This window comes from Limanda limanda, chromosome 18, assembly GCF_963576545.1.
Source record: "Limanda limanda chromosome 18, fLimLim1.1, whole genome shotgun sequence".
Lineage (NCBI taxonomy): Eukaryota > Metazoa > Chordata > Actinopteri > Pleuronectiformes > Pleuronectidae > Limanda > Limanda limanda.
Window position 1 is genome coordinate 11,390,405 of NC_083653.1, and position 144,179 is coordinate 11,534,583.

The window sequence follows — 144,179 nt, forward strand, 5'->3', positions numbered from 1 at the left end:
CGTTTAACAGGACTTGCATGGATCTTGGTTTTTTTTAATCAGGGATCTACAGCAAATATTATCCTACAAATAGGGAATTCAGACCCCTTCACTTTGGTTTGATGCAAGAACAATTTAGTCATTTTGTGATTTTATATATAGCTGTTTTCAGATATGAGTTTGCCTCTCTCATATGAAGAGCTCAGCCACGCTAACCACCAGTCCTAACAGCATGTGATTGTACCAAACATTTCTTTCAGACTGACAATGCTGCAGCAAAGTTCAAGGTCTGACCTTCTTAAAAGTGTGCGATTTAATATTCGTCTTACTTTGTCTTGTTTGCTAACCTGTAGCTGTTATCGTATTCCAACGTCACTCATTAAATGGAAACTCAATGATGCAAACTGGACAGAGGTGGGATGTCCGTAGGATGTTTTTGTGCAAGATATTGTTTAGAACTTGTTTTTTGATTGTTTAGTTTTTTGTTGTTTCACCTACAACACTGGTTGCTGTGCATGTCTTTGATTGTCCATATTGCTTTGTTTGTATTTGGATAGTATTTACAGCAAAATAATATGTAATGAAAGTCAATAGAATTTGATTGTCCAGGCTGTGCTGTGGCTGTGTGTTAATCTCACCATCTCAATTTGAACCCCTGAACGTCTGGACATTGATGGTTTTGGATTATAATCTGCTTGATTCCAGATCCCGCTGCGGTTAGACTACGGCTACAAAGTCAGTCTGTTTTCTCACCTGCACCAGTACAGTCGCAAATCTCCCCTTACACAACAACTCAGGTAAGTTGACTTTATGCATAAGCATTGTTTGATATACATTTAATATATGAATTCACGAGTTAAGATATATCAAAAGTCCTTTGTTGACTCTTTTTGTGTTTCTGCTGCAGCATTCCTTCCACAGTGATTCATCCTGCCATTGTACGCCTGGGCCTCCAGTATTCACAGGGAATTGTGGCCGGATCCAACGCTCGCTCTGTAGCCCTGCTACACGCCTTCAAACAGGTCCAGTCCCTCAGCGCACGCTTTACAGTCGTCTCCTCCCTTGATGGCAGACAGCATTTATCTGTTTTATTTGAATTAGCTATTTTGTTATCAAGTATGTTGAATGTGCTAGATGTCAAAAGATATCGTAAGATACAGTTTTCTGACCAAAAGGCAATTTTGTTAGCTTTTTTACGTCTTTCACAACTGAAATTAAAAGAATAGTTATATCAATAATAATAATAATTGTGGGTTCTTCAACTTTATCAAGTTGCTATATGAATTTTCATTTTGGACATATTGAAAGTGAGGAAAATTAAATATCTTTAACAACATCACTAACTTGCATATGCATTTTTTTGGTCCTCAGGTTATAAGGGACTATACCACGCCTCCTAATGAGGAACTATCTAGAGACTTGGTCAGCAAACTGAAACCTTATATCAGGTACAAACATTTTCAAGTTATTCCTGTCATATATATGAGTTAGAACAGCTGTGTCTGCCTATTTTCAAGTAAAAAAAATATAACTCTTGTTTTATTTTTCTTGCAGTTTTGTAAATCAGTGTCGCCCTCTGTCAGCCAGCATGGGTAACGCAATCAAATACATCAAGAAGGAGATCTCCAATATTCCTAGCCAGTGCAAAGAAGAAGAGGTTATTGTCCAATTTGTTCTTTTCCGAAGATCATAAATGTAACATATTCCAGTCACAGATTTTGTCAGTGTCCCTCTTATCCTCTGTTCCACACTTTCTCTCTTCAGGCAAAGAGCAAACTGCTGACCTGCATCGATAGCTACATTGATGAGAAGATCGTTCTTGCTGCTAAAGCTATTGCCAAGTATTCCATTGAGAAGATCAATGATGGAGACGTCATCCTAGTTTATGGATGGTAAGTTATTACAAGTTTGACATGAAAGAATAAAAAAATATGTTTTATAATTTTATAACTGTGCATGTGTCTAGTTTTAGTTTTCAAACAAGTGGTCCCTCTTTATGTACTGCTTAGATGTTTGTCTTGTTTCAACCTCTGGTCTACCCCCCCCCCCCTCTGCTCAGCTCATCACTAGTCAACCACATCCTGTGCGAGGCCTTCAACAAGAACATCAAGTTCCGTGTGATCGTGGTGGACAGCAGGCCGCGGCTGGAGGGCAGGGAGGCCCTGAGGCGCCTGGTCCAGGGAGGCATCCGCTGCACCTACGTCCTCATCTCGGCCGTCTCGTACATCCTTCCAGAGGTAAACGCACCTCTTCCGACTGTACCTTGAATAGAAATTTAAAAAAAACTAACTACTTTTTGAAACTAACACTTTGGTAGCACTGAAATGGCACATACTTATAGCACTTTGTAGTTTTGCTTTATTTCGAAGAAATTGTACTGTCTTGATTCTTGTTGTTCTGGGTGTGTACCCTCGGGGTTGAATGCACTTATTGTAAGTCGCTTTGGATAAAAGCGTCAGCTAAATGAAATGTACCGTATTTTCCGCACTATAGGGCGCACTGGATTATAAGGCGCACTGTCAATGAATGGTCTATTTTCGATATTTTTTCATATATAAGGCGCACCTGACTATAAGCCGCATTAAGCGAAACAAAAGTCAGTCAGTCCCCCGCCGCCACCACCGCCACCCAGGTCCCGCTGGGAAACAACAGCCTCCGTCCGGGCTCCCACCGGGAAGCTCGTCATGCAGCGCGGACGCCGAGCACCACCACGTCCACATCCGCCCCAAAGCTCACCAACGCAACCGGCAACTGCCAGAAACCCAAGGCCACCACGGCCTCGCCGCCGGACATAGCGCCCAGGGAGAACCACGAGCAGGACAAGCCAGCACTGAACAGCCCCTCAGAGAACACAGCGGCCACCGAGGCGACGCAGCCCTGCGCCCGCCGCATCAGAGGAAGAGCCCCCCGCCTCGGTTAATGTTGTTTTTTTTTAAGCACAGTATGTATTGCTGCCGTAATGCTGCAAGCGGTGCGGCTCTGTAGTTTACCAAAGTTGTACTAAAATATTTTGACAGAGTGCCGTGTACCACACAAAATCGCTTCGAGGTCAGTAAGCACAACCAGAATTAATCCATATATAAGGCGCTCCGGATTATAAAGCGCACTGTCGCTTTTTTGATAAAATTAAAGGCTTTTAAGTGCGCCTTATGGTCCGGAAAATACGGTAATGTAATGTAGTCACTCAGTCAGAGCAGAACGAGGAAGTCATTGATCAGCTTCCATTAAAGCTCTATCTAAGCTTCTTCATTCTCTTCTAGGTATCGAAGGTGTTCCTCGGGGCTCACGCTCTGCTGGCCAACGGTTACGTCATGTCCCGTGTGGGAACGTCACAGATAGCTCTGGTGGCCAGAGCCTTTAACGTGCCTGTGCTGGTGTGTTGTGAGACCTACAAGTTTTGTGAGAGGGTGCAGACGGATTCCTTCGTGTCCAATGAGCTCGGTATGGAAAGCATTCAGTAATTTATGAGATTTATTAAATAATTACATGAATAATACATTCAGACAATGGGGTTCGGCAGAGAGCAGCTCAAGTGTCTGTTTCTTAGCAGTGATTTTTCTTCCCTTCAGTTGAAATGCTGCTCACTATAATTGCTCATGAAAATTCCATTCAGACATCAGATGTGACTGTCACCTCTTTATCATAATTATCATCATCATCATCATCATCATCTGTCCTTTCCAGATGACCCAGACGACCTCATCGTGACCCGTAAAGGAAAGACTCAGCTGGAGGACTGGCATCAAGTGGACTTTCTCGGCCTGCTCAACCTAGTGTATGACGTGACGCCGCCGGACTTCGTGGACCTGGTCATCACAGAGCTGGGAATGATCCCGTGCACCTCGGTCCCCGTAGTGCTGCGAGTCAAAAACGTGGACCAGTGATCGGCCTCGGGTCTCACATCAGTCTGAGCCAAGAGGCTGTTTCTGCTGCGTCTAGATCATGGGGAAATTGTGTGCGTGAACGCTTGCACACAACACAACAAAAAATATCTTGCAATAAATATATATCTGAAATGGCATATGTTTTTAAACAGAGTCCATGTCTGTCTTTGTGGTGGAATAATCGAGATGGGATGGGAAGGCAATCTGTGTCTCTTTTAATACATGCAGGGCGATGTTTTAATAGACCCATGTTATGAACTGTTTCTGTACAACAGAACATTTAATTGCCAGTTTTTAGAGCAGAACAATTCCACTGTGGTTCACAACATGCTCCACTTGTCAACCACAGCGCGCCGTTTTAAACTCGCCATAAATGGTTCCTTAATTACATCTGGAGCTGCAGAATCTCAGAGGAATTTTACAGCTCCCATGAACTCTTCAGACAATCTTTTAATGACTTGATCAATTGTATCGGATAAGAGCGAGAGAGGGTGATCCAGAAACCAGGTTTATGGCAAAGGAAACATCCTCCTGGGTCAACACATGATACTTGAAGGCAACATTTCTATAGGCTGTTTCTATACAGGATAATTTATGAATTGCATAATATTCAGACATTTAGGCTATCTTGACCTGACGTGGCCTTATATTTATACATATTTATGTATTAACTACATTTAATGTTATTCATTAATGATACGTTTGGCAACTAGTTCACTGCAAATTTTCATATAGTAGTATAGTATAATGTATAAAATGGTTTCAAAATAACTTAAGTATATTAGATAAACCCGTATGTTTATAGAGGTGTAGCTCATGAAAAGAAAGCACTGTCTTGTTTTGAAATCTTTATTAGAACCCTGAATATCATTGAAACTTCTCGTTCAACCACATTGTAACATCGATCAAAGGATACAGCCACAAGGAAACATTTTAGCTGATATTGGAGTGTAGCCCAACAACAGGTACACAACAGTTTGAGTCTTGTTTCACTTTAATACTAATAAGCTCACAGCTCAACCAAGCTTGAGATTTTGTGATGAATCATGATGTGAAGCTGTTTTGTTTTTTTCTCTCTTGAGAAAACATGTTCAACATGCAAAAATACAATCTTCAATTCCCCACTAATATGCTTTAAGATCTGTGGTTTCGTAAACCCAGTCAGTAATTATTTGGCACAGTCGACAGTGAGCAACAATTCAGAATTTTATATAATACAATCTCTTTATTCGTATCTTGTCAGTTAAGTAAACTAATAAGTGTTAAAAGTTTTTTTTTTAAAACTCCTTCCTTTAAAATTGCACAAGTAATTCAGTAGTAAAAAACATCTATAATGTCAGACTTTAAAATTCCCTTAAGTAAAACATAGCTGCCCCGGAGAGGATTTAAAATAAAACGTCTAAATGAAACATGGGGTAAGTTCAGACTATGAGTCAGCATTTGCTATTTCAGAGGAGTCAGTTTCAGTGCAGGTAAAGATAAGAAGCAGCCGCCTGCAGCTCGGCGTCTCAGAGCGGTTTGACCTTACGTCTCTGAGTGACCCACAGCACGAGAGAGATCACGACTGCAGATGCTCCAAGGGGCCCGAACACCTGGAGAGCCGGGAACTCCCCCTGTTGACAAACGTACAATACAAATAAAAAAGTCACAAGACCGAAATGCACCAGTGTTAAACTCAGTGATAAAGAGGATTTTAAAAGATAAAGCTGCTTGAGAAACTGACCTCTCGCAGACACTTGTATCCATGGAAGTCGTCAGCACAGCTGCACTCAAAGAAGCCGGGCCCGTAGGGGGCGCAGAGGGAGTTCTCCGGGCAGTTCATGGCTGGGGATTGTCAGTCATTATGAGATGAACAGATGTCATGTATTACCAGAATGCTTCCGCAGTTGTCCATTTTTTTTTGGGTGATGCAATGGAGGATCATGAGATGGGAACTTACACAGCATTCCAGTCTGATTACACATGTTTGTCTGGCCTTCACAAAGACGATTTCCCTCTTTGAGCTCCACCTTGGACCAGGACGTGTTGCCTGCTGGACAATCTACGTCTCCGGGCAAAATCCTAGGACGAAACACCATTTGACAGATGTGTAGATTTACTCTCATATGCAGCTGTCAGATGATTGTTTGGAACAATATACTTACAAGTAATTTAACTCAATAAATCCTTGAAACGCTGTGTCGCTGAGGTTCACAATGGGATTATGTGAGAGGTCTCTGCAAAACAAAAGTTGAGAAAGTAAAATATGATACCATATATATTTTTTATAAAAAAAATGATAAGATTGTGTTGAGGGGTGTTTCAGTTATATTTATCTCTATCTGAAGAGTGAGGAATCTAAATCTTTCTACGTAGGGAAATTAAAGTTTATATTTGCAACTTGTCGCAATTAATAAATTGTCTCTAAGTTTGTGATCAACATGATTCTACCTAAAATAACCTTGCAGAGTTGCTGAGGAAGCATCAGCTGAAGAAGGAAGTTCCGTTGTTTTCAGTGCCCAGTATGTTGTGAAATTGTTATGAAATTGTAATGACGGTACATACATGATTACCGCCGTCGAAGCCTCATGCAGATCCTCTACGTGAGTGAGTGAACAGTTGGATAGATCTAACCTGAAACACACACAAAACAGCATCTTCAAACACAAGCAAGACAGGAGTTAAACAAGGTCAAAGTCCACAGCACTGGCACAGTGGGGACGTCTGTTTATACACAAATGAAAGACAAAGCAGGAACGAAGGTCGTGATGACAGTCAATCTCACCATGTGGAAACTCTAAAATGATGATGGCAATATAATGACAGCAAAACATGCCTTGGCTGCCAAATGAGGTTACTCTATTGTGTTTGTATTGATAGTGATAGTTATTCATTAACTAAGTGATAGTCTAGTAATCACATTGACAAAGATAAAACATTTAATGATAAAAATGCATTAAAAAAGTATTAATAAAAGGTTGAAATAAAGATATTTGTAAAAATCATGAAATATTAGACATTTTCTTGCTCACTTTCTACTCTTGTTTGTTTATACAAATTTATTTACCTCATGTCTTGTAATTTATTTGTCCATTTGTACGACTTTATTTATTTATGTTTGTGAATTTATGCTCGTATTCTGTACTTTTTGTAAATCATATTCTTATCCACAGGCCACTTACAACTCACTCACAACCACACGTGATACCTATATTTCCTAAAGCCTCTGAAGGCAACGTTGAAATCTTACCCGATGATGCGTTCAGGGCCCGTTGTGTTGTCAGGTCTCAGGCAGCAGCGGCCATGTGTCCGTCCGGCGGACATGGAGCAGAACTCCCCCACCGAAGTGCTGGTGAGCACAGAGCCGCTGCACAGACTGCATACCTGGGGGTGAAACATGACACAGCAAAAAATACAGACTGTAAACAACAACATGCGCAGTCATCCAGCAGCTACACGTCCGCGGTGGATCCACGTGTTGTGTATCTGAACCCAGTGTTTTGTCGGGACCACAGCTGACGGGGCTCGAGCTTACCTGCGGCTCAGTCCGCTCGCCCCCCGCGTACAGACACAAGGTGAAGACCAGGGTGAGCAGCGCAGGTTTCAGCTGGAGGTGCCCAGCTTTCATTTTCAGCGACTGGAGTCACGTGATCCCACTGTGGCGGCACGTGACAGGAAGCTGCTGCTGCTGCTGCTCCAGCGCCTCGTCCAACAACAAGTCCACTTCTTATTTTCTAGTGTTGCACAAACACAAACAGAACTGTAGAGTATGGAGAGAACACACGATGGAAACATCTTTATTTAATTGGGCAGAAAATGGGATCATGTGTTGAAATACTCAGTATATAATAAACCCAATAAAAAAAAAACTTAAAAACCACTCGATTTGATTGAATGTTGCCCCAATCCCTTAAACATTCTAGTTCATATATCTACACAGATATGTTAATAATACACCGTAATTTGAAAAGTGGTATTTATAGCACAATGCATATTGTATATATTGTATAATATAAGTTTTGTGTATTAGATATTTCAGATGGGGAAAAATGTTGATAATATGTTTTAATACTAAATCCCCCCCCCCCCAACAAAAAAAACATGATTAATAGTTTACAATTATACACACACACGCACACACATTTAACTTAATTTGATATATGGCATTTATTGCACATGGCATTTATTGCACAATATATATATTGTTTAATAAAAGTTGTGTATTGTATCAAGTTTAACCATCATTGTTGTTATACGTATACATCAATTGTATTCAGTTCTACTTATATATATTTTCTCATTTGTTCATTAGGGCCCGAGCACTGACAGGCACTGACAGACAGTGAGGCCCTATTGAAATTGTAAGGATTATTATTATTATTATTATTATTCAGGCAAATGAATTGGCTTTTTCATTTTTTTTTATAGAAAATTATTTTTCTATAAAAAAAAATGTGTATATATTTTTTTACAATTTGTTCTCTTTGTCCAAAAAAAAAAATTATAATCATATGATACAACGATACAGTTTAAAGAGGTCTGTAAACATGTGGGAGTAGAAGAACAAAATGAAACAGCAGGGAGCAGTGAGGTGAAATAATTAACTTGTTTTTATACAATGCAACAGCTCATTAGCTCAAGTGGTAACAAATACCTGGTTTTAGTTTAAAATGTTAAATGTTCAAGCATTTTTGGCTAATTAATTTTAAGTGCGCTTTCACTGTCACTTTGGGTTGTACCAAATGAAAGGGGGGAGTCAGCGTTAAAGGATTTTACAATCTTAAAAATAAGAAGACACAAATATTCACGACACATTGAAAAAAATGTATTAGACTTGTATATCTTCATATGTAAAGTAAGTGGGGTAAACCGTGGCGGTGCTCCCTTAGTTTCACTACCCGGTGACCCCTGTGGCTCCCCCGGCTGTGGACGGGATGGCTCGGCCCGGAGGAGCGTTGCAGTGGGCCATCACATTCAGGGAATCACAGGAGGACGTGACGCCGCGGCTCCATCTCCTCCCCCCCCACCCCCCCGGTCCGCTCACAGTTTCCTGGCTCTTCTCAGTCTGTGTCTCCTCGGGCTTCTTCTCCAGCTCGTCAAGGAGAAAGAGAAGAACAAGCAGAAAGACAATCCACAACAAGTGCAGCCGCCCCCCCCCTCTCATGTGCGGAAAGGTTTCTCCAGGCAGCGGCTCTGCGACGGTGTGTGTGTGTGTGTGAGTGAGTGTGTGTCTGCGTGTGTGTGTGTGTGTGTGATCGGTTTTGCAGGAAGGCAGCAACTGCAGCTTTCCCACTCAACTTCCGCTAATGACCTGAATTAACCGAGAGTTTTTGCACCGGACGTGTTTTTGAACTTGTCACCAGCCGCTTCGAGCTGTGTCCGGACGGCTCTTCTCTGAAGGTGTTGTTACTTCACACTTTGCAACATGGCTGCTGCCGCCGCCGCCGCCGCTGCTGCTGCGGGAACCACCGTGCGAAGAAAAGTTTAACACCGACCCGGGAGAAGTTGTAGGCGAGCTGCTGCATGAGTTGTCGCCCGGAGAAGGAAGCGGTCCCTCCCGGAGCCTGACACCGCCGTGCCCGCCCCGGAGGAGCCGAGTGAGAGCCGCCTCCTCCCGTGTCGTCCGCCCGCCGACAGACACACAGGCACTGCAGTGGACTTTGTGGTGAAACTGGTTCCTCTTCTTCTTCATTTCTTCTTCTCCTCCATCGTTGAGCTGCTGGGACTCTCCACAGCAGCTAAAAGACAACATGCATTTTTCCATACCCGAAACAGAGGTCCGCTCGGGAGAAAATGGATCGACATATGTGGTGAGAATGTTTTTTTATAATTGAATTGATCGATTTGACTTCATTTCAATGGGGCACCCGTTTCTGTGTTTACTCTTTTACATCTAACAGAGCATGTGCGACATTGAACGCAACATGAGCACAGGAATCTGTTTACATCTGGTTGTGTAAATCAATATCTGCCACCAAAACAAACCAATGCAATACAGAAATATCTATGCTCTCTAAATGCTATTATACATAATGTGTTTCATAAGGATAGAACAATCTAATGAAGTCAATAAACTTGGTTTATGCAGTTAAAACATGAGGAAGTTGAATAACATCGTAGATATGATCCTGTGGAAGTGTGTCCTCAAATTGACATGCCATTAAGACAGTCATTTCTGTCAAACATTGTAGATGTTAGTCCTGTCTGTAGCATATACATGTATATGTCTGAAGGTGGCACAGAACTGACATGTCATCAACATTTCTACGTGACATTGAATTTTGTCTAGCACCGATGTTGGTAAATTGCTATAAACGTGTATTTATGTCAAACGTTGGCACAGCACTGACATGTCATTGACTGTGAGTGTGGCCCAGTCTCTTTAACCTCACCTTGGGCACAACAGAGTCCCCTTTGTTGTTAAGGTTTGAGTCAACATTGCAGGTCTGCCTTCGTGATATTGCAATCCTACCAAAATACAGCTAACTCTGCCAAGCAGTGCACACCCACAGCCAAACTACTGTGTGTCTGTGTGTGTGTGCGTGTTTATTCTTTACTTCTTTTCTCCTACTCGTTGTGTGTTAAAATGTTTTTTCACACCTTTTGTAAAACACATTGAATTGCATTTAAATTGTGTCATCGTTGCGTTGCCCTGACAAGGTGGCTGAATTCCCCGTGGAGCGACAGGATATGATTCATTGGGGTTGGTCAAGGTCAGCCGGAGTGGAGCATCGTAGGCATAAACCGTTTTATGCTTTGGTGGATGTTTCTCTCATAAAACATAAACATCAGTTGCAGACACAGTCAGGAATCATTGTGCTGATGTGGGGCAAAAGCACATCATGATTTGGACAACAGCTAGACAACAACAATGGCGTACACACAACCTATGAACGCGACCTATCCATGGACACAAATCCTGAGGTTGGCTTGTTTAAGGCTCCAGTTCAGGTCCTTTTCTTTTCACTCTGGTGCGAATGGGGGATCCTAATACAAAACTAAACACTTAAACTTATGAATCAGATCTAAAACTACAGCAACAGACAAACAAACCTAGGATATTAACTGTGTTGGTTTTGTTAATACAGTTTTTGTAGTCAAATGCTTTAGAGAAGAACAAAGTTAAACCCTCACATTCATCAAATGCAATCAACATGCAAACAACATCTGCTACATCTGGTTTCCATGTGAAATCACACTGGCTTCTCTCAATGTCACACACTTTGCGAATTAGATTTTTGCATCTTGACTCCATGTGCTCAGAAAAAAGTACCTTTGCAATAAAGTTGTTATAAGGTTGGAATATGTCTTCAGGGTCACTGCCGCACAAACATGTTCAGAAATCAACGTTTAGATTATTTCCCTGGAGAAGTGCTGGATATTTAATGGGCAGGAATTTAGACAGAAATATTTGGTCTGTTAACAGTTATCAGCAGATTATCAGTTATTTCCTCTCTTGTTCTGCAAAGACATTTTCTTGCTGCTGGACGTTAATACCGGTGTCTACACTGAGGATTTCAGGCGTCACCTCTGTACAGTTTCTACCTGGCTGAGCAGTGAGCACATTCTTCTTCTCCTGTTCTGCAGTGGCAACTTTAAAGAGGTGGCTTCTCACCTCTCAGCTGGCTGTCCTGTGACTGTCATTGTGACCTTCCTGTTACCAGTTCACAGGAAAGGACTTTGCTTGATTATAATGCTGAGAGATGTGTTGTGTACCTTGGAACCAGTAGGCCTCAGAATCTGCAGAGTTAGCACAGGGCTTTGTGGAATAACAAGGGCTGCAGTTTTTAAATATGGAACTACTTCTGCATGTGCAAGCAGGATTAATCCTTTTTTTTAAAAATGTGCACTTACTTCCTGTTGCTAACTCCAGTCTCGGCTATGGTTCTAACGGTATTTACTGTATGTTTTTGTGGGTGTGTGAAAGAGGGATACACTTTGGTGGGTTTGTAAGTGATGGTCACTCGTTTACTTTGTGTAGGAGCTTGTCAGGACTTGTATATGAACAAGTTATACAAACTGTAGTAGTCATGCTCAACAGCATGCCTTTATGAACCTACAACTGGAAGTGAGAAATTTCTAAACATATTTAGTGTCTAGGAATAAACCTAGATACTCTTGGTATTCGTCAGACCTGTTGTCACCCAGTTGGTTCTACATCAAATTGAAATGTACATTCTGGAAAATGTCCCGCTTTGTTCTTCACATGTGAAAGATAAACGCTTGAAAGTGTACAGAGAATTGGATATGGAAGGTTTTCCGGACATCAGGTCTGAAGATGGCCTTCACAGATCATAGATTATATACGAGGGAACGTCATGTGCCCTGAGAAGAACTGTTAGCAATTCACAAAAAAATCCTTCAAACACAAGACAGGAGAACAAAAGACTTTCTGCATACTCATTCTAGCTTCCTGCCTGGATACTGCCTACATACACACTTTCATTTCATTCATTGGCCCTCCTCCAAAAGTTTTTTTACCCTTCCTCTGTCACGCTACAAGTTTTCCATTTGCTTAGTTTTGTAGATCAGCAATGTTGTGTGCAACACCTGTGTGGCCAGGAGCATCAGAACATCTGTTGTTTGGACAGATGATTTACCATGTTGAGTAGAAATAATCATTGACACTCAAGCCGAAGGAGATTAAAGCCCTGACAGTTAGTGGCCTGACACCCAAACAGGAAATCTCCTCAAGGTTCCTCTTCCTCTCATCCTGGCCATAGCTGTATGTTGCCAGGGGGACACTGATATCTCTGAGTACTATTAAAGCAACAGAATGTAAGAATTTCCCTGGGGTACGCACCTCACCCCACAGGTGGGTGGCCGAATTTACATTTTGTCAGTGTCATAGATAAAAATAGCACTTTTTCTTGTAATCCTCTTCGATTTCCTCTGACAATGGCCTCTTCGGTTTATTAGCTGGTTCTGCCTTGATGAAGTCTGGATGGGCAAAAAAAAGAGATGTTTGGAAACATTGACGCGATCATGGCATTTGCTTCCTGACTGGTTCTTATCAGTCACAACTCAACTACCAGCGGAAAAGACACAATGTTGTTACCACTTACGGTTAGTAAAGGCTTTGACTTATAGCGGCCATCTCTACCTCTGGCTGTTAGTGTGATATACACAACACCAGAGCTACCTATTGCAATACCAAATGTGGCAAGGGCAGAGATGCCATTCTCTTTAATATAAATTAGTTTGCTACAAAAGGGGTTTGAAGCTGTTATTTTAAGGTAATAAACTGCATATGTTTTGCTTTAACTACAAAATAGCCCAGTTGATACTTGATACTTGTCCAGCTCAGTAATATATACACAGCTTTGGGTACTTGTGAAAAAAAAAGGCGTAATCATTTATCATTATCTTCATATGTTGTGTAAGGAGTTTTAGGAATTGATAGCAGCCGCTGTTTTTAATTACAACAGACCTGGAGGAGAGCTGAACCATCAGCTCTTGTTAGTAGAATCTGTGCTGGAAAACTGTCTATGTCAGGTTTTTGAACCATTTTCATTAAAAACATAAATGCAGTTTTATTATTCCTAGTGGCAGGATTGACTGTGGGTTAAACAGACTTGTGGTATGTTGTGAAAAACACTGTGTTCTTTTACAGTTGAGTTTAGTGAGCGAGCCTGTATCTGGGTAAACTTAAGTGTTGTTTTTTTCTCCCCTCAGGGCATAAGAAAACTATCACTCTGTTATTCATTTGGTTTAGTGTCATCCCCAACATCTGACATGAAAAATAGATTTACTTTCTGAGATTGGATCTGAACGTGACTGCAAGCAGATATTTGTATCACGAATTCCATGTGGTGGTTTTCATGGAGGAGTATCCAGTGATAGCTGCTGTAAAAACAAACACAGCGTGTCTGAGAGGAAGAATCAAAGACTCCCCATGGGATTTTCTCTTATTTGCTTTCTGTTGTTAGCTTCTGCATAAGAAAAGGGGGCAGCAGCTTTGATCAGAAAATTTGCAGCAGTTTCTGTTTTCCAGGGTTTAAAAGAATTCATGAAATGGATGTAGATGGAGATTGTTTTGAAGTGTTAGGAGGGGAAATTAAGCTCAAAGTACAGGATGATCCTTGCCGTTGCTTTGTTTTCTTTCACAGAGGTGGTTTTACATCTGCACTGAATTTTTACAGTTACACCCAATCAATGGCATGACGCAGTGTCTCCATTGCCACCTGATGGCTTACTGCAGTATAGGTCATAAGTCTCACCTCCTCAATGTTAGTTGATGGGACATGGATCAAACTAAAAAGTCTAAGTACACATCATATATAATTTGAAAGATGGTTTCTGTCATCTTAGGAAGTTTTTATTACACTGATGCTTGTTAGAGTGTTTTAGAAAAGATATTGTTTGATATCTATCCATACGCACTTTAAGCATCTTTCTATGTGGATTTATTATTTGAGCTTTTCATGTCTTTGATTTCATCCACAATCATGTTTTAGATGGATCAATTCAGGCATTTCAATTTCAGTCTCAATAATCTGTGCCCACTGTTTCACACAGGCCTACAACATCCATGTCAACGGGGTGCTGCACTGTCGGGTACGCTACAGCCAACTTCTTGGCCTCCACGAGCAGGTAAGACTCAAGCACTGACAACAAATACCCCTCAGTGTCAGTTTGCTTTAGACTGAAAAGGGAGTCATGTCGAATGCGTTGCACATTGAGCACCGTTCAAATGCCACCACATCCTCTCAGCATGACCTTTCGCTCGTCTTTGTGTCATGCGGTCGATATGCCAGCATCACGTCACTTTGAATCACGACCCTGATGGCTTGAAATCTTGTGCTGTTTGTTCAAACTATTGCATGTAACCAGGCAGTATTATTTTGGAGGAGGCTGGAGGGGGTGGGTGACATGGAAGGAATGTTCTTGGCCTTTCTATCTTTTCACCTGCTGGGAAAAAGGAGCTTCATCTGAAAAAGAAATGTTGTTGTACAGCACTGAGTTGCCTGGACTTAAGTATTTTGTGGCCTCTGCCTCATTGAAACATTACACAGAGCTGAATCTCTTTGGTAAAGCTGTTATTAGGAATTAGTCGGTTAAGCATCAACTTTTTTTGTTGTACAGAGGTTGAAAATAAATTGTGAGTAATCGTGAGAAAGCTTAATATAGCTTTGGCAGGAAAAGGCTGACGTTGAAATGGTACGTGTACTGTTTGTAGGCTGATTAAGTTGTTGCATACGTGGTTGACGTCCTTTGAAAATACACCACAGCAATCAAAATACTTTATTACCCATAGTCCTGTTTTCACACATTAATAACAAAGCAAGCAAGGGCCAAACTTCACTGTATCTCCATCCTTAAGTCTGTGTTATGCAGTCTGACAGTTGCCGTTGCCTGGCAACAGCACGTGTTGCCACACTCGAATCTTTAAGCATCAACCCCAAAGGGCTTCCTGTGGCGTACGCATGACCCCAAAACATTCTGGTGATTGCGGTGCTCACACTCTTGAGTTGTGGCTGAGATAATTCGATGTTGAAAGCCTCTCTCGGCTTCCCTCCTGTTAAGACTTGTAACAAGCTGTATGAGCTCAGACTTATTTTAGATGTAGGAGACTCTAACCTGCCCTCAGTGTCTCCTCGGTGAGCTGATTTGTATGTGTAGCCAGTGCTGCCTCTGGCGTACTGAAAATACCAGAGGGCAGTATGTCGAGGTGAAAATCACCTCTCTTCCTTTAGTACCCACTGTGGCCTGCCTTCGTCAGACCATATGTGCTGGACCTGGGTGTTTTTATGAAGAGGAAAAAATATGCTTTTGAATTCCTAATGATCAGTGTGATAAATGCACATAAAACATGTGTGATTGTGTAATTGTAAACCCTAGTTCAAGTCCTCTGCAGTTCAAAGCTTTTAGATGATACAAAATGGGAAGAAGTGAGTCAGGAATCTGGAAGACAAAGTAAACTTGGAATGACTAGACATTCAGGGCTCCAGATGTGTGTGCGTCTGTGTTATGCACGGAAACTCCACCAGCTAGTCGTTGAAACAGGGGCTTAAAATAAACCTGTGATTCATCTCAAAAAGCATGAATGTACCTCTTAGGGGAAAAAAAACTTGAGTCTTTAATTCAGGAGACTGCCACTCTGTGCTGAAGTTAATGGGTTTAATCATATAAACCCACAGAGCGGCTTTCACAGACAGAACTTCATATTAAAAAAGGAATGAATTTACCCACCTGACTCTACTCAGTTATTAAGTCAGAAGCAGAAAATGGAGATTGCATGTCCTTTAATGCTGTAACCTCTCTGTTTAACCCTAACAGATAAAGAAAGAATATGGCAGCAACGTGGTGCCTGCCTTCCCCCCAAAGAAAATCTTCACACTGACTCCTGCTGAGGTCGAACAGAGACGGGAACAGCTGGAGAAATACATGCAGGCTGGTGAGTGACTCATCCCGATATGACTGTTTTTCATGCCTCGTATTGCATTTCACTTAATTCCTGGCTGAATTTTAAATTCCGGCTCCAACGCGGTTTGTTTGTTTTTTGTCTACTCTTAAATGAGATACTCCCCCTCTTTGTTTCGCTGTCCACATATCCTTGCAATTTCCTTGAAATGGTTGCTTCTCCACAACAATCACAAGTACGACTTGGCTCTGTGTCTGTGGGGAGTCTAGCCATTCACTGGTGTTTTTCATGCCACATAAAAGTGTTTCTCTAAAGAACTGATGATCTGAGCACAGAGTCGGCTGGGACACTGAGCCAAAGCCACTAGACAGAGTTATGTTGACACACCAGGTAGAAAAAAAATCCCCACTCAGGTTTTCAAACCTGTTTCTAACAAGTTTTATGAGTTTGGATCCTCTAAGTCTTCTTCCCCCAGGGATGCTTAACTTTTCTCTAACAGATGTCATAGAGACAAATGTTTATTTTTTGTGGCATTTACAGCAGCGGTGAAGCATCGTTTTTTTAATTTATTTTAACTTTTTACATAAATATGCCCCATGACTGTTTTGAAAGGTTTCTTATCCAAGTCTTGTAGCAACCCAAGAAGCCAGCTGCAGTTTCATACCCCAGTTGGGGAGGTTTTCAACATATTGTTGTGATTTTGTAAACAGGTCGAGGGTGAGCTTTCTGGATATACACACGAATAAGTGGAACTGGCAGCCACGCAGCGGGTTTGTTTTAATCCTCTCAAGCACTGGCAGTTACAGCAGAACAAGGAAGCGTTGTTCGAGTGCGTATTTGCTCATAGTCTGGGACCATATGCACACAGGGTGTTCTTGGCCACAAGTTCATTCGGTTACATCATGACTTTTTACATAGTTATGGAAAATGAACGGCCACAAACACAATCTGCTGTGACGCAGGTGGCTCGCAGAAACTTTCATATTTGGTCAAAGGGTTAGACTAATTTGTAGGAGGACAATAGAGAACAGGCAAACACACACACACACACACACACACACACACACACACACACACACACACTCTGCAACTCAAACTTAGATTTGTCAAATCACTCCACTGTTTTGACACTGCGTTTTTGAACGTAGGCCAGCAAAGTTACTGCAGTTTATTCCCTGACCTCCCTCCATAAAAGCTTCTGCATGTCAAACTAAATTGCCTTGACAAATGTCTTGAAAGGGCCAAACCCATTTCACAGGAAACAAAACAAAACAGCATGATAAGTGGAAAATTTAGAGAAATTGGGAAATAGCTCAGACTAAGAAGGTTTTTGTTTACATGCCACCCTCTGAAAAACTCTCAACTAATTGCTGAGATATCAAATCAAAACTGAACATATCTCTTTTTAACTCCCTCTGCTCCTTCCACTGAACTATTAACCTATTTTTAACCTTTATCTTATTTCTCTCCTGTTTTTTTCCACAGTGCGTCAGGATCCGTTGCTGGGAGCCAGTGAGATGTTTAACAGCTTCTTAAGGAAAGCACAGCAGGTAGGAGATAGTTTTTGATTTTTTCTCCTCACCTGCACTCTGCATATTTCTGTCTGTCTTCCGGCTTCTGAGGTGGCAGGGCGTGCTCCTTCACCGAAAAGGCTGATGCAGTCACTTCTGCCCAGTTAGTAATTGCTTTTGGCGTTGTGGTGGAGTGAGGTAGCTGTACATAGCAACACATAACCTCATTTAGGCTTGTGTCATCTCTGCGTGTAAGTTTTGCGACCTGTCAAATTGGTGTTTTGTTTGTATACAGAGATCTGTGAAAAGATTCTGTCAGACATGAAGCTTTGGCCAGATATGTCGTTGCAGTTGCTTGGTGTGTGTGTGGGTGCTGCATCCACGTGAACCATTATATCATAAAAAAAAGTGTGCCACCTAATGATTCATCCCCTCTGCAGCACTAAAAAATGCCAGCACATTCTCAGCTGCAGAGGACGGAGCTGTTGTAGCGCAACCTCGCCTGTGAGCAAGTCGATGACTTATCCAGACCAGGTAGCCGATGTTGGTTCGTCATCATTCAGGCGACCTGCGTTGCCAGGAGGGCTGTAAATCCTATAACCTTCACGGACACATTCATTTGTCTGCAGCCACGTCGCACCCATTCAGCTACTCCTTCTCCGTTCCTCCTTTTTCATTAAGCTGCGTGTTTGTAGCCCTCTCTTCCCCCCCCACCCCGCTGCTCCCCTTACAGTATGCACTGTGAGAACAGCAGGTGCAGCATTGGAGATGAGTAACCACCCAGCGTTGTCATTTCATCTGCACCTTAGTGGCAGAGATTTACTTGGAGACTCAGGGAAGATAAAGGGATTTGGTACCAGAGGTGGGGGGAAACTGCCTGGCGATAGGAGAAACTGCGGTTATCCTGTTTGATATTTCTTGTTCAGACGCCACTATTTAGTATTTTTAAATATTCAAAGGTTTTTACAGATCAGTTCATTTTCCTTATTTGTTATTCATTGATTTTGTGGGTTTTAGTTTAATCTTGTGCCTTGTTCAGTTGAGGCGTAAACACAATCACAAATGCAGAAGAAATAATTAACACAGCTCCCTATAATATCAGTTTGAGCTGACAGCAGTAAACTTAATGGATGGGACTTCCAAAGCTGCATTAATTAGTATATTAATCAGCTGATTGCCTGGAAATAAATCCACAACAAGTTGTAAAACAAATTGATTAATAAATTCTCTGTCTGCAGCTTCTAAATTGTGAATATTTGCCAGTTTTCTGAATATCTGTGGGTTAAGACTGTTAGCCAGTGGGAACAACACATCACCTTGGGCTTCTGGGAGAGTAGAAAACCACCTTTTTTACATCAAACATTATCAGATGGACAGGTTGTTGAATAAAACATTTCTAACTGCAGATGGCTCGACATTAAAATAAGGTTCTGAAAAACCTTTATAGTGTTTTTTAAAAATCCTCTTCACTTCCCGATTGTCATGAATAAATAAAGTCACAAGTGTCTGTGGCCCTCGCAGGATCAAGGCTCCGAGTGTTTGTTTTCATTTCTCCTCCATCTGACTCAAATCTACAAGTACTTTATTGTGATGCTAAAACAGAATTGACCTTCCCAGGCCACATTTCTTGTTTTACACTCGAAACCAAAGTTTCCAGTCCTGGCCCAAGAAATGATGCAGCTGCATTCATTTTCTTTTTAGCTGCAAAAGTTAAAGAAATACCTAAAGAAAAGTGTAACTAGTCAATTGAACCTCGCATGGTTTGTTTTTTATCTCCACTGGACAGCTTCTCACTGACAAGCCTGTGTTTTTCTGCCCTGTGACTTGTGTGTGGACTTAGTTGTTGGGTGACTGGAATGAAAACATGTATCTTACCAATCAAGCTGAGGGAAGCTGTTATATTTTGTCTTCTTCCCACAGGAGACGCAGCAGATTCCCACAGAAGATGTTGCTCTGGACATCTGCCTCTCCAACGGTCAGAAGGTCACTGTCAACATTCTGACCTCAGATCAGACGGAGGATGTCCTGGATGTAAGTGTTGGAGTGTTTTCTGTTAAAGAGCACGTGAAATCACCATTTTCACCCAGTTTACAACTTTGTAAATGACTAAAAAATGTATTTAAACGATTATAGTATGAATATGCTGATATTAAAAGTGGATGCACAAATTAATGAGTAATATTGACAAAAACTTCATATAGTAAACATTCCTTATTATTAGATGTAAATTGTTAATTCTTATAAATCTGCAAAAATCCATAGTTTAAATCATCATCTGAGGCTATACAAGGATTTTTCTGTGTTATCAATTCTTACAGGTTTTGTGTCCCCGTTTAACTAATAGCATTTGATCTTGGCTGTTTATAACGTTGTTGACACACACAGTGAAGTTCCTTCAGGCAACCAATATCCCAGTAAACTCCTCTGTAAGCTTGGTAGACAATATCAAATCACTTGAAGTCACATTCGTTTATAGACTGTTTTCACCAAGGCACTCCTTAAAGGAGTCTATAAAGTCGGATCGACTGCAGTTTATCTAATAAAAAAACTAAACAAGATGATAATATACAAACAAAATAACGTAAATTGAGAGGAAACAAAACAAATCAAGACGCTGAACAAGGTCTGATAGGCATATGTAACATACAACTTCAAAAAATCATTTGCAGGCTAAATTGAATCACCCAGCACAATTAGGAATTCTAAAGAGTTGATCGAGTAAATATTGAAAGCAATGAGACGCCTTTATGGTAAAAACTGATATATATTTTTATATAGTGACCAAGACAGAGTATATCAAACTTCCCCTTTGCTCTTCGTTGACCATAAACATTCAACACAACCCATAACCACACACACTACTATTCCCCATCCCAGTAAACATGCTGATGTTTCATCATCATGTCCTTGGCTGTAAATCAAGATTGTTGGCGGACCGTTAAAGTGCTCTAATGAAAATGTAACCACACGTAACCTCTGCTCACCACAGAGGACATGCTGTGTGTCTGCGCATATGTGTGTGTGTGTGTGTCTTGTTTATTTCAGTGACTCACTGCACTCAGATTTGCAACAGTTTCGTCAAAGAATGAAAATCGAAATAGATTTCCTTATTTTGTTCCTACTGTTGTAGTGATATAATAATCTTTCCCTGCATCTAAGCATGTAAAACTGTTAAAGGAGACATATTCTCAGATTAAGGTTCATAATTTGGGTGATAACATGTAAATATTTTCAAGCTCTAATGTTCAGAAAACATCGCTTTCCTCATACTGTCCACTGCTGCAGCTCCTCCTTTCAGCCTCTGTCTGAAGCATTTGGTTTGGCTTTATTAGGTGGTTTTGGTAGTGTTTTTTGAGGAGGATGTGGGACTTTTTAACTTTGCAGAACATACATTCACTCTCACTCTATCTCTCTCTCTGATCTTTCTGCAGGCTGTTGCGACAAAGCTCGACCTTCCGGACGACCTTGTTGGTTATTTCAGTCTCTTCCTCATTCGTGAGGGTGTGGATGGAGGTTTAACATGTGAGTTTCAACGTCAAACCTGATATATTATGATCAGAGGAGAACATGTGGTCTTGTGTAACATTTCACTGCCTCTTCTATTATTAGTGGGAATTCTCCCTTTGATATTCTGAAAGTTTACCTGGTTGCTAGCAAGTATCTTATTGATTTTTTTCCATTAGATCGATCCATGAAGTAGATCCATAATTCACGACAGCAGATATTTAGAATCCACCCTTAAAGGCGTTGAAGAGCTTCAGCTGATGTTGTTTATTGAAGCAGATTAAATGTGCGGTACACTCTGCTCTTTGATTAAATAAAGTAAATGTAAACTACTTTATCAGGTCAGTCAAGGATTGTTCTCAGAAGACACAGTCCTGAGAGGACAAATTACTTTCAAAAACAAGGAAGGAGACGAAAATAGGATTTGGGATTAAAAGCTTAAACTTCTGTTAAGCTTCACTTAAGAATAACTTTGTGGTAAACCAAAGAGAATTATGTACTGCAATGTCATGCTCCTGATTTGAGTTTTCTTTGGCTCTAAATCTTGTTGTCGACACTAGTGCAGCTTACTTCATGTGTCTCACTGTGTGGAGATAAACTCACATTTAATTAAAAAAAATGTCCATGAAAAAGCTGCATCTTTAGCTAGAAAACACACCATTCACTCATTAGGTGTTTGGAAGCTTGAGTGAGAAGCAGGGTCAATGTGTTAGTTGGCTGACTCATAAAAAATACATTCGTGCTGCTTCACCTTTCACACCAGGTTGAGTGCAGTGAGTTCAGGTTGAGAAGGTACGTTTGAATGTTTGTCACGCACCAGCTTCAAAATGAGTTTGGTTAATAATGAGTTTTTCCAGTGTAAGAAAAAAAAAAGAAATTAGTTGGGATTTTTATTTTTCCAACTGTTAGACGCTTGAGACCTAGAAGAGGCATCATGATTTAGTTTCTACTAAATAAAAATGAATGCACATCTCTCATATGTCTGTGAAAGGCTCATACTTGCCAATATTGGTCAGGCTGTAGTTTTTAGTTAATCCTATAAATGTACGTCCAGTACATGCCAATCATATTCATCCTAGTGAGTCTGTAACTGTGTTTTGATTTTGATGGAAAACCAAATAAATATGTTGCAAAGATTAATATATATCACTTAAACTGTGGTATTTAACCCCTTTAGGTTTTCAGGGTGTATTATTTGATTATAGGCAGTTCTTCAAATGAATGAGCAGCTTTTTAGTTTACTAAACAATAGCTGTGGCTGGTGTCATATCACACACTAAAGCTTCTCTGAGCAAAGCTCCAGACAATCAGGCACCAGCAATATTGTGTCTTTTTAGCTCTGTTACACACAAACACTACACACTCCATAAATCACAGTTGACAAGTGCTGCTGATGAGTTGTGATTCCACCTATTGGACTTTTATCCGTTTTGTAATTGTTGTTAAACCACGAGATGTTTCTATCCTGTCCAAACATTATTTTCCACTCAATAATTCTTAAGTCTTCCACATTTAAATGTGCATTATACATTATTGTTTGTTAGTTTCCAGCCTCATGTGTTGTCACACGTCCTACCACAGGCGATGCAGCAGCTTCCCACATGCTTCAGTTTACGTTCTTCCATTCCATCACAGCCCTGTTGGGTCAAATTCCCCCCTCGGTCTCCCACCTGCCAAACACCCAAACACCAGCCAGGCTTCAAATGCTGCCAGGTGAACTTGGAAGAATCTGCAAATATTGCAGGCATGTTGTATATTCCTGGCACAGTTTGAATCTGACAATCTGAGTGGTATGCAAGAGACGGGCCGTGTGTTAAATTATGACTCGTCTACTGGAATAAATGCGGCTCGGCAGCCAGCGGATCAAACACAACCGAGTGGTGGGAGTATTGACATAACAAGTTCGCTAGGAGAACTCAATTCCTCACTTAGGTGCAGCAAGTTTCCCAGAAGTCTTTGTCTAAATCAATATATGCTGTAAAATATGCAAAGACATGTCAAGCAGACTAGTGTGTGGTTTGAAATAGAAGCGTTGGTCTTGTTTTTTGTTGCAGTTTCCCACTGGCAATTTAGTTTACCGACAAATATTTCACAACATTTTAAGCATTCAGTTTGTGTAATTTCTTTTCCCGCAGAAGAAATGAAAAGTAACCAGCTGTTTCTGCTTCTAATACACAGCATCTTGACATGTCGTCAATTGGAAAAAAGAATAAAGAAAAATGTTCCAGCAAGGAGAATCTGTGCTCTCTGGAGTTCCACCTTTTCTGGATCCAAAATTTTTAACCAATCTTGTATTTTCTTGTGAAACTACGACACCTCTTTGAAAGCCATGCAGATGTAACAACGCTAACATCACTGTCGATCACTCTCAAAGTTCTGATACTTCCGTTAAAGTGATGCTTATGTGCTCAAATAGTTTTGACTTTATCCTGCACTTTGTTCTCGTAATATTATGATTTAATTAATTACCCTAATTACTGTCATAATCTCTACCCATAAAGAAAATGTGAATTTACTTCTATGAAGCTGATCACAAACCAAAGAGCTCTCCAGTGTTTGGATATGTAGTGTTGTGCACATGTACTGAAAACCCAGCAGCAAAATGCACCTGAGATCTCCTCCACTCTCCTCAGGGAGCAGGCTGCAATGAAACAGCTGCAGATTATGGAGGCAAACACATGCACACACTCGTGCACACCCACACACTAAAGTTTTAGCCTGTTGGGACCTGTCCAGATGGAGTCCTTCCTTCCCTGGTTGTTTGCTGTTGGCATCATTATCCAAATGTCCTTGGGACTTAAGCTGCACTTGTTCCTGACTCTCTCTCTCTCTCTCTCTCTCTCTCTCTTTGTGTGTGTCCCTCTCAGTTGTGCGGAAGCTGCAGGAGTTTGAGCTGCCTTATGTATCCATCACCAGCTTGCGGAGCTCTGAATTCCACATACTCCTACGGAAGAGGTACCCACCACCTGCCAGCAACACGACTTTGAATTGCACCATGTACTTTCCCAAAGTGATCTCCTCCACAATCTACCGTATAATTATAGCAGTGATTCAATTGCGTAATGGCGTGTTATTTATCTAATGTTATAATGAAGCTGGGTCAGAGATGTCTGTTTTCAGTAAGCAGTACATACATTACATACACTACTCCTCTTGTTCTTGGTGTTATTTTATTCAGTCAGGCACTCAGTTTTCTCGTCTCATTCTGGGTGTATTCGTTTCATTCCTTATCTGCAGCGAAGCACTTGTTTTTAATGTGTCAGAGCATAATTTTGCTTAAGTATAGGCTTCCTATCCAGCGTCGCAATCTTCTACAAAGTGGCAGTTCTTTTGGAAGAGAGTCAATAGTCACTTGGTTTGTCAAGGACAGTTGTTATCATGACCAGACAGATGGTGCATCGGACAGTCCGGGATTTGCCCGGGACATAATTCTAACATCGCTGCAGCATGGAGCTGTAAAATGTAGTTTTAGAAAACATTAAGAATCTCTTACCTGCTTGAATGTGCTCATTTGGCAATTTGCTGTTAAATTCTATAAAGTCATAATAGCTCAAATAACTACTGAACGTTGCCAGAGGATAAATTACCCAGTCAGTAAACAGAGCAGTATCTCAAAATTAAAAATAATTCTATTGGCCCGCCTGCGGAGGCTCGAGTCCTCATCCATCAGCTGCAGGTTTGGTTCCTCTCAGCCCTCTGCCGCACATAGTTTCCCATTCTCTCCCCACGTTTTCTCCCATTTAAATAAATGTGAAACATACTTTTAAAAAAATGTTATCAACATTTATTGTAATAGAAGTCATTTAAATAGATGTTGATTAGATGGACTCAGATTGAGCAGTATATTACAAACAAATATGACGTGAAGGGGTTAAGGGCTGTTTGTGCAGGGATATATAGATAGAATCCTTTATTAGTCCCACAGTGGGGAAATTTGAGGGTTTTACATCAGCAGCGCAGGCACAGTGCAACAAGAACAAACGAAAGAGCAAAACAACAAAGTAAGAAACAAAAAACAACAATGAGCAAAAAGAAAAAGTAAACAGTCAAATAAGCAAATAAATAGTAAGTAGTAGAACAACTGACCAATACAATTAAATAATTAGATAATTAAATTAAATAATTAAATAAATTAAATTGCAAATATTGTGTTGTGTGTTAATGGGGTCACAGCTGGTTATACAGTCTGACAGCAGCGGGAAGGAAGGACCTGCGATACCTCTCCCTCACACACCGGGGGTGAATCAGCCGGTGGCTGAAGGAGCTGTTTAGGGCTGCCAGGGTGTCCCGCATGGGGTGGGAGGAGTTGGCCATCAGGGAGGATAGCTTAGCAACTATCCTCCTGTCTCCTACCACCTCCACCGTATCCAGTGGACACCCCAGCACACTGCTGGCCTTTCTGATGAGTTTATTAAGTCTCTTCCTGTCTGCTGTCGAGATGCTGCTGCCCCAGCAGACCACTCCAAAGAAGATGGCTGATGCCACCACCGAGTCGAAGAAGGTCTTCAGGAGTGCTCCCTGCACCCCAAAAGACCTCAGACTCCTCAGCAGATAGAGTCTGCTCTGTCCCTTCTTGTAGATAGCCTGTGTGTGATCAGTCCAGTCCAGTTTATTGTTTAGGTGAAGACCCAGGTATTTATATGATCTCACAATGTCAATGTCCGTTCCCTGAATGTTCACTGGTGTCGGAGGAGAGTGTTTACTCCGGCGGAAGTCCACCACCAGCTCCTTGGTTTTTCCAGAGTTGATCTGGAGGAAGTTCCGCTGGCACCATGTAATGAAGTCCTGGTTCAGTTCTCTGTATTCCCTGTCATCACCGGCGGAAATGAGGCCGACGATTGCAGAGTCATCAGAGAATTTTTGCAGGTAGCAGTTTGTAGAGTTGTATGAGAAGTCCGATGTGTAGATGGTGAAGAGGACTGGAGCTAGTACGGTTCCTTGTGGGGCCCCTGTGCTGCAGGACACCAGGTCAGACTCACACCCCCGTATACGCACATACTGTGGACGGTTGGTGAGGTAGTCCAGGATCCATGCTGTGAGGTGGTGGTCCACTCCGGTCTGCTCCAGCTTGTCCCTCAGAAGTAGAGGCTGGATGCTGTTGAAGGCACTGGAAAAATCAAAGAACATGATCCTCACAGTGCTTCCAGCCTTTTCCAGGTGAGAAAGGCATCTGTGTAGCAGGTAGATGACAGCGTCGTCCACCCCGATGCCAGACTGGTAGGCGAACTGGAGCGGGTCCAAAGATGAGCTCACCAGGGGGCGTAGGTGTACAAGGACCAGCCTCTCTAGCGTCTTCATCAGGTGGGATGTTAACGCCACCGGTCTGAAGCTGCTGAAGTCTTTGGGTCGCGGGGTCTTTGGGACTGGTATCAAGCAGGACGTTTTCCACAGCTGTGGTACCCTCCCCAGACTCAAGCTCAGATTGAAGACGTGCCTCACTATCCCACACAGCTGGGCTGCGCTGGACCTGAGGAGCCTTGAGCTGATCCCGTCTGGACCCGTGGCCTTCCTCACCTTCATCCTGCTCAGCTCATTCCTCACCTGGGCAGTTGTGAAGGACACGTTGGGGGACGGGGGCTGGGTGCTGTGGGTTGTTAGGTTGGGGGGCGGGGGAGAGGGGGGGGGGGAGGCAGTCCACAGGGGGTTGCAGCAGCAGAGAGGACTGGATGGGGGGAGGGGTGGGTGGCTTATCGAATCTGTTAAAAAACAGGTTCAGGTCATTCACCCACTTCTGGTCCCCCATAGGCTGTTGGTTGGGCCCCTTGAAACCAGACATGGTCTTCAGGCCCTTCCAGACCCCACTGATGTTTTTCTGCTGCAGCTGCTCCTCCATCTTCCTCCTGTAGACTTTCTTCCCGTCCCTTATCTTCCTCCTCAGCTCCCTCTGCACAGTCTTCAGCTCGTCTCTGTTACCTGACCTAAAGACCCTCTTCTTGTCCTTGAGGAGGGCCTTTATTTCAGGGGTGATCCATGGTTTGCTGTTGGAGAAACACCGTACAGTCCTGGTGGGGACGGTGTTCTCCGTACAGAAGTTGATATAAGATATATATAAGGAGATGAGCTTCTACCATCGTGATATGAAAAAAACTTTTGGGTTGGGATCAAATTTATTTTGATGGGCCAGCCAAACAAATGCTGTGCATGGAAAACACTTGTGCAACTTCTCCCTCCAGACGGAGTTTAGCGACTGCTCCCTTCTCGTCACCCTGCCCCCTGCCGACTGACGTACACAGGATGTTTACTTTCTTTTTGCCTCAAGGAAAAGTCTTAGTCCTCCTGACCTAGTTTTCACTGTGGATTGGAGTGTGGAGCGGTGAGGGAAGAATGAATGTAGAACTAACAAGTGGAGGTGGAGGAGGAAAAAACAGACCCCTAGTGTATGAGCTCCTGGGAGGCTCAGGCTCAAAGTGCAGGGTAAAAATGGAGGAAATGTCTCAGGCTTGATGTTGATTTAATGTTTTAACTGGACAGACGTTTCCTCTTATAAATTTCTTAATGCAGAAGTGTGGCTAATCGACATTTTAAATCTGTATATGCAGAGAATAGACTGAAGCATGGGCTCACAGTCCACTTTGAATTGCTACTAAAGCTGCAACAAAAACACACACAGATACACACCACTCTTATTCCCTCCCTTCCCTCCTCCTTTCAATCTTACTCTGTCCTCCATTCCCTCGTTCCCTGCTTTGAATTTCTGATGTGGCCTGGCAGCATGCTTCATGTCACAGCGTCTACATCTGCCAACAACACCCCTGGGTCAGGCAATTACAGCATGTTCAGCTTTACACGTGTACTGTAAGTGATAGAACTCATGAATGGGAGTGGATTAAAGAATTCAGTGCTGTGTTAACTGGGACAGTAATAATCCAAACGTGAGGTATGAAACCAGTTTCCAGATCACTCAGAAGTGACGCATCTTTACTTATATCTAATTACAAATGGGATATTTCCCTAGTTTCACATGTGGTCTCAATAATGATCTCTCTCCTTAAACCTTTAGATAGAAAATCATCTTTTTATTTTCACGCTCGGCTCCTCAGTCTGCCCTCCAGCCCCCCCACATCATGCACCATCCTCAGCAACTGTGCTTCAGCCTCTCTACAACGAGACGTAACCCTTGGGATGAATACTTGCCCTGTTATCTAACTGAATCTGAGCTAAGGAATTTAGTCTGCTAGTCTCTCATTCTATAGATATGACCGAGAGTCAGATCAGGTTCATGTTTGACATTATTACCTCTGCTAAAAGAGGTTATTTTCGCACCCCTGTCCCCTGAATGTTTGTTTGTTTGTAATCAAGATTACACAAAAAACACTGAACACAGTTCAACGGAAATGGGTGGAGGGATGTGGGAGGGGTCACGGAATACTTTATTGTGTCTGTCCAAAGGAAATAATACTAGTATGATGGTTATTTTTAGTTTTACAGTTAAACTGGAGGATTAAGTATTCCTTTGGGGGTCGATATTTACTTTCTGTGATAAGTTGTTTACACAGGACAGCGATGCAATGTAGATGAGGATGATAAACTTGGTGGCAGATAGTTATTCCCCCTCGCACCACACACATGGGGTGGTATGTCTTTCTCAAGCTCAGGTCTTCTACTAGAGGGAGTTTTAGTGTTCTCTGCGCAGTATTTGAGCTGTTCCTAAAACTGTGCTTTTCTGGACAGAGGCTTCATATGTTGTATATTTATATATACTGACAGACGATACCTTTTCTTTCTTCAGCTATTGGGACATGGCGTACGATGGTGATGTGATGGACAACAGAGTCGGCCTGACTTTGTTATACGCACAGGTAAGACTTCAATACTTAGGTAAACCAGACATTTGTATGTTTTCATTTATACCTCAATATCTATTTTAAATTAACACGTTCATTAAGTGTGAAACCAAACAAATCTTGTGTTTTTCATAGAGCTTGCACAGCGAAAACAAAATCAATTAACTGCTACATCCCTGTGGCGCCAAACACTTTAGTCCATCCCGGGGGCCCCTCTGTTATCTGATGGTGGCGTCAACACCTTGAGTCCTGAGCCCCTGTGGCCCTGAGCGCTGCCACAGCCGGGATCTGTTGTATTAAAGCATTTTTGGAGTTTGATTAAAATCTGGAACTGCTGAGTGTTGCCTCAGTTTAGCAGAGGGGGCGTTTTAGAATCGAGGGGAAATAAACCGTGTGCGTTTGTGCGTGTTTCTCTGTAATTATTTGCTGACCTGCGCCGTTTACATGAAACGCCAAGGGTGTGATTACTCCCACATGTACCCAAGGAACAACAAAAACCTGCTTTGTTTTGTTCATCTGTGCAAAACACAAAACTTCCCTTCTTGTTTTTGCTCCACCAGACTGTGTCTGACATTGAGCGAGGCTGGATACTCGTCAACAAAGACCAGCACAGGCAGCTCAAATCACTGCAGGAGAAAGGATCCAAGAAAGAGGTAAGAAAGGGCCCCTGCTCGGTTGCTCTGCCCTCACAGCATCTAACTTGATTTCAGTTGATGCTCAGAAATCGTCTTTGTCCGAGAATAAATCCGTCGACCACACAGAGTACCGCCTCTGGTGCATTTTGTTACGCAATTAGCCCAGTTTTTCCCATGATATGAATTTTTAATCACATCAATCCAGTGGAGATTTCAAAGTTTATTCCCCAGGGATTAGACAGAGGGAGCATTTTCATTTAAAATGGTTTTGTTGCGCTTTCTTTCTAGTTCATCCATCTAGGTCAGACGCTCAAATATTATGGCTACATCAAGTTTGACCCGTGCGTTACCGACTTCCCCGAGAAGGGCTGCCAGGTCATCGTCAGCGCCGGCAACAACGAGCTCAACTTCCACGTCAAGCTGCCTAACGAGCAGATGAAGGAGGGGAGCTTCAAGGTCACGCGCATGAGGTGTTGGCGAGTCACGTCTTCTGTAAGTGAAGTTGTGTTTGTGTGTGTGTGTGTGTGTGTGTGTGTGTGTGTGATAGCATGAGGATGACACGACAGCTCCTTGAGTTTTGCAGCGATTTATTTATCTTCCGCCTACATATCAAGCAACAATGGCAAGACAGTTGTTTCAGGCGCATTTGTGATGTCATCTTTATATAAACTCAATGATGAGGATGACTGCATTCACCTTCAGGAATCTGTTGTGTTTTTTTTATCTCTGAAGCTCCGAAAACAATCAGACTGGAATCCCTCCTCTTTATTATGAGACAGTGACTTGGCAGAGCACTGATCTGCCTGTTTACAAACCTCCTCTCACCACTGCACCACAAACAAATGTCTTTAGCCCTGGCAGGCGTTCGTTTTACTCCCACTGCTTACTAAAAGTGCTGATCCCCACACCATCCATTTCCATCAGTCCAATTACCCAAACAGGCAGCCCACACAGGGATAGCGCTTTATTGATCCTGCAGCGTTCTGTGTTTGAACTGATGATTGTCCTTTGGCGAGGGGGGGGGGGGGGACCTGCTGGCATGCAGTCAGAGGAAGCACTTACACAGCGGACCTCTCTGTTTCTTTACAGAAAGAAATTAAGAAAGTAGAAACAAGCCCCAACTGTAAGCTTTATCAAAAATCTATGTTGTAAGTCTAACCTTAAATGTAGAGATGGTGTCAGCCTCCTGAACCCAGAGTGGGAGCTGGTTCCACAGGAGAGGAGCCTGGTAGCTGAAGGTTCCACATGAGCTGTTTGATACATGAAGGGAATTGATTATTAAGGGCTGTGTATGTAAGAAGCGGGATCTTGAATTCTATTCAGATTTTCCATTATCTGCCCAAATGATCCTGTAAGGGGTTTACAGACCAAATCGTATGGTTCCCCACTGGATTTGAGTTGAAAGTTTCAAACATGGTTGATATTTCTGACCTGAAACCCTGTAGTGTGAAAGGAACAATGACGTCGAGTTGGAGTATGTTGGTTTGTGCGTGACTTTTCCATATTTACGAAAATAACACGCAAACAAACAAAAGGTAATAATACCAACTGAGTACATCATGTGACTGAATGAAAGGGATCCCAAATCCCTAGTATTGCGGCTCATTTAGTAAAACAAGTGTGTGGTTCACTGCATGGTATTAGCATTCTTTCAGTTAAAATATAAAACCTCGTCGTCCAGTATTTGTTCTCCCATGTTTTTAAAGTTTGACGAACCTCGACTGTGCACTAAGCTTTATTCTGACACCCAGTAACTGACATGTTGTCAGGATCCGTCAGAGAGTGATGGATTATTCACTCATCTGACGTTCAGTTCACAGTGATTCATCAATGCACCATGTTGCAAATTGACGGAGCCTTTGTGTAAGAAGACTGATGGGTCATTTAATTTTCAAAGTTTTAATACAAAGACTAATGGGGGTGGGGGGTAAGTAGGTATTTAGGAGCCTGGGAGGATCTAATAAAGATTAATGAATGAAGATTAAGATTCAGTTGTATTTTGGGGAATGTAGTATCCATTGGTTTGGCAGCTTGACGCATAGCTAGAGAAAAAAATATCTTATTTTCTGCTTCTTAAATAAGTAACAAATACGCATTATAAGTAGTTTTATTCATTTGAAGCTATAGCGGATAAATCTTGATATAAGATAGAAAAATAAACGTTATTGTCACTTCGAATTGCCTCAGATAAAAATAAGCATCAATTCCAACCACCACATAGTTTATTAAATGTGCATTTCTTTCTGCTTCCACCCAGTTAGTCATTTTTGTAAAGACACTTCCTCTAAAAGCAGAAACAATTTACTCTCACTTGGGTGAATAGCTTTAAAAGCATTACATGCTGCTCTACCCACATCATTTTTGCCACCATTTGAAATGGGAACATTTGACTTAAATGGCGATGGGGTAAACAGCTCGCTTTTTTGTGTTGCATAAGCGTCTGAGCAGTAGTGATGCTCTAAAAGTAAATTTGCTCTGGAGACAGGGCGACACATGCAGAAATTAACACGCTCGTTGGCCCGTCTGATTACACAGCGAGGGCGCTGTCCAGCAGGGTGATTAATCCTTCAGCTTATTCTCAGAGGTCATTTTAATGAGCCCTTTCCTCTTCGACCAAACTATTCAAAACATCTGATTTGGTGGAGCACTGCAAACCCCCCCCCATATCTCAACCTCAAATTGCAAACGGAAGAGCACATATAAACAGTGTGAATGGTTATGTGTGTGCGCACCAGAGCTTTGTTTCTATCTATTCTCCTTTATGTTATCTCTGGGGGAGCAGTTTCAATGGGAGGTGCAGCTTCTTTCCAGCCCAGAGGATCCGGTTTCAGAGAAGAGCGCAGGCTTCATAAATGAGGAATGAGCGACAGGGCTCGTCTCCAGGGAGCCGTGCGTGTCGCTTAGCTTCACGGAATTTTCTGAAGCCATTTGAAATTCTGTATTCGTACGTCGCTTTCTTACTTTGCACCCGTGTTAATCTTTTAGCATAAGATACGGCTGGCTGTCATTTGTGATTCAGCAGCTCTGGAAAGGCAGCTTGAGAAAATGAAGAAGAAATGTAGGATAGGAAATGAGATTTTGCTGCTTACATGCACATAACCCTGCAGTCATGGAGTAGAAGAGCAAGATTATCCTCAATTTAAGATTGTAAATTGGATGTTGGTGAAGAAATGCAGAAGTAAATTTCTTTCCCTGCTTAAAACAGAAGAAGGCAAATAAGGATAGAAATAACACTGACATGATGATAACAGTTGTTTTATATGACGATAATGATGTCACCTGCCAAACACCAAATCGAAATGTGTTTTCCAACATTGCAGCAAGTCCCAATCGCCAACGGTACAACCAATCCCTGCAGCTCGGCCAAATGCGAGACGAAGCTGGAGCTGGCCTTTGAGTATCTGATGAGCAAGGACCGCCTCCAGTGGGTCACCATCACCAGTCAACAGGTATTAGGGCACTGAGGGAGGGGGGGCGGCAACGTGGAAGCAACAAGGATAGAATTTGAATGCGATTGTGTTTATTACCGACACAGCATTTTGTTCCTGCTATTCAAACGACTTCAGTTATTATTTTATTCACAATGCTGCTCCTCTGTGATTGCAGGCGATCATGATGAGTATCTGCCTCCAGTCTATGGTGGATGAATTAATGGTGAAGAAGTCAGGTGGCAGCATTAAAAAGGTTTGTGTTGATAATGTTTCATAACGACTTCTATAAATGCAAGGGTTAGGATTATAACCCTATACAGTAGGGTTATAACCCTAAGGTTAGGGTTAGGGGTTGGGGTTAGGTTTGTGAATGAAACCCGTACTGTTATACAGCACTTTGCTATTACACATTTTTCATACACTGCACAGCCTTCAGGGGCAATTTGGGGTTCAATATCTTGCCCAAGGACACTTCAAAATGAAAGGGATCAAACTACTGACCACCTGGTTAGTGGAACACCCTCTCTCCCCCCCCCCCCAACCACAGCTGCCTTTAAAATAATTAAAGTTCTCCTTCAACCACCATATTACAACATCTTTTTGTGTATTTAAGAAGTCAATAGATTTCTGTGCATGTGAATATAAAGCACAGCCTCACAAATTTGTGTATATTTGTCGTCTTCCTCCGCTGTCGCCCTCCAGATGCTGAGGAAACGACACAACGGCTCCATCCACCGAACAGACAGTCAGCAAACTGTGAAATCACCCCCCCTGCTGGTGAGAAACTGGAGAGCAGGCCACAACTTTTAGTTTTAGCCTCCTGTAAATCTCAGATTCAGACTTAATTATGTTTTCTGCAGGAGTCCCCTGACCAGAACCGTGAACAGATCGTCAAACTCTCTGTGAGTAGGCTGTTTGTTGGATTTCATTTTGTTGTGTTGTGCTTCTTAAAGATAAAGAAAGAAATGTAGCAGAATGACGCAGCTGCAACCTGAAAAATATTCTCATAAATCAATGTCATCCCGCGCTAATTATGGTATTGATTTTTCTGTTTAGACCAAGCTGAGCTCGGTGTCCCTCCGAGGGATCAGCGCCTCCAACTCGGCAAACGACATCAGCGGCAACGATTTCCACGGCAACTACGCTTTTGAGGGAATCGGCGACGACGACCTGTAACCCCGACCTCCTCAGATTCTCCCTCCTCCCCTCTTCATTCCACTGTCAACAACTGGGATGACAAAGATTATGAGCTGAGCTGAGCCGAGCCAAGCGAACCACACACACTCACACACACACGTGTCCGATTCTGCAAGATTGTAGCTTCTTCCTGGAGAAATCGCTGCCTTAAGCTCTCATGTAATCATCAACAGTGTCCTTTTTTTTTTACCCTTTTAAAAGCTCATTTTTAATTTGCATTCAGGTCAAAATTATCGTAATCAGTTGAAGCGTCGACTGTTTTTTATTTAACTCGTGGCAACACAATAAATAGCATGTAAGGCTACAGGTACTCAAACAGAATTCCTTTCTGTATGCTACTGCTTCTGTTTCAGTCACACAGGTCACTGTTTGATCAACAGTACGTGTGAAGTTCTTTAATGCAGTTAGAGTCTCGAGGTACCGCGCAAAACTAATGTAGTCTGAATTCCATGAAGAAAACCTGCTACATCCTGGATTCTTCCCCCAGCGGCTGCATGTTCCTGTCTAACCAGAGAGCCAAATGTTCAGTTAGACCTGGCACTAGTGATGAAAGAGCAGAGCCCGATGTGTGGAAATTGATCTCTTAACTGGAGATTATTCAGAGCAACTGCTTGTATATGGATGGAATGGTTGGCTTGGCTATATACCAAAATGTCATATTTTTATACTGTCAGTGATCCTCATGCTCTTCACGTGCCAAGTCTGTAAATATCTTGAAGGAGACATATGATGCTGTTTTCAGTTTCTCTTTCCTCTAGTGTGTTTTTATAGCCTGGTTGTGTGTGTAAAAAGTCAAAAAGGTCAAAGTCCACATTCAAGCGAGCTCTTCTGCCAACACTGCTCCTGAAGCTCCTGAAGCTCCTGAGGCTCCTGAAGCCCCTGAAGCTCCTGAAGCTCCTGAGGCTCCTGAGGCTCCTGAAGCTCCTGAGGCTCCTGAAGCCCCTGAAGCTCCTGAGGCTCCTGAGGCTCCTGGACCTTGTGAAGCTCCCGAAGCTCCTGGAGCTTCTGAGGCTCCTGAAGCCCCTGAAGCTCCTGAGGCTCCTAAAGCTCCAGAAGCTCCTGAAGCTCCTGAAACACAGGACACATTTAGACGTCGTAGGTTTCAGTGGAAATCACGCTCGGGGGGCCTTAAAGAGACAGGCGCTAAACCCAAGTATTTCAGACAGAGGCTGAAAAGAGGAGCTGCTGCAATGGACAGTTTGAGGAAAGAGTTTTCTGAACACATAACAATAACCCAAATTTACCATTTAGAATCTGAGCAGAATATGTCTTCTTTAACAAGATACCGGTGGTGTTTCCATCTTACGCTGGAGGCACAGTCTCTCATACTGCCTTCAGAAGTCGTCTGATGCCTTAACTTTTCCTTTTTTTTTTATGATTTTGCCTCGTGGATTAGCTTGTCGTCCCAACGCGACTCTGGCTCAAACCTTAAAGAAGCGTCAGCCGGTGCATCCTAGGATCTTGCAGAACTTGATAGATGGTTGATTTGGCCGAGCTGCTTGCACTTGCTGAACCCATCGTTTTTGCACAGTATTACAGGTGGAGATGATTGTTCGAGTGGAAGCTTGAGCGCGACTTAACACACTTTGTGGAGTTTTGTTTTCCAAGGGGGCTCAGTAAATCCATCTGTGATTCTTCTTCTTTTTTTTTTTTTTACAATTTTTTAAAGGTTTCTCATTAATGCCAAATTATAGTTTACTAAAGCATTTTGCACAGAATATAAACAAAAAAATTATGACAATGTCACTTTTTATATTATGTACATGCAATTAAGTATTCTGAACATTTACTAATATCTTTATCATCTTAGCTTATTGTAATCGAATAGATCAAATGTAATCTAAGCTGTATAGAACAAAAAGTTTAAGTGGACTAACATTTATCGTTGTTTACATAATGTTTAGGGGACTTTTTTTTGTGTTTTAGTTCAAATGGAAAGTGTTTACAAATTTTTGCATCTGATTTTCTTTGTCTTGTTCTTGTTGGGCGAGTACCAGTGGAGCATTGTTAGGGGCTCCAGTTCATTTGGAATCTGTACGTACATTGTGCCAATCATCTCAGAGGATTCACGCTCACGTGATCACAATTGCTGGAGTGAGGGAACGTTCATGGAGGGCGGGCGACCAACACATCCCGCCGTCGTTCCATATTTTTTAATAGCAGTTTCAAAAAAGCTGCGTCTCGGCCTTTGTTGAAGCCTCTCAATGTAAACCGACACCCAACCTGTCAGCAGCTTTACCGGTAGCCACAACTGTAAAGAAAATGTTCTCGAGAAAAATGTCTTGTTCTTTCACTGCTGTGCTTCTTCTTCTGTCTTCAGTTGTATTTTTATCTAGAGGGACGTGGACACCAGCCTTCTTTTATTTTCTCACTTCCTGTCGCCACCAAGCCCACGGAAGCCGCAAGGTCCCGGGTGTTTTTAATGTGTAGGTGCCAAATCACACGTGGAGTGCATTAACGCCAGCGTCACTATTAAACTAAATGTCCAACTTTCATGAAAACTCTATTGACTTGATTCATTCCACTGTTCATCTTTTTGATTTGAGTGGTAAGGTCGGGGACAAGTCTGTCCTGTCTGTTTGTCATGATGCTAAAATAAATTCTGAAATGAAACGACCTTGTGTTCCTCTGTTGTCGGCTAATGGATCGTTTGAGTCATTTCTTCATCACTGCTCCGCTTAACTCCCACGTTTTGTTTACAGCAGCAGCAGCAGTGTTGGTCGGCTGCCATGTAATATGCCAAGAGTCGACTCAGAGCTGCTGCTGCTGCACGTCTCACATTCTGACAGATCACAGTGGGAGAAACACGTGGAACTCATTTTAATGAAGGCTCTTTTTCTGTTGAGCTGCTTCAGTGTCACGGTGCTGGTTTCAGCATGTGTCGACTCAGTCGGCTCACTCGGGACTTAGTGGGACACGTGACTAATGAGCCACAGTATCAATCTGAGTAACGTGTGTGTATCCATTAATCAAGCTGTAAGTTAGTGTTTATGTGTGTGTAGGTATGTTTATATATGTGTTGATCAAGTTTTAGACTTGAGACCCCTGTGTGCATGTGTGCGAATATACATTATGTAAGATTGTGTATATATATATATTAGGGCTGGGCAAGTTAACTCGTTTTAATCGAGTTAACTCAAGTGATGAGTTAACTCGATTAATTATTTTAACTCGCATTAACTCAGGTTTGATTATTTATTGTTTTATTGTGAAAGTCAGGCTTTTATTTTGTGAAAGTCTGTTGCTGACTGCTGCGGAACCGGAAAAAAGAAAATAATTGGCGGATAAACAACCATGGATAAGGGTAAGGAGCTTTTACATGGCCATTTTCATTTTAAAGTTCTTCCAGACGGCGGAGTCGACAGAACCAAAGTTATTTGTAGCCACTGCCAAGGTGAATTTTCTTACCACCGGAGTACTTCCAGTCTAAAATATCACCTAAATGCAAAACACACAGTTGATATCAGCAAATCATTCAACGAAACAGCGAGTGGAGCGAGGCTTCGGCAGACTACGTTATACGCAGGGAGGAGTATACATTTTTCATAACGAAGAGGATAACATTAATGCCCTGGCAGTGGCATTGAGCTTTAATTTTGTATTTGTTTGATAACATTGTTAAGTTGAGATTTACACTGAATATTTTATTTAACTGCTGCTGTATTAAATGCTGATGTTAAAAGTGTTTGCACAACAAATGTTATGGCACTTTCGTTCATATGGCAGAACATTGAAAATAAAATTGCGCTATACGCTACTTTTTAATTGATTATTGGATTTTGTGTATACAAATGCGATTAATCGTAATTAATCAGGGAAATCATGCGATTAATCCAATTAAAACTTTTAATCGTTGCCCAGCCCTAATATATATATATGTATATATAATTGTGTGTGTGTGGGGGTAGTACAGATTTAAACATGTGTTAGCTGTTTATGTCTCCTGCATGTTCCCTGATAAGCTGCTGTCTGTCTGTCTGTCTTCTGTTTGCTGCTGGACAGATCATCTTCACTGGGTTTTACTCTAACAGCAGCTGCTGAAACAAAGATATAAAAGCAACTCTTGTGTATATGTAATAATCAGTTTGGTGATAACCTGTGGGTGTTATTGCTATGAACGATCCCTTTCACTTCACACAGCAATTTGACCTGTTGCTATTATATGCTATTTCCAGTTATATCCAGTATTTCCAGTACGTCATTCACATTAATGTGATGATTCTTAAATGAGATGTCGAGTCTGTGCCAGTAAGAGAAATGAGAAGCAGCCTGATGTCGGACATTCAATGAAATGAATCCCATTTGTGTTTATTTGAAATTCCTCACTTAAGGCATTTATGAGACACTGCATACGGACAAGAATGGACACTTGGGGGATATAGGTTCTAATTGATGGGTTCGATGATGGTGTCATGGCAAATCGGCAACCTGAAAAATATCTCACTTGCATATAATAGTCATTCACAAATAGTCCAATTTAAATTATTGTTCTTCCCTATTGTTCCTTCCATGGAAACTAAATGACACACCACACATTGAAAATGGCAAAAAAATAAAGTCTACCTCTATATATTAACGTTTGCAATTCTAGCCTCGTATTACAGCCACATTAGAAAAATAAGAACAACTATTTCACACTCACATGCTTGCTAATAGTGTTATATATTTTTTCAAGTAAAAAACAAACCAAAACATGAATGGGCTAATTTCACAGTCAATAGTAAATAGTTGGAGGAAGGTGATTCTACAGTCTCGAAAAATACACGTCCCCAAGTAAAGTTATATTTCTGATATGTAGCAGAATTGTGGGGGGGGGGGGGATTATTTGAACATGCCCATGTATAACAACGTCTGTCCCTCCTGAATCAGAAATAAGACAGTGATGCTCTTTCCATCCGTCGAACCGAATCCTAAACGTGCCAACATGTCGCTGTGTGTGTATGATTGTGCTTTTCCCTTTAACCACACAACCAACTAAAATGCTTGTGCATGCAGTTTTAGTGTTAAAATGTTTTTTTGACAACATTCTTGTATTCTTCACTTTTTATCCTGAGGGGTTTTGGCCCGAAATGGAAAAAAAAAAGAGACAATACAGTTAAAGTTGCAGGAGATTATTTAGCATCACAACCTCATTATTCAATATAGTTTTAAGGGGTGTAAAACAACTCCAGTACTATTCCACAGCACATTGCTCGTAGTACACACATTAGTAAATTCATCTGATGTCATGCCGTTACCAAATGCAAAGAGAAGCACAGTACTGGCTCTTTACGAGGACTCATCTTTTTAATGAAAGCTGCACTGTGTCGTCTTCTCAGCGCAGATTTTAAAGTTGAGTTTTAAGATAAAAGAAGCTCAACAGTCAAACCATCTCTGTCACGTGATATGATTGTTATCAGAATGCTGTAAATCAGTTACATTCATGTCATTTAATTTGAGTTTACAAAACAAAACGTTTGACTTAAGCTTGTGGCACCGACGACTTTGATAAAAACAGCAATGATCTTTTATCAAACAGATAGAAGAAACTACACGGTGCAACTTAACAGTTCGGGGGGGGGGGGGATATTGTGCACGAGTTCCATGTACATGTATTCAGGAATATTTGGTTGAACAGGATATGTGTATTCTGTTAGAGGGAACTGTTAAAATAAGCACGCAGTAAAAGACAGAACCAGAGACAGTGAAAAGACTTCGACATTAAAGAACATCTGACATTGACACAGCGACAGAGGAGAAGACAAACTATAAACAGACTCATCCACTTAATCCAAAAGGCATCAGACAATTTGTTTTTCGTTACTGTGCGAGATTCTACAAATTAACAATTAGCAGCCTCTGAAGACGTCTGACGAAAAAACACTAAACGACCGACACGCTAAAACAATATAAAGGCTCTGTGAGAATTGACAAAGAAACAATTGCTGGTAGCTTAGTTCTGCTGTGTTATATTTATACAATCTCAAGTTTGTAGCACGAGTGTATAGTCTGACCTCCCTCCCGAGACATATACTGCATATCCACTCCTGCTTCCTTTCTGTGAGTCGGGCCTCCGCCTCCCATCCCTTTCCCCACCTCGTCGTCCTCGTCGTGGCCAGTCATTGGAACCTTGACCCAGCCGTCGGTGGCCAGGCCGTGTTTCTTCTGGTGCCGCTTGTAATTGTCCCAGTGGCCGGTGGTGTAGCCGCACTCCTGACACTTGTACGGCTTTTCTCCCGTGTGCCGCAGCATGTGCCGCTTCAGGTTCATGCTCTGGTTGCAGCTGTAGCTGCACACGGCACACTGGAACGGTTTGGCGCCCGAGTGCACCCGCTGGTGGCGCTTCAGGTTGGCCAGGTTCCCGCAGGCGTAGTCGCACAAATGGCACTTGTAGGGTTTCTCGCCCGTGTGCACTCTGTGGTGACGCTTGAGGTTGTCGAAGTGCGCCGAGGCGTAGTCGCACTGTGGGCACTTGTACGGCTTCTCGCCGCTGTGAGTTTTCATGTGGCGTGCCAAGTGGTTGGGGTAGTGCGTGAGGAAGGGGCAGGCGGCGCAGGTGTACACCTTGTCGCTGCGCTCGCCGGGGCTGTTGGGAGACGACGAGCTGTCTTTAGTCAGCATCTCAAGGGTGCACTTGGCACAGATCTGGGCTGAGGAGCCGTCCTCGTCCTCCAGGACAATGCCACACAAACGGCAAGTAAAGGGAAAAAGTGACGGGGGGAGGGTGGCACCGTCTGAAACGTCTCCTCTATTTGTCCTGTTTCCCTCGGTGCCCGTGGCCGGCAGCACAGGCGGAGGCTGGCGGCTCGGAGCAGGGTTAGAGGGCGGGATGGGGGGTGGCGACGCCCCCTTTAAGCCATCGAAGGCCGACAGGAAGTCGTTGTTCGGCGCTCCTAAATTCAGGTTCGACGTCGGCCTTTCCACCGCTGAAACTTCACACAAAGACATAGGATATATATTAGTTATAAATAGTAAAACTACATCTATAGCACTTATTAAAACAAGTTTACAAAATGCTTTACAAAATAGATGGGAATAAAAGCACAGAAAAATAAATATAAAATGTAAGAAAATAACAAAATGATTTCCTATATCTATATAAAAGATTATGGTTGTAACAGCTGTGGTTATGGAGAACAGGTATCATTTAGAAACGCATACATACCCTTCGCTGAAGCACCAGGCTCTTCTTCATTGGGTCTTTGCCCGGTCACATGCCTCTTCAGAATACTGGGGCCAGGGGGGGGTCTCGGCAGAGCCTCCTGTCCCATCCCAGCAGAGGGCACGTGCATGCGCTGGTGCCTCTTCAAGTTGCCGAGGGAGCTGCACGCAAAGGTGCAGCTGTCACACTTGTACGGCTTCTCCCCGGTGTGGATGCGCAGGTGACGCTGCAGGTTCACCAGCTGGGCCGAGGCGTACGTGCACAGGGGGCAGTTGTAGGGCTTCTCCCCGTTGTGGGTCTTCATGTGACGCTTCACGTGATTGGCGTAGCGCGAGGAGAAGCCGCAGAGGTGACACGAGTGCAGCTTGGCCAGCTTGTCCTCAGCGGACAGTCCCTTGTCGTCCATCTCGTCGTCGTCGTCGTCGTCGAGCTGCGAGTGGGAGCCCGGGCGGATCCCGCTCATGCCTCCGAAGGGGGAGCAGAAGTCTGTGGCCTTGGCGTCCCTGGAGGCTTTGCAGCACCTGAGGCAATACGGGCCGACGAGGTCGATGCCCGGTCCCAGGGGCTCGTCGCGGAGCTGACCGCAGCCTCTGCAGGACAGGTAGGGGGGGAAGCCGGGCTCCGACTGGGCCCCTCGGCCCTCGTCCTCCCGCCCGGTGTCCGTCGTGCTGCGAGAGTTGTCGGTTTCACTTTCCATGCTGAGCTGGCCGTAGGCAGGGCTCTCCTCATCACCCAGGGGATACACAGAGAAACCAATCTCAGCAGCTACCTCTGTGCAGGGGAGACAAACAGGGGGGGGGGATGATTCCAGACGCTGCACACGTCTGCAGCCGAGACACTCGATCGGGTCTCAGTGCTGCACTACTGACAATGAAACAAGTCGTGTACTACGAGACTACTAGAGGTTTAGATTTGCAACCCTCCCGTCTCTCTGCATTATACAGGATGACCTTGATCAAACAGACACTCTCATTCAGATTCTCTTATGAGAAGTATTATAGTAGAAATAAGCACGGTCCAGAGAGAAGACGCTCAACAAGCACCAGAGACATTCACAGATAAATCAGTCACATTAGGTCAAACACAAGAAGCAGATGTTCAGCTAAAATTAATCCAAATCCTAAATTAGCAGTATTAAATAAATGAGGGTGGGGAAGTGGTGACATGATTTAATAAAATGCCATTTGAAAAAAATATAAGAAATCAAGTCAGAGTTTAAAAAAAGCCATTCTAAAGTCATAATAGTTACACAGACATAACAAACAAATGAACAAAACTAAGAAGTTGATCCTTTAAAATTCTGGACTCCCCCTCAAACAAATGCAAGTTAGATTGTTTAATCACGTCATAACAATGCAATTAAAACACCTCAAGCCACCGTCCAGTTCAAACCTTTGCAAAAACTCTCACTCAACTACTATAAACAACCAGCCAAGAAAAACACGTCCTCCTGAGCCCGAACTTCAGGACAGAGAATCTTCTCAGGGGAAAAAAACCTGAAAGTAAGAAAAGTGAATTTCCAGAGAGACGGTAACATTAGATACTCACAGCTCTTTTGAGGAATTTTCAGAATAAAGAAAAGAAAAAATGCACTTTTTCCACGCCGGTAGAAAGAAAAGCTTCACAGGGTTTTTCAAAAGGCAGCGGACGCTCTCCAGCTCCGGTGCGTCCCGGCGTCTGAGAGCCAACGAGCCAGATGGAGAAAAGCAGCTTCTCTCTCAGAGGCAGAGGCAGGATGTGAGGAAGGCGAGAGGCGAGCTGCCCTTTTATCCTGCCCCATGGAAACCCCCCCGTGGATGATTACCGTGCCTAATGATAATGATGATGACTATAATGGTGAGGCTGCTGATGATGATGATGATGAGGGTAGATGATGATGATGATGATGATGATGATGATGATGATGATGATGATGATGATGATGATGATGATGATGATGATGATGATGATGATGATGATGATGATGATGATGATGATGATGATGAACGGTAATGGCAGTGGGGTTGTGGGAGCAGAGGCAGCAGCAGCAGATGATGATGATGATGATGATGATAAATAAATGCCCTCTTATAATGGTGTCCTTGATGGTAATGGTCCTATTTTTTATTACCCTCATACAATAATGGTGTCTCAGCTCCTTTCTCTACTTTTCCGTTTTTTCAGATCACTCTCTCTCTCTGACAAAGAGGCGTGCTGGGGAAATAGGAGCTGGTGGAGCCGTCTCTCTGACTGCTGCACAGAGGGGCTACTCTTCATCACGGAGAGAGCCGGCGGTGAGAGTCCTCTCCGCAGAACCACCGCTCCACAAATGAAGCCACAGCTCTACTTTCCCTCAGTGGTTCAAATAAATTTAAATAATTTTCATCTTTGATTCATCCCATGTCCTCGTGGTAATGGACAGGAAGTGCAAACGAGGGCTCACACATTAAAAGACGGTGCCATTGGTCTTTCACCAGAGTGTAGGAACTGGATTGAAATGCACTATAATGGGCCAGGATGTGATCCGCCCATTCCCATTTATTGTATAATCAATGGGCACATTTGCTATATGTGGGATAACATGTCCATGAAATATACCAACAAATAACAATAAGCAGAGGAGCAAACATGCAACATTCGTTAACAGAGAAACACCACAAGTGAATGGACTTTAAAGCCTACAATCATTTACGTTTTCATTAAATTAAACATTATTTCTATGAGCAGTGTTCTGCAATAACCATTCAAGGTAATTCAGTTAAGTTTTTGTCTGCGTTGCTAGGACGACAAAGCAACAGCTACTCAACAGATTTACATGAGATTTTGTGGAGGATGACCTCAGGACGAACCCAATAAATGTTGGTTTGGATCCAGATCAGGGGGCGTGTCCTGGATTTGTTTTTCTACTTGCTGTAAAATTGTGAGATTTCCCCGATTTTTCATGATTTCTCAAGATGGAAAACATCTGGTATGTGTAGGGGTCTGATATTTATGAGTGGGTTCAATTTGGTGAAGGTCCAAATAGAAAATCTGGATCTAGTGAATTTAGATGTGGTTTCCTTGGCGGAGGTGTGCTAGTTATATTATATATTTATGTATTCATATAGTAGATTTCAATGTTATTACAGTGCTACTGGCAGTGAGTCAGTGTCTGGCTGGCTCCATTTTGTCTACAGTATCTGGACATGAGGGATTTCCAGGACACAATGCAGAATGTAATCCAGCATTGCTGTAATTTTAGTAAAATGCCAATAGTTTCACTGTTTACTGCTTACGCCTGACACTCTGATCAGCTAATAAACGCTAATGCCAAAACGAACATTTCCTACAGTTTATCGTTTCATTTAAAAATGTGCAACTGGTGGCTTTTATTGTGAAACAGTCACAGGAAACAGAGTGTATGTATCACAAGGTAAAGCCCTGATCACGATCTATAAAAAAAATGCTTTGACAAAGCGAGACACAAACGCAAATGTTTTGTCTGTGGAGCAGCTTGTAACGTTGTAGGGTTTAATGGAACAAGCAGGAGCAGCCTGATGAAGTGCTGCAGGCAACAGGTTGAAAACCAGATTGTGGTTGTGATAGAACAACATGAGTTTGCTGAGCTAAACTAAAGACAGATACACACGTTGTGCCTCTGCTGTATCTTTGACAAGGTAGAACTAGTCGGTGTTTTATCCTGTTGTATTAAAGCAACGCTATGCAACTTTTTTTTTACCTTAAAGTGGAAGCAGAAAAAATGGATTTTGATTAGGCATTGACCTGGAACAGAGAGAATTGTGTCACTTTCATTTCCACACCTCACACTGAATGTTTCTTCTTGCTCTATGTAATATTGGTGAGCAGGTACGATCTCCTGTGAGGAGTGTGGAGCTGACTGATGGTCACAGCTTTAGTTGTCAAGATCAGGGCCAGCAAGTTAGAGAGTAATGCTGAACTGTAGGTCTGTTAAACTGAGTTGGAAGTCATTCAAAACCAGCATTTATCTCCAATACTCAGCAAGGAAACATTTAAAATATCACATTCTACACAGAGTTTGGTTTGTTTGTTACAGCAACAGCTCCTCTGCTTCAGGGAGCCGGGGATCATGGGTAAAATCCATGGTTCAGTTGTGGGAGTTAGTGGGACTACACAGCCAACACATTGATAGGTTTTGTTTTTCTATATGAAAACCACTTTTTCCTTCAGACACAGACCCCAACAGAATCTATCACCACACATGGCTGCAGAGGGCGCTGTTGCTCAGTAAAAGTTGCATAGCATTGTTTTAAACTGCACTTGCTGTTACCATGGCAACCACAGTTGTTGCCAGATTAAACGGCACGGATATTTCAATGAACTTTAAATGTTCAATGTGTAGAATTTAGTGACAGCAGAGAAGTTGAACATTACAACCACCTGAATACTCTAATCCAACCCACAGGAGCATTAAACACTGGATTATTGAAAAAAGCAAAGCTGATTACAAACCTGAGAACTTGTCCAGGCCTAAAATCTTGTTGTCATGATCACCAAACTCAAGGTCTTGTCCGAGAAGGAAGTCTGTGTCTAATGAGAGGTTTCCAGGAGCTTCAGTGGTTACAGCATCTTCAGAATCCACTAAAGTTATAGAAAAGAGCCAATAAACATAATTAAAATCATTAATATCACTTCACTAACAGTTGTAAAAATTGTTATTTATTAATAAATGTTGCATGAAAACTTTTATATTGTTGACATGTAAAAGCAGAAAGCATATTTTCTGAGAAAAACAACAACACTGAAGCAACTTGAGTTACTGTGTCGGGATACAACACAATCAGATCAATCAGAATTATTTAGTAAACCTTAATCCTAAACCCTAACCTCTAATTTACCTGTAGTTAATAGTCTAAAATGTTTAATATCGTTGGTCTACTTATTAAAAAAACAAAATCTTGATTTCTTAGTCTTAAAACAAATGACAGACAAAGCATTGAGTGCCGACATCAATCTGAGCTGAAAGAGGTTTATGATAATAAGAATGCTGCTATAACCCACTGCAGATTACTCAGAGAGGGAAATGACATAACGCTTCTCTTTTTATGTCGAAGAGCATTTCATGAGAAAAACAAATGAACCACTGACTGATGACAAATTGAACAGTTTTACTGCAGCTACAGCTAATGACGCCTGAAACATTAAAATTAGCCTCTCAAGCTTGATGGAATCAAAACAACTATCGCACAGCTGTCACTCCGCAATCAGGCCAAGTCAAGGACACAGTCAGGCTCAGCCCCTTTCAGGCGAATCTTTATATACCAGCCTCATGCTGCCATCTACTGGTTGTTTTAGTGTCTGACATTTGATGACAATAATATTCATGAGGATGCAGGATGTTTGTTCTCACAGAGCCACACCTCATATTAGATTAATGTGTGGTTATTTAACAGCTCAGACAATTGCAATCCTGCTATTAAATGCTGGGCCGAGGGAATTACATTACTTGAAAAAACTATGACCGCAAATAGGAACACTACCATGAATCACAGTAGTGAGTCATGATGATTACATCTCCTCAGCCAATTTGTTGTGGGTTGGTGAAGCTAGAAAGTATTCAAACAAATACCATCCTTGTGAGTATGGATTGCTCACCCTAGTGAGAAGTTGCAGGGTCTGTAGCATATGAACTCCACATGCAGCAAATTAAACTCTGTATGCATGGTAGTAATTTCTATTTAATTCCAAAGCATCTAGGAGACAGATTCCAATGCAATAAAGAAAGGAATTTGCTCATAACGAGAAGTTGTAGTTGTAACTGTGTTTATAGAAAATAAATAACTCAAAACAGGACTTCCTACGCAACAGTGTGTCGGTATGATGCACATGAAACACTTCCAAGCTCTCAGTCAACAATGCCTGGTGCCCCGATGTGGAGAGAATAACAGGAAACACGTGCTAATCATTCAGGCCAGCATTCACATGGACTAATCACTGTTAGATGAGTTATTGTTTCAGCGGCTCAGTTTTGCTTTGACTTAGAAGTTTGAAAACAACAGCAACCTGTGAACACGACACTTACACTTGACTGGCTGTGGATTCTGCTGTTTTTTTCTTGGCATCTTCCAGTCAGCCTCTCTCTGTTTTGCAGCGCCTTCTTGCAGACTGCGACAACCATCAGCTCATTCTCGTGGGTTTGGAGGATATTCTGTAGTCGTACTACAGATGCAAGACAGAAGACGAGACGTTAGATGAAGATAGGGCTGCATATAACAATAAATAAAAAACAAACATTAGCATGCAGATTCTTTTGCACAATTCACTGTTACTTTGTTTTATCAAATTAAATTTCTTTCAAAAAAGTAACCGTTTCCTAAAGCCTGTGGTGATATCCTCAACACGCATTTTTGTCTCATTAACAATTAAAAATCAATTCAGATAAAATGTTCCATCAATTGGGGACTAAGAAAAGGAAAATACTTTAGAATCTGTGGAATTCTTCCTTAAAAACGATACAAATATTATAAAATGCTCGTTATATCATTATTATAGACATGACTAAGACACCAGAAAAGCTATTAGGAGGACATTTCATGATGTCAAAAGGTAGAACAAACTCAATCAAACGCAGACTTATGTTTAGAGCTGTGCATGAATGGAGTTTACGTTCAAGAGACGTCGCACAAGAAACAAGAACAGAAAAAATGTAGTTTCGGAATCTTATGTTGAGTGAACTTTGTACAAATTTAGCCGTCAGTGGCATAATAATGCTTTTTTATAAATGTGATAGTTGTATTGTAAGAGGTTTATCGAGTATGTGTGAATGTTTGTCTCTCTAAGTGTGTGATTGTGTGTCTGTGAGTGAGTGTAGTCTTGTGCAATTATGTCATGACGTAGGTTGTAATGACATTATTGTCAAATGTACAGCTTTTGTGGACCTGAATAAGAACAGCCGATGGGGGATCCTACTAACTGACTAGACTGAAAGATGAGGTGATCAACTGATATCATGTCAGACCTAAAATCAAATCAAAACAAACCAGATTGCAGTGATCACACTGTTTTCTGGATTTGATCGAGTACCCATTGTTCTGAACAGCAAGACTACAGTGATGGTGTCATCTAAATAAAACCACTGCTCATAAACAGTGAATAACAGATAAGTTGTCATAACTATAGTGAAACATGGGTGCGTGTTCGTATTTATATCACCCTGTATTTAAATTAAACATCTCACAAGTCCTTATGAATCATTTACATCAGATCCATTGTGTGCTACAGTGAAGCTTAATGGGGGATATTTGCATAAAAAAGTAATTAACACGCTGCAACAAAGCATTTCGCACAAATACACGGATTTGAACGCGATCTCTCACGGCTAACACACAGTCCAAGACACACGTGTCACTGGGGCGGTGGGAGCTGCTGGTTTCGGACACTGTAAACAAACAGGAAACCCACAGCGAGCCACCGGGCTACCTTAACAAAATGGCTAACCCATTAGACAGAGAGCAATCAAGCGAGTCAGCTTCGCACAGACGTGTCTCCGTGTAGCCCCGCTTGCTAGCTAACGTCGCCGCTGCACAACAAGGGACGTGTCAGCGGCTTCTGTGGGGAAAGTGGGTGAACTGGTGCGGGGCCAGTCACTGGGGAAGACCGACCAGTGACCGACCAGTGGCATCTCCAGAGGGAAGAACCAGCCGCGGGTGTGCACGTTAACCTGCAGCTACGTTAGCCCGAGCGGCTAATGTCAACTTCGCCGCTTAGCTTCTCATGCTAACTCACCTAAAACACGTAAATCTTCCTGCGGGCGGAAGTGCTGTCTGTGGTCGGGGAACGAGCCATCCGCTGCGGGATGTGTGTCCTCACATGCAAGACGCCGGGAGATCCGCCATTTCTTCATGAGCCGCGGTGACAAAGAAAGGCAATTAATGCTATTTTTCATAACTTAATTGATTTTCTCGTTCGCCCGCGATCCAGCTGCAGCGGCACCGCCACGTCCGGTCCACGGCCCTTCAGAGTAAGAGCGAGAAAGCTAATGTCATACAAATACTAATAACTTTATTTATAAAATCAAGACACGCAAACATAAGAGAAATGACAATCAGCGGGATGCAATGTGACAAGGGGAGCAGACACGCACGTTTAGGTGGTGATAAACAAGGTAGTGTTCACATTAAATGAATAAATGTGGAGTTGTGTCACACAGGGTCAATAATTATTGGATGTAGCCACAGAAGAAAACGGCTGGAAGGTAATTATCTCACCTTGTTTACTTAAAGAACCTCATGTAATTACTTTACTGAAGGCCTTGTTTTATTTATAAGTCTGTACAAAAGTTACTTACAGTGGGTTACTTATTTTAACTAGATTCCTTCCAGCTCTCTGCTTTTATTCTGAAGGCCTGATGGGCTCACAGGACGCTGTGTTGTTGTTGGAGATTTGAACCTTGATTCTGTTGTAAACATTTCTGTTCCGTCTGTTGGGTGTTTCCGCTTCCGAAAATAATTTCCGGTTGCTGTGCCGCACTGAGTCATGGTACTTGTAGTTCTTAGAGATAATCACAGAAATGTCCTTGTTATGATCTTGGTTAGTGAGTTTTTTTTACAGTTCTGGGGCTGGTTGTCTGTATTTAAAATAAAAAAAATGTAAAGATTGAAATGTTATGATAGACTAATAGAGTTGTGGGCAGAGCAAATAATGATTTAGCAAACCTATTAACCTTAAACATTAAAATAGAAAACAATATTTCTCTGTTTTTTGACATTTTACCTCAGGATTGCATCTACATTTTACAACAGTAATAAAACATTATGAACACAAATAAATATTTTCCTCAGAAAGGATTTCTTCACTCCTATACAGTTACAATAACAACAATATAACAATTATACTTACAGTTTAGTAAACACACATGACTTCAGGATTACCTTAAACATTTACATTTATTTTTTACATTGTGTACTTTTATAATACATATCCACGGCTTTACAGTGTGTTACACTGTCTGTTCTATTTTCATCAACATAATCAGGGCAGTGTTTGTTTCAGTGTGAGCACTGAGAGTCTCGGGAGCTTCAGGAGACCCCGAGGAACAGGAAGTGTAACAGAAAACACATCATTTCCCTGTAGTGAGCACTGGATCAACATCATGTACATTTGAATACAAATCATACAAAATTATTTTGCATATTAAATAAATGTATAATCACAAACCCATGTGCATTCTGTGTATATATGCCTGTGATAACAATGCCAGGGCCCTTTGTGTTCACAACTTTAAATCACAATCTTGTATCCTTAGAAACAGTGCAGGTATGTGCTCAACACATAAAATAACCAGCTTGAGTGAAGAGAGCAGTTAGAATCTAACTGCCAACTGTTAGATGAACATACGTATGGATACATGTATATTATTAAGAAACATTTAAACAGTTATATATTATGTCGAAAACAATATACAACTTAAATAAAAGGAGATAAAATAAAAGTGTATTATTGGTTGGACTATTTGGACAGTTTAGTGCATTTATGAATGTGACATTCCCCTTACATCATCATTAGGGTTTAATAATAAAGTCAATCTTTAAATAAAATGTGACTGGGCTTTTATCAATAGGAGATCCTGGGACTGTGCGTCATCCCATTGGTTCATGTCACTGCAGTGTGCCTCCTCTCTCTCTCCCCCTCCCCTCTCTCTCTCCCTCAGTCTGCTGCTGCTGCTGCTGCTGCACAGTGGGTGGGGGGGGGGGAACTCTCTCTCCTGCACCGCGGGGGTCTCCTTCTCTGCACCGGGCCCGGACTCCACCATCACACCCTCCCTCTCTCTGCAGCCTCCATCGGTCGCCAGTGGGGAGAGAGGTGGAAGAGGAAGAGGAGGACACGAGAGGAGGTTTTGGAGGAAGAATTGCCGTGCCACCGTTTGGGTCCTGAAGGGGAGGAGCCAGTTGTTGATCTCTACGCTGCAGAGACGAGGCGCCGCGCACAGCAGAGGTAAGACACCGTTTACGTAATGTGCAATTATAGCGTGTTTTTGTTGCAGACTCTCAGATGCGCATTGTGGACGCACGTAGCGCTGCCATGCTTCGTGTCCCGGAGGTGAGAGATGCACGCCTGCAGGGTAACGGGAACACGGAGGCTGTTAAACATGCCACTCCCTGCGATAGCTGCACTGATGCCCTGGTCAGACCTGCCTTTAAAAATGCATGTGTGTGAAATCTGTCAATGTATACATCATTAAACGAGTGTGGGATCCATCTGATTTAATCACACATTTAACGTCATTTTAATTCACGATTGCAGCAACAAAATGTGCACCTCAGGCCTGCGTGTGGTCTATTTGGTGGGATCATAAAATATATATATATATTTTATGCAAGGTTATCAAGTAAGAATGGATGATTTACACTAGAATAGAAAAGACTTGTGGCACTGCTATTGAATTTTACACCTATACACTTGACTCTAAGGATGCCACATCTAATCCCTTATATTGTCCTTATTCAACAGTATCAAGTGTAGGGGGGGCTACCAGAGGTCACTAAAAGAAAGAAACAGTGTTGAGCAGCACATGGTGCAGACAGAGAGTATTTTGGGTCAGGGATGCTAGTATTTGTGTGTGTGTGTGTGCGTGTGTGTGTTTAGTTACCTCTTAAGGACCTTTTCCAGCATAAACACTGACCTTATGAGGACCAGTAGACCTCGTATAGAACAGAGTCTGGTCCTAATCAGGTAAAAACTATTTTCTGAGACACTGGTTAAGGTAAAAGGTAAAATATGAATTATGCTTAGGTTAAGGTTAGGGTCAGCCATGCATTGATCATGGTCAAGAGTAGGGATAAGGGTCTGTATGGCTGAACACAAAGAATGGGAATCAATGCAAAGTATTGCATTGTGTGTGTGTGTGTGTGTGTGTGTGTGTGTGTGTGTGTGTGTGTGTGTGTGTGTGTGTGTGTGTGTGTGTGTGTGTGTGTGTGTGTGTGTGTGTGTGTGTGTGTGTGTGTGTGTGTGTGTGTGTGTGTGTGAGCTGAGGTCACTCTCATGCCTCTGAAACCCGCATTGCTGATGTGGGCTTGTGTCCAGCTAACTGATATTTAATATGGTGTAACATCAGGTCTCCCTCCACCGGGGAACAGAGCTCTACACATGAAAACTGACTGAAAACCAATTGTCTTTTTGATGACAGTGACAGGACAATCGCATCATGGCGAGGTTCTTCCCCATTTTGGCATTTCCGAGGAAAGGGAGGCTGGTTTGAGGCAGATGCTAGTTGTGTAATAATCCCCTCTGTCATTGATATTTCATCTGTCATCCAGCGGAGGGCCATTCCACAGGCTTCCACATGCACCATTTGTGAGAGGCTGTAGAAGTACCTTGAAGCAACTGAGATTCTGTGTAGAAACATGCATGGGATCACAACCAGATTTATAAGAAATGCAACAAAAAGCCAGGTTTGTAAAACTTAATTTCATGGCAGCTCATTTGCATCTGACTCATGTTTGGATGGTCAGATTGAGTTAATCTCATATTCTCGTGACACATAAACAACCATCTGTGCAGGGTCAGGTGCCACAGTCGGCCGCCGCTCCCTCAAAGTTCATCTGTTGTTTTGTTTTCTTGTTGTTGTGTGAACATTTTGTATCGTGGTTATAGTGACCAGAGTTACCACAGTTATCAACATCATTTAAAAAGTGCTGATACTCAAACTAAGGTTATTTCAACAACTTTTATTGTCTAGTAATATATTTATTATTATTATAGATAATAAGCACCATATAACATGATGTCAAATGTGCAACATTACAATGAAGAAGGACATGTATGAATGTGCATAAAAATCACCATTTATGAATGGAGGGATGTGCAAACAATCAGACAAATAGAATGAGTAAATAGGGGAAGTGGAGCGGGAGCAGAGGAGAGAAGGTTGACAGTTTGTTACAATAAATGGAAGAGCCTGGATTTATTAAAGAGAAGACTGCGACCCTAAATCTCTGAGACTTAGATCCAAACATCAGCATTTGGTAAACACATGCAATTTCGTGTCAATAGATGCTAACGGTTGCTTGCTATGGCCTGAGCACCAGCAGCTCTTCTGTTCCTGTGTCAACCAAATCACCACGTTAACAACGTTCATTCACGATTGAAACAGTACAACTAACCATTAGGAGTTTTACAACAGAATACAGTGACTATAAGCTACCATTTGGTTGGAATGTCCCCTTTAAACTCCTGCTCTTCAAACTTCTGACCTGTAATGCAAATCTATGCATGTGTTTGTGCTGCTTCTCTCGCCTAATCTAAATCTGTGTGATGCTGAATCATGTCGGAGGGTAAGAAAACAAGACTGCAGCCAAATCCTCTTCGTATTGTGTAGTGATGTCCAGCGATGCTGTCGGCCAAGAGATGGCTTCTCTGGATGAATTAAAAATGAGGGTTTGCTGCTGTGGAGCCTGTTGTAGTGGAAACGGCTGCCATTACTTTCCTTGTTTGCTATTAAGCAGCTGTAATGTGCAGGAGGTGGTCACAAAGACAAAGAGCCATTTTGGTGAAATAATCCTGAGTTTGGCAGTGAATACACAAATGATTCCACCATCCCTCCTGTAACTGCTCTGAATGATAGATTTGATTATGATAATACCATATTGATTCATTCATGTTTGTTAGTTTGCAATGACGATGCGATGACCACAAAACTTTGTGGAAAGATGTGGTAAAGGTCACGGAAGCACCCATTAAATGTTGGGTTTGGCGACCCAAAGACATTTTTATTTTACTTTCTGGAACATTGTGAAAAAGGACATTTAAAAAAATTATAATTGTGTGAATCTTGATTAAAAAAACAGACATATATCAGGGGGTTGACATCGATGATTGTGCTGATCAATACAAATCTGGATCTAGTGGATTTAAATGGGATTTCATTGGGCTGTAGGGTTTTTTCAGCTGCTATGCTAACAAATATATATACATATATAATATGGCGCTAGAAACCTGTAACTAACATCAACCTACAGCTGAGAATGTAGTTGTATTATCCATACATTTTTAGACCTTGGGCCTTGGCTGAGGTAGGAGCTCGAGAGATTCTAAATTCAGAGGTGAACTTCAGAGCAAATGATCCCTGCTGGAAAACTGCAGAGATTCTCCACAGAGGATTTCTCCTTCAGGACGGATGTGGGTTATTTTTTGTGGGTATATTTTTTTTTAAAGCTCCGACAGAGTGTTTTCTTAAAATGTGACAGGGGATTCACTCGGGCAGTTTCGCTCTCACAGCACATATTTCAGTTTGGACTTCCACCTGAATGGAGGGTGATTTTAGTTTTGTGTCCCAGAAAGAAAGTTCTAGGACAGGTTTTGTGTTTGTCCTCTAATTCTCAGCTAATCCCTCGAGACGCCTTACGAATTTGAATTCCTGTAAAAGCATTTTTTGTTGTATCGGGTTGCTTGTTCTCCGTGGCCGAGAAAGCGAGTAAAACATCAAAGGAGCGGCTGTAGTGTACAGAGAGGAGGTCAAATATTTAAGTGCGTCCTTGGCCTAAGGAGCATTTTACGGTGTACTGTACACACACACACACACACACACACACACACACACACACACACACACACACACACACACACACACACACACACACACACACACACACACACACACACACACACACACACACACACACACACACACACACACACACACACACACACACACACACATCAGCACAATCATTCAAGAGAAAAGAAAACCACTAAGCTGTGAACTGGAGACGTGCCCTTTCTCTCTCTCTCTCTCTCTCTCTCTCTCTCTCTCTCTCTCTCTCTCTCTCTCTCTCTCTCTCTCTCTCTCTCTCTCTCTCTCTCTCTCTCTCTTCTCTCTCTCTCTCTCTCTCTCTTTCTCCTTCTCTCTCTCCCTCCCCCTCTCCCTCTCCCTCTCCCTCTCCCTCTCCCTCTCCCCCTCTCTCTTTCAGAGCAGCATCTGTATCCATCCCTGTTGCTGTTGTTAACCATGCTCCCCTGAGCTTTGTGAGGGACGTTAGGACCTTTCTCTCTCTCCGCCTACTGTCTCGTCTTTAGATACATGAGAATGAAAGATGTCATTAAGTAACTTATTTGATACTCTGTTGCATCTCCTTGATATTTGGGAGCGACAATGATAAACTCCCCAGAGACGTTTGATGGAGGTTGTCCACACACTTGTCTTTGTGATGACTGAAGTTGTGTTGGTTCAATGATGTTAAAGACATTGAAATGAGGCCATCCCTAAAAATGTTGGCTTTTTTTTAAAGATAGAGTATAGATGCAGTTTTTATTTTAGTTCAGTACGTAAATTTTTCATAAAAAATGATTGTGTGAAATTTGACTAGAAATAAATTGTGATTCTAGTAGAAGCTGAACTTCTGATTAACTCATAACAAAGTCTCTCATTGTTTATTTTTCTGTGTGTAAGATTTTCGTTTGAAAAATGTTATACTCTGTTGATATAATGTTCTGTAAGATCTGATTTCATATCAGCAGCTTTTTCTTGTGTTTTCAACGTCCCTATAATTCTGAACTTTTGGATGAAGAACTTCATCCCTCACGGTGACAACTTACCTTCAGTCTTTAGGCAGCAAATTGTGTTGAGGTAATTACTCGGCTATCTGTCTTTAGTGCTGAGCGATAAGCTCTGCCTCGAGCCCACTGAGCTGTAGTTTAGACACACACTGCTCCTTCTGTGTGTGTGTGTGTGTGTGGGGGGGCCTGAGTGTGTATATTTAATACACCATATAGCGACAGTATGTTCATGGCATGCGAACGGAAATCCTCAATGTGTTGTGTGTGTGTTTTGTGATGTTTCCCAAGCGGGAATGATTCCTATAAATAAACAGCAGCCCCACGATGTGTTTGTTCATCACGGAACAAAGAGGTTGGTGCTTTGGATCCTGTGCTTGAGATAAGAAAGTCAGTCACCAGGGAACATGGATGTGAGGGAAACTCAAGCGGATGCACAACTGGGATGAGAAATACAACAGTAGCGGTTACTCAATGCTGTAGAAAATGTGCTGGGAGAACTGAAACCTTTCACACAGATGCTGCAGTATGGGTTCTTTTTTGTTATAATCTGTGTCAGTGACAGCCGAGCTAAGTTTTAGTTTTTATGTTTTCGGGTTTTACATCCGTCCCATTCATGATAACACAGAAACACCTGTAGAGAATTTCTTCAAATAAGGTTAGGGTCAGCTATGAAGCGATATAATTTTAGTGGGCAAATGTTAAGGTCACTGTAACCTCAGAAAAGCATGATTTTGACCTTGTGAAATATCTGAGGAACACTATCTGGGAATTTCTTTAAATTTGTTAAAAACATGGTGTTGACTCAAAAATTAAGGCATTAGATATTGGTGTTCAAAGGTCAAAAGTCAAGGTCAAGGTAACACTGATGTCTGAAAACATGATTTTGGCCATAAATGTAGAAATAATGTGCTTATTATGACACATTTTTAGACTATTTTTAGACTCTTAATGATTCAATGATAAAAATGTTGACATTTTATATGAAATTCATCTGTGACAATCATAGTGTTCTGGAAAAGGTAGAGAAGGAGAGATTGTGATTGAAACATGACTGACTGGCAAGGCGGTGATTCCAGTTACTGTATATATGACTTTATTCTTACAGCTTTTCTAAGCAAATCCAATTTTCCATGAGAAGTTTTGACCTCTGTTGTCCCAAATTACATGTTGAGAAAGATTTTCAAGTGGACCTTTGTACAAACGCATCTGAACTCTGCAATGATTGGAACCATAATGGTCAGGTTGTGGAGTGGTCATCCAGAAATGGAAAGACTTCTCAAAGAGAGGGGACTTTAAAGAGCAGGAATCACATTAGTTTCATCTCTGTTTGGTCTCGAAATTTTTATCGAGAGTAAGCCCTTTGAAAGACTTGTATGGACACCGCAGCTGTAACTTTGCCATTGTAACTTTTGTGTTTTCCGCCTTCGTGACACAGAAAAGCCTAAAACCAGCCAGTTCGTATTATTTTTAGAAGATGAAGACCAGACAAATTTGTATTGCCAACAAGCTTTTGAATCTATTTTTTCCACCTTGTTTATTGTCTCTAAAGTTCCCTCTGTTTACTGATTAAATCATTTGGGACTTAAACAAAAAAAGAGATCATATCTTGCTCAAATGTCAAGTCAGTTTAAGAAAAAACAGAGACAATAAATCAACATAGAACATATAAACACAAGATAATAACAGCTGTTGCTCTCCTGCAGCCATATTGTTATTTTAGGGTGTATTGGACAATATCTCCGCTAAATTACTGACATACAGAAACAGAAAGAAACTCAAATCGTTTAATCATCCGTTTATGGTGCCAACTTCTCAAAGGGCTTTTCTTTACTCTTAAATTACCATATGCATATAATGATGTGCTGCTGCTGCAAGAAGAGCCTGCTATTCATGTCAATTCTAACATGTCAACAGACCGGAATATAAATACGACTCCAACTCTCTGTCTCTGTGCATGAAAGAAGGTTAGACACTGCAGTGTTACATAAATCCAGATTCTTTGTGCATCCCCGTTCAAAGAACGATGAAACTCACACTTTCTCCTAAATCTTTGAATTTATATTTTCCTGTAATTACACTATTAGAAAAATATGATTCTGCCTTCCATCTTAAAATACATTGCAATTTATTATCGTATCATTTCTCGTCATGTCGGACTTCCTGCTCGGCGTGGATATGGAGACGGCTTTTTTAATTGGTCTGCGGCGGAATGGTCTCATGCTCTCCGAGCTCTCTGGGCCTGATTACGAAAGCTCACGGCTGCCTAATGGAGACAGAATGTGTTGTCTGTGCTGTCCATCACCGCCCCTCCTCACCCCGGCCCTCACCCTCGCCCTCACCCGTCATCTCTCCCGACTCTTTGTGTCAGACCGGTCACAACGCTCTCATCCATCTGCTCTTTGTGCTTCAAGGCTGTGACCTCACCGCTCATGTCTGAGTCTGTGCGTAAAGGGGGAGGCGATTCAAACCTCACAAGTTGTATTTTATTATAACATTAAACAGGGGTTCATAGAGGGGAGAGTATGGGTGAAAAGATGTCGCTCTTTTTGGTGAATTCCTATTTTTGCATTACCATTGAAAGGTCAAGTTTTTAAATGGGTTCCTGAGACTGTTCTGTTTCCTTCGAGTAAATGCCATGTGCTGTCAGGCCTAAATCCTCTGTTTACGAGTAAAAACCCTTGAGGAGACTGAATCCACTATTTAGTGAAGGTTTTATGTCAGTGGAGCAGTTTTGCATTGATTAAAAATGAACAGTTCACTAACGACGGAGATGCGATGAAAGAAACATCACAGCGCAGATTGAGCTCTCTGTCTTTTCCTGCTGGATGCTCTGAATAATGTGGCTGTTAATTTGCAGCCATGAGAGATGAGGTTCACAGAAGACATTTACATTCATGCACACGGGGTTCACACAGAGGTTCCTCGACATGGAAAATGTTCAAAAGAGAAGCGAAGTTCAAAGGAGAGCATGACGGCAGATATTTAATAAAACAAGCGGTGGTGAGTTGCATGATGAATTATGGCTGTGGAATTAATGTTGAGCAGCACAATATGGTTTAGATTCTCAATATGAAGAAATGTCTGCCTGCAACCATGTTAAAGTTGTTTTTTCATTTTGTCATTCTATTGCGTAATTTAATGAAAGAAGCATTTCGGAAAAAGTAAAACCATACAAAACAAGATATTTGAAAACATGATCTGTTATGCTTGTGCAGCAAAGAGTTTTTTTTCTCTTTTCTGTTCTGTTAATCAGCTTATTCTTGATAAATTTTTAATTTTCAAAAACAGCAGGTGGTCTAGTGCAGTTTGTTGTGACCTCTTAACCCTTTGAAATCTGCTGGTCGGCCAGCACAAAAACTACCGGACCGATTACCATTAAAGTTGGTAGAAGGATGTGGTATTGGCTGCAGGAAAATCCATAGAATGTTGGTGTGGATCAGGATGAGGGGGCGGATTGAACATCACAATTTTCCAAGGAAATAATACATTTATGGATCTTGATGAAATAAATCCGGCACATTTAGTTTTTGAGATATTCTCATCTTCCCTGCTCCTCTGCCGCCTCTCTCTGGCACCGCAGTGCGTCATCGACACAATTTCTTACCATATGAAGCGAAATGCGATGATGTCATCACAAGCGAGATGACAGCGTCCTTGGCTTTCTGCCACCAAAGAATTGATTTTTCGACTGTATCATGATCATGCAGCCAACAAACTCCCGCAGCCTTTTCAGGGAAATCCCCCAGTACAGCTTTAATTATACCTGCTCGGAGTCATTTGAACAACATTTTGTGCAAGTATAACACAATATAAATCTTCATAATCCGGTTCCACTGAAAGTTGATTAGTGCACAGTAATTATCACGTTTACTTTGATGCATTTAGCAGCTCCACTGTCTGCGTGGGAACCCTGTGGAGCACTGTGCGTATTCACATATATTTGTAATTCACTGTCATCATTGCCTCTGTGTTTCTAGAGTGAGGGACTGCGACCAGTGAAGAAGAAGACGCCCGACATGATGAAGGACAGTCGCCCAGTTCAGGCCTCGTAGCTCAGACGAGTGAACTGCAGGGGAGGTGGAGGACAGAGAGGACACCGAGGAGACAAAGTGAACCACATGACCAGAACTCGGACGGGCTACAGATCAGCGATGTTCCCCTCGGGCGGGGATTACCTCCTCCCCGCCGTCTCCCTCCCCATCCCTCCCGCTCTTCCTCCCTCGCACAGCAGAGCCCACGCCCAGTTCCAAGAGTCGTGAGAGCTCCCTGTGCTCACCCTCCCACACACACACACACACACACACACACTTGTGCTTACTCTTTCTCCCTCTCTCTCTCTCTCTCACACACACACACACACACGCACACACGGTTGTATCCCGCTCATGGTCGTTTGCCTGCCCTCCTCGGCTGCTTCACCCGCTCCAGTCCCAGACCATGAAGAGGCCCAAGCAGCAGACGGGGCCACTGAGCTTCCTGAACTTCTTCAGCAGGAAGCCCAAATCGGAGCCGAGGCCCGAGAGGCCCGTGGAAGCGTGGCCCAAAGAGGAGGTGGCCATCACCCTGACGCCCAGCGAGCACCCAGAGCAGGTGAGGAGGCGTCTTCGTCTTCCCACTTTAAAACATACAGCTCACAGAAGAGTGTAATAATGGATAAAAGAATAAAATCATTTTTCTATAACACTTATCTAAACAAGGTTATAAAGTTTTTTGGGGAAAATATTAAAAACAAACAAGGCAATAAAATGGATTTTAAGCTGTTATTTTAAAGCAGCTTAGGTCTAATGTCCTCAGGCAATGAGTTCCAGAGCCTTGGGGTCCTGATACTCTTAATATTACATAACGACTAAGTAGCAGTAGAAATGTAACTGCTTTTATGCTTATTTCTAATGGTTCTAACTCCATATACACTTAGCCAGATTTACATTCATTGTTGTAGATGAAGTTAAGGTAAAAAAGTTTTAGCAGGTGTTTTTCCAGACTTTTAGATGTGTGGTGTTGGTTCTTCAAAATGAATAAAACCTGAATGTTGAGCAAGTCTGAAGAACTGATCTGATGAGAGGCTGCAAATCATTAACTTCAGATGAATTACCTTCTGCTTCCTCCCTCTCCCACGCTGCTACAGCCCAAATCCATTAGTGTGTTTATTTAATTAATTGGTAATTTCTAGGAATTATGTTGCCAAGGAACAAAGTGGACCAAAGAGACTGTTTACGGACACACACTCACCCAAACAGATTTTTAGTAGAAGTGTGAGGATGCTCCACTTAACTTTAAAAAGAAAATATTAGCGAGAGTGCAAGAAGAAAATTCTTACATTTCACTTTAACCATGTGTGTGAGGACTTTTTTTCCAATGCACATGAGTGATTGTGATGGAATCAGCAGCTCTGTAACTCTTCACAGGACCTCAGTGTCGCAGCAGACGAGGCTGGAGAATCAAGAGTTTCTGGTGCCGAAAGAGGAGAAGAAGGAGGCGCATCAGCAGCAGCAGCCGAGGCGGGTGAGGAGGCCGCCGCCGCCACGGCCGAATGTGCGTGCGGGGACAGCAGGGGCTCCACCGGCGTCCTGTCCCTCTCCTCCTCCAGCCAGGAGCAGCTATTGGATGAACATCTGGAGGAGTGCCCGCTTTGCCTGCTCAGTCAACCGCGTTGCCACTTCCCGCGACTCAGCTCCTGCTCCCACCGGGCGTGCTCCGACTGCCTCCGCCAGTACCTGCGCATTGAGATATCGGAGAGCCGGGTGGGCATCGCGTGCCCGCAGTGCCCCGAGACGCTGGCGCCACTGGACGTGCGCTCCATCCTGGATGACCGGGCGCTGCTGGAGCGGTTTGAGGAGTACCAGCTGAGGCGTTTTCTAGCTGCTGATCCGGACACACGCTGGTGCCCTGCACCTGACTGCAGGTGAGAAACACCGCCCTGACTCTTTTAGATTCAGGAGCAGATCAACAGTTTCCCCATGGAGGCCGCCATGTTTTTAAAAGTAGTCCAGACTGGAAAAAACTAGTTTTTATGACAACTGAAGCCCACCACAGCTTCTCTTTCATGTTTTAAGGGGGATGGTGAGGTGATGGGTATTCAACTGCAACATGCAACTTCACCACTAGATGTCACTTAATTCTACACACTGATCCTTTAAATGTCACATTCATTAATAATGATAAAGAGTAATTTCAGGACATAACTACTTTGATATCCTAGATTGGTTATACTTAAATAAGGAAGGGGATAGATAATGAAAAGAAACAATTGCTTCCCTTTGTTAAAACTAGATATTCCAAAAATATATTTTGAGCAACAAATACAGTTTGTGCAATTCCCTGCACTGTAATTACGTTTTGAAAACAACTATCCATAATCCAACGCTACAACATGACAGCACTTTTGAAAAATCCTGTCATCTCACCACAGGCTGCACAACATACAAGAACTACTGGGAACCGATTTTTAATGTCAAGATGATTGATTGGGCGTTAAAAAGCTGAACTGACATCAAGTGAATGCAGATTTATATAATCACTGTGAGGCTGCTCAAAGCTTGATGCTGCCAGTATATTGTTTGCAGATGTTGGAACAGAACAGTCTGGTTGTTAAGGGTGAGCCAGGCCTTTCAAGAATCTCTCTAAATCCTCTGTATTTGTATTTGTTTAAATCATATACATGTTTAAAACGTCACCTTTAACCGGTTTACTCCATCAGAACTTTGAAAGGTAATTCTTTGCTTTCTGCCCGGCAAGGATCACTTTACAATTTGCCTTCTCCCTGAGGAGAACTGGCTGAAATGTGGATAACATCACCTCAGGTATTTGAAGTGCAGCTACACTGGGATTTCATTTCAGAATCGATCCAAGAAATAATCATAAATCAAACAGAGAGAAATCCACTGTGGAATGGTTAGAGACGTGTTTGACAGCACGTAGACCACAATGCATTGCAACAACCATGTCCAGAGTTAACTCTCTTCTTTTCTGCGCTCATAATGACGCTGATCCATAACTGCATCACCAAATGCTCATAGATGGGTAATGGGATAGGGCTGCTGATGGGAAATAATAATGTGTGTGTGTGTGTGTGTGTGTGTGTGTGTGTGTGTGTGCGTTTGCGTGTGCGTGTGCGTGTGCGTGTGTTCAGTGGATATTTGTGTTCAGGAGGAGCCGGATGCATGCACCAGGGTTCAGGACCCAGTGGTATACGGTCTGTCTCCCTAGCTGTCAGTGCTCACAGCCCTGTCATCATGTACAGTACGAGTGGAGCAGAGATCAATACACCAATCTGTCTGATGCTGCGCTGAATTAAATGTAACACACAGAAACAAGCTCGAGTTTCTGAGGTGACAAACCGAACGAAAGAGAATCCAACAATTTTAGTTTTGACATATTCTTAGATTGGAGGCTGCCGTTCAGGAGTTTTAGATTTTAAACGACTAAAGGTTCCCACAGGAAGCAGCTTTTGAAGCTTTTGACCTGTTATGTAAACTCCAAGGTCACATTTGCAGGGACATACAGACATTCCTCGAGGTCTTAGTGACAGAAGCTTAGCTGGAGATTATCTTGGATCTGAGAAAGTGTAGCAAAATGTGGGGTTTTGTGCACTTGTGTGTCTGTATGAACACATTTGTCAGTTTTTTGATGCTGCATATGTGATGCTGCTGCAGGGCAGGAGCTTTCTAATGGGAAGCAGTGAGGAGTTGGTCATGCAAGGCAGAGAATCTGCTGCACGGGTCCGGCTGCCGAAAACCTTTCTGTGTCCATGTTAAATAACAGAACTTCTGTCCAACGTTTTTGCAGTTTGATGTTTGAGGAAACTTAACTTGACAATTAATTTGTGTATTATGCTGTTTATTTCTATAGATAAATATATATATATTTATATGGAAAAATCTAGCTTCAATCAGCATAGAGCCATAATTTGAGGGCCCTTGTTAAAATTATGCAGTTGCATCTTCGGGTACTTGTTGGATCCGAATGAAAATAAAGAATATTGTACAAAAGTATATTTAAATTGTACCAAAATACATTGTGTTTATTCTTCAGCTCCAGAAAACATGTTGAAACCATTCACTATAATTTCAGACTTGTTTTGTTTACGTCCAAATTATATTGACAAACACTATGCCTGTTTCCTGCCTGTTGCTATGGCGCTGCGACTGCGTGTTTCTTTCAAACTGTCACTCAACAGAATAGCCTGAAACACATTGTGGGGGGGATGTTTGTTGTGTAACATGTGCTCGTGCTAGCATGTGCATCCATGTGCACGATATGTAAATAAAACCAATCCACAGCACTTCTTGTTGCTTCACTGATGTGCAGAATCATGCATATGCAGAGGTTGACACTAGAAGGGTGTTCAGTGCTCCTGCGGCATTACCCCTGTTTATCATAAGGTCTTTTAACATCTTGCCAGTTGTTGTTGGTATCTTTGGAGACTGAATGTTAGAGCTGATAAGATCAGCTTTGTTCAGCCCAAAGTGTTTGAGTCGAGAGTCAGACATTGCAAATGGAAATACGGAAGCGGAACCCTGAGAAACCGACTGATTATCCTTGTGTGTGTGTGGCCTTCACTTTGTCTGAGCCGGCATCGTTTCAGATAAACCGGAAAACTCCACAGCAGAGCAGCATCACAGGATTCTTTTTTAACGTCAAGATTTATGATGATATCCGCTCAGATTCGGTCTACAGGCATGAAGCTCCTTGTTATCATCGTCACGGCTGCTCAAGATCTGAATATGGAATTATTCTGGCTCCTGTGTTTAGTTTCAGCTGTCACTGAACCAACAAGCAAAGATGTTAATGAGCAATTCAGTGTGATTCACCAGAGTAAACAGCAAAACAATACAAAGAAAGAAATAGATTTGAGAATCACTGGCTTTTGTTTGATAATCCAGTCAGCCAAGCAAAGCTGTGACATTAAAATGAAATTGCATCATCTGTGAATCTGGAACATGGTGCGGCATCAGGGCAGGAAAAGGGAGAAGACCTGGATTGAAACCTACATGATTTCTGCTGAAGTGTCCTTCGTGAGCACCATTATCATATCAACCATATCCACTCTTCCATCTCTCTCTCTCTCTCTCTCCCCTTCAGCTTCGCGGTGATAGCTTACGGCTGCGCGGAGTGTCCCAAGCTGAGCTGCGGCCGCGAGGGATGTGACACGGAGTTCTGCTACCACTGTCGCCAGCTGTGGCATCCCAACCAGACGTGCGACCAGGCCCGGCGGCAGCGAGCCCGCCACACCTCAGGTGGCATCGATGCCTCCACGCTGTACGTCTTCAATGAAGAACCTGGAGGAGGTACGACCAGCAGCTCTGTCCCAGTCTCACATATCTGGTAACCAGGGAATCAGCGAGGTTGTCTCGGTCCAACTGTAACAAAATCCACCCACCGGCACATCTAGCGCACATTAATAAACATGTTGTATCCTGTGTAAAATGACCCCTAAACAATTCTTGGCTCCAGCTTTTGGAGACTCCTCAATCGTACTGCTTCAAGCTAAAAGAGGATTTCCTGAAAGTGACGAGCTCTCCCCTTTGCATGAGTGAATATTGCAGAGCATGAGTTGAACCTGTTCCGTGTGCACTCTTGTCGCTTCAGATGCAGAGGAGATCAAACCGTGCCCTCGCTGTGGTGCCTACATCATGAAGACCAACGATGGCAGCTGTAACCGTATGAACTGCACTGTGTGTGCCTGTCAGTTCTGCTGGCTGTGTATGCAGGAGATCACCGACGTGCACTACCTCAGGTGTCCTATTCGCAGTCGGCTCATGAATACACAAGAAACATGTACAGACAAATGCACATATCAAACTCTGCAGCTGTAATTTAACCCTGATGTTTCGGACTATTGGCCAATTTGCGCTTCTTTCAAGATTTAAGATTTAAAAAAAGATAATTAAAACTAATTTATAATGTAAATTAATTGCAATTCTATAGTGAACTATCTTTGTGACCTATATAGTAGATGCACTGCACCAAAAGTGCATGAGAAGTGCATGAGAATTTGATCCTTTTCAGCAGCATGAGGTGGAAACAAATCGCTGGCACAGGTGCAACTTTGGCCGTTGTAAGATTCAATTTATCCTAAAGAAAGAAAACTTCATGGCTACAATCCTTAAATTAGTAGCGCCACTATTTCATCTTCAGGTGTTAAGCCAATGATAAATACCTGTCAGGTCAGGAAGGCTCATATGTTATGTCAGTGTTTTATGGCTGCACCACTTTTGTCCTAGCTCCTCCTGGAGGGAGTCCCTGCTGACCTGTGTGTCTCCAGATCTCCAGTGCGGCAGAATACTTAACCCTCTACTGTCCGAGGTCCATTTTAGAACTACAGCATATGAAGGATGTAGAATAAGAGTCTATATAAAGACACAGGATATGTCTCCACTTCTTTTTGACAAAAAATTGTACTTTGAGAATTTGGTTCATGTCCTATCCACCAACATGGAGGAGCACCAGAGGGGGGCAATCAAGATGATTTATTGGCTTCACTCTTTGGGGGAGCTGTCACGTCGTCCATCTTTATCTACCCTGTCAGGTGCAGAGGTGCATGATATTTTTTCACGTATTGATTTTTTTTCATGTCTCGGGTGTTCTCTGTTCCTGAGTCGCTGTCTTTTCACACTTTCTCTCCTCCTCTCCCGTCCGTGCCCCCTCACCCTCCTCTTCTCTTTCCTCACCTCTCTCCGTCTTTCACGCTATAAATAACGGCGATCCTCCTGCAGAAGGGCGAAGCTTTTATCATGTCACTCGCAAAACCTGCAAGTTCAGTGTACAACTAAATCATCTCGCCGTAATGCTACCCCAGAGTGGCATTTGCTGTTCCAACGCAAACGCAGGCTTTTGAAAAACGGCGTCGCCCTGAGGTGCTGTGTTCCTCATGTTGTCACTGCTGTTCTTAAATTGCTGCACGATTAAGACCAAACAGTATTAGTCAGCAATTAAGTGCTTTCTCTGGCAGTTAGAATTACAACATGACACACCACGGGCTGGTAGGAGATTAAAGTAACATTCAAGTCGACAGTTGTTTTACCTCTAGTCACATCAGTCCACAGAATGTCTGCCTCTGCTTAACAGACGTGAACAAGCTTCTCTCTATTTCTCTTCCATGTCTCTCTTCTCTAAATGAGTGTCATTCAGAAAGGTTAAATGAAAAATGCAGATGAGATCATTCAGTTTGGGTAATGATGCAATTACAGCAATTATACAGCCTGCTAATGTCGTCATGCTGTCGCGAGCTCACATTTATTCAATTTGTATCTTTAAAAAGATATCATTCAAAAGTGTTTTATGTGTGTGTCGGAGGAGATTGAAGCTGTGAGAGGTCACGACCTACATGATGATGACAGGGTGGACATTATGGACTGTGCATAGAGGTGATGACGCGTCTCCACTTCCTCCTACTATCCGGGAATGAAACTAAATTATCTTTTGATTTTTCACAGTCTATGGTGGAATCTATGTGAGAGTTCTTGACCTACATGATGATGATGCTTTTGTGGTCATAGCTATAAACATGATTGTATCAATGTGTATGGCTGTGTATAAAGTTTGAATGGCACTAACAACTTGTGTCAATGAGTCGATAGCATGAAGAGTCGAGGCCAGGCACAGAGATGCTTCGAGCTAAATGCTAATATCAGCATGTTAACATGCTCACAGGGAAAATGCTAACATGCTGGTGTTAGCAGGAAACTACCAGATTCACCATTATGTATACATGATAGCATGCTAACATTGGCTAATTCATGTTGCAAATGAAATTAAATATAGACCTGATAGGGGTTATGAGTGAAAAGTAAAGGTCATAATCAAGGTTATGAGAATTCATCCTCTGGGAATCTTGAATATCTTTTGCAAATTTTAAGGACATTTGTTCAATTTTCAATGGATATCCCACAAGACCACCCATTTCATTATTGTACAGAAAAAATCAGGGCATCGTCAAAGTAACTGGGATTCATCCTCTGGGGAATAAATGTCTTTACAAAACTTCATAGCCATCCTTCCAATAGTGGGGGACAGTCCAACAGACACGACCACCCACCCTGACCTGTTTGCATGATAATAAATCTGCCCCCCTTCTTTGTGTATCACAGTCCCTCAGGATGTACATTTTGGGGGAAGAAGCCATGGTCACAAACCCGCAAGGTTCTGTGGCAGGTGGGCATGTTGCTCGGAGCACCGGTGGTCATCTCCCTTATAGCGGGCATCGCCATCCCAGTCATCATTGTGGGCATACCGATCTACATGGGCCGAAAGGTACGAAACTCTCAATGATCATTGGGAAAATACTGGTTTGAAAAGAGGAACTGGCTGAGTTAGCACAACTACACTGTGAAGAACATTTCCATACGGCCCTGCTGACCTGAGCTGACCTCTGCAAGCTCCTTTTCTCTCATGCATGCTTTTTTTGTTGGTAGACATGTATAAATGACAGGAATAAGGAAACAATTGAATTTATGTTTTATCTGTTACCTTCCAGGTCCATGGTCGCTGTAAGAAAAACAATATCTCAGGAAGCAAGCACTACTTGACTGTGGCAAGTGGGGTGATGATGTCAGTCTTTGTGTCGCCAGTTATAGCAGCTGTCACTGTGGGTAAGAGGCAACAACACAACCACCTCCTGTCCAGCCTGCTGATGCAGTGGCTGAGGCATCTTACACAGGCACATTAACGGAAACCACGAGTGCAAAAGCCGCACAATGGAAACACAACAGTAATGTAAATGAGTGACAACGAATGGGGACAACGATTTCCGATGTCCTGCCTCCTGCATGGTTTACCCATGTTCCACTCGTCTGACCCAGACTCTCCTGCTACATTCTTCTTATGTAAAAAGCTCACTCTAACTCTTATAATGGCCCATGTTAAAGTTACTTAGCTTTGCACAGAGAGTGGCTGCCATACCAGCTCCTCTAGACCTCACTGATAAATATGCTGATGACTGAAACATGTATCCAGGCTTATTATGACCCAAATCTTTGAGAGTACACCTTAAGGCTTTATCAGCTTCTCAGCTTCCATCTGCAGTGTCACAACCTTCTCGGTAGCTCACACTGACGGACCTTCCATTGACTCATACGCTCTCACACACACACACACACACACACACGCACACACACACACACAACAACACACACACACACACACACACACACACACCCCTTGAGTTTCATTTTTCACTCTGGCTTCTCTTCTTATTTTGTTTCTCATATTTCAGTCGCAGCTCCCTGTCTTGTGCCTCTCTTGACGACACACAAAGACACACACACACACAGTTTCTCATGTTCATCCCACTCTCTGTGATCAGTTTGGCCGACAGCCTGGTCCCCTCGTCCTGGTCCCCTCGTCCTGGTTTCACCCCGTTGCTGAGTCAATAGCGTCCCAGTGTTCCCGCTGGGTTAATGATGTCTCTTTGTTTGGTTGGCACTCTGCTTTGTGTCCCCGAATTCCTCCCTCAATCACAGGTTGCGTAATCACACAACACACAGGAGGCTGCTGCTCGCTGAGTTTGGACATGCGTTGAAAGGACTTTAGTGACGTAGAGTAGAGAGCAACTTGTCTATGCAGTGATGTGTAACCACGAATAACCAGGAAATGGAATGGAAACAGAAAAACAGAAGAGATTTCAAACATAGATAGCATTTTAAGAGAATAATGAAGGTTCCCTGAAATTTAAACTAATGAAATAAGATAACAAGTGATATAAAACAGATATGCCAGAGATTAAGAAAATCTTTAAAATAAAAACTTAAAATATAACAATAAAGAAACATCGAATTGACTTCAATTTAATTAGAATTTATTTAAAAGCTTGGACCCTAGTTTTGCACTTCAGTCCATTGTGAAGAAGGAAGGGCTCCCTCTTGTGTTTGTTTCGGTTATTGCAATAATATAATGAACATGTGAAACTCTTTAATAAAGTTTCACTCCACTAATTTCAAAGGTTATTAAACATAAAACCGCTTATACCTAAATGTATTTGCTATTGATGATGATTATACTGCCATGAATCATTAAATCACATTGGATGGATTGGATTTTAATACCAGACATTTGCACAAAGTTGCATTATGGGAATTATTGGTTTCAATATTTCTGAATAGTTTTTAAAAGTCCTCAATGAATTGGAAAAACTCAACAGCAGGAACACGTTTTAAATAATTATTTGTGTGTTATTAAAATATAGTTTGGCCCAACTGTAAAGAAACGGCTATAATCATATATAATATATATTCAAATTGTTTCCTTGACTTTGCTGTCTCCTGTTTTCCTGCAGGTGTGGGTGTGCCGCTAATGCTGACGTATGTGTATGGGGTCGTCCCAATGTCGCTCTGTAGGAACGGCTGGTGTCGACCGCAGGGTGAACCTCCTGAAACACATAAAATCCAACTGGAGGACCTAGCCAGCTGTGAGTATACACATATACACATTGTAATGAAAAGGGTGGGGATGTGATTTAACTGAAATATTTAACATGAGTACTGATTTGTGGTTGTTGACCCAAACTGATGACGTTTCCACTTCTCTTATAGATCTTCTATTCTCTCATGTAGTCAGCGACCACTGGACGGGTCAGAACAACCCGGCGCTCGGCGACACCAGCGTCCAGGAAGTTAGAGTCAGTATACAGGAAGTGGGCGTCCTCCCGAGTACAAGCACCACGCCCCCAGAGCTGGATAGCTATGCGAGATTGGATGAAGCCACAAAACGCCATGAATATACCCAGCAGGACAGCCCGTCGGACTGCGAGGTGGTCATCGTGCCTGAGAGTGAAGTCGACAACCCACAAGCACTTCCTCTGAGGTAACTGTTTCCTCTGGACTGTTTTTAACGTCTTTATTTTAGTAATTCTTCGCTGAAAGGGAATTTTCTTCGAAAGTAACACCAGTATTTGTCTTTTTATCACTGAGGAGCTCTTGCCATGGTCTAGTTTAGTGCAGCACCTTGCAGCTTCACACCTGATACCCCGTCTATTTCTGTTGTCCCTCCAGGGAAGGAACCAATATTGAGGTCCGGGTAGAAATCGAGTCCCATCCCAGAGGCGCCCGCCAGCCCAGCCTCAGTAGCATCCTGTCCAGCCGGAGCTTGTCAGCGGAGTCCCTGGGACACTCGCAGTCGCAGTCCCAGGACTTCTTGTGTGCCTCAGAACTGGAAGAAAGGCGAGAGGGGAAACGAGGGAAAGGAGAAGAGCAGGAGGGACGGGAGAAACCAGGAGGGGGAGCAGCAGCAGCAGGAGGGACACCGGTCTTTGAAATAGATGGCGTATGAGATCCTCCATTGCAGGCTCTGTACTTGGTTGAAGATTTTATTCAGGTTTAAATGGACACAAACGAAACCATGTGCTGACGCGTCGCTGGACGGACCTGAAAATCGCTGGCCAAGGCCCCCCCCCCCGCTTCAAAGACGGGCCCGTCCACCAGATGCCTTCTAGCGCCGTCCTCTTAAAGGAAGACGTGGGTTTTAGAGAGAGCAAATGAGAAAAATGAGAAAGATGAGACTGTGTGTGTGTGTGTGTGTGTGTGTGTGTGTGTGTGTGTGTGTGTGAGACAAATAGCATGAGATTACGACATTAAAACTGGAGGAGAGGGGACAATCTGTGTGGTAGACAGGAAAGCACCCATCAGGGAATGTAAAACTGAAGTGACTGAGAGCATGTAAGCCAATTAGATCAGTCTGTTTTTTTTTTAATTTCCTCTCTGTTTCTTTCTGAGTAGAGACCACCTTCCTCCCCCGTCTATTATAAATCAATTTCATGAGGCCCTCTCTTTGTCTGGCTGTACTCGTACACTTCTTCCCCCTTTTGTCCTAATTACAGAAACCCTCACAAGCATGATTTGTTTTATGGGGGGAGATAAACAACCGATCTCTTCCTAAGCCATGCTGCAAGACAGTGGGATGTTTTTTACTACCTTAAGGAATATCTCCAGAATTATAGGATGCAGTGTTCACAGCTGAATTGGGCGACGCATGCTGCACTGTTTGATTCCTCGCGTGTGAAAGGAGTCGGGCTGCAAAGGACATTCGGAAACTGTCCAAGCCTGAATTCAAAGAGGCCCTGTGACATTGTGGCAGGTTTATAATCATAACTACAAATATTTATCACAGATCTTTTACAGAGGCAGATGAGAGGCAATATCACTTCAGTGCGTTGATATAGCTCAGCTTTTAGCCTTTAAGAGGCTTTTTCCTTCCGAACTGAAGAGGGAGACATTGCGTTAGTTTTAAAATGCTCACTCTAAAGCAGACACGCGCATTAGTAACAACGTGGCAGCAACACAGCACTCTGAAGACTCTCAACTTTTCAAAATAGCCGCATGATTGCTCGCTGCGTATCCAGGACAACACACATATGCACACACCCACACACACACACACACACACACACACACACACAGCAGTTAGTGTAGCTGCAGTAGTGTGCACTGCTGAGAACATTAAATACAAACTGAAGACCCTCTCAAATATTCACAGAGCACCAAAAGGTTCAACAGCAGCATGCCACCTCAGGCCGAACTGTAATAGCCCCTTCTAGAGGACTTGTGAGAAATACGTGACTATACGTGCACTGCTTAGCTTCCTGAGTGTGAAATACATGTGCTCTCACAGCAGCTCCGATGTGACATGTTAACCTGTGCTGGGTTGTGGAGAGAATATGAAATAAAGATTTCACCATGAAGGACAAGAAAAATGCAATGTTTTGTATGTGTCAGTAATTTTTTTTGGTTTATTTCAAAGTTTAAGTGGAGTTGGAGGATTCACATTGATCTAATGCAACACATGCAGACTAAATGCTTTGTGGGTGGGGGGGTGTACAGCTTTACAGTAAGAGTACACACAATGCACCAGAAGTCACCAGTTCCAAACTGGACAGAGGAGGCTGCAAGTTGTTACACATCTGTCACACCAAGATTTCGTTTCTACCTGTCTTTGTTTTCTTTAAATAATTTATAATTTATTTTGTTAAAGAAACTCATTTAGATTGAATATGAGTATATTCAAAGCTGTAATAACCAATTACATCCAATAGAGGGGGCTAACATGCAACAAATCGAAAACGACTACTGCATTAGTTTGAAATTTGCCATGTTTTAGGGTCTATATTTGTTTAAGATCCCCAACATGATAAACTCTGGATATGATGGGATGAAATGACGGGATGCATTCAGTCATGAATTGAACAGACACATGATGATGGGTAGAAATATTACAACACATTACAAGGGGATAATAAGTGCTGCTGATCAACCACAGTTCAATTATCCAGAGAAAAACCGAAGACAAACAGCTCAACTGTAAGCTCATTAACCAGCAGCTCATTAGTGAGTGTAAGTCCATTAACACTGCGATAATGATCTAGTGATTTGTTTCTATGGTGGAGATTGGTGCTTCATAGGGCAATAAAGCCATATCAATCATTATTGCGACATAATTTTCATCAGCAGCAGCAAACGTCCAATAGATATCCATATATTAATTTGTTTGGCAATATGTTTTTTAGTCAAGCAAAAGAGACCAAATACGTGCTGTATTTTATTGTCCATTGGGTAGAAATGAGTATAGTTGTGTTTTAAAGTGTTAGACAAAACATGACATTTCTACAAATGTTTCTTTCTTCTAGCTCAAAGTTTGACTTATCAATTAAATAATTGATTATTGCGAGTGGAAAAACAACCATTGTTGCAGCCTCATAATCAAATAATTCCCGTGAGGGCTGGCCAATACAAGAATATCATGACTATGCAATAATTATGCATTTAATTTAATCTATGGAAGCAGCCATGTTTTTTACAGTAGCACAGAGTGGACAAACTAAACACTTTAAAGTTTTTATGACAACTGAAGGCTACCACAGGTTCTCTGTCATGTTTGGAAGGGGAGGGTCAGGTGAGAGGTATTCAGCTGCAACATGCAACTTCACCACTAGATGTCCCTAAATTCTAAACACTGAATCTTTAAAAGGCTAATTAATCAACTGGCGAGTGTTTTAAATGGAATCGAAATCGAAATAAAATAACTTGTATGTTTACTTGTTATAGACACAGGTACAAGACATTACAACAAGTAACAAAGCAGAGTGAGTAGAAACCTACAACACAAACTGCAGGCAGCAGAAGTAAGTCAGTAATGTGATCAGCTTATCAAGAAGACATTTAATTCATGGTGCAAAACGAACCCTGTATACTTATAATAAATGATAATGTTGATACACGTCACAGCTCGGTGAGGTAGTGAGGACACGCCCCCCTGTCACCAGTGGGTAGAGACCGGTAGAGACACAGGCTGATAACTTGTATCACTGCTTCCTCCTCCTCCTCCTCCTCTTCCTCCTTCTTCACCTCTTGTTTCCTCCCCTTTGGCGCATTTGACGCCGTCGAGCTCCGCCTGAGCCTTCGTGGTCCTGAGGAGACTATCCGGGGAGGAGGAGGGTCTGGAATCCACCTGCCGGAGACCGGAGACACACCTCGGGATGGACGCGCTGAAATCCGCCGGCAGAGCGATCATCAAGAGCCCGGGAGTCCCGCGGCACACATGGGGAACTTCCAAGCATGAGAGTGAGTGACACTGGTGTGTGTGTGTGTGTGTGTCCAGATGTGTGCAGATGTGGTCCAGTTGTGTAAAGATGAAGTAAAGGTGCTGTTGTCTCTCGGAGGAGGACGGTGTGTGCCTCAGTTGTGTGTCAAAACAGGAGAGCTGTTGTTTGTCCTCTTGCCACTGGCTGATGTGGCCCCACTGTAAAGTACTATGGTGTACTATTGTGTGTTGTTGTGTACAAAGCTGCCCTATTGTGTGTTACGTTTCAATGCTCCTCCACTGCACTTCCTCATGCCTGACATGGTCAGTCCCAGTGCCTGAGCAAAAACAACCAGCATTCACTCAATGTAGCCAAATTACAATCAATACTGGAAGTTGGACAAATAGTTGATTAATCTATCACCTGAAAAATGACAAACATTTTCGATCAATCATTTCAATTAAGACTAAAAGTATTTGGTGTATTTTATTGTCTATTTTTGCGTTTTGAACTGTTTGTCGGAGAGATCAAGACATTTCAAAATATGATTCTCTTTCTTATATTTCAATAACACAATGTCCCGAACAATTGCTCATGGAAATAACCATTTGTTGCAACGCTAAAATCAAATGCTTTCAAGTTGGCTGGGCAATAAAACAATATGAACAAGCACTATGAATTTAAAACCACAACCGTCACTCAGTCTTTAAACTTAAAATAGAAAATGAAAACTATATCTTGATGTCATTTTTGGCCATATCACCAATCAAAGACGAATTATTTCAAGTATATACACAGGGTAGAATATCTAATGGAATGAAATAAGGATGGTATGTGCTCATGATCTTTTGTTAGCTTTGTCATAACAAACAATATCGATGCAGTTCATATAGTATTTATCATAGTAAATATCATTTAGTTTGCCACATGATAATTTATTAATTTAAATGTCTGTTTTTCAGTAGTACATTGAAGGGAATATAATGCAAACTGTTATTAGGGTAAAGTCAACATCTTTTGGATGTTGGTTTCCATTAAAAACACATCAGACAGATAGATAGACTACAACTAAATAACATTTAGTGATGTATAATAGTTGATTGTATCCTGCTATGTGCTAGTAGTTTTTCAAATGTATTGTACGCAACACGCCAGACTGCTCCCGGACTACTACAGTGTGAGTACAGGAGGTTGTTGGCGCTGAGTGAAGGGTCAGAGCCACGAGCCTCAGCGCCAGGCAGAGAGCGAGGGGGGGGCTGCTCTGCTGCCTGCGGCTCTGCTGCCTCACTGATGTGTGAAGTGTTGTCTTCAGCGCTTCCTCCCTGCAGCTACATCGCCTGTGAGCTTCTCTCCTCCATAAACGCCGGCATGCTGCTTCTGCCTCGTCCCGAATTCCTGCCTGGTGAATAATCAGCCGTCCGTGCCAGCTTTCATTCAACGTGACTGATTAACTTCACAGGCGGGACCTATGGGCTCGGTTCCTCCACGCTCTCCAGGAAATGTTCTACATGAACTTGGATTTTTAAGTTTTCATTAGATTGGGGCCTAAATTAGTCACTCTGATGGGTTTTGGATGCATTTGGTTTCTTAGGTTGAGCACAAGACGTCAACGTTAAGTGACAGGTTGTCCCGATGGGTTTGGGATGATGGCTGCCGCTCCAGAACTTCTGATCTTAGCTTTTGATTGGACACTGATGGAAAGGAGGACTTTGTTATTATTTTCCCCCTCAATGGCACCATTTCTCCATCATTACCATGGCACCTCTATAATGGCAAAAGCTGACGAGCAAAACCCCTCAACATGTTATCTGGGGAAGACGTTGTCTGTGTCACATTGTTCTGTCAGCGCAGAATTGTTGACAGGACGGATTAGAGCATCTGTATAGGAGAACGTTTGTGTCTGAGAAAAGATCACCAGAGGAATCAGGCTGGAAAAATGTGAACACAGCGCTCACACACAGACAGACAGACAGACAGACAGACAGACAGACAGACAGACAGACAGACAGACAGACAGACAGACAGACAGACAGACAGACAGACAGACAGACAGACAGACAGACAGACAGACAGACAGACAGACAGACAGACAGACACGACGACTGCCGATGTCCAGAAGCTACTTAACAGGCAATTTGGAGGGAGGACGGCGTCCTTATGCCAGCATGTGGCGATGCGTCAGAGACTGCTGTCGGAATGCAAATGAGGAGACATTGCAGCTGCTTGGCACCTTCACACAAATTAGGTGTGATTAATGCTTCGGGGGGGGGGAAAAAGTGATGAATCATTTGCATCCTGTGTGCTGATTGGAGGAAAGTGTGGCTATAAAATCGCCTAAGTTCGATTATGACAGTTAATCTGTTTATGAACTGTGCCTGGCCAAGTTGTGAAATAGTGAGGCTTGGTCATTTGACAGATAATCAATACCACGATAAATCTAAACTACATACAAAGGTCAGGTATTAAATATGACAAATGGTCAATCTAAAAGCATTAGCGGCAGGGATTTGTTTTAAAGATATAATATGAAACAATTCTTTATTAAAATGTTAAAAGAATGAATAGACCTATGTTGCGTACTTTGTGGACTTTTTGCACCTACGTGATCCAAAATGATTTCAACAATCTTCAAACCCAGAGAAGATCCTCCATTTTATTCATGGTAACAGGATGTTTTATTTTGGTCGCCTCCTCCCTTTGTATGAGTCACATAATGGTTCATGATTATTTATTACCGTGCTGCGTGAACATGATTTGTGCTGAGTCACGTCAGGTAGGTTTTCCATCGGCAATGGTGGTGAAGATGACAACTTCCATGATCCAACGCTGCTTCACAATTCAATATCAGTCTTGTTCTGTTTTGTCTTGATTGATAGACCCCTAGTGGCCAAAGGTATATATTTCAGATTTAAATGAGACTGGAGTGTTAGGCTACTATTAAACGGGGGCATTAGAGGAGGGGACCACGCCACTCAAAAGGAAAAGCTATCATTCCACACGCTGACTTAATTGATTTGACTCCTTGACCTGTCTGCTAACAACACTGTGAGGCTGAACCTTCCCCTTGACCAACACTTTAGCTAATGACCCATCCAGACGTGCAGCTCATTACATTAATGGACATTTTACACAACAGTCTACTGTCCGAATGAGCACCTGAGCCACTTATAATGTAGAAGTCATGACAGGATCTCATTAGGTTTGATATCTACAACATCCAACTCAGTTTAAATCTGAATCGAATGCTGTTAGATTGATGTAAAGGCTGCAACACTTACAGGAGCAACGTACAGTGACTACATGTTTTAATTGCCTTGTTAGAGGGAACCTGCACTTAGTCTGTTACTCCGTCTCGTGCACAAAGAAAATAAAAGGATAATAAGTCAGGAAACAGTAAGAACCAGAGAGGCGCTAAATAGAGCACATATCTCAGCAAAAGCTAACGTGAAAAACAATATCCAGATCCACTCCAAAATTTTCGGGTGAAATCGGTTCAGGAGTTTTTGAATAATCTGCTGAAAGATTGATAAAATAAATGGCAATAAAAACACAACCTCCTTGTCAGAAGTAATGAACCAATTTCAAGTTGTTCAGGAGGTTTTCTCATGTGAAATAATTCTAAAAATGAATATCTTTGAGTTGGAATAACAAGTTCATCAGAAATAATCACATTGCCATTCTTGAAATAGCGACAAATTTTGTAGATTCACCCCGGCTCTGTGAATCGTTGAGCTAAATAACTCCTGCTCACCAAACTTTTAATCCAACCAACAGATCAGTATTAAAATGCCCTGTTAGGTTCTGAAGTATTTTACTGTCACGGCGCCTCTGGCGTTCCTGATGTGTGTTTATTCTCCTGTTGCAAGTCTGACTAATCCATTAGTGCTTGTTACAGCTATTAATACAACCATATCTCTTTCCTCCTCTGTATTTGTACAACCTGAGGATGGGACACACTCTGCATGATAATGAAGTAAAAACCATGGATGACAAAGTTATTTCAACCCTGTAAAGATGAAGACCGTTTTTATTTTTCTACCTCACTAACTAAAAATGAGCCGTTTCTGGACATCAGCAGTAGCCGGTCTTCAGTTCTTTTAGCCAGCAGTGAACTGACATGAACACTACGTCCACATTCGCTACCCGTGGCCGTCCCTCGTCATCTGTTGAGGTCAAAGCCACTGGCAGGACGGAAGAGGACGCAGCGTGTGCCCGGAGTGCGAGCCATCCCTTTGCATCATGTCACAGAGAAGCAGTGCATCTCAGAAGTCACACACACACACACACGCTTGCCCTTGGCACCAAGGACATCTGCGCTGTACAGTCTGCTTCAATTTAAAATCGTGTAGCTTTGGGGACACAGTTGAATCCAGTGAGACTGTGTCCTTGGGTTCAGGGTTGTGTTTTTTTTTACCTTGAGACAAAGAGTTTTTGTTATCATCTGTGCTTATTTGTTTGTTTGCAGGATTACGCAATCACTTCTCATTGATTACCATTCAATTTAGAGAGGCGGGGCATGACCCAAGGAAGAACCCATTCAATTTTGATGGGAATCAGAGGTCGGATCCAATAATTATTTTTGCACCATTGGACGTTTGTCAACATTTTTTATTTATAATTTTGTTTTTCTCATGACATAATTCATGGTGGAATTTTGTTTTTGCATATAGGCACTGATATTTATTTGGCACAGATCTAAATAAAAATCCATATCTAGGGCATTTAAGTGTGGTTTCATAAGGGGGCTGTTTGGCCTTGTCGGAGGGATGCGCTCCACCGAGTGCCTTTCTAGTTTCTGATTCATTTCATGATGAATATATCATGTCTGGCGTCTGCTGCACAGCGGTGTGATCAGTATCAAAGAAAGAAACAGAAAATAACGAGCCTCATTTAGTCGTAGAACACACATCTCCTGCGTGCCTCTGTTGCTTTGAGGGGAAAAAAACAATAATGCAGTTTGCAGAGAAGAGCTTGATCTGGTATCAGTGGACTCGACAGTCATTAGGTTCGACCGGTTTGAGAACTCTGCAGTGAATACAGCTCGTGGTTCTATTAAGGCTGACGGGGGCTTGACTGAGTGACATGCAGAAGGCTGCGGTGTCAGTTAGCTCTGCCCCTCGAGGAGCAATTATCTCTCAATGGCTCGTTAAGACCCAGGAGCCCGTAAGTCATGGACAAGGAGGAGGAGGAGGAGGACTGTTTGGGATATACAGGATAAAGATGAAGGGTATGTCAGAGGAGAATGGATAAAGGCTGGGATCAGTGTGCAGCGTATACAGACGCTTCCCAATGCTTTAAACGTGATAAATAAGATGAGGATTTATATGATGGAGCATATTTGTGTTATGATGCACCATTAAAATGTCATCAACGCAGCGTTGACATTGAGTACATGTCTATGTTTAATAGGGGAGCCAGTTTAAAGTGTTTTCCCACTTGTGCTTACTGGTGTCTAACCATGCAGATAGCTTTGTTTTCAATTGCCCATGTCGTACAAAGTACATTTCTAGCATTTCTGTCATCACTCTAACACTAAGGAGGTCAATGGAACTTTAGTTGCTGTGCTTGGAATCTTTAAAAAAAAATGACAGTGATAATAATCAGCAGCAAAAGTGTCTAAGATTACTCTGCTTTATTTTGAACTACACTGGAAACAGTAGGAGTTGTAAGTCACAGTATAGGGTTTAGTTTGGCTCTTCTCATACATGACAACATACCACAAAACAAACCAACTTGTTTTAGCCCACTAACTCACCATGTTAACATTTCACGCAACATAAACGATAGACGATAATTCCAATATTTATAATGCAACCCTTACTTTTAGTTTGCATAGAAAGTACTCTACACTGTAAGGGCTTGAAGTTATGCTCCATATCATTTATGTGCATGTCTGGTTGTTCACTAGTTCAGTTGTAACCTGCACGCCACTTGGTTTTGCTATAGATCTGCCATTAACCCCCCATGTGGATGAAATGCTTGCAGGGTATTATTTGGACGAGGCTTTTGAGCTGCTGCAGTGCGTAACCACCGTCGGCTTTGTGTGTTTTTTGTGCTCGATGTTCACACTTTGCGCTCCATGTACAGATCATCCTCCACTGTGCGCTGCTCATAGTGAGACTCTTACAGTGTGTAATTGTCCCTGCATGCTCTCTCGCAGCAGGAGTTATGTTACATGAGTGGAGTGTAATGCTTTCACCCCCCCGGACCATTCAGAATCAGAGGAGGAGAGTTTCACAGTGCTGGTCATTTTATTGATAACAATGAGGAAATGGTGGAAATGATTTTATTACGACTTATTTATTCATATAAATATCTCACTTACATTGAAATCTGCATGAAAATAAAGAAAAGGAAATAAACCTCTTGCAGTGATCAAATGAACCCAGCCAGGCTTTATCACTCTGAGCGTGTTCCACTGTAACTCATCATCTTCTGCTTTGCGCTGCAGTGCTTTCAGTGGCGAGGTTCTCAGTTTATTTAACACAGCATCAACAGAGAAGGTTGCATTAGCATACAGTGCATGACCTTTTACTGCATCGGCCTGTTTACAGTTGTACACGCACACGACAAATACGTAATGTACCGAGAACAAACAGTAGAGGAGGAAAAAAAAAATGCAGCTCTAGGGAGATGGGATGGGAAGTAGTTTTTATGAGGCTTTGCAGAATATGTCGATGTGAGCAGTGAGTTAAAACTGTGAAATATAAAGTCTTTAATTTATTGGTTCTAGTGCAGGGTTATTAAAGAATCAGCCAATCGGTGCTTGCACTCTCACATGGTTAAATGCGTCTTTATAAGTGGCCCAGGCATCACTTTGTTCTGTAGAAAGTAAAGAGTTATCAACAGACTTTTGGTAAATTAATTTGAAAAAACTCAAACACTTTCACCCACCCCTCCATCGACACAGTGATGAGTAGATAATGAGTGAATTTCATTTTTTGGGTGAACTATCCCTTTAAGTATGAGCAGACTTTCCACCTTTTAACTCGTTCCTCGCAGCCTCATCAGTCTCACAAGTCGCAGACTGAGGAGAGATTGGATGATTAAGCGCTGCTAATGGCTTTTCATGGTGCTTGCTTTGAGGAAAGTAACCTTTCTAATGGGTTTCTAATTTCAAACATCGGCAGTTGCCAAAGTTGAGAGGTATCTTATTGATTATTTGAAGTCATTTAAACATGTATCCTTTAGGACTCTTTGAATTTATGAGTCCAAAGAGCATGAAAATCCGGATTTGGTTCAGTTTGTTGTCGTTTTTACTTTTCTCCCTTTAGCAAAGTATTTCAAAGCCTTTTCCCTTGTAGTGGGTTTGAAAAATGAGCAAAGGGACTGTGAACATGACACCACTTTGATTTTAGTAGTTTTATTCAGTTGTACTTATAATAACTAAGAGGATTTTGTGTGAGTGCCCGACCATTCAACTCTCTCCCCTCTTTGGTCAGATGAGAACTACATGAGCTAAATCCCCGCCCAAGAGTCTGATTAGTTGGATTATTGTCAAAAGCAGTGACAGCTCTGCACAGACTTTATTTTCGCTTCTTGCTTGACTTAGTTTTTCATTATTTCCTTCAGTGGTAGTATTTTATGTCCCGGACATTACATTTTAAGTCAGTATTCACTGTATGTGTGTCAGTTGGTCAAACCCACCACCCGGGTCCTGACTGAAATATTTCACCAACTATTGGATTGTGAAGAGTTTATATTCAGACATTATTATGTTTCTCAGAGGATGAATCTTACTTTGGCAATTTCCGGATTTTCTCTCTAGTGCCACTATTATCTTGCCATAATATTTGCTTTATGCGGTCAAGCCCCTCTCAGGAGGAATTGCAATAATGTTGGTGGTACCCTTGTGTTTAGTGCTAATTAGACAATATTAGCATGCTAATTAGGGCCCAACCAATATAGATGTTTGGGGATAGATCAATTGGGGATCACATTTTTAACGACACTCGCATATTGGATGCGTGGTTTTCATATCGGTGCAAATTGGCAAATATAAAGCAAATACCAGATTTCTTTGATGGTCCACTCGCCCACCACCGAGGCGGCAGGATTTGTGCTTGTGCTGCAGATGAAGTGAAAAAAACAATCATCATGACGAAACTGATTAGCTATGGCCGCCACATTCCAATTTAACGGATTAGGCTGTTTAATGTTTGTTTCCAGTCATCCTCTTCTGACACCGCCTCAGGTCACCAAGGTGCATATCTTCTCCACTCTCCTTAATCAAGTGGAACAAAAGCGGTGCAGGATATTCTCACATCAAATATGTTTTCCAGCAGGTTTGTTTGCGCAGGTTTCACCTCACACAGGGTCGACAACAGCTTCGACTCCTCTCGTCACACACGTGCTGTCTTAAATTCTAATCCTGCTGTTGTTGTGGGTACTTGGAATATTTTAATATCGTTGTGTTCCTATCATAGCTCTGGGTTTTATCAAAGCTTAGTGGGAGCCCATCTGTCCTTTATTCCACAACTATCATTCCTGTGTTAATGCCTTAAAGACCCGACCGTGCAGAAGAGATTTGTCTTCACTCTTCCTCGTGGTTTAAGGATAACAGAGGACGCTTTCGCCGAGGATACACTGAACACTCTGGATTTTATCTTCCTCTGTACTCAAATCAGAAGAGTCAAGTGCAAAGACACTAATACCTACTTTTATTACATGTCGGGGGTTTTGTTGAATCCTTAAAACCCAATTAAAATGTTTCCTGCGAAGGTTGGAAATGGTATTTGAAATTTCCTTCTAGGAGCAGCTGTTAACTTTCACATTGACCCTCTTGTACATCGGGCTGAAAACTGTTCCAATGATTCACTTTCAGCTCAACATTCATATATCGAATTCAATTTTCCGATGACGGCGATGTGATGTTCTTTCACTTTTTCACACGCCGCCTCGACCCTGTAATATTTAAACTGTATATTTTCTTCACCGTTACACTCCACAAATATTGATTTTTTTTAAGCCTCCGCCTCATGTTATTAAAAAAAACGGCTCCACATCATATTCTATATTGATTTTTTTCTGTCGAGCTCTTGAGTGTTGTGTTATAGCAAGTGTCTGACGTTTTCTCATGGCCCTGCAGTTTATATATAATTTGATTTAAAGGGTTATATGTGCTACCTCTGGTTATCTAAGCCTATACGTTTCATTCCTGTCCGAGAGTTTGACAATAACAAAGAAGAGAGCGTCCTTCACTCCTACATCACATACTAAATTCATGCTTAGGGTCCTGTTTCACCTCCATGAACACACACATGTATACATTCAAAACCACAGTTTGAGTCTCTGTGCTGTTCCGTGCAGTGTCTCTCTCTGGAGGGGTTTTAAACACTCACAATATTCCAAGGCCTGAACTGTGGTGAATTATGCAACATGAGGAAACCGGGCGACTCTATCTTTGGAGGTGCTTGCTCATGCTACACACACATACTCTACACACACACACACTCATACACTTGCCAGCGGTCCAGCTTTTCCTGTTTGGTGCGTACATAAAAGTCCCTAAGTCTCCGAGTCGTCTTTCGGTTTGATGTCCATGACAACCGTCTGTGAAATGGGATATGCTGTCACTCCGCTCTAAGAGTCTTTCTGGGCATGTTTTCAACTGTTACTCTGTCGGGGTTTGTGTATTTGTGTTTGTACGTGTGTGTGTGAGAGAGAGATTATTTACTGCAGATGCCTGACTGTGTGTGTGTGTGTGTGCGTGTGTGTGTGTGTGTCAGCTGAACCTGCCCCTCCATTTGAGAGCTAAATCCCATCTCCATGCTCTGTGCCTTTGAAAAATTCATACTCCTCTCACCATTTGTGACACATCATGTCCCTGTTCGAGTTCAGCACCGAGAGCCGAGGAACCCCTGTCCTAAAAATAACCTGCGACTGTCACAGTGAAAATGGAAAACCTCTGTAGATCATGTATAAGCACAATGAGCGTGTGTGTGTGTGTGTGTGCTGTTATAGTGAGAACAAGAACTCAAAAGACCAGTAGGGGTTTCCTCATTAGAGTACCTATGTGGTTGTCAAATTTGATTGAGTTAAGCTGTTAATGTTTAAACTAGGATGAATAATGACATTTTAGCTGATTCTTCTGTTTGTCTTAATTTAAATTATAAAGCCAAATGTTGATCAACTTTAAAAGCTGCTGAAAAATGTGCGCCTGCTGCTCCTTAGTTGTCTTGTGTAACTAAGAATAATAATTTCTGTCTTATCTACATTTATTTTACATGAATATAACTATCATGGAAGTTGGCTTAGGTCAGATAATGAATACAAGGGGCCTGATTTCCACTGGGAATGCGGGGATATGCCCTCATCCGTCTTTTTAAAATTCTGTTTCCATGGGTGCTTGAAATGCTTGGACGTTTGTGAATTTGAGAAACAAGTCAGTGCCTTGATGCTTTTTAAAAAAGCGCTTGAATTTCTATACTTTTTGCATAAAAAAGAATTGAAGCTTTTTTGATATTTTTACTTAAAAGTCTGTAAACAGGCTTCATGCTGCTCTCTGCATTAGTCTCACAGCTCGCAGCTTTAAACACGGACCTGCCTCTACTGCTCATAATATCTCAACTTGGTTTTTTTAGCTCTTTCTGAACATTTTCAGCTTGTGTTAACAACACCAATATCTGGTATTCATGATCACTTTCGTCACTTTAATTGTGAGATGAGATTTTAATGATGACTTTGGGAACCCTAGATTTTTGTTTCCTCCACATTTACAATTTCGATTTGTTAAAAAAAGCTTTTCATTATTGTCCTGCTGCTTAAATGCTAAAATCCTGATGAGAGTAGCTCTAAGTCATCATATCCATGGGTAATTCCTCTTTAAGTGGTATAACTGTTGCCACACCTTACTTCTAGATGTTGTACAGCTATAGTATGCAGCTTCAGAGGGAGACTACAGGCAGTATACAGAGCTGAAAATGCACTGCAACCTCCTGTTTAAGGTTAACAATCTTTTAATCATTTCAATCTCCAAAATGAGGCTGTGATTAAACAGCAGTGAAGCGCAGTGCTCCTTGTTGGAGGTGAATGATTAAAAATTAAGCTCTTGGGGTAAGAACAAGTGATTTTAAGAAGACTGAGTGATGCAACTTCTAACTTAAAAAACGATAAGTAAAAGGTAAAAAATATAACCCATTCACACGCCGTTAAGCCAGAGCCCAAGCCCTCACATCGATTGCACCCCCCAACAATATCCTGATACTCCAGAGACCTGAGCCGAGTCATCCAGCTGTGTCTGAAGTGCTACACTGCATTAGAGGGGATTCCTGTGGGAAGCCCTCGTCTATTAACGGGAGCACTGAGATGCTCGGCCTTAAATGAGATCAGCAGCTCTTGAAGGTGACTTGTTTTGTGTCGGTGTGATAATGGATCGAGGAAGCTCAGTGTTGTCTTCCTGTAGCACTCGGCTCAAGACTCGATTTGGAAATGTGTTTTTCTGTTAAATAGAAAATATTAAAAATAAGCCTATTAGTGTGTTTTTAAGGGGTTTCTTCTGAAGGAGCTATTTCTAGTTGATGAGCTTGGTGAGATAGGAGCCGGCAGACTCCAGGGGGAAAAGATCTGTATCAGCAAGTAGAAAATCACGCCCTGTTTGACTTGCTAATGAAAACAATCCTTTATACTTTGTGAATAAATCGCCGTGAGGGAAGATTTCTTTGTGTAAGTGTCTGCATTGTTAGTTTGGTTGTGTTATCGTGGCATGATACTGCAAATGTTAACTCTTTCTCTCATTAGCTACTATAAAGCTGTTATCCTTATTCTCCTTTTTGTTTATTAGATCACTTATAAAAAGAGATTCACATTTTTTTAAAGTAATAACTGGAGGTTGAAATATCCAATTAAGTCATTTTCGCTATAAAAATGTAATGTAATGCTTCAGACCTTTATGGAAATTTCTAAAATATGAATTTAACCGACAGCAGCACCCGACATATTAGGCAGAGACAAAGATTAGTCACTGAGCCACTCAATAAAAATGATTCAAGAGACTTTTAGTGGACATTTACTGTGCAAGTCGTCTCCATGCGTCATTCCCTTTAGTCAACGATGAACTCAAACTGTCAGGAGGTTGTAAAGAGTCTATATATATAGTGTAATAAGTTGTGGTTCATGCATAGTAAAGCAGAGAAGAAGTCTATATAACAGAGCACGAAGGCCAAATATTATTCATAAAAAGAAAAGTCCAACACTCACTTTCCTTTTATAGGTATTATTTGGATTTGTTGCAGCTAAATATTCCATCATGTTCTCCAGATTCACTCAATTTGACTGTCGTTTCAGACATAAAATTCACGTATTTATTTACCTTAGTTGGACCCTAAAGTTCTTAGGTGTATGTGCAGCAGCAGAGTCACGTCAGATCAGAATCAGAATTATTTTATTGGCCAAGTATATTTTCACACACAGGAAATTGACTTGGTGTGGTTGGTGCATAGAACATACAACAACAATATATACAAGTAGACAAAGTATTAACTGAAAAATTGGCAAATCAGAGTTAAGTGGAAAGACAATGGTGGGAGATTTAGCGTCACAGCAAAAACAAACCTATGTGGCTATATTTAGGATGTTGGATACCGGAACTCTAAAAGGGAACCTGATAACATTAAATATTGTAAATATGGTCTGATAAAGATGGCAGCTTCTTGAGGTAACACTTACAAAGTCACACATGCACCATAACAGTGAAACTCCTGCTATTGTTGTTGTTTACCCTGATTAAAGTTTTTACACAGGTTTTTAAAAATAGCAGTTGCCATGTGTTCAAACGATTACCGTGCACTCGAGGCACCTCAAGTTCCTCCGTTGATAGTGAGCTAATAGCCGAGTCATGATACGCTCGGGAAGTCCGAATATCATTGATCAACCAGATGCATCGTGCACATTAACATTATTTTACCTCACTGCTCCTGGGAAACACAGTTACTAGAATATACTGTTTTCAGTTATTCTGCTATTGTGGCTGCTGCATCGTGGAAAAAGGCCGTGTGGCTTGTTTAAAAAAAAGTCATTTTCTGCTTATCGAGCTCAGTCCCTCAGCACAGCATCATACCAACTGTCACTGTCTGCAGAGCAAATGTTAGCACAATTGTCGCTGTGGGACACCGGCTATAAATAGATTACAGGAAGTCATTCAGGAACAAAAAATGAAAAAAACTGGAAAACCATCAGTGTTGACTTTTATTTTGAAGCATGTAATGATGCCTGCCCGCAAAATAACCCCCCCGAAGCTAATCCTATTTAATTCTCTGGACACTTCTGAGGACAAAACATGCCTCTTAGAGTGGAGGAGATAAGGTTGTTTTACTGCCGCACATTATGTGAGGACGTCGGTTTGATCCTCTCTAATTAATGATTCACATAAGTCTGCGGAGGACGGTTCCTGGTGGGGAGGTTGAGGCCCATGTTTTGCATAATGGCTGCAGTCAAAGGCAATTAGCATTCAGGACGTTGCAGGAAAGGCTTTTATCAAGTTGGGATTGTGGTTTTTAATCGTGGCTTATCACACAGGCTGTGTCTCACTTACAATTTAAATGCTTTTGAATTTTTATTGAATCGTAATATTTCCAAAGAATTGAGCACATTTCACATCGAGATAATGTCGATTTCATTTGGCAGCGTGAGATTGTAAAACCACATCCTTTCACTCATGTGACAAATTGACGTTTCCCAGTTCAACCTAACCAGCTTCCAGTTTGCGGAAGCTCCATTTGTTCAGCCGTGCATATGACTGATAACTTCCATCATCATTATGATTAACAGCAGATACTGTGTTTGAAGTGAAAGCAATTAATGAGGGGGTGTTGGTGAAAAGGGGGGATTATGTTGAAAGATCCACACCAGCACCGACTCATTCAAGGACCTCCGGGGCAAATGGTTGATGCTTGAACCTTAATTATTTTCTACTTCAGAGATATTTTTTCTTTCCAGTGTAAATGAAATAAAAAGCTTGACAGGAATGGTATGGAATCCAGATGACTCCACCGTGCCGGAAAATAGACACAAATGCAATTAAATCCTTTTTTCTGGTGCTGAAGGGTTAAATCATGCTTACGTTGATCTTTTTCTGACAGTTTTTGTGGGGAAGAAAATAAAAAAGCATCACCGTGAGATTTGTGAGTTCAATCAAATATCGCCACAAAAAAGGCTTTTCCACATCTCCTCAAGAGATTTGTAATTAAAGTGGCAAATGACGGATGAACTTGTTGGTCGTTCCAAATGTAAGAACCAGATGGCGTCTATTACAAAGACATTTTCAAAGGATTTTGTTTGAAAGAAAACACTATGAAATTACTTAGTAAACATCCACTGAAGAATTGGATCTTAACTGAGTAACTTATGCATTTTGGCACTGGACTTTAATCATGATTACTAGATTTTTGCTAAAATCCAAGTTGTTAAGGAGAGACATCATTTTTTTCACCATTCCCCATATCACAGTCAAATAATTAGCAACAATTATTAAAAAGACTTTAATCCAAAATAGTTGGTCAGCAAGATAATGCAAAAAAAGGTCAATGAAACTTTGTGAAAGGATGGGACATGGGCCAAGAAAGAATTCATTGAATTTTGGCACAAATACTTTTTTCACTTTCTTTAACACTGCCAGTTTTAATTATCATTTTCTTCCCATTTTCATTATTTTCATAGGTTATAATTCATGGAGCTTGAATAAACAAACCAGGCACATTTTTGTAACAGAGTGTGAGTAATTTGCTGTGTCCTGATTGAAATCAAGGGGAATTTTTGGTCATGGCATAGAAATGCTCTGTATTATGTTTTTACCATGTTCCAGTTTTTAACCGGATCCACCCCGTCATTTGTCAGGATTTGCCCTCCTTTGTTTGATGTGATAATGAATAGAAAATTGGGGTGGTAATATTGCAAAAGCCCACAGTGTGAGGTTTTTGTCTTTGGTCTCATGGGATGTGTAATATTCAGGTCCAGAGGTGGGACTTTTGTGTTCTGCTCCATTTCAGAGCGGAGCGGTGATTTGTGGTCTGTGCTCCTCGTTTGATGCCTGGCCAAGGTGTTCGGTAATATCATTTACAGGTACCACCTCCGGGTTGCCTGGCAACAAGCTGTTTGATTCCCATGTTATCAACATCTGATTCAGATTGTATTGTTGCTCTCTCTCTGGTTGAGAGAGGGCTGTCGAACTTTAGAATAAAGAAAATGGTAAGAATAGTGAGAAAGAAAAAAAAAAAGAGCAAGGCTCTTCTTGGTTTCCCCCCAAGGCAGAGTCACAATCCCCTCCACACACACAGACACACACAGACACACACACACACACACACACACACACACACACACACACACACACACACACACACACACACACACACACACACACACACACACACACACACACACACACACACACAATCCAAGCCTACTATCTTCCCTGAATGCACGGCCTATTTTCCCAGTCAAGGTGGTGTCCTAGATTCAAAGTTCCATCCATAGTAAAGAGAGAGAATTTCTTAAGAGAAATGTGGATGATGGGAATATCTTCAAGCTGAATGTTGCCCTCCTCATATCTTGTGTATGCAGAATATGATTTAATCAAAGATTTGTGTGAAACCTCCTCAGGACCTTAATGACCTGAAGGGAAAATGTGGAATCGTTAATATTGTGTCCCTGGAGCAAACACTTATTCTTACAACATTTGCCTTTAACTAACACAATAGTGTCCTTGGGACCTTGTACATGTGTGTATATGCACCCCCCGCCCCCCCCAGTGAGCTTATACACATGCCCTCTCCTCTCTGCACGGTGCCTGAGCAAATATCTCTGCATTCCTGTTTATATTATTAATTAACCACCAGTGTAGGTGTTCAGCCAGAGCAGAATTCACCCGGGTACGATTTCAGCTCCTCATTGCAAATTAAATTACTGAGCGCGGAGCTCAAAGAGACAGCTGGTAAACGCTGCATGTAGCTGAAGGCGTGCGGCGCACATGGCACCTATTATACCACAACTCACTCACTTTCCCTGAGTCAGCTCGGATCCTGGGAAACGCTACACCGGTCAGCTGTTTGCTCAACAGTGTTGAATGTTTGACATCGCTCTACGTCTCAGGAGCAGGAGCATTATAACTTAATGTGACTGCACTGGAGCCATCAAATTGCTGTTTCCTGTCACGGTAATGCACCAGGCGGGAGGGTTTTGGGTGAAGATGATGGAGTCAGTGCACTCAAAGTGTTGCCAGCCATCAGTTTAAGAAAGATGCAGATGTCATCAGTGCATCACCACAGTGTCACCGATCCTGATCATGTTTTGTGCTCTTTTTAAGGCTAAATCCAGTCTTCTGCATTTTTCAAAATAAAATTATCTCTTTCAAATCATGAGTTTTGGCTGCGTATCAGTTTTAATCCCCGTCCATACTAACAGGCCTGAGAGCGCACATCACGTGATGACTTCCATACACTCGGCATGTTCATGCAGAACGCATTTGGTTGTTATTTGCAGAAAGAGGCTACAAAGATGATTGCTCGAAAAAAAACAACCTCTTCTTCTACATATGTAAGCAGCTGTGTTTGTTTATTTGTTTATTTATTTGTTTATTTAGAAGGATCCCCATTAGCTCTACCCTAAGACAGAGCTACTTTTAGTGGGGTCCACATAGAAGACATACATACAGATATCAAACATTTAAAACATACATTACAATACCTATATCAAATATTTAAAACATACGTTAAATTACAAATATCAAAAGTTAAAATACATTGAATAATGATCATACAATTATATGTTACAAATATCAAAAATAAGTTAGTGGTTATATGCAGTTTTACCTTTGTCATGATATAAAATACTGATAGGTAATTCCATAGAAGTGAAAACGTCAAACCATGTAATGGAGTCCTACACATTTATGTACAGTCCAGCACCATCTAGTGTCACAAGTATGTTGTACCCAAGTGTTTCATTATTTGCTTTTTGAACATACATTTACGTGTCACGTTTATAATTTCTGTTGGTAGTAGGTTCCATGACTTCATGGCTCTGTAACCCACAGTATGTTTAAGAAAATTTGTATTAGCTCTGGGGAGAGAAAACCTTCCCTCTATTGCTCGTCTAGTGCCATAGTTATGAGAGGCTAAATTTTTATTTAGTTGCCTATACTGATCTGCTGGTGTTTTAGACTGCAAGAGGCGCCATGTTGATAAGAGAAGTGCAGCAGCCATCCTGTCTTCAACTTTTAGCCACTGGAGACTGGCATGCATGCTCTGTATGCTGGTTCTGTAAGGACACTGTAGAGCAAAGCGTGCAGCCTTGTTCTGTACTAGCTGTAATCTATTCAGGTCTTTCATGGTGGCATTTGCCCATACTATTTGGCAATAATCCAGCTGTGACAGAACGAGGGATCTTACTACCAGTGTTCTTAGATCAGGTGTCAGATGGTTTCTGCATCGTCTGACTACAGCCAGTGCTTTGCCCATTTTATTGACAATAGTGTCAATATGCTTTGACCAGGACAGTTTGTTATCTAGGGTGACTCCCAGTAGCTTGGATACCTTTACTTGATTGATGGATGTTCCATCTATGCACAGTTTAAGCTCTGGCTCTGCTCTAAGTGAATGATTTGACCCGAAGATGATACTTTTTGTTTTAGTTAAGTTGAGAACCATCTTGTTTTGAAGGACCCACTTTCCAATGTAACTTAGCTCCCTGTTTAGGATGAGTGTCAGTTCTTCTGCTGTTTTTGCTGATGCATATACAGTAGTGTCGTCTGCGTACATACTTAGATTTGCACTTCCTAAAACTTGAGGTAGATCATTAGTGAAGATAGAGTACATTAGTGGTCCTAGACAGCTTCCCTGTGGAATTCCACTTTCCACCAGCACACTGTCCGAGTGACTTCCATTAAAGAAAACTCTCTGAGATCTATTTAATAGATAACTTCCCATCCAGGTAGCTGCAGATGGTTTAAAGCCATAGCACACCAGTTTTTCCAGAAGAAGGTTATGTTCAAGGAGATCAAATGCTGCTGTAAAATCCAGAAGGACTGCTCCACATAGCATTTTGTTGTCTAGATCTCTGTACCAGTCATCTGACATTTGCGTCAGTGCTGTGCATGTGGAGTGTCCCTTTCTGTAAGCTTACTCAGTGCTGGTAACAGGCTTATTGGACGACAATTCGGGCCACTAAATAATGTTTTCTTATCTTTGGGCAGGGGAATAATTTTAGCTTCTTTCCAGGCTGAAGGAAAGATTGATAGTTTCAGACTGGTGTTTAGTATATGACAGATTGGCTGTGCAACATAATCTACAGCTATTCCAATCAGTTTACCATCTATCCCATCCATCCCTGGTTGTTTGTCACCACATGCCACTTTCACCAGCCGAGTCACTGTTTCCGCTGTTAGTTCACTAAACTCAAACTGGCAAAGTTTGTCCTTCATATAGTCTTGGATGTTGATAATGGTTGAACTGTTGTCAACCCTCTGTGATGATTCTTTCCTTAATGTATTTACCTTGCTTCTGAAAAAATTATTCAAGTGATCTGCAATTTCTTTGGGTTTTGTGATAAAGGTACCCCCACTCTCAATGAATGTAGGTTGTGGAGAGGTGTTTCTTCCCATTATACCATTAAGCACACTCCAAAGCTTTTTGGGGTCATTCTTTGTCTTGATTAATTGCAGAGCATAATATTGTTTCTTTTTCCTTTGATTGAGTTTTGTAACTTGATTTCTCAGTTTACAGTAGTTTTCTCTGTCCTTAGTACAACCACTATTCTGTGCTTTTTCCTTGGCCTTATTACGCTGAGACATATAGTTTTTTTGTTCCACATCAACCCATGGCGCCCTACAAGTCCTCACTGTCACTTTTCTAACAGGTGCATGTTTATCAATGACTGGTAAAAATTTCGCAATAAAAAGATCAAGTGCTTCATCTGGTTCTTTTGAATTGTAGACCTTAGACCAACATATATTTCTGACCTCTTCCAGGAAGGCTTCCTCAGAAAAACCTCTGTAGGACCTCTTATAGATAACTCTAGGTCTGGCTTTGGGAACCTTAATTTTCCTAGCTACCACTACAATATTGTGGTCACTACATCCTATTGGGACTGATACAGCCTTGGTATACAAGTCATCTGCACTCAGATAAATGTGATCAATACAAGATGCTGTGTTGATGCCCTTGTTGTTTGTGCTTAGTCGTGTTGGTTGTGTAACCACTTGTTTCAGAGAGCATGCATCAGTTATGGTGGCCAGTTGGTTCTTTAAGGAACAGTTGGGCGATAGCCAGTCAATATTTATATCTCCAGTGAAAACAATTTCCATATTCAATTCACACACCTTATCCAGCATTTCACCCATGGCTTCTAAGTAGTGTTGATCTGAACTTGGTGGCCTGTAGCAGCAGCCCACCAAGATAGGTTTAATATGGGGCAGGTTCACTTGAAGCCATAGCACCTCAGTTTCATCATACATAAAATCCTCCCTAACTTTCACTGGAAGATGGTTTTGAACATAAAAAGCAACACCTCCCCCATAACTGTTTCTGTCCTTTCTGTATATATTGTACCCTGTTATGCCCACAGCCTCATCCTCAAAAGTGTAATCCAGATGGGTTTCTGATATTGCAAGTATGTTAATTGAGTTTAACACCAACAAGTCAGTAATTTCATGCACTTTGTTCCTTAAGCTACAAATATTCAGATGAGCAATCTTCAAACTTTTCTTTGGGAGTAAAGCAGCAATAGACATGAAATATGCGTGCCAACTCTAATTTACCCTTCCACCTGTTTAAGTGTCACTTCTCCTTCCATTCGCCTCCTTTTTGTGGATAAACAGGTTGTCATACCTTAAGACAGCAAAGTCCCCTCTTTCTCTTGCAGCTTTCATTTGAGGAAGCAGCTCCCTCCTCTTCTGGCGAACTACATCAGGGTAGTCTTCATTGATGAAGATTCTGGATCCTTTAAGCTTTTTAGCGCTGCTCAGGACTCTGTCTCTGTCCTTAATCCTCAGCAGCTTCACCAGTCATTGCAAAACGCAGGATTCTACTGAACAACATTGTTAGCAGAGACAACGGGGTCAGTAAGGCTTGTTAATGATTACCCATGTTGCGTTTCTAGACTGGTAGCCGAGCCAAATACAGTTTTGTCATGATTGTTTCCAAACTTCCCCTTTTCTACACATCCAGACTTAAACGCACCCCCAGAGCTATCAAACCTCAACAGCTCAAGCCGTGTTTCCAAACTACTCAGTTTTAGCAGTTCTGAAACTCCAAAGTAGCACAGATGGTGTATCCATGGCAGAATTGATGACTTAGTGTGGATGTAGCCTGACTTAGATCACCTTCATGTTGGAGTTGCAGAGGTCACAGATGTAATCCTTCAACTCCGGCCTCCCGGAGACGGTTCAGGCTGAGCGCTCCTCACTATTCCCTTAAATATGTTAAAATCCAATTAGCCTCCCTCCGCTTGTTCCTGTCACTCTTATCAGTCCCAGTGCCTCTGCACACTCGCACAGGATTTATTAAAAATTTAAGCCCTCCTCCTTTATGGGGATAATATATTGGAAACCCTGCAGCATCAACATGGAGCTCTTTAATAATTCATGTGTGTAGCCTGGTGGAGACACAACATGGACTGCAGCACTTTAGCTTTGTGGCTGTGTGACAGTTTACACTGTGCAACCCTGCAATGAAGCCTTTGACCTGGAGTTGTTCTAACGTGACTTAGGACAATTGAAACTATACTAGAATTTAAACACTGAAGATTGATTTATAATTTAGTATATTTTAGTTATTTTAATTTGACCCTTTTTCCTGCCATACTGTTCCTTTCAATCTTCATATCTGTTATGTATGTATTCAACCAATTGGTAATAATGGAGGGGGGGTATTCAGAGAGACAATAACATAAAATAGATAAAGACATGCAACACAATCAGCTTTACATAATAACAGTTAAAACTGATAATAAATTCACTGATAATAAAATAAAATAAGAAAAGTTGAATATAAATAACAGTTTGAGCTAAAATTATAACTTTTCTCTCCCTTAATGGCATATACATTTATTTATAGGTTGATTTCTTAAGTGGTGTCCTATTGTTCTGATGTTTCTGTCCTCCATAACCTCCATGTATTGATTGAAAACTTTCCATTGGACTCGTTTTTTGAGATTCCTGTAAAAGGGTCTTAAATATGCACATTAGCTACTGTGTCCCAGTTCAAAACAAGCAGCTTCACCCCGAGCACTCTGTTTATTTAAAGGGTTTAGTGTTCAATTAGTGATACACATGTGTAGCATCGTATTGTTTGAAAAGTAAACCCCAAAAATATAATTGTATGTACATAATTTTGCTTTTGTTTGCCCTTTTTAGTAAAAGTACGCAGCTGCCAGTTGCGTATCCTTTCAATTACAATAGAAGGTAGTGAACCTGCTTGTTTGCGATGTTCAAAGGATTCAACGCACAGTGAAGTGAGAGGGAAATTCCACTCCAGGGACGCTGCAGTATCCCTGATCTTATTATTCCCTTTGTGTTGTCCTGTGGCTGAACCTGACCTCTGACCTCCTGTAGGGAGGAGAAACAAAAAAAACTAAATTCCCTCATGGATCAAGAGTGCGCTGAAGGAAAAGTGTGACTCAAAGCACACCCGTCCATATGAGACAAAATAACATGAAACCCTCACTCTGAACTGTCAAGCACTTCTCATCCAGAACCGTCAGAAGCAGCAAGCCGTTGCATCCACCGGGCACCTTCGCACTCGCGTGTGATAACATCAGCTGTGCTCTGCTGGTTCGAAGCCGCCCCCACGGTGCGTTTGAAGACGAGTTAATAATTCAGAGTTGCTGGACGCGGCGCAACGGGGACGGTTTTCTCTGCTGCTCGCCTTCACAGCTGCATGGGGCCTGCCAGGGACAGATGGCTCGTCCCATGTGGAGCGTTTGGTGCCAGTACGGCCCAGTAGAGTGTTGGACAGTGTGTGTGTGTTTGTGTGTGTGTGTTTGTGTGTTTCTCATTCTTCCTCTCCCCCTCATGGTCTTTGTCAGTCTAATTCCCTTATTATTCGGTGTTATGAGCAGAAAACAGAACAGGGCACGACTCCCTTGTCTGTTCGTCATATTATCTGCTTTCCTCCATCGCAGCAGACTTTGGTGTTTTAATGCTTTGAAGTGCTGTGGATCGGAATGAAAGGATCGCGTTTCGCTTATCGTCTCCTTAAGTTTACTTTGGAGGAGTGGGTTTTCTGAGTTGCTCCTCGCCTGACGCTCCTCTGCAGGGTGTCCAGGTGTCTCTGAGAGATATTTGAAGATGCCTGCATGGGCACAGCCCCCCTCCCTGTCTGCAGCAGGGAGCTAGAGGACAGGTCGGAGCTGCTTGTCGGAAATCACAGCAGCAGCAGGATGTCGGACTTGGTCTGTTCAGTCTATCAGCACCGAGCTAATACTGGGTTTTTGTTCTTGCTATTCACCAATAATGGATGTCAACAAATCTCTCTTAAATCTCAGTGGTTAAAGGAAGAAGGATGGATTAAAAGTCAGAATTACAAGCAGACAATATCCACAGTATGAGGTTGAGTCAAGGCCTTGCAGTCTATAGGTTTTTAAGGTTCAAAGACAAAACTAGAAGGGTCCTCTGAAACCACGTACCTCCTCCAAGGCTAACGCCCTGTCTCACCATGTTAAAGAAGTGTTTCCCATTAGTTATCGAGACTGTGGAGTGTCGTCATAAGGGTTGCAAAGGGGCGGACAGTTTCCGGTAAATTTCCGGAAACTTTCCACGGGAATATTGAGCTCGGGAATTTGGGGAATTTTGAAAAATAAATAAATATGCAAATTAAACACTGAGCAATAACAACATCATCCAAAACACTATTTTAAAGATGTATGGAATACAGCACACACTTGCACGTTGAATTTCAACCCTCCACTGTGCATTCTTCCATCACATGCACAGATAATTCCCAGCATCCTGCACACTACAGCAGGGCTATGGAGGCCTGCTGTAGTGTGCAGGACTAGTCAGGTAAGTTTTGACGATATTACTCGGGGAAATATATTAGCATGCTTATTGAGGATTGTTCATTCGTTCATCTAGCCTATTTCCATTAATTTATCCATCAATTGTAAAATATTTTTACAGACTATTCCAATTGTTTGGCTAACTATTTATATCTCTGGCATTGCATTAGTGTTTTTTTACAAACTTTTTTCTCATCTTATTCTACAGAACAATGGCACATGCACTCTCTCATTTCACCCCATCCAATGTAGAAGGAAAGGCTGTGTACATTTGCAAATACTGTGCAAAGACCTATGTTAAGAATGACACAAAGATGCAGAAGCATATAGTCAAGTGCCCAAAGTTTCCTTAGGGCTCAAATCAGCCTATGACACAACAAAATGTTTATATTTATGTCTGTATATGACAAGGTAAATACAGTTAGTATAAATTACCCACAACATTTCCAGTTTATTCCCGTTAATTCCCGTATATTCCCGTTAATTCCCATGGAAACTTTCCAACTTTTTATATTCCCGGAATTTTGCATCCCTAGTCGTCATATTCCAATTTGTCCTGCAACAGTTTCATAATAAACCCCCCAAAAATGTATACTTTATAACAACATAAGTCTTCTCTAACTTGGTGTTTTGCTTCTTGCTGCAGCTTTTTATGAGCATCACTATTTGCGGCCAGATCCGCACCAGAATTGAATGGGTTCTTTCCTGAGCCATAGCATCCTTTCACAAAGTTTCATGGTAATTTGTCAAGTAGTATTTGCGTAATCCTGCTGACTAACAAACAAAAGGAAAAGATATTCTCCTTGGTAGAGATGATCTGAAATACCCATACACTCACTAAAGTTGATAAGTATCCTAATCTTACCTTCCGGTGCACATGTATTTTAAAACGTCAACTAATTCTGAGCTGAGAGTTGTGCATTTATACATGACACATTAATCTGTCATGCCATTCATCCAGAAGTATTTAAAAAGATTAGTTATCAGCTCCATGGCATTTAGGTGAATTTCTCCGTCTTTTTGTCTCAACAGAGCTGCCAGAGAACTGGACGGACACCAAGGAGACACTGCTGGAGGGGATGGTGTTCAACGTGAAGTACCTGGGGATGACACTGGTGGGTCAGCCCAAAGGAGAGGACATGGCTTCAGCTGCCATTCACAGAATCGTCACCACGGTGAGTCACCGCTCCCCTTCTGTCATGTTATTTTACTCTGACATTTTAGCTTGGCTTGTGCACATCTTCGTTTGAATCCTTTATGCAGCACATTATCTCATTCATTCCCTTATGCGCAAACAATTGTGTCTAAGATTCTGTTGCCCCCTCATTAGCAACATGAATTTTCGAGCGGTGACATTGTGAAGATTACAATTACAGCGGTGCTTTTTATAGAAATTCTCCAGTGGGTTTCACAAATTACAGCCTCAAACTGCAATGCACTTTATCTGAATGACTTCAAGGGAAATAGTTGTCACATCCATGACGACCCTTGACAATATGTTTTTGGGGCAGATTTTGGCAAACATGTTGTTCCATATCTACAGTATATACCACTTAGAACATTGAGGTGTCGGTGAATCAGGCAGCAAGAAAAATTTGCAATCCAAATGGTTTTCTATTCCTGTCATTTGCAAAGTGTTTTCTTGTGTTCAGGTAAATCCTGTTCTTTAATTAAGTACATCTCTATCCAACTGGGGGTACAACAAATCACGATGGAAGGGAGAAGTCTGCAAATATATTTTCATCTTCAGGAAATGATTGTGGGTACTGTCACATAGATGATCATCTAATTTAGTGTTGGTGGAGCAGCGTGTGCTTCATCAGCAGGAAAAATGAGCCTTCTTATTTGTGGCAATTGGGGAAAAATATCCAAATGTCCAGGAACCGACTGCGTTGAGGGGGGGGAAGAGCGGTCGTCCTCTAACCAGAATGTCGGCGGTTCCATCCCAGTCTTCCCCAACTGCATGCCGAAGTGTCATTAGGTCCTTAGTCCTCATCAAGACTAGAATAACACTATTTAACTCCAGACCATTTACGATAAACTCTGCACCGAAATGACTCAATTAAGTGGTGAATTCCTCCAACTGTCTCTAATTCTCTTGGCAAGCACATACAGCGAGGTCGTGTTTACATAAGGGTCAGCGTGGCCACACGGGATCATGGCTGCTAATCCAGGATTATCTAGAGTTGAACACTTGCGGCAGTCAGATTAGTGATATGATGTTTATTCCACATCACCGAGCCACACAGGCTTCCTGAGCACGGTTCTCCACGTCCATTCACAATCCTGTCAATTCACGTGACACTTTGAAATACTGCAAACTGTTGCATGTAAATCGGCTGGTGTGTGGCTGACAGAAAGAAAAAACCACGACATTTTTCCTTTTATGTTTTGCAAATGAATGCCTGCATTATATTCATGTGTCTTCCCTTCAGGCACACACACACGCTCACCTATTCACCGAATGCTGCCAACAAAGAAAATGTCTAATCTGTGGGAAGCCTTTTCTCTGCAGGAAGAGAAAAACCTGGCGCATGCAGCCTAATCACACACCCCCTCCTTTCTCAATTACGCACAGAACCGAACCCAATGGCAGGATTAAGATTCTATTGATTTACAACAGGACAGCAGAAGAAACTCCGCCTGTCTCTGTCTGTTCCCTTGGAAACCAATCAACCTGAATGGGACGGCTGAATACGTTACGATAAGACAAGACAAGACAGAGGGTGCGAGCGTGTATAGAGGCAGGCTGAACTCGGCCTATCTCCAGCTGACAGATTGGTTTTTGCCTCGTGGCGCGACACTTGTAACATAGCGGCATAAAAATGTTGCACCAGTTGTTAGCGCTTCCCACATGAGTGAGCTGCCACATTCAGCGTTTCCCCCCCTCCCAGTTTCCCTGAATTCAAGGGGTGTGGGTTTAAGGGGAAAGTTTCAAGCTGCATTAGGCCGAGGTTCCATCCCTGCTGTCCCTGACAAGTCCTAGTTTTCATTAAATCAAAGATACCATTCGATCATCTCTATTTCGACTTCCTGCAAAAGTGAGTTCTTGTGCAGGATTTTTCTGTAGATGCTGCATTCCCTCACCTGATGTCATTTTCAGTATGAAACTGAACTGCTCTCGCTAACTCTATCATAAGGAGGTCACTGTCATTGTCGCCAGGCGCTCTCACAGACCGCAAGCTCAGCACTACGGCTGTAATTTCTGAAAGTCCAGATGGAGAGGAGCTGGCAGGGGAAGCCGGTGGCAGCCAGCCCGACCTCGAGCACTCGTTCTGGGTTACACATGGCAGCCCTCTCCTCCCCCCCGTCCTCTCACATTTTATAAATTCCCTACATTTCTGGGACAACTCACGCAGGCCACTGACGCATTTGAGTTTTTTTATTTTGGTATTTAATCAAAAGTGAAATCAACTTGTATTAATGTCAGAGTGACAGGCTGCCTCCGTCTGTACCTGAGGCTACACATCTGATTTAACGTGTGTGTGTGTGTGTGTTTTTTTTTACATTTCACGCTCACAGGCCAGAGCCAGTGCCAAGAAGTTTCGGAAAGTGACCCTGACAGTGTCACCGAAAGGCATCGTCATCACAGACACAGAGACCACAGACCTCATCGAGGACGTCTCCATATACAGGTACGTGGTTTTTGGTAACGTTTGCTGCACAGGCTCAGGCTGCTGGTCTGATGGTCCGTCCACCACTTTTGTCCTGACTAGGGTTGCAAAATTCCGGGAATATTCAAAGTTGGAAACTTTCCATGGGAATTAACGGGAATATACGGGAATTAACGGGAATTAACGGGAATAAACTGGAAATTTTGTGGATAATTTATACTAACTGTATTTACCTTGTCATATACAGACATAAATATAAACATTTTGTTTGTTATAGGCTGATTTTAGCCCTGAGGAAATTTGGGCACTTGACTATATGCTTCTGCATCGTTGTGTCATTCTTAACATAGGTCTTTGCACAGTATTTGCAAATGTTTGGGTGAAATGTCTCCACACATGAGATAGTGCATGTGGCATTGTTCTGTAGAGTAAGATGAGAAAAAAGTTCGTAAAAAAACACTAATGCAATGCCAGAGATATAAATAGTTAGCCAAACAATTGGAATCGTCTGTGAAAATATTTTACAATTGATGGCTAATTTAATCGAAATAGGCTAGATGAACAGATGAACAATCCTCAATCAGCATGCTGATATATTTTCCCCAGTAATATCATTGGAACTTACCTGACTAGTCCTGCACACTACAGCAGGCCTCAATAGCCCTGCTGTAGAGTGAAGGATGCTGGGAATTATCTGTGCATGTGATGGAAGAATGCACAGTGGAGGGTTGAAATTCAACGTGCAGTGTGTGCTGCATTCCATACATCTTTAAAATAGGGTTTTGAATGATGTTTTTATTGCTCAGCGTTTAATTTGCGTAGTTTTCCACCCCTTTGCAACCCTAGTCCTGACTGAAACATTTTAACAAATGATTGCCTTGAAATTTCACACTGATTTTCATGCTGTTTCCTCATGTGTTTTGAAATTAGAACAAAAATCAGAATCTGAATTCACAAAGAAACCTGCAACCTTCATGCAGAAAATTCAATACTTCATGACCTGAGCCCGACTGATTCCTCGTTTGGATGATATGAGCCGTTCACATGCATATCGGCATCTGCGTTTTTTTTGTACATTTTGAATCCCCTCTATCTTACGCTGCTAACGAAGGTGGCTTCATTTGACGCATGAAGACAGTGATATCATCTTTCTAGGTCACTTTCCACTGTTTTGCCTTGTTTCGTAACTGAACCAAGCATTTTCTGCTCAGTTGTTATCAGTCTCATCTTTGATCATTTCACTCAGCAACCAATTACAAGAATGGACTGTCGTGGGAGGGTCTCTTATTCTCTCTCTCAATAACAATTTTAAAATTAACCTTTTCCAGCATCGTGCAAGGTTTCCTTCTAACAGATCAGTGTGTTTGTGTGTGGTGTGTTTTCCTGGCCTGAGACCACCCTGTAATGTCGACCGGGCCTGGTGTCCTTGAGGATTACAGTCTGAATATCACAGCGCTGGACTGTGATGACAGAACAGGCTGCAATGAGGACGAGTGCGCACAGGTCCGCGTCTCCTTCTCATCCACCTTATCAGCGGCAGCAGACCACCGGGCCGGGGAATCAGCCTCATCTTTGATCTCCCCTCTCTCCTCTCCGTATCGCCCCCCCCCCCCCCTCCCTCTCCCGTACCTCCTCACTGCGGCGCCACAAATCTTTCCTGCTCATATTAACATAGCCGGTGCTCTGAACGCAGGAATACCCACGACTAATTGCTCGCTTTGAAGCTCACGCTGCCAGTGTTTGCCATCACCCCCACCCTCCCCGAGTAATGGTACAGGAGAGATTGAGGGGGCCACATACGGAGCCCGGGTTGACTGAGGATTCATTTATCCCCTTTATGAGACCTTCCCCACCCCCACCTCCTCCTTAAAGCTCCTCTCCCCCTCCTACCCCTCCTTCCTTGTATCTTATTTTTGCTGCACATAATCCATTTATTGGCCAAGGAAGCAAGTGAGGGGTGAAAGACAGCGGAGAGCGGATGTAAGAGAATGGATCAAATCGGCCTCTGTTTGTTGTGCTAACGAGTGAGGGAGCAGAGAGTTGGCTGCCAAAGGTATACGAGGAAACGTGTGCTCACATGTCCAAGCTTGGCTGCACCACACAGGGTGTGTTGTGTACCACTGTGTGCATGTCGAGTTAATTGTGTCTCCACACTCACTGGAAACAGAGCTTTTCTCCCTTCAGGGTTGAAAACAGACTGGAAGGAATATTGTGCATGACATTGGAAATAGAGTTAATAGGATTCTACAACCCCCAAACCACAATTCCACCCATACACACACCCACACACCCACACACATCTCCCAACTCACACACACATGATACAATATCATACTTATCAGTGTTCACTTTTAAAACAGCGGCACACTTTTCAGTTTTAAAAGCACCAGACACTGACATTATATTATGAGCTTGATCTTCCCACTCAAGTCAAGTCAACCTCCTGTAACGATGCATCGAAAAGAAGTCGGCCATCACCATCACCATCTCCCAACATTAGGGAAGGTCCAGCTGAAGTCACTGAAGTTACTGACTCATTTGATCAGAAGTCGGCCATCACCATCCCAGCATGAGGCCGGTCCAGCTGAGGAGAGCAATCAGCCAATGAAAGGAGACGACCTGTCAAAGTGAAAAGCGGATGGAGAAGCATCACAAAGTTCTCATGCAGAGTTATGTCGACTCACAGCAATGATAAAGTAACCTGGTCGAAACCCTTAATTGCCTTCTTATACCATCAGTCTGTGTTGTTTGTCCTTTTAGAAAATCCTTTATTTATTTAACATTTCCTGGAGAGCAGAAGGTTGTGAGCGTGTTCAGCTTCCTCTCTGATGGTGATTGATATTCCGACAGGAGCTCTTAGTGGCCCACCAGCATATCAATCAGCCGAACATATGAGTCAGAGAGTGAGGGCTGCCACACCGACTGACGCTCCACCTGCTAATGATGCAGATCTGACAAGCCGTCAGATCTGCGAGACGCCTCCTCGGGATCTGTAAGCAGAGGACGCAGGAACGTGATCGTGCTGCTTGTGCAAATATTTTTGACTCATCTCTGTTAGCATGACTGACTGCTTCTTGACTTCTTTTTTTTTTTTTGCAAAATAGTTTTTGACAACCGCTGTTTTTCATTATTGGGCTCATGTCTGAGTGAGAGTCGAACAAAAGCAGTCCATTGTTGTGATAAACAACACGTCTGCTTTATCCGGTGAGAAGCTTGATGTGTGAAGTTCTATTCAGGCCGTACTGTAAATATTAAAATATTTCCAGTGATATCCCCCCTCTTCCTTGCGAGGAGATCAAAGGGGTGCGGCACGCAGAGCCTCTTTGGAGATATGATGCAACCTGACAGCTCAGCTTCTGTTGTTAGTGAAAACTCTGTGATGCTGTCAATTATTCTTTTTTTCCCCCTGTTGTTTCAAGCTGAGGGCTTATCTGGTGAATGTGAGCCATTGTTCGCCACATCGCAGGCAAAGCAATAAAAAACGTTTTCTACTTGATGCAGCAGTTGAGTAGAAAAGTGGATTCCCGAGGATTCTGTTCTTTTGGCCTTGTGGCGACTGATTATCGACCGGTGCGTTTGCAAATTTCATATTTTCAATTTTGCCTGCCGTCATTACATTACTTTGTTCACATTTCAAATCTGAAAGTGTATTGCTGCAAATTATCATACTACACTACACTTCTGATACAGATGTCGGGGGAAAACGAGCTGGTCAAACCGGCACAGCACATGGACTGACCTATTTGCTCATTTAGCTTATGCATACAGGCTGAATGTGTGACACTGAATTAGTGGAATTGCTCGTCGACAAGCGTTTAGAGAAATCTGTCTCAGAACCTCTGGAAACTTATTTACAAAAACGCACCGTGAGCAAGATGAGCCTGCGGATCGCAGAGATTGCCTTGTGTTTATAAGCACAAATATATAAATAAAAAAAGAAAAAGCAAACTCAAATGACTGACAACATTGAAATAATTGTTTATCCTGTTCCAACTTCCTTATTGCCTTTAATTAAAGCTATGAAACATCAGCTTTACCTTTGCTTCAGTCACTGAAGCAACATACAAACCCACAGAGGCCTGAACTATACAAGTTCAATCAAATATAGTGACATTTTACTAGTTAAAAAGTAGTTAGGACATCAATAAATTATATTTAAGTTCATAAGTTACAGTAGCTTGTTTGTATCAGTCTTTGTTTTTGAACCTAAATGGGTCAACCCCATCAACTTCTTCTCTGCTCATATTTTATGCAATTAAGGCTCAAATATGAGCCCGAATGTGGGGGTTGGTGTTGGGGGGGTGAACTAGTAAGTGGGTGGGGGGTGTCCTGGGCATTGCTATGTGGGTCATGCATCAGTGGTGCAAACCAGTAAACAATTCGCGAGTGGGATGCGAAGGCTGGTGAGTTCATGCTCATTGTTTGAGCAAATTAATTACTTCCTTTTTAGTGCCTCTTCTGATGTCGGGCGGCAGATGAGTGGCTGCCGACAACAACCCTCGCTGAGCGCTGTTTAGAAGTTACTGTACCGATTATACACTGCTGACCTCAGTCCTGTGGCGTCGTCCTTTAGTGATGATGACGACATGTGTTGAAGGACCTTGAATTTCTAAATCTACCTACTTACAACCACCTTTTGGTCTGTCAGAGCTTTTATTTTGAAAAGTTCTGCTCAGTAGATTGTGTCACTCGCTTGACCGACCACTGAAGTAGGCAACAATGCAATGGATGAAAAAATAAAACCAGTTTGCTAAATCATTCAAACTTACGCATGAACAACACACGTGAACAGAAATGATGCAAATTCAGATTCATTTTATGAAAAACATTTAAAATGAAATCTTTACTGCAGATTAAACCAGGTGGACGAACACAAAGTTATAAACTTCACTCTGCTCTATAGACTTTTTATAAAAATTCTAAACAGGCAGGTTTAGAACGGGACCTGCACTAAATAGATTTAAATGATTTAAATAGAATGACTGAATGTGATTTAACGTCTCTGCAGTCAAACACACCAAATTGCTTTTTATGCTCCTCGCAATAGAGGATGCGCGTTTAATTATAGGGACAAAGTTCAAATGCATCAGTCACCTTGGCTCATTTACATATCTGTTATACAGACTGCTTGTTCAGGGTTACAACCTCAGACCAGACACACGGAGCCTCCCAATCGATACTGCCTTTAATAGCATGCATGAAAGAAGACAAAACCAATCGCTTCAGTGAACCCGCGCGAGCTGTTGCAGGGGAGCGAAATGGCACCGTGGAGTTTGACTAGATTGGTTTTAGATAAGCATTAAAAATCACAGACCCGGTGGCCGTCGGCTGGATTTGCAGACAAGTCGACTCCTTGGAAAAGCAGATATTAGATCCAGGAGAGAATCAGAGTGACTCAGCAGGGACCACGACGTAATCTGAAACAAAAGACATTCACATCAAGAGGTCGCAATATATTATTTAACATGAGGGAGATCATTTCAGAAATGAACAGTTTTCTAAATCTCATGAAAGGCAAACAAATGCACCTAAATTATCATAATATTTAACAAAGAAATCCCCAAAAACCAAAAGTATATCAACATTTGAGCTTGACTTTTCATACTTAACTTTTAATTCAAGTTGGGTTGTGACCTTGATTTCCTCTGCTATTGTGCAATACTTTAATCCTTAATTATTTATGATGTTAAATGTTTAAAGGTTTTCCCATTTCCTATTTTTTCCCCATTTATTTGATTTATTTTTTTATTTACATATTTTAAGCCTGCTCAGCACTTTGAACATAACGTTTAAACATGCTTGACTGAAGCACTCTGAAGGGATGGAGCACCAGCTTCACGTCACTGCTGCTGATGTGCGTCCTGCTCCACTGCTCCCAGCTGTGGGACCTGATCAGCATATTATTCATCAGCACTGCTCTGCTCCTGCAGTGGCTGGTTTGCATATGCAAAAGGTTGAGCACAAAAGCAAAGTTATGGCCCAGATTGCAGAGCACTTTACCTTGATGTGCAAGGTTTGATAAAGAGTGCAGGCTAGTAGCTGATGAACTGCACGTGTTGTCTTTGCTGGGTTACATGTACATCCTGGGATTCCACATGACGTTAAGGTGACAGACTGGTCCCTGTTCTTTTGTTTATCATTATAAATGCAACGTCAGGTCGATGGATGGTGTTGGTGTAAATTTCCTGTCATTATTTCTTCTCCCTCTTCTCTTCCAGAATCTCGTACTGCACAGCGGATAAAACTCAGGACAAGGTCTTTGCGTACGTCTCCCAGAGTCAGTTCAACGAGACACTGGAGTGCCACGCTTTCCTCTGCCAGAAGAGGAAGATTGTAAGTCTGCAGTACTGTGACTTTCTTCTATTTACCAGTATATAACTGCATTTACCTGAATTTAGACATATATTCCAGTGTTTATCTGTTTTTAACTGTTTATAGCTGGTGGTTATTGAATACATTGTTTAGCAGGTGAGGAGTTCAGTTTATCTGGGGATGGACTTCAGTGTATATCTAATGAATTCTATCAGGCAACAAGCGACATGAATGTAGATAGCTCCATCTTGTGGCAACCTCTGTAAGGCCACCTCACCCCAAGCAAGTCAGGAAGCTATTACATTAATTTGATTTAATAGTATAATTTCAATAGAAAAATATAACATTCAAACTGATATAATATATATATTATTTTGAATAAATATGAAACTTGCATCTAATTGATAAGAAATCAATTTGAACACATTAAATCCAAACCTTCTCCAGACCACACAACTGGAATGACAGCTTCTCACTGTGTGATTCTTTGTGTTGTTACTGTGTTTCTTCCTCTCTCAGGCTCAGGCTGTGACCTTAACAGTAGCCCAGGCCTTTAAAGTGGCTCTGGATCTTTGGGAGATTGCTCAGGAAGGTGAGTTCACTGAACAAAGGGAAAGTGACCTTGGGGTGAGTTCAGTGTGGCAGGATCGGTATTGGAAATTTCCCCCGCTGACCTCCTCTCCCTTACTTTCTGCACTGCTCTGTATATGTGACACTGCTGTACTTTATGCATCTAAAGCTGCCTCTCATCATCAGGGAATAAAAATCAAATGTAAATACATCCTATCGTTTTCTTTTGGTTTCAATTTTTCAAATAGATTTTGTGTCTACAGGCAAAGGCAAGAAGACCAGGCCCTGCTGCTCCTGTGAACCAAGCAACACGCCGACAGAGACAACAGACAGTCAGTGTGTTCCAGCAGGTACGTTTGTTTTACTCCGTCCTCAACCACAGTTTCAAATCCAATAAGGGACATGGTTTATATCAGTAAGAGGCAGCACCATTGAACCAAAGATAATGTGTTTAGAAATACTTAAAAACAACTGATGATGATCCATCTCACTCCTGAAGAAGGATTGTAACTTCTATAAGCATTTTTTCCATTATAAAGAATAGCAAGACATGTATTTCTCTAACAGAGTTTCACAAGTGGTTACTGCTCCAGGACTTAGACTGTACATGGACATGCTGGCTGCAGTTTAGGTTATAAATCCTGAATCCCCCATGTTAGTAGATGGGAATGAGGCGAAACAAGAGCATTCCCTTCATTTAAATTTGAGTCACTCAGGAATTTACTTTTAATGTTGTTGATGCATTCAAATAATTTTATTTTAAATAGATTGTTTTGGGCTGTACAGGTCGAAGCAATTGTAGCTGGCTAGTAGTTATTTTGGTGTTTTCCAATTCTGGGGTTTCGCTGTGAAAAACGACAATTGTAATATATTGCATTTAGTGAACTCAGAACTAAAAAAAAGCTGCTGTGTTCACTTGCATATTACAATTTACAATGTAGTGTGACCTGTCACACAAATTTCACTCAATAATTTCTCACACACACGTAGAACCAATCGCCTAATTACTCAAGGCTCATTAGTCATTCAGTAGAGCAGCTGTTTTTCAACACTTTCAAATAGCCTTGACATTTATAGGTCAAATATTTTTTACACTCATCAGGAGGTCAAACAGTCCAAAAATAAAAAGAGACTTAATCACCCATTCAGACTGTTGTTGGTCCAGGCCTGGCTTTTCCAGCTCCTTTCAATTAAAATGTGCTCTGCTCCCGGTGGAACTGGCCCAAAGGACAGAGAGAAAAGCTGATGTGAGCCTTCAAGGACTCTGGGAGGAACTCAGAGAGGTGTATGAAAGTTTTACCGACGTGATTTACATGAATTAAGGTGCGAGTGCCAGTGGTCCGGAAACGTGCCCCAAAAAACAACTGACAAGTGTCCTCCTCTCTCTCTCGTTCTGTGTCTGTTCTCCACCCTTTTCGCTCCCCTGTCTTCTCTCCATCTCACCTCCTGTGTCGTCCATTGTTCGCTGCACTTTCTCTGATCCACCCATCAACCTCTCGTCCACACCTTCCTTCTCCGACGCACCCAGCGGCCCACAAGCCTGTCCGGATGGAGGAGAGACTCCGGTCTCGGCCTTTCTTCTCCGCCGCACTCAGCTCGCTCTCACCTCGTAGTAACCCCTCTCGAAGGCGGCCGATCAAACATGACTCTTGGGTAGGTCAGACCATCTGCCTCCGATCGGCTGATTTTTGTGTATCTTTGTTGTCTAGATATTTGTGTAAAACCTCCCTCTTTTCAAGGCCTGTTCATCATCGGAGCTGTTTCATCATTAACACAATCCAAGCATGTATCCAACAAAACAAATCAGCACTATTGTCATGGCTACACAGTGAAAGTATGTTATGTTTTGTTGAGTTTTTGACTCAGGAAATCATAAGCAACAGTCCATTTAAATAGTCCTGAAAGTAAACTCCTGCAATAAATTTAACGTCTCAAGTTCACTTACACGTGTTCAACACTAGGTGGCAGCATGTTCTTTAGAATATTTTCCTTACAGACTGAACTCACATTGAGAAATTCATCTGTTTTCACTGTTACATCATTTCCCTGAAGGATTTTCACCTCACTTAGAGACATTCTGTTTTAATTCAGTCCAACTTCATCTTCTATTCTCTCCTCTTCTAGAAAGTGTGGTAATATACGTCCTGCATCGGGTTAAATATGATAATTTATCCTCTCAAACTTGAATTGATTGTATCCATCAGCAATGAAATAGAGAAACACAAGCCGGATTTAAACAGGTTGGATCTCATGTTTGCATGATTTTCCCTCTCTGGGATATCGATATATGAGAATGGATTGTGTTACAGTCTTAGTGGTTATAAGATGATGTATTTTGCAGGATTAGATTGTACAGTCACTCACGGAGTAAATTATGTGTCTTTTGAATTAGATATAATAAAGTTATGACGGACGACAGAGTCTGTTGAGATGCACAAGGCAGCAGGATTGTAATTTGAAGTAATGGATGAGTGTATTAATTCATATTGTTTATGTCTCAACAGGATGTGGAGGATGGACTGGATGATGCGTTCTCAAGGTAACCTCTGCTTATGACTGCAAGGCTGAACAACACTGGGGATACAGTACTAATTAATTTATGAATCTAATTTTCAACACTAAACACTTAAAGGTCCAGTGCTTAGGATTTTAGGGGGAATCTATCAACCAAAATGTATAAAATATTTATAATGCATTTAAATATTATCTAAAGCACTGATGCTTTTAGTGTTGTGGAGGGAGCTGGAGCCAATCACAGCTAATGTCGGTCTGGAGATGTGGGTACAGACAGCGTATCGCAGGACCAACATACAGAGACAATCATTCACTCTTTTAATATTCATAATTATATTTACAATTCAGTAGAGTATAATTACCCATGACCAAACCCTGGCTCAAGAGAAGAGAAGGCTTTTCACTTTTTACCCGAAGGTCACTTTAGTTTCTCCTGCAGGTTCGGAAGGGGAGGGTGAGGCTAGGGGTTTTCACAAAGTGCATTTTGGAACTTTGTGACTCAAGGACTGATGTCACAGATGCCGTTTCATCTTCTTATACATGTACAATCAATTTCTGAATTAATTGATAGTAATCATTTAAAAACACATAGTTTATTTCAAGTTTTTTTTAGAAGGTTTTTAAATTGCAGCTGCAGCTGAGAGAGCTCCAGTTGTTAGTTATGATAGAGGAGTGTAAACACAACTGTACTGTACAATAGAAGGTGAAAAGAAAGTAACAGAATTGGCAATATGCATTCACAATTTAACAGAAACATGTGATTGGGCTGATGAAACGATCAACAAGCCGAGTTGACTGTAGAAACCATGTGTAGCCAGCAAGCATCATTAACTCTTGCAAAGGTCGCTGTGGAGCAAACAAACTGCAGCAGACAATAGAAACGACTGTGGAGAAGATCCGCCGCCTCTGCTGACAGAGCTGAGCCCAGATGGGCGCCCCAGCGTGCATCATCCCTTTGAGCCGGGATTACGATGCAACAACTTTTTATTCTCCTTGAAAGTGCAGCAGTCTGTGAAATTTTTTGTTCCTGGCCGAGAATCGTCAGCAGAGAGAAAGTAAAATGTGTGTCTCACGGTTTAATGGTGACTCAACAGAAGTCAAGCATGGATGAGCTCACTCATACGGACATACAGAAACCTTATTCTGCACCATAGACTGTATGTTAAGATAGAGGAAAGGACAGCTGCCCGTAAGGTAAGCCAGAGTGTCAAGATCGCCCCCCTGGTGGCTGGCTGCAGTACAGGTCATAGTTATTTGATGACTTCAAAAATGGGTAAAACTCAAGGGGCGGTGTTTGTATCCAGGATACTGTGGCTTCCTTTCTGGCTTGTGGGAGGAAGTGCATTTTGTAACTCTGACAGACTCAACCTCTCTTAAACAACGCCCTTCCATGCAGCACAAACTGCTGAGGATGTAGGCCACACAATTCAGAAACTGTCTGCACACTATGCATGGCTCTCAATGTCCTCATACAACCAGATGATTCTGTGTGTGTGTGTGTGTGTGTGTGTGTGTGTGTGTGTGTGTGTGTGTGTGTGTGTGTGTGTGTTTGTGTGTGTGTGTGTCTTGCAGTGCTGTATCATCATCATAAAGAGAGAGGAGCAGTGGAAAGATGTTGACCTAAACATTAAAGAGATGCCCACTCATTAAGCTTTGTTAGCCCGCGGCTAATATATCAGTTTGTTTCATTGCAACACGAAACACTTTGGTTTAAGGTAAAGGGTAAATGAGAGGCAGAGATTACACAGACTGTGTGTGTGTGTGTGTGTGTGTGTGTGTGTGTGTGTGTGTGTGTGTGTGTGTGTGTGTGTGTGTGTGTGTGTGTGTGTGTGTGTGATCAGAGGAGGAAGGCAGGTCATCAAGGGGGCTGCTCTCAGCAGGGACGGGGGTGAATACTGACCACCAGCGTGGGTGGCTGTCAAATGTAGAGAAGGTGGAACACTTGATAAATGTGACATCCTGCTGGTAGGGGCTGAAGGATTTTGGGAGTGCCGCGGCAGAGACCTCCTCCGCAGAAGTGTCGGCGTGTGAGCTGTGGATGAGATTGATCTTGAAACCTGGATCGTTCTCCATCACACTGAGATGTCACAACTGTCGCACCTATTTAATGTTACATGTACGTTGACTGTGGACCAGCAGAGCAGGGGATGTGGTCTTGGATTTTAGCAAACATGAAATCTGATCGCTGAGCAGAAAAACACAGACCTCTCATAGACCACTCAGCAGGCGTCATGAGCTCCTTCTCTGCTTCCCTTTCACCCTTGTTAAGAGCACGTGAATCTAAAACTTGCTGTGGGTGTCAGTTGCTTGGGTAGTGGTGAACTTTAAACCTCTTCCACTGCCCCTTGGGTTCAAGTAGCAGCTATAAGAGTCCTTGCCAGTGCTGTATATTTAGCGATACAACCAGCAGAATCGTATATAAATGTGTGTGAGCACAGGTCAGGGGGTGTGCTCGGTATAAACATGAGTTTTTCCAACTGAAGATTTTTTCTTCAAGTGGAGGCTCTGCTCTTGCTACCAGGACGATTGGCGAATAATTTTGTTTATGGGTTTAATTAAATGGTTTGATTTGTATTTAAGACTTCTAATACAAGCGTTGACCTTAAAGCTGAAGTGACTATTATGTAAACGCTCTTTTGGTTCCATCATAAACTGGGAGATGCTTAAATAATTTAAACCTTATCTAAATGGAGTGGAGAGGCCTCCTTTTGTGGTTTAAGCCTCTTTTAGTGTTTCTTTACTGTATGCATGGCGGAGCAGGGACAGCACTCGCGGCCGTGCACTCGCACTTCTCCTGAAAGTCTCCTCTCTGTGAACAGCTTCAGCAAAAGAGTGTTTTCACTTATTTTGACCTTTGATTCGCATCATCATGGTTTTCTTCTTCTGTCCTCTGCCCGGCATGCAGCAACATGGAAGTAGAGATGGACACCGGTGAGTGATGTGCTCAGTCAGTTCATGTTTGCATGTTGCATGACGCCATCCTGGAAAGAGCTATCATTAAATAACCATAAGCATCTAAATCTGTGCATTTTTGATTTCACCTGTAACAAAACCACATATTATGAGTACTTTACCCCACTCATTACATTTTGAATATAAATGCAACGTGAGGGATCAATGTGTGGTAAATGCTCATGAGAAGAAACGGCCCTTATCTGTTTTCCACCTTCAACACATTCACAATCACCACCCTGCTTCCTGTTAGAGAGCACATGTGTCTGAACAAACCAATCAGAAGCTGAATGGACTGACTGTGCATTCACGTGCTCCTCAGAGCTCAAGATTTAGGTGAAAGGGATCTATTGGCAGAAATTGAATACAAAATAATCCTTGAGTGTGTAGTGACGTAAATTCTACAAATTGTTGTTTTCTTTAACCGAATGACCCCTTTATATTTGTATACTTTATAAGGAGTGGGTCTCTTCCATTGAGGCCGCCATGTTTTTTACAATAGCCCAGACTGGACAAACTAAACACCTTTTGAGGTTTCTATGACAACTGAAGGCTAGCACAGGTCCTCCTTCATGTTTGCAAAGGGAGGGTGAGGTGAGAGATATTCAGGTGCAACATGCAACTGCAACACTAGATATCACTACATTCTACACTGAACCTTTAAATCATCTAATCAGTTGTGGAGCCACAGCTTTGTTCTTTCTGTGATCAAGTCATCATTTGGTTTCCGATGGTGATTGTTCTTAATGTGGGGAACCTCATAGGTATTGTAATTCTCCACCTGCCTGATGCCACTCATGACTCGTCACATTGCACTCTGTGTGTTCGTTCATTGTAAGTCCATCATCAAACATGCAACTGCATTTTGTCTTTTGTTTTTTTAACCTTTTGCAAAATACTGTGAACCTTTTTGAAAATAGTAAATATTTAATGCCTCCGACCTCAATGCAATTTGGTTTTTCCCTCTCTCTCTCTCTCTCTCTCTCTCTCTCTCTCTCTCTCTCTCTCTCTCTCTCTCTCTCTCTCTCTCTCTCTCTCTCTCTCTCTCTCTCTCTCTCTCTCTCTCTCTCTCTCTCTCTCTGTCCCTGTCAGACTGGCCGAGTCCCGCTCCGACCCCGTCTCTGACGATGCAGCTCTGAGTCCGCAGGACGTCTGCACAGAGGATCTGTAGTCAATCTGCAACCATGAGTTTTTTCAAGAACTGCCCATTTTACACTGTCACAACAAAATCATATCACAGTCCCTGAGATAAAAAACGAAAATACATCAACTGAACAGGGAGAAAATAAACATGTTCCCAGGTGCATAACCAGAATCTGAGAGGCTGTGTTTGAAATTCAGACGCTGCTGCAGAGGAGTCAGAATGAAGCCTGATATTATAAACTGGTGTTTCTGTGAATGCCACTCAACACACAAATTACCGATCATTGTTGGTGTTCAAATAGTGCTACATGAATGACATGAAAAATTATATATTTCAACTAAAAAAACTGAAAATGATCTGACAACCTATTTCATTGGCTAACATTGGTTCATTACATGTGTTGGTATTGACATGAGTGTCAAAATGAAAACCTTGTAGAGAACATAGAGAAAAGAAAAGATGCTTTGGGTCATTTAGAAAAGGCAGAAATACATAAAGAGATTGATGAAAACAAAGAGAAAAGGTGCTTTGTAAAGTTTCAATTGTTTTTGTTTCCGAATTCTCCAATTGTTGCCCCCTGACCACACTCAGATGAACAGAAACAATCAAACATAGAGCAACACCTATGATATCAATAGAAATGGAACAGCCGCCTATGGCTCACTTATAATATGAAGAATATTGGACAATATATTGATATTGGAAATGTTTCACTTCCTAAGATTGCCAGATATCCAGTGACTCGAATGACTATTGTACCAAGTCTCCTCCTTTTAATGTTACAATGTGTAAAAACACTGTAGCACATGGATTCCACTTGTAAATCCCTGATGAAGATTTATTTTGCGTAAAAAAAAAACATGTATGTGTGTGTGAAGGCTGCCATCACTCTCTGAAAATGTGAGAGCTCTCAGATCTTGTTAATCTGATGCGACTGGCAGCTGTTCCTCCGGCCGTCACTGGACGAGATCCAGCGTCAGAAGCTGATACGAATCTTCTGCAGCGACGCTGAGAGAATTATACATTTGTCCTTGATTGTGTTGCGCTGATTGGAGCACTTCTGTTGACAATGACACAGTATGTGATGTAGTAATTAGACACACTGTACCCATGTGTCATCTTCTTATTGATGGCAGCATAAATGCATCGTAATGACAAACTACAGTCAAGAACCACAAGCAACTTAAACAGCATAAGTAAAGAAGATAAATGATCTAATGACATAATATATCAAGCTCCAAAAACCCCAGATCCTACATTTCCCATAATGCTTGTTGTTGTTGTAAAGTCGTGGGCTCCGGGTTCACGTGGTGATGACATCAGTATGACATCATCAGGGTTATATTGGTAAACTTTGTCCGGAGCCACAATCAAATTCATATGTAAGATTTCAGAGAATGTGTGGTATTCAAAGACTATAAACGAAGATGGACGACAATGACTAAACATGATGAGTAAAGTGAACTTGATATGTAAAATCTGTGGAGTGCCCATTTAAGGTGAACAAATTTGTAGATGGTTTTGCATCATATACATTCAAATAAGACTAAATGCAAACTCACAACCTTACTGTTGTAGATAACTCAGTCATCAGGATTATAATCCACTGACAATCTATTGGTGTGTTCACTTTGTCAGTGTCAACAGGTTTGTGATATAAAGAAAACTCATATTCAGCGCTGAACACTGCAGCAGAAACAATGTCTCACCTATAATTTACCGGCCACAGTCTGAAGACCGGTTACAAAAACAACGGTACCCCAAGGCCAGACATTACAAATAAAGAAACCTATTTCCGTATGCTGTATTTTTTCAATGTCGGAGCTGTGTAACATATGTATGCATATTGTATGTATTGTAAATGAAGTAGGATTTCACACAGGTCGTTGTTTTTAATGATAATTATCACTTGTTGATATGTGAATGTCTACATTGCTTGTATGTTTTGCTTTAGGTTAGACAATTTATACAAATCTAATTGTATGTGGTTTTTATTTCTTTTTTTTTTTGATACTAGCGTTGGTAACTCTTGAATTGGTAAGCCCCCCCCCCCCCCCCCAAAAAAAACCCATTCAATCCCCATGGATAGATGCTGTTCACGTTGTCGTCTCGGATCATGTTACAGACAAAAATTTTGCTGTGCTTCGACTTTTAAGAGATTTTTCCATCCACCACTCTCTGTGTATTCATCGGATCATGACTGAGAATGATTGTGACAGCGGGAGACGGTGGGGACTCGGTGTTGTTGTCATGACACCCGCTGCAGAATAATTGGATGGCTTATCAGGTTATGCCATGAAGCTTAATTGCATTGTTTCGTTCCTGACGGGCTGAAACGCCAACTTTGTTTGGGTATCATAAATAGCTCCCAGCACGTCTATAGTTGATCTATCGAGCCACGTCTCTCAAGCATATTTCCTCATGAGTAGAAATTATGTTTTGCAATATTTCCTCATCCTTTCAGCTTTGTTATTGAATGACTTTTTCAACCAATCCGTTCCAAACAAACAAAGATGGAATACTTGGAACTCTGAGCACAAACCTCCACCAAGGCCCAACAGTCATTAATTCAAGTCCTCAAATTCAATCAAGCTGCTCCAAATTGTACACACTTATAGATATTTGCCTGATTTGTGGCATCAGGGTGCAGGATTCATTCCCTAGGAAAATGGTGAAAACAGCGGGAGTAATAATGAGATTCTGCACCACTGTGGATCCTTATTGAAAGTAGAACAAAATTATCTAACTGCACCATGATGAGCACCAAATTGTACACACTCATTGATATCAGCTCTCTAAATGTGCCAGACTTATTTACATTAAGATCCATGAATCATTTCCTCGAAAAACGATGAAAATGTGGAAAATTGCAAAGAAAGGAAAGTGTATAATAAAAATCCTGGCTCTGCCCCCTGATCAGGATCTGCACCAAAAATATAATGGGTTCCTCCGTTGCTCAAGCGCCACCCCTCCACAAAATTTCAAATCAATTGCACTGTGGAAATGCTTTGATTAGTTCTTGTGTAATGGTGATTAGAAAACAAACAAACCAACCAACAAACAAAGGAGCAGACAGAAGTCCTTGGTGAAGCTAATATTTGGATTTTGCTGCCTGCACCACTTTTTATCCATATTTAGAATCATACAAACACCTTGTACACATTATTTTATGGCCCAGATCGAGCTTCTAATACAGTTTAAGTCCAGAGTCCAGTGGATCCAAATCCCCCTGTGAGGGTCTGAGACACTGGAATCATTTAAGGTAAAAAACAGAGATGTTGAGTGGAGAAACTTCATATAAGCTACTATCAACCCAACTTAACCACTGATGTTTACAATATCTCTTTACGTTTCCAAGAAGGTGCTTATTTTCTATCTATGCAATTAGTGGGTTTCCAACCGTGTTGTAATAGCAATTTGTGAATGAACCACAAGCAGTTGTCCTGAACTGTGTAAAGATTTGTACAGCATTTGGAAACTGTTCTGGTTTGTTACATATTTATGCATAATAAACAACTTTTTACAAACAATTCATCAGGGTGAACTTTTGTGATCGAGATGCGTCCTTCTGTAGCAAATCCAAAATCATTAAATTCAAGACATTAAATTAGATCTCCTCTCTTTCCCCCCTTCAGACATTGCCCGGCTCCAGTGTGGTCGATCAAAAGCAAGCAGGCAGCAATGGCATACTCTTGTTTGGCCGCCTGCTCCGACACAATCACATCGATATCGTCTTTTCACTCAGCCCGTCGCTCATGTCTGATTGAAAAGTTAAATAATGGATAGAAGGAGCAGCCGACCTCATCTTGTCTTTTTCCTCTGTTAAAATCTCAACATGAGTTCTTCTGTGCGAATTTAAATATTTATACAGCATATCATGAAGTGCTACCAGCATATTACATTTTCACCGTGCTCATGGGTTATGATTACAGTTTGATCTGTGTGGCTGCTGGAGAATGGTGATGTCATTGAGCAAAACAGTTCCAAATATATATTTTTTGTGGCAAAACAATTGATCATATCTCACTGTCTTTTCAGCGAATAGATTTTGTATGGGTGTCATCATCATGTGACCTCTACGTAGGGACTGAGGGTCACATGATAACACGTGGCTGTAACTGGAAGGTCCTGTTAAAGAGCTGCTACACACTTTAATGTGTCTTTTTTGTAGTTAACGAAATTTTTTGACTGTTTTTTAACTGAATGTGTTAATTTTGGTTTATAAAAAAAATATATATATTTAGGGGTTGAACATGGCTTAGATTGCCACCGAGTTTTTCTTTGACCTTTCATGAGTCAGCTGTTTGGGACATGTCTACGTCATGATAGAAAAGTTAACACCCTCCAAATAAAGGTGGATGGTCCCAGCAACCAGAGAATTTATTCCGTCATTTCACTCACTCCTGAAGTGAGGAGAAGTTCTTTTGTTATTTAGACAACAGTTATTGTTGGGGAGAAAGTTGTGGATATTTAGTCCCATTCGGAAAGTTGACCGGCCTTCAGTGAGCAGCAAAGTGGAGCAGCCTAGAAACACCACTTTGATGTTAACACAGAATTCGCTGGAGTGTGGAGCTTAATTTGGTGTTGATTCATGTGAGGCAACGGCTACAGCATCAACACACAAAGGCTGCAGTCCACTGTGGTGAACATTCTTGCCGTAACAACAATTCATATTTGTGTTTTTTAAAATGAAATGGATATTCGCTTTATTTTGTTATTATTATCAGTATAATGGATCTACTGGGAACACTGAGTCAGCTTCTCTCGCCCTGAAATGTGCTTTGTTGAACGATAGATCTGAGCTCCGCAGACGGGCTTCACCTGCAGAGTCGGCAGTAACCAGCTGAACCCTGTGGTGGGAAAATGTGGGAGTTCAATTTTAAAAAATGACATGAAGTGCGGTAATGATTGGAGAGATGATATAGGAAAGGGTTTTCTGCAGTTATACCAGCTCTGGTCTTATACATTTACGGAGCCCCAGAAGAGTCACATCAAGATTTAACTTTTTTGGAGGACTACTTTTGTTACCTCATAATAGTTGTCTTCTATTCCTTCTGAGCCTTACATAGTTTGAGGTTTGGGCCTCCCTTTTCTGTCACAGTCCATCCAAGCTTGAGAGGAAGCTAATCGGATCTGACCCCAGGTGGACTGCACTGTTGATTTGAATAAAGTTTCCTTAGATTGGTCACTAACTGCATGACAGTGGCGGAACACTATTACCCTTTGGGGGCTCTATATACATCAAATTTAGCACAGATATGTGGTGGAAAAAACCTAAACAGCACAGAAAAATTAAGATTTCCCTCTTAACCTCTTCTCATATCCTCTCTTTACAGACTTCACAAATCATTAGATGCTAAATCAGGAATTCTTGTTAAACTTTGGGGCAATATGTTCACATTACCAGTGTCTCATTTGTCTCGGGTGTCCTGGGATCTTTTGAATGAACGGCTCATTTCGTATTCATAAGTGTGTAATTAATTATTAATAGGCCGTTCAGCACAATTTTGAAATGGCTTTTTACGTACTGATTAGCTGTTCCACACAGCTCTAATGGCTTCATATCCTGTTGGTAATGGTCGTATAATTTGATACTGAGAATCTATAGAAAGTGGCTCAGGAAGGTGAAGACAGTCTTTGCAGTGTAAGTAGTTTAAGACCATGTTACCTACTGCAGCTTTAGTTACAGGTGTGCACAATATTGAGCCCATGCAGAGGTCTGTAAAAGTGCTATGGGATGTTTCCCACCAGGATAAATGTCCTCATTTATAAAACCAGGATTTGAGGACACAGCACCCGTCATCAACTTTAACAAGCCTCTCATGAGCTTGAACGCGAGGCCCTTTCTTGTCCTTCCGTGTTTCTTTGCTGCATTACCCGCAGGACGCACAGATGGAGAGCAGGGGAGTCTGCTAATATTTGCTACACATGGAAACATGGCGTCCAAGTGCTGCAATAATGAAAGTAGACTCCCCGTGTAAAACCTTGGATTTATTTTTAGACACAGGGTTATGTACGTAATAGATCTCTGAATCACATCTCAAATTGAACCAAAGCTTGTCTCAGCGCAAACAACGTCCAATAAATCACCTGAGCAACTAATGGGACGATGCTCTGCAGCGAGTTGAAGGAGGGAGGACAATATTATCACCAATTCATCCCCAGGAAGCAGTAATTACTTTCTATTTTAAGATGAGCTTTATTCTTCTGCGTAATACAATTTTTTTTTTAATTAGGAACGTCCAGGTGAAGTGGCTGTTTGAATTAGTTCTGTAAAGCATAAGAGAGCATTTGGTGATACAGGCCAACACTAGTATTGATATGCTGTAAAGAAAAACATTAGATCTCCGCAGTATAAGTGAAAGAAAAGGACCCTGAACTCTTTCTATATATTTATATATATATATATTAAGAGATATATAGAGGAAAATGACAATTACCCCAAAGGGAACTATTAGATGATGTGAAATGATATTAAGAGGTGAGGTCTAATTACTGTTGCATTCTGAAGGTGCTGCAGAAATTCACTTTACGGTTACAGAGGTTGGGGACATTTAATAGGAAAACAGTGAATATTGCTTTGAATGATTGGAGTTTTTGAATGATGCTGCAGATGTCACATGCACAAAGGTTTGATTAGAGGATATCTGGTGTAATCTGGGGGATGTGGCTGCTTTACTTTTACTGCACTGTATGCATCTTTATCTAAAAAAATGAAGGTTTAACAGTCATTGTAACAAGATTTTTACCATATTAATTAATTTGGAAATGACTTCCCGCTATATGCTTTCTGCGATGAAGCCCGACAAGCGTATTGTGCATGAAGTGCAGTTTACCGGCCAGGCTTTTAATGCATTGTGTGCACACATGTAGGTGATAAATGTGTTTCAGAGACAGAAATCCTGTTTCATTAGCAGCAACTTAGTAATGGCACATTCAAAAAGAAGCTTTATTTTACACTTCAGGTAACACAATTTCCCGAGAAATGTACAAGATCTAAAATGAAACACAGGATGATAAGAGATGGTTTCCTGTTTCTAAAGGCAGAGAATAAAACATTAACAGTATCACAGAACAGAGATGGTTTTTTATTCCACCGTCGTTAGCATCTAACTTAGAGCGCACATCAAATGCTATTCTACAGGCAAATGACCTGCATGCAACTTTAGCAAATGAATGGACTATGTACAGTCATGTTTGTCATGTATGAAATATTTAATAAATGTATGTAATAGTTTTAAAGGTCCAGTGTGTAGGATCTAAGTGAAAGGAATGTATTTGCAGAAATTGAATATAAAATAACCCTAATGTTGTTTTCAATCGTGTATTTAATCTAAAATGTCTTTACCCGAGACTGGGCCTTTATATTTGAATACTTTACTTGTACATTATTCAGCTGCAACATGCAACTTCACCACTAGATGTCACTAAATTCTACACACTGAACCTTTAATTTGAATACTTCGGGAGAAAAACAAATTAAGTGGTTGTAGTTATTACAGATGAATTTCTGATGCTTTCCCTCCTGAATAAAAATCTGCACTCAGCTGATATTATACATTTGAGATAGGAGAGCATTTGTATATATGCTACTTTCAATAGGGAAAAAAGTTGATTCATATAGAGCTGCGTTGTCTGTAACAGGTGAACGTGGCGTCTCATTGCTCATGCCGATATCAAAAATACACTCAAAGTCACGAAGACCGGCCTCCCAGATATGATCAAGTTGCATTGTGTTGTTTTTATATTGCAATAACGGCCCAAGCACCTGGTAGAGACATCAATGTTAACTGCTCCGTGGGTTAACATTAACTGATGCACTGTGGTTTTTCTGCTCAAGCTACTGTACGTGTGTGTGTGTGTGTGTGTGTGTGTGTGTGTGTGAGTGTGTGTGTGGTTGTGTAGATTTCTACAAGATCATTGGATGGGTTTTGTAGTTGTAGTTCAGTGTTTTTCTATAAATCTTATGTACGTGCACATGTGTCTTTTGTAAGACAGTCTTTGCCAACCTCCCTCACCAATGTTGACTCAAGGGAAGTTTGTGTTTCTCTCGTCGGTGAGAAAATTTGATGATGCTTTGATGATGAAACGAGAAAGGTCCGATCTGCCGTCCTTCTTCTCAGACTTCTATGATGTTTATAGACGGCACCGAGGGATGAAACTGAAAGAGAAGAGACGGATAAAAAAAATCACAGCTCAAGATATATTTTTTTCTTCTATAACAAACAAATACTTAAATTCTATAGATGCCAAAAGCAGCGCATCTGCCTGAGGAGATTGAGTAGAGCAATGAGACCAGTAGTGGTATTAAAAATGCATGTGCTGCAAACACTGTAAGACTTAGGTATCGTGGGAAATGAAAAATTCATATTTATTATACTTTCTGCTATGGTGTAGACTCGTACTGATGTGATAAATATAAAGCAAGAATATTTTTCTACCAATAATTTTTAATGAAATATTTATATATTTTAAAGGTTCTGGTGGAATTGCAGGAACTTCTTAAAATGAAAACTTCTAATACTTCTAAATACTGTATATCAAAAGCACCGTGTATCACATCAAGAGTAGAGGTCAATAAATGTATTTCTTAGTGATTGCATAAACATACAATCAATTTTAAGTCCTCTAGGTCAAAAGTTAAACATTTACTTTTAAAATATTTAATAAAAATTGACAAAAATGTGGCCCTAAACTGTCACCGTACATCCTCTCTGCTTCACTCTGGTCATTCTCTCCATTATAAGCATCTAAAACACTTTTACTGCCTCGAGCCTGAGCTCAGTTTACTGCACTATTGACGTAGACCAGTAACAGTCTTCAACAGAAACCTTACATCAACATCAGACCACATAATGAGGAGCAGAGAGATTAGACCACACAGGGAGAATGGTTACGACGACTGGACCTCAGCTAATTCAAACCGAGCTACTTTAAATCCGAGCCTGCACATTGTGACCTCAGTTATCGATTGGTCCGGACCTTTATGCATCTGGCTGCTGCTCTGTGGTACTTTTTAAAAGGAACGTGCACACGCTCAAAGCTCCATTAGTTACTTGATTGTATATTTTCCTTCTCAGTGATGTAGATTGATTGCAGCACCGACAGGTTTGGTGGAGCAAGAGATTCCTGTGATTGCATCTGTAGGACTTATATAATAATAACTTAATTTATATAGAACCTATCAAGACACAGTAACAAGGGGTTTTACAAGGTGAAAATGAGAAATGTAAGGCAAACAATTGGAAATGGTTTCAAAGCAAACAAGAGGAAACAATTTAGAAGCAAGACCAGCAGTAATAAAATAAAACATTCTAATTAAACATTAAAAATGATTAAAGCAGTTTACTGGAGACTGATAAATGCTTCTATAAAACAAAGTCTAAAGTAATATACCAGAAACATTTAGATGCAAAGGATAATATGAATATATTTTTCCCGAAGCCATCTATTCTCCTTGACTTGACATTGAGATTTATTACGAAACTGTATTTTCTCTCTTTTTCTTTTCTTTTTTTCACCTCCACATGCAAACTGCATTTGCTAATCAAATAAATGTCAATTTCTGTTTTGCATTTTAATCGAGGGAACGGCTGCTTGCTCTTTATCTAATTTACAAGAGAATGTGTAGAAGAGTAATCTAATTACAGGAGAATGTGTATAAAGTATAAAGCACCGGAGAGAGGGCTCTGGGAGCTTTTTCCTCAGCCAGTGCAGAGGTTTATTTTAGAACCTGGTTGTGCAACATACTGACCATTGTTTCTTAAAAAACCTTTTCAATCGAGCTGGCAGCACACAGCCATCCCAGAGATCCTTTGTCACAGCTAAGTGCCTCCTTTTGAAACTAAATGGATTTGTGGCGAACACCAGACGTTACCAAGACTACCTGGACAATATTGGGGTTTTAGCATTGATCGAGTTTTATATCACAGATGTGCAACATATCCAGCGTAAGCAAGTTTACAGCTATGAGGAGCCAAAGAGGTGGATGCTTCACGGCACCATTTCATTACATCTAATGTGTATTTGATTGGTGTATAGAGAATTGCAGAACATTTGTCCAATGCAATGCATCACAGCATTTGGCTACAGTTCACTTTCAATGTTCATCCATTGAAAGGCCTTTAAAACTAAAAGTGAACATTTTTACAGACGGAGTTAAACTATTAATTTGACCTTATAATCAGTATAACTTGCTGTAATACACAGAGACATACACATATAACCTACATGCACATATACATACATATACATATATACTTTCAATGTTCCCCATCTCAAATCACTGATAACTAGCTGATGATCCAGAGGCCGGTAATGGTGGCACTTGGTAAAGCTTTGCATGTGCTTAGCATGAGGTGTCTTAACACATTCCGTCGATTAGATAACATTAATGCAGGAAATTGATATTGCTGTAAAATGTGTTAAAAACAGCACATTAGCCTGTAGAATTGACAGAGAGACATTAGCCGTCCTTCAACACGAGACACATTGAGCACATCTAATGGCATTCATTCATATAAATGGTAAAAGAAGAGCTGTCACATACAGACTCTGCTTATGAGCACCGGCAGCTGCTTGAAAGAAACCTGCTCTGGACTCAATCTCGGGTCAGGGACGCATGGACGAGTCTGGTGCGCCTGTTTTCAATCCGAAATTCAATAAGGCAAACATTTCTAAAAGTGCTTGTGAGGTGAGCCTGCGGTTCAGAGGTGCTCTCACTCACCTTGCTCCTCAGCAGACCTCCGCTGTGATGCTCCGGCGTGCTCCTCTCCGACGACGGCTTGGCCTTCTCCTTACTGTTGCTGGAGTCGTTGTCCTTGATGATGTCATACTGCCGGCAGAACAGGGCAATAACGGCTGGCAAGATGGCGAGGGGATGGACACGTGCAACACACACAAACACACACAGGGAGAAAGATAGGGAATCAGTCATGAGGCAGCAACTGTCACTCGAAGATGCGTTTCCTCTTCCACTGGCTGCGCACGTTCAAAGGCCTTGTTGGATAATGGAATTCTCCTCCCGAGGGAGTGTGATGTCTGGGCCTTTATCTTGAAAGTTCGGGAAGACAGTAATTCTCCACAGAGTTTGCTGTTTGTTGCGTTTTCCCTCCTGCCTGGTGCGGTTCAGCCTTCAGTTTGGATGAGCACTCAAAGCCCACAAACACTTCTCTGCTCCACTGAGGTTATGAATTTCTATGGGAACATTTAATATTCAGAAATTGTTGTGTAGCTCTGGTAATGAAACCCAGGGAGCTGTGAGACACACTGAGAAGCAGAGAGGGTAATTCACTTATTAATCATTATTCATGCATTATATAAGAACTCTGCAATCTTGCAGCTTCACTGTCTCTGTAGCTGAGAGCATGTTGGTGTCAGCCACTTCCAGTCGTGCACTGGTTTGTTGGTTTCACGGTTGAGTTACAGCAGCGATTGTGTAATTTCAGAAGGCATTTGTCTGCGTTTACGGTTTATTGTGATGTTGTTTTAATGTGCGAGCGAAATAGGCTGTCACTTCCCTCAGTATATCAACATAAATCACATAGTTTTGCAGAGAAAGTGATGTTTTGAAGCTCTTCAGCACATTTCAAGCTGCTTTATACTCAGAAATTTAAGCTAAAATGAGATTAGCTCTTGTTACTGAATTACTTTTTATTTCCATCCACATTTCCAAGTCCGAGTCCAAACAACAGAAAATAGGAGAAATAAACCAACTATAATTTGTAGAATATGAACCTTCAAAGGTGAAGCCTAGCACAATGCATGCAGTGAGGCAAATTGTCATTCAAACTGGGACCGGCTGCAAATGAGCAGTGGGTGATGAAAAACGCAGCATGTGGTGTTTTCATCATCCCACTCCTCGATGCCTCCGCACTGCTTTGCTTTCTCTCATTAGTATTATTTAACATCTCACTTTCGGGGCTCGGGGGTGGGAAGCCCTGCGCCTGGCTGCCTGTCAGAAACGCCACTTCTGATTGTGCCTCAACACTTCATTAATCAGCGCGCTCCCTCGAAGGAGGAGACGCTGAGATGCTCCCAACAAAAACGTGATTCTGCTTCCACATCGGAACAAGACGTTCCGAGATGCAGGATTCATTTTCTTCAAGTGTGCGTTGTTCAGGTTTTAGGGACTTCCACTCAATAAGGATCCTATTGGTCTTTTTATTAGTGTCTCATTGACTGGTGCATCAATGTATTGATATTTACAAGATCTTTTACAGTGTGAAACCTCCGTCATGTGTGCACCATCACTCTTAATCATCGAGGCTGACAGAAGCTGTTCCAATGGACAGGTCCCATTATCTTTGTGCTTATGAAGCAGGATTTTAATGTCATCAGTATCAATAAGCTATGATGCTTGACATTGAATTTACAGTTATTAGACTTGAATTGATCTAAAACCTGTTAATGAATAACCTTTGGAAGAGCATGTGTCACCCTGAAGGACTGGAGGCGCATGGTTGCCATAGAGACAGCAGCATCAGTATTGCACATCAAATGAATTTAATAAGGTTTAATAACTAAGCTGATCAGTTTTATCAAGACTGTGTTGATTTGACTGACACCCAACAACTGCCATCAAATCTTGATTCAAATGTCGATTTAACCCTAATCACGATGAAATGTATTTGAGACTTGATATTTTTCAGGCTATTATCAAAAACTAAAAAAGAAAACACAAATACCATGGATATATATAAAGAGCTTGAATTAGAAAACGTAACTCTTTTCACACTGGCGCGTAGCAGCAGATGTGAGCACATACGCTGATCTAAAAGCAGAATCTCCCCATGCACAGCAGTGCTTCTGCGTGCCAGCTGGTCCAGGATTGATCACAATAAGATACTAATAAATTCCAGTACACACAAGGATGCACAAGATTTAAAATTTAGTTTTTTCCCAATACCATTACGTCTGTGGAAGGCTCACATCGGGCCAATTTTTATCAACTAAGCGACAAATCGATCAAGATGTGATCAAGTTTTCCAATTCTTGCAGTACATGTATGCATAAAAAGCTCTTATTTAATTATGAAATTCTTATTAACAAGACAGAGTCTAAAAACGTACCTGCCCACATGACCAAGACCACTATGATTATGATCATCTCTCCTGTTTGTAGATGCCGTGCCTTGTCCAGGCCTTGCACAGTGGGGTCATCTGGAAGGGAGCACAGACAGGACAGGTTGCAGTGAATGCAAATCTCTGAAAACTCAATACAATGTGCTGAATAATTTCTCCTTTCCCCTTCATGAGCTCTGTAAAATATATAAAGTAATGTCACAAACAATGGCACCAAACATTATAGAGTTGAAATAATACCCGTACGTCTCAGTAAAGGCTGGACATTTTTCCAGTAAAGCTTTTTTCTACTGTATTTTCTGATGAATGTAAGACACCACCTTTATCTCTCGTGACAGTTATGCCTTTTAACGAATACTGTAGCAGTCAGTGGTGGGCATGACCACAATTCAGTCTTGTGGCATTAATCCTCCTTTAAGTGGATTGACCAAGGGCCGATTTCTTCTCTCCAAACTATCTCTCAACCCGCATGGATGGAACTCCTCCAGAGCAGCACTCTGCCCAATTGCTTCATTTGTGAAGCAGCTTGTCAAGAAACTGGCTCCGAATGCCAGACTGTCAGCTATCTTCACAGGATAGCAATTACAGAGTGGGTTCAGTATCACCATGTTTTGTTTTTTATTTGGGAGTGGTGTGGATGGACATGTGAGTAAAGAGGGAAGGGCTAGACGCACGTGAACCTGGAAGTTGAAGGACCAGTGTGTATGATTTAGGTGGATCTATCGGCCAAGATGGAATTTTATATTTAGTGTTAAGTTCTTCAATAGTGTTTAACCACCTGAAACTGAGAGATTTCAATGAGCCTTTAATATCTACATATATCTATGTTGACAGTTTAGCAGCTAACAGTAATTTCAAATGATTCCACTTTCGGTTTTCCTGGTCACACTTTCTTTGTTGGCTCACATTTGAGGGTGAGGGATACTTTTTGGCAGTAGCATGTTGGTTGGTTGGTGGAAAAAACACCAGCAATCATCCTACACATGACCAAAATAAGGATATCCACTTAGTTTGGCTAATTCAGGGCCTCTGGCTTTAGGTTTCAGATGAATTTTAGAATTCATTTTTGCATGAATTGCCTTATCTCTTACAACATATTATTACTTTACAATAGTACAGCTTCATGGCCTCTATGTGGATGAAGATACAGGATTTTAAAGAGTAACATTTTAGTTCAAATACCATGAAACAGATAAAACAGGTCAGTGTGGTGGTATAATATGGTGCAAGATATTAATGAATATTCCCAAAAGAAAGATATGAACATGCTTTACATGAGCAATTTTTGTAAATCTTGTATTAAATATAAAAACCGAAAGCACTTCTTTGAGATCCTCAATCTGAGATTCACTTTGATAATCTCCTGTATCTTCTGAAGGCAGTGTGCGCTCCACTGAGTCTATATCAGACTGCATATTTCTCCTAAATGTCAGGTCAGTGATAAGCATGGCCGTGAGTTGTTGTCCATTTTAATACTCCCACATCTTCTCTATCCCTTCATTCCCTGTTCAACATAAATATTCTGTATATTAAGTTGAAACGGCAAAATTCATGTAATGAAACAAATAGACTTTGATATTCCTCCTCTGACATGATATTCATGAAAACATAATTGCGTCCACGAAGAGAAACTAATGGTTGATGTGTTACTATGATGAAAGCACATCAAAGGTTTTTTCAGTAATTATTTTAACATGTATATATGATTTAATATATTAATAAAATATATAAATTAAGTCTTGATCTTGTTTCCTTTTTTGTCATCTAACTTTAAAAAGTGCTTTCGTGATCCAGCATATTGATCCTGTGCATATTTGATTCAGTAGTTTTGATGCTAAAGACTGAGTGAACATAATTTTGCAAAGGACCTGAATAACATGTCCTGTTGCTGTTTCATCCATATTTCGTGTTGGCACCATTCTCATGCTGCACGAGTCTCTGCTGGAGAATCCCACGGCTGCTCTGCTATGCAAAAGACTCTGTGTTGAGATAATTAGTCGACCGTCTCTCAGCTCACCCCCAAATCCTGTGATGTTGTTTGTGGCCGCGAACTGTGTCAGGGAAGCGTGTAACTACACACCAGGGGGGGCTTCAACCGACTCGCTGTCGCATTATGTTTCCTTCAGACAATTTATTACAGCGTAAAACATTTTAAGCTGATTCAACCTAAAATATGCTTTTAAGACTGCTGCCACAAATTCTGAGAGGAGGATGGGCGGGAGTTAAATTGAAACTGACCTCAAACAAACCTGCAAACCTGTGGCATCAATCAACCAGCTAATTGTTTTGATTTAGAAATATCAGCTTGAAGAATCCAATTAAATTTTGTCTCTTAAACAATTGCGGGAAAAACTGGTTTTCATCATTTCATCATTAAATTTGGTTTCACAAGGGACAGGTTGGCCTAGGTGCAGGTATGTTCTCTATTGAGAGCCATTTAGTAATATGATGTTTGGTAGTTTTGCTTGAAAAATCATTTGATCAAATAATTGATTATCAACGATTATTTATTTGAAGATTTTTTTAAATATACAATCAACAAATGAATTAACGAATTGTTTCAGCCTTAAAATCACTGTTTTCCCACCATTTTCGAATCTCTATTAACCTATTTGTCTGTAAAACATTAATCATTAAATGAACATTATTCAGGCAGCTTTAACATTGAGCAGCAAACCTTAGTCTCAGTGCTGTTGATGGGAGGCTGGTGGAGGTGTTGTGACTCAGCAAAGACACCGTGGCACCTCTTTGAAGTGTCACGGTGATTGTGTCTGAGGGGAGCACCCACCTAGTTATCTCTGACACTTCCCAGCATCCAGCCTTTGAAATCTTTCTTTCCTGTTCTCCTCTCCGAAGCTCTCTGACAGGTTAGTGGCATCAGCTAATATTTTCATCTGCTCTGTATTATCATAGTTCCTATCCATCCATCCATTATCTATAGGGGCGCCATGGGGGGAGCTGGAGCCAATCCCAGTTGCCATTGGGCAAAAGGGGCATCATGTCACTTTACCTTGAAGTCTACACTGCCAACTAGGGCTCGGGACGTATATGCCATGCACGAAAACAGACGCAATATGACACGCCGACACAGACCCGGCTTCCCCCAGGCTGTGGACTAGCTTCCCCTGGCTGTGGACTGTGGGAGTTTGGGTACTGATTTAAAAACACCCCCCTTAACCCAAGTGGCCTGTTCTCTGGTGTCGTGTGCACGTTGGACATATCACCAGTGACCAGTGATCCCAGTGAGACAAACAAGCATTCACACTCAAATTCACACCTATGGTCGATTCAGAGAAAACGCACGCACTCTCTGGGAGAACATGCAAACTCCACACAGACCCAGTGCTAACCACCACGCCACTGTCCAGATCCTAAATCTCTCTCTGACAATTTCTTGTAATCATATCTTTTCCAAGAATTAACAGTCTGATCTACCCTTTTTTCTTTTCAGTCATATTAATTTTATCACACAAATCATATCCTCTCAGAAATCAATTCAAGAAGGAGAAAGATTAAGTTTTCACCAGATCAAATTATTCAAGGGATCAAATATAAAATGAACCTGCTCCCTTCAACTAAGTGAAATAAATTCTACCTTCATTGTTTTCATTTTGCAAAAGTACAAACATCGTAACTTGTGGAAAATTGCCTGAATATCATTAAACATTGCTGATGGACAGCAAGTTTTTCCGTCTGAAAGCCGGACTCACTGCACCACATACTTCACTGTTGAAGGGAAGGCAACGCACATAAATAATATCCTCTGATTAAAAGCTTTCCGTGGAACTAATGGAATTGAAATGGACTCTGGAAAGACATATTGATTGTGAAAAGAAAAAAAAACATCCTTAGCTAGCTGCTTATTTAAATTAAAATTCTCCAGCGACACACGGTGCATATCTTCATATGGAAGGTAATCACTCTGAATCTTGCCGGGCCTGGTTTACATTCAGAGGCATATGCACTGATATATAATCGCATTGAAGAGAATTTGTTTGAGGTAAAAAGTTAAAAGAATTATTGATTCACAGATATGATAGCTCCGGCTCTTAGGACTGTCTGGTGTATGGCCGAGTGAAAATCTATTGCAGTTTCAATAGGAGGCAGTTGGCCGTGACCGAGGATCTGAAGTGGGTCTGTAATGCAGCCGTCAGCTGGATCAAAACATATTTTTCAAGGAGCAATGGTCAGCCGCAAGTACCGTGGAACAGAATGTCCGATGAAATGATTGCATATCAAGCCTAATGACGTTTGTATTGGAAAGAGGGATTATGAAATCCCCTCTAAGTGGGTAGAAGCTTGCCAAAAAACGGAATTTTCTATTTTTTGATGTTTCAGAATTAATGTCAGAGCTAACAAAAGGGGTCTCAAAGGAGCGTGCGGGAGAAAAGGCTAGTTTCTCATGCTGATGACCTCAGAGCCCACTAAAGTGGTATAATATCTAATATCTTAGTAACTTAACATTTTCCTTCTCCCTGGTGGGGTCGTTTATGGGCTCATTTATTTTCGAATGTTGAGAAAATTCAACCCTGAATAGGAAAAATGGTAAAATGGCCTAATTACAGGACGTCATCACAACCAGAGAAGTTCATTCTGGGTCACTTTGCCTCTGCAACACCTACATGTACTTTTTCTATAAAACGACATTAACAGAAATGTTTTCATCATATTCATATTCAAATATAAGATATCAAAAGGGTGACAATCAATGCCAATGTTTTTGAGGGCCAGAAATACAGAGTTATTGGGTCTATGCTTTATTTACTGGTTTATTAGATTAACTCTTTATGGTCAGAGCCTTCACTTCATTTCAGCCCTCATAATGTCTTTATTTCTTTGAGGTATCTTCAAATGCATTTTATATCTAAACTACGTACAACCTTAGCTATGAGTCTGTGTAAGTCAATAAACCAAAAAGACTCCCAGAGTCTGACGGGGGAAAAGTAGTGAGGACCCCTGCCAGGAGTCTCCTCACGCTGAGCACTTTGTTCCCATATTGATGGTTCGCCATCGCTTTTTTAAATTCCTTTTAACTTCAAAAGTGGGCGCTGAAAATCATTGGGTCTGCATATTGAGGAGCTGCAGGGAGGGATTGTGTAATGTCAGTGTTTGTATTAGCTTAATGGACGCCGCACGCAGGCTCCCTTTGTGGAACTAGAGCTTGAATGAGTTCCTCTCGCTCCGGCTGATCTTGCCAGCCTAACTAATGCTACCTAACCTGAGTCAGCTCATAGGAGAAACATTTATGATTCACACGCATCAGCACTTCCTGTATTCACAACCTCGAGCCTGCCTATAAAAATAAAAGTGGAGAAATTGTTTGAAGTATTGCACCTCCTCTCATTTCCAGTCCAATGACAAACCCAAGCTGCCGTTATTTAAAAGAGTTTGGCTGAGCTCGTATTAATTGCGGCTGAACTAATGCCGAGCAGATCACGGCCTGAGTTTCCTCTGAAATGTGATTTGCTTCCCGACTGCTTGTGATGCAAACCAAACAGCTCTTTCTCACTTTTCCCTCGTCGGTACTGCAAGAAACTCCGACTAAACCCATTCTCTGCTGGTCACGCTCCTCATATTTCCCTCAGGCCCCCAGCGTGCCAAGGCCCAGACATGGAGCCTGCGTGTCAGAATCCTGATTAGGCCCCCGGAGTGATCAAGAGTCGCATAAATTCAGAGCAGCTCGCCCCTAGCCACGCTTGGAGAGTCTGTCAATAATGTGGCGGCGGCTGGGGGAAAACAAACCTGCGTGAAGCGAATAGAGCAGCAGCAGATAGAGAGACTTCAGGTTACCTGCACTCGTTTCACCACCAGCCTCTACTGCACCACCTAAAAGCCTTCAGCAGCCGTGGGAGGTTTGCAGCCGTGGGGAGAAGTGTCTGCAAATGGGTTGCTGCAGTTTGCGCCGGGGGAAAACCGGCCGCTGGCAGACCATGTAGAGTTAAAAGCAAAGGGATATGTCATGTAACGGCACCGGGGGACCAGAAACTATAGTGCGGTGACCTGTCGTGACCTTGACAGGCAAGCTGCATTTGAACACACTTCATTTCAGCTTGTTGAGTGGAGGAAAGATTCTGAAATTGCACAATATAGGACAATTAAAAGTAAATTTTATTAACAAGTATTTTCACCATGTATTTTTTTTTGTCGCTAAGACTAGAGATATGCTATATAAAGATATAAAATGCTACATGATTGCAGTCTATTTAGTATTCCACATGGGAGCCAGTGAGCCCATTAGGTTTCCTGTTTTGAATCGTGCTTTGTCATTGTTTGTCTGCCTGTCAGTGGCTCCCCCACTTTGTCCCAGACTGTTGTATCTGATGACCTCGGTGATCTACTGATATATTTTGTCTAGAGCGATCAGCAGTATTGTAGTTGTTGTTGTTGTTTTCAAAGAATTTAGAAATTGGAATAAAGAGATAAAGCTTTGTTTTTTCATTATATGTACGCAAAGGAGGTAATGAATTCATCCTTGTCCATTTGTTCGTTGAATTGTTTTTAAAAGAAAACTGCTGGACAGATTTCCATGAAACTTGGTGGAAGGATGGATCATGTGTCACAGGTGGGCTCATTACATTTTGGTGCTGATCTGCGTCAGCAGGCGGATCCAGGAATTAATTTCCACTTTATTAAACATTGTGATTTTGACAAATCAAATTATTTAGAGTGCTGATATCTATGAACAGGTAAAACCAAGTGCAGATCCAGGTAAAGATATAAGAAATAAACGTGTTTATGTAGAGATTCTTATTCAGTTACTGTAGGATAACGAATTCCTTTCAGCCATATCAGAGAATGGATAATATTTCTGGAGGTATGTGTCATCCTCATTTTGAATGATTTCACAAAGGTTTACATGTATTTGAGGAAACACCATCACCCGCTTGTCATCGTCCCTGAACGCAGACAGAAACAGTAACTCTGACATGTATGCATCTCAGGTTGATCAGTACCTTGGTTGGAGCTGTTGGACGGGAAGAGGTCGGACTTCTTGAGGGTGCGAAAATGCACCTTCTGGCTGGCCTGGCTCTCCCCATAGAGGCCGATCGACTGGACCTGGATGATGTAGTCTGTCTCCTCCTCCAGGTCCCAAAGGACACAGGAGCGACTGGTGGTGTTCACCTCCCGAATGAATCGCTGCATGTGTCCGTCCTGCCTCTGGGGGTCGGAGGAGGGCAGCAGAAAACAACAGGTTGGGGTCATCCATGGAAAATATATAAATTAATACAGGGAGCCAAAGAGGTGATCAAGGCGACCACACAGATGTCTCTGTGAGGAAGACATTCCCATTTCAAAATAAAAAATAGTAACAAAACGCTGAGGCCTTTATTATATCAACAGGTGGTGTTTTATTTCCACCATATTGAATACTGACTGGAAATTGCAGAGTCAATATCTGATGAGTTGCGAGAAAAAAAGATTCCCCATTGCTTTGCTCTCCAGCACATCTGCATTTCGAGTGGCTTCGGGCCAGATGCTTTTTTATGTGTTTTTATGGCGCTGTTCGGCTGAAGGATGTGATTAAAAAAGATAGAAGGTTGTTATTCTCTGCGAACAATGGATATGTAATAATTAAACCGCCCTATACGCGTAGTGTTTTTATCTGCATTGCATGATGAACAGCCTCAAACAGAGGTCGTTGGGTGTGGTCTACGACCCGTTGTTTAAGTTAAATGTCTCCATAATGTTTGGAGACGCATGAAGCATCAATCATTTTGTTTTGGCATTCATCGCTTTTCTCCTCTTTTGATCCTGAAAAAGAAAAAGCAGTTTGGCAGCCTCACTCACTTCTGTGCATTCACGTCACATCTTCCTTTTCTCTTGACAAATCCACCGTGCCAACTTTTATTCTTACTCCTGGCCCGAAGGCACGATTTAGTCTCCAAGCTGAGCAATGATTTAAAAGGGGGTTCTAAGAATAAGAATCCAAATGAAAACACATCTTTATCCATCCAGGAGCTCGTGCAAATGTGTCACCACTCGCTCCGTGTGCAAACTCCCAAATTCTCCTCTGTAAAGCCATCAATTGTTTCCTTGTCTGAGAAACATGCACTGCAGTGTTTTCCACAGGAATGTGACATGGCAGGAAATTGATGTCAGGTGCACTTCGTTGGCTGCCAACAAAAATTTGAAACGGGACATCATGACGGGGCAACGTGCCAAACCACAAATGGCTCGAGCTAAAAATAAAGCCGGTGTCATCTTCTCATTTGGAATTTGTTCTGCCAACCTTTCTGATTTACATCAGGAGTTCAGGGCTGAGCGTACCTGTTGTGAGATGGAGAAGCCGATGATGATGTCTCCCTCCGGAACCTCCCAGTATACGGTTGCCGAGTCGGCCCGCAGGTGCATGACGGACACGTTGACGGGAGCTGGTGGCCGGTCTGAAAGAAAAGAGACGGAGAGGTCAGTTGTTCCAGCTGTAAGAATATCGAATTCTCCCCGTGTGTGACCACGCTGCACCAGGCTCCAACTCATCAACTCTGTCAAAGCCTGTTTGTTTGTGGGTTGTGGATGTGTTCGTGAATGGAATAAGAAAATAACAATGACAAAATAAAAAAACTGTCCCCCCTCAGCCAAGCTGCATGTGTCGTCAAGGTTGGATATCAGGTCTTATTTGATCAAGGACGGATTCAGTTACATTTTATTGTGGATATGGGGCTTTTATTTTCACTTGTTTTTAACATTGTGAGATACTTTTTTCCACATTTTCCCTGATTTCTTAGAGAATAATTCACGGATCTTGGTGCAGATCCAAATAAAACACCAGATCTAGTTCATTTATATGTGTTTTTTCCTAAGGGGACTGTCGGGCCGTGGTGCTATGTGCTCTACTGAGTGCCATTCTAGTCATATACTGTATGTATATACCTGTTTATCTGCTGACATATCGGTTATAGACTTTGACACTTCCCCCATCCACATCTTTATCTGTCAGGCTCCAACACTCTCTGAAACACTTCAGACTCAATGTCTCACAAGCTGAAGAAAGTATGAGGACCGTGACCAAGAAGCTTCAGTGGTAATGTGCTCTGCATTAGTTCAGCTATGATTATGGGATGAGCCAAATACAGCAACTCTTAAAATAATGGCCGCTTAGAAATCCATGCCAATTTTTCAAGTATATATTTGAGCCAAAGTTTTGCTCTCAAAACATTTTTTACTCCTGAATATAGATATCTTCACAACAACCCCAAAATCGATATCGGTCGGACTCTGCAGATCACTTTGCCTAATGACTCTCATAAGTGGTCAAATTTCTACCGTAGTTTTCATCTTTCTGCAGCAGTTTCCCCACAAATTGAGGATTAATTGACGGTTGTACATTGAATTTGTATTTCCAATCATTTTAATAACTCATGGGGCATGGATGTACTAACCCTTAATACAGTTGTCTTGAGATGACAGCCGGAGGCGTGTGCTTGTGCCATCCGAAAAGTGCACTCCAGAGGGAGAGATGAAAGACAAAATTAAGAAATTGGGAACCGTTTCAAATGATTTGCCGTTTCTTATTACAGGCCCTCTCACATCCCTCCCCCTTTTATCTCGCCGTGTCCTCTCTTTTATCTCTCTCTAGCTCTCTCTTTCGATTCTTGCTCTCCTGTCTGTTTTTATCTAGGAGACAATCAACAACGGCCTCTGTGTTCCGTACTGAAGGTGACATGGAGGCGGATCCCTCATGCCCTCGGGTGAGACGGGGGCGTCAGTCTCCGGGTCTGATATGAACCGCGGGTCAAAGGCATGCGTGACGCTCTGTTCTCTCAGGGCTCGTGATGACACGCCCGGGGATTGGCGGGAATGCGAATGAGCTGGACGAGAGGTATGGAGAGGGTGAGGGGAAATTAATGTTCCGAGCGTAGAGAGCGCAAGGAGGAGAGGGGCCTCGGCTGTGGTCAACACCTCTTAGGAGGTTGGGAGGTGACGCCTCTCTCATTTTGTTCATTTAATGAGAGGCTCCTTCATGGAAGCAGGTGATGTTAAGTATAGCAATGGACGTACAGCTGGAGGGGGAGATGAGTCGTACATGCAGTGCATTTACAGTAATGGTTCCTGTGTCCTTGTGCCATGGTCGCATCTAAATGACCCCTAATTTAATGTCATGAACATTTGATGATTTCCCTCCGAAACTGTGAAAGCGAGCTGCAGTAATTGAGCTGCTGATGGACTCACTCCACAGAGAGCTGTTCACCTGTCAATTCAAAGTTCAGTGACTCAGTGCGAGAACAAGTTGTTGTTGTCGTGATCCACGTCGCTTACATTGATGAGTCCAAGCCTCCGCTGCTACAGATAGCTGGTTTTTAAATATTGAACGTATCATGTGTTGAACGTGTCCTAATTACACCAAATTGGACAACGCACTTCCTTGGACCCTTAAAGATGCTTGTGCTAAGTGAGAAGCTGAACAGTTTGTGAGATATGTGCCTCCATCAGCGTCAGGTGCAACATTTATCTAACACAGGTCACGTCCGTTTCTCTCGAAGCTCCTCGTCCTTTAGGTAATGGGGGTTACAGACAGAAAAAAAAGGAAAACCTGTAAACGTGATGGATCGTCTGTGGGTCATCTACTGGTGATGGTTCAGCTGACAGGCGCCATGAATCATCACTAATGTATAAGTGCCCTCTTCCAGTGTGGCGTTGTTTCGTACATTTCCAGCTTAGAAGATAAAGAAATGAAAATGGTATTGTTGTTTTCATTAATTTACTATGTTATAAGCTTAGATATGTTAAGATATTTCCAGGAATTTAATCACAGCTGGCTCACGAGCAGACAACTGTAGCTGAGTGATTTTCTAACTGATACAGTTTCATTGATGTGAAGACCGATCAGTTCCCCTCTCGCTTGCTTGATGTTCCCTCTCTGCAGCGATGAGTGTCATTGTGGATACTTCCACATTTACTATCAGCCACGTGTCCTGAGTGAAGCAGCAGAAAGAATTACGCAAGATCTGAAATCAAACGGCCTCGGGTCACAGCGGCCAAGGAGCGTGTCAGTGCAGATAACAGGTGTGACCCCTCTAAGGACCTTGCCAGGATGAATCATAACGTAAAACAAAAGCCGAGGCCCTGCACATCTAACCAGCGTGGACTTAAAGAGGGATTGTAAAAGTGCTGCTGAATCTATGAGCTTCTTACAAGGCCGCGTGTGACTACGGTATCTCATATTTTGACCACTATACTTGCTTTCTTAGCACAGTTTTGCAATATAATCTGATTTACACAGTTTGTCCATCGTTGAGTCACAGCATAAGAAAATACTTGTTACTTCTGTGTTCATCTGCATTTGTTTGTTTTTTAAGCAGGATTACGTAAAAGCTACTCAAAGGATTTCCATGTGGATCTGGATCAGGGGGGGCTCCAGGATTTTGACATTGACAACGGGCCTAGCATGTAGCTATCAAACTCTTTACAAGCAGCAAAGCCACTGAGAACACAGAGCTAGTTTACTGTCGGTAGTGACAGCTTTTTACGTATCTCTGCCCATTTTACATAACCGCAACACACATGACTTAACAGAGGAAGAAAACACGATACAGTGGGGACCTGGAAATTATGTCATCTGTCGAATTTACTGGAGACACAATTTGACAGGTGCCTGAAGAAAAGAATAAAGGTAGAAATTTCAGTCAGTTCAAAATGTCATAAATCTGTCTTTTTCCTTTTCTGGTCTGATGTAAGTCACTACCAACACTACCTGTAAATAGATAGTGTATCTGGATAGCAAACGTCATAATTCCATGCATTTTTGCAAAACAGGTGAAAGTAGAGGTAGTGACCTCTTCTCAATGACCTGATAAATTCACTATAGAGTTGTGTTTTGACTAATTTTAGAGCCAATTCTGCTTTATGGCGTCTTTTCAGGGACAATTACAAGATATTTTTAAAAGCATAGTTGTTTATTTAGGGTTTGGAAAGTGATAAATCGAAATGTCCCCTGTCCTTTCTACAGTGGAGCTGCTACCGCATCATGTTTATAAACAACATCAGGTCTGACATGAGCGAGTGCTTAATGCGTTATGTAGTGGACACAGATGATTGATCTGTCCACTAAATACTCAGTTAAACTCCCTGAGGTGCATAACTCACATTGCTTCATTTAAAAGCCAAAACACTGTGGTTTTTACCAAGGTGGGGGGGTCTCAGTCTAAATTGCCTCACGCTTGTGACCGTTTGAAGGGCTGCGTGTGATGTAATCCTTCTCTAATAGTTCTTATAACGCCTCAGTCCTTTGTGAAATAATATATTCACTGACATGTATCTTTTTTTAATAAAGCCCGAACTCATGCGAGGTGCGTTGAATATTGATGTCCTTCAAACGGCTTCATCTGGATGCGTCTCAGACTCAGTTGAGGGAAACGTTCTCCTTTACGCGACGGGGGGGCGTCGCCGAGCTGCTCGCAGGTCGTAGTGCTTTTTAAATCACCTGTTACTCGCAAGCAGAGTCATGCTGGTTTGTATTTCAGCCGCGGCCCACATGTGACCCTTTTCAAGACCGCTTTCTTGTGTAATCTCTGGATTTGTCCCTTTCCGAGACCCTTCTTTCACATTTGGAGCAAGTGGTGACTTTGTGGGATCTTTGCCTAAATCTCCCAATACATCAACAACAGCAGGATTTGTCCATGTAGCATAGGATGGGGATATTTGTCCAGCCAGTTGTGACTAATCCCTTTTTCCTGTACACTTCAAAAGCTCTTTACAGTCGTGCCACTTACTGTCCCTGGCTTGAGGTGCATCCTGTCGTCATCCTCACACACCCAGAGGCTGTGGCACAGCCGTGAAACCAGATGGGAGCAGGTGACACTCCAAGGTTAATGCAACCACTGGTCAAACCCTGAGGCTCTGCAGCTGCGAGCTAACATTACTTCATCATCTCAAAACCGTGAAGGGTCGGAGGCAGATTTGTTTATCAGTGCAGCATTAATTCTATCAGCTGGTTTTGCTTGTTATTAAAATCTAAAGTCTTAAACAAGTGTGATCTACTGGTGTGAAACCTGCGGCTGAATAAAATCCACTTTCATCTCTTCACGCTGTCGTCTTTTATTTCTGTGTATTTTCAGAATTTGCAAGATGCCAACGGATGAAATTATGACAGCGTGAGCAAAAATTGGCTATCGCTCACCGGTCGCCTGTTTGTCGAGAATGTGCCACCAGAATTATGAGCACCTGATTCCCAATTTGAAGAATAACACGAGCCTGGCCATCCAAATAAATCCAATAAAACTCGAATTGTTATTTGTTTAGTGTCGAGCTCGATTCGTTTTTCCATCATGGAGCTCCATCATGGTGGCACACATTCCAGTATCTCTCAACAGGAGGTTGAGAAAACTCTAAGACAGTGTGTGGGTTTGCTGTATTTTTCTCAATGACGTGCAGATATCAGACGCTTAATCCTCGATTTGATAAAGAATAATTTGCTACAAGTATCATTTCTACTGCTTAACTGCAATCTCTTATAATCTTGTGTAATCCTGACTAATGCTGAAAAGTAAAGTGTGTGTATACATCATTTTAGGCCACTTTTAAGAGATTAAACTAAATGTCACTAATCGTGTTGCCTTGGAGACACTTCCACTTCTCCCACTGACTGTTCAGTGTATCCTAAATGGAAACCTCACCAGGACCCAAAGAGGCTTGACAAATAATTCATTATTGATGCTCATTTAGATTTATATTCATATTTATGAGGCGCCCCGTTTATTATTATTTTAATAACGAAGCTTGCCTGGCTCTTGACAGTCCCACATGCAGAGCTCCGCTGAGATCAGAGATGCTTTTTGCGTCTCGCATCTCATCGCAGTACGCGACAAAGAATATTTGTCTCTGTGCACACATCCACATGAAACAATGGAGTGGCAGTCTGAATCCCTCAAGGTGCGATCACATGTAGGACTCAGTTCCTTTGAGAGAACAGGGGGAGGAAGTGATAGAAGTAGACAGATAGCTAAGATTTACCACAGCAACTGGTGTGTCGGTGGTGCATTGATTTAGAGAAGTGACATGACAGCGTCTTGAAATGGGGGCTGTGCCACTCTTATGTATGGTGCAGTTATGGCGCTTCCAGCTAAACAAAACTTTTATTATTACATATCAAATAATTATCTGATATGCATCGACTCAAGATATATATTTAATTAGGTTTCTGGTTGTATGGCTACAAGCTCATTTGATGCAACATATTTTCTCCACATACAAGTGGGCAATATTGATGTGTATATGTACATGTCTTTATGTCTTTTCTTAGTAATTGTTTTGTCTTTTACTGGGTTTTGGTGGTTTTTTTTTGCTTTTCCTCACTATTCCAGATTAATTTGATAAACCCCTTCTACACATGTGGGAAAAAATAATTAATTAATAATTATAAAAAAGAAATGGGTGATACTGTGTAATATTTAGAGCTATTTTGGAGCTTGTTCTGTTATACCCATAGACTGTACATACCGTCATTTAGGAATTATCTTCGATTAATATGATCGAGAGAGAAATGGCTTCATAATGAGCAGATACAGTGGAAAGGGGCTGGATATGGCTTTAGTGCAGATTCTTATCGCCAGACTTGTACAGTAGCTTTTTTATTAGTTGCATAAGAATGTCAATCTGTTAAATGTGTTCTATAGTTTTTTAATTTAATTAAAAAATGGACATGATGATTCACAGAAAGTTGAGAAAAGTCTTAGTAATGTATGAACATGGAGGGGCTGCATATAGGATAAACACTGGATTACAAGTGAGTAGACTTGAGGATTAAAACGAGTTTCACATGATTTAATGAAAGGAATCTTTAAAAGCATCTTGCTGTGCAGAGGAAAGCCGATTGAAAGCCTCTTTAAACCCGAACAAACACAAGGACATGCTTGGGTTTTGTTTTCACTTTAGTGTGCGGGCAATGACGCATTTTACAAGGCTCTTTACTTGTAAGAGGGTTGCGTTCCATTTATAATGTGACTGACACTTACTTGCTCCCACCAAGAACACGTCGCTGCCGAAAAGCAACAGGACCACGGAGTGAACCAAAACCAGCAGGCGAGCCATGTCTTTGTCCTCTTCTCGTTAAGAAACAAAACAAACAAACAAACAAAAGACGCAGGTCTCCTACGCTTGAAGGGCAGTGAAGCTCATTTTCTTTTACAACATGTTGACGAAGGAATCGGTCAGTGGCTGAATCCAGAGCTGCTCACTTCAATCAACTCAGTTATCGAGCGCTTGCAGGCGAATTTTCGCTGCATGAGGTGTTTTGTTTTTTAAAATCCACAAGTCCATCCGTCCATCATGCGGACTGAGACACGAGGTCAGAGACGACTCCCATCATCCTCCAGCTGCAGGTGCGGACAGGGGGAAGGAGGTGAAGGTCGTGTGTCCCCTCCGTCACCAGCAGAGGGGACGCCCGGGCGGCGGGTTCAGCACCATGGACAGAGCCTCGGAAGTTTCCCCTGCCTCAGACTGGCTCCGTCCGCGTCTCCTCCAGACGTCGGTGTGTGTGTGTGTGTGTGTGTGTGTGTGTGTGTGTGTGTGTGTGTGTGTGTGTGTGTGTGTGTGTGTGTGTGTGTGTGAGTGAGTGTGTGTGTGTGTGTGTGTGTGTGTGTGTCGGTCATCCTGCAGTCGCCTCCTATTCGGTAGCCCACCCCCAGCTACGCCAGACCCTCGATTAATCCCCTGCGCGCCATTGGACGGCTGTGCGCGCCTGTACCTGGTGCCGCCACGCACGCACTCTGTGCCACGCCTCTCCAAAGTGCTTCAAAATTTCAGCAGGTGACAATATTTACCCGCAGTCTTGTTCTGAGGAGTGTTGTCGTGCAACAGGGAGTGAATTGTGTTGTATTTGAGGGACACCCCGCTGAGGGAGATGCCATCATCAAACACAGCATTTGATGCCTGGCTTATAGTCACTGAGCTGGTAAATGATAGATGCTTGTATAATAAGCCCGGAGTGTTTTATTCAACACCCTCCTCCTCCTCTTCCTCCTCCTCCTCACCCATCATACACTGCGCAGCGCCCTGAGATACACAACGTTATCAGGAGGATGAATCATGTTGATAAGCTGAGTGCATTGCCTCATGGGACAAGCGCTTCAATTCAGATTGGAAGTCTGTACAGGGGGCCAGCCCCTGCACGTGCAGCCCCACTGCAGTCTGACACATGAGGAAGTCATTGTTGTCATCATCATCCTCATCCTCATCCTCAACATCATCATCATCATCATCATCATCATCATCATCATCATCATCATCATCATCATCATCATCATCATCATCATCACGATCACCATCATCATCATCATCCTTTTTCTCACCATCATCACCACGATCATTTTCATTGTCATTGTCGTCAACATCATTATCATCATTACCATTAACATCATCATCATCACTGTTGTCATCGTCATCATCACCAACACCATCGTCATCACCATCATCATTGTCTTTATCATCATCGTTGTCATCACCATCATCACCATCACCACCATCACCACCATCTTCACCATCCCCACCATCACCATCTTCATCATTATCAGCATCACCACCACCATCTTCATCATCATCATCATCATCATCACCATCATCACCATCATCCCCATCATCACCATCATCACCATCATCAC

General features: G+C 41.9%; 7 protein-coding genes across 7 annotated transcripts in view; 4 read left to right on the plus strand and 3 right to left on the minus strand.

Moving 5' to 3' along the window:
- eif2b4 (eukaryotic translation initiation factor 2B, subunit 4 delta) overlaps positions 1-4,012 on the plus strand; it is a 5,880-nt gene extending 1,868 nt beyond the window's left edge. Inside the window, exons 6-13 of the mRNA XM_061091219.1 lie at positions 685-776; positions 887-1,001; positions 1,351-1,427; positions 1,534-1,636; positions 1,744-1,871; positions 2,039-2,216; positions 3,240-3,420; positions 3,664-4,012. Of these exons, the coding sequence (XP_060947202.1) occupies positions 685-776; positions 887-1,001; positions 1,351-1,427; positions 1,534-1,636; positions 1,744-1,871; positions 2,039-2,216; positions 3,240-3,420; positions 3,664-3,863 (1,074 nt within the window). The 3' untranslated portion in view covers positions 3,864-4,012. The remainder of the gene's footprint in view (positions 1-684; positions 777-886; positions 1,002-1,350; positions 1,428-1,533; positions 1,637-1,743; positions 1,872-2,038; positions 2,217-3,239; positions 3,421-3,663) is intronic.
- Positions 4,013-4,698: 686 nt separating this feature from the next.
- Positions 4,699-7,484, minus strand: atraid (all-trans retinoic acid-induced differentiation factor). The gene is made up of 7 exons (XM_061091378.1): positions 7,378-7,484; positions 7,093-7,226; positions 6,408-6,476; positions 6,008-6,079; positions 5,803-5,924; positions 5,587-5,687; positions 4,699-5,476 (listed from the first exon to the last, which is right to left on the minus strand). The coding sequence occupies exons 1-7, from the start codon at positions 7,468-7,470 to the stop codon at positions 5,372-5,374; spliced, it is 696 nt and encodes a 231-aa protein (XP_060947361.1). The 5' UTR covers positions 7,471-7,484; the 3' UTR covers positions 4,699-5,371.
- Positions 7,485-8,900: 1,416 nt separating this feature from the next.
- On the plus strand, positions 8,901-36,881 carry snx17 (sorting nexin 17). Its single transcript, XM_061091340.1, has 15 exons — positions 8,901-9,652; positions 14,361-14,435; positions 16,122-16,239; positions 17,692-17,756; positions 19,638-19,748; positions 21,149-21,239; positions 24,089-24,176; positions 28,951-29,020; positions 29,566-29,658; positions 29,929-30,132; positions 32,961-33,089; positions 33,247-33,324; positions 33,774-33,848; positions 33,932-33,973; positions 34,128-36,881. Exons 1-15 carry the CDS (start codon positions 9,593-9,595, stop codon positions 34,245-34,247), a joined length of 1,419 nt encoding a protein of 472 aa, XP_060947323.1. The 5' UTR covers positions 8,901-9,592; the 3' UTR covers positions 34,248-36,881.
- A 1,657-nt stretch (positions 36,882-38,538) lies between these two features.
- On the minus strand, positions 38,539-49,321 carry znf513a (zinc finger protein 513a). Its single transcript, XM_061091441.1, has 5 exons — positions 49,132-49,321; positions 47,429-47,565; positions 45,859-45,987; positions 41,413-42,180; positions 38,539-41,179 (listed from the first exon to the last, which is right to left on the minus strand). Exons 2-5 carry the CDS (start codon positions 47,466-47,468, stop codon positions 40,221-40,223), a joined length of 1,896 nt encoding a protein of 631 aa, XP_060947424.1. The 5' UTR covers positions 47,469-47,565; positions 49,132-49,321; the 3' UTR covers positions 38,539-40,220.
- Positions 49,322-60,336: 11,015 nt separating this feature from the next.
- On the plus strand, positions 60,337-71,324 carry si:ch211-278j3.3 (E3 ubiquitin-protein ligase RNF19B). Its single transcript, XM_061091909.1, has 9 exons — positions 60,337-60,489; positions 61,305-61,801; positions 64,981-65,186; positions 65,488-65,635; positions 67,989-68,151; positions 68,375-68,489; positions 70,172-70,303; positions 70,428-70,698; positions 70,887-71,324. Exons 1-9 carry the CDS (start codon positions 60,337-60,339, stop codon positions 71,161-71,163), a joined length of 1,962 nt encoding a protein of 653 aa, XP_060947892.1. The 3' UTR covers positions 71,164-71,324.
- A 3,038-nt stretch (positions 71,325-74,362) lies between these two features.
- On the plus strand, positions 74,363-114,497 carry si:dkey-71h2.2 (low density lipoprotein receptor adapter protein 1). Its single transcript, XM_061091696.1, has 10 exons — positions 74,363-74,447; positions 98,429-98,571; positions 100,919-101,031; positions 107,229-107,343; positions 107,842-107,914; positions 108,156-108,242; positions 109,385-109,545; positions 110,397-110,431; positions 113,312-113,337; positions 114,451-114,497. Exons 1-10 carry the CDS (start codon positions 74,363-74,365, stop codon positions 114,495-114,497), a joined length of 885 nt encoding a protein of 294 aa, XP_060947679.1.
- Positions 114,498-122,621: 8,124 nt separating this feature from the next.
- Positions 122,622-142,611, minus strand: fndc4a (fibronectin type III domain containing 4a). Its single transcript, XM_061091697.1, has 6 exons — positions 142,536-142,611; positions 135,853-135,968; positions 134,538-134,742; positions 127,573-127,662; positions 125,229-125,362; positions 122,622-122,663 (listed from the first exon to the last, which is right to left on the minus strand). Exons 1-6 carry the CDS (start codon positions 142,609-142,611, stop codon positions 122,622-122,624), a joined length of 663 nt encoding a protein of 220 aa, XP_060947680.1.
- Between the last annotated feature and the right edge of the window lie 1,568 nt (positions 142,612-144,179).

Coding starts and splice junctions, on each gene's coding strand:
- snx17 (XM_061091340.1), top strand. CDS start 9,593: ATGCATTTTTCCATACCCGAAACAGAGGTCCGCTCGGGAGAAAATGGA. Junction 14,436..16,121: donor TTCTTGGCCTCCACGAGCAG/GTAAGACTCAAG, acceptor TAACCCTAACAG/ATAAAGAAAGAATATGGCAG. Junction 21,240..24,088: donor TGTGGATGGAGGTTTAACAT/GTGAGTTTCAAC, acceptor TGTCCCTCTCAG/TTGTGCGGAAGCTGCAGGAG.
- znf513a (XM_061091441.1), bottom strand. CDS start 47,468: ATGCCAAGAAAAAAACAGCAGAATCCACAGCCAGTCAAGT. Junction 42,181..45,858: donor AGGCCTGGACAAGTTCTCAG/GTTTGTAATCAG, acceptor TCCCCTGCACAG/AGGTAGCTGCTGAGATTGGT. Junction 41,180..41,412: donor GCCTGGTGCTTCAGCGAAGG/GTATGTATGCGT, acceptor CTTTGTGTGAAG/TTTCAGCGGTGGAAAGGCCG.
- atraid (XM_061091378.1), bottom strand. CDS start 7,470: ATGAAAGCTGGGCACCTCCAGCTGAAACCTGCGCTGCTCACCCTGGTC. Junction 5,925..6,007: donor TTTATTGAGTTAAATTACTT/GTAAGTATATTG, acceptor GTTTCGTCCTAG/GATTTTGCCCGGAGACGTAG. Junction 5,688..5,802: donor TAATCAGACTGGAATGCTGT/GTAAGTTCCCAT, acceptor GACAATCCCCAG/CCATGAACTGCCCGGAGAAC.
- si:dkey-71h2.2 (XM_061091696.1), top strand. CDS start 74,363: ATGGACGCGCTGAAATCCGCCGGCAGAGCGATCATCAAGAGCCCGGGA. Junction 108,243..109,384: donor CAGTCAGTGTGTTCCAGCAG/GTACGTTTGTTT, acceptor TCCACCCATCAA/CCTCTCGTCCACACCTTCCT. Junction 110,432..113,311: donor CTGGATGATGCGTTCTCAAG/GTAACCTCTGCT, acceptor CCCGGCATGCAG/CAACATGGAAGTAGAGATGG.
- si:ch211-278j3.3 (XM_061091909.1), top strand. CDS start 60,337: ATGAAGAGGCCCAAGCAGCAGACGGGGCCACTGAGCTTCCTGAACTTC. Junction 61,802..64,980: donor TGCCCTGCACCTGACTGCAG/GTGAGAAACACC, acceptor TCTCCCCTTCAG/CTTCGCGGTGATAGCTTACG. Junction 68,490..70,171: donor TATAGCAGCTGTCACTGTGG/GTAAGAGGCAAC, acceptor GTTTTCCTGCAG/GTGTGGGTGTGCCGCTAATG.
- fndc4a (XM_061091697.1), bottom strand. CDS start 142,611: ATGGCTCGCCTGCTGGTTTTGGTTCACTCCGTGGTCCTGTTGCTTTTC. Junction 127,663..134,537: donor GTCCAACAGCTCCAACCAAG/GTACTGATCAAC, acceptor GCTCCCTTCCAG/ATGACCCCACTGTGCAAGGC. Junction 125,363..127,572: donor GGTCTTGGTCATGTGGGCAG/GTACGTTTTTAG, acceptor CCATCTTGCCAG/CCGTTATTGCCCTGTTCTGC.